We start from the raw sequence: 128,068 nt of genomic DNA, 5'->3' as shown, positions 1-128,068 counted from the left end.
CTTTTTAAGTCACAGTAAAATATTACAAAAAGTTTGCATAAATGCGTGTGTGCGTGGGAAGTGTGTGTTTGTGTGTAAGTGAGATCTAGGCCAGGTGCTCAAGGATAACCCCTTAGTCTCTCCACTAATTAAGTTTAGGGTCTTTATGTGTGCATGGCTGTGTGTCTGTTTTTGAGAGAGCTTTTATTTCCCTTAAATCTCACCCTTCGATGGTGTAATAAAAAAAAGAAAGCTGAATTAATGTTTAATAAGACAGCAAAATCCTAATAGATAAAAACTTTCTTTTAAGTTTTCTTTCAAATTCACATTGATAATTCATGTATTAACTACTTACTGCTTTTTTAGCAACACAATCTCATTTTGTGAAATCAAAGTTAGTTGATGGTAAAGTTTTGACTGTAAATTTGAAACTTAAATGGTCCTTTCTTAGTGAATAGAAATAGTTCCAGGACTGACCAGCTGGGAACGTGGTCTTCAGCCTGAGTGGGAGTTGCTGGCTGAAGAAAAGACGCCAAAGAAAGAGTATTTCTAGAATGATTCTTGTTATGGATTTTTTTTTTCTTTGTTGTCACCCTCTATTATGCCAAATTGTGTTTGTTACAGAGTATATTCAGTTTTGATTCGTCTCATGCCTGACTTGGTGAGATGAGATTTGTCAATTTAAATTTTTGTTCTATCTGTACTTTTCAAAGGTTTTTTATTATCAGCTCTCAACATTATTTCTGTCAAGATTGAATATTAAAGTTAGTTGATGCCTTCACACTTCTTTTATTTTAGGTCAAACTCTGCATTTTAATGCCAATAACTAAAAGAATCAGGCTTTTTCCTTCTTATATTTTTCTCTTTTTTCCACCTTGGGACAGATCAGTTTAGAATACGCATACAAACACAGTAAACAGACTTCGTTTACCTGCATTAAAATGCTTTAAAAAAGACCTTCCATTCCACATTTACATCATACTTAAGCAAGCTGGATCGTGCTTGCCACCCACAAGCTATTTTCCACCTGCTGCCCACCTACATCAACAATAGTGAAGCAAAGCTGAGGATAAACACAAATACAGACACAACAGAGTACACAAGGTGGCCATGCTCATCAGATTAACCTTTATCCCATCCTGTGAGACCTGTTGTCTTTACCTGGAGCACTCAGCATCAAACACAATATAGACACCACACTGAAACAATGGCAACAGTTTCCTCCACTTAGTCTAAAGTGATTCCATGAGATTTAGCACTGAGGGTTCAGCAGTAAATAGGATGGAAGCAGTGCTCCAGGTCAACCTCGTAGCAAAAACAAAAGAAAACATGCAATTAAAGTCTGACTGCTACTGAAAACAAATCATTGTATGCAGTGAAAAGAGCCAAGAATTGTGATTGTAAGGGTTTAGTTTATGAAAACAAACAAAAAAAACAGTTATTTTTCTTTACGGAACATAATATGATCACAAGGAAAATATAAAAGTTTGTGAACTAATTAGCTTTTGCAAAAAAAAGGAAATAAAACTTGACATATTTGTGGAATGTTTTTTTTTTCACTTTTACAACCTTTAGACACAATATTTTCTTGAGGTGATCCCCTATGCCTTCAAGGTCACATTTGTGCTGTGACAGCAGACTTGGCTGGTCCTCAGATTAGTGCATCACAACTTCAAGTATCTTTTTACTGCCAAATGGACGTATTATTGCACCAATCTATTACTTCCATGAGCAGTTCTCGAGTGAGCTGGTCTTCCAGACCCCAACATGACCTCCACTATTCCTTTTAAGTGCCACTCCCTTATACTGCCCTGAATTAAATCACAAATCCAAGACACATCTGAGTCCTAGATGGCCTACTGCAATTGATGGTTGAGAAAAGTTTGGAAAATTTGAGCATCATGATGCTAAAATGTCAAAGTCAGAGGGAGCTAATATAAAATGGTTGACAAACTTGTGATTTGTTTTGAGTCTCTCTCATTGCTTCTATGGCAGACTGCAATAAAGGATGAGAAAGGGAAAGAGCAAGAGAAGCAAAGGTGAGGAGGAGATCGGGTTTCTCAGCCGCACTGTTCCCTAAATCCAGGATTTGGAACCTGGGATGAGAAGAACACAGGTAAGTACAAACAACAGCAATTACAGCACTGACATGGAATTGGAAGGTGTGTGTGTGTGTGGGGGGGGGGGGGGGGGTAGGGGGGGGGGTGCAGGAACTAAGCTCTGCAGGAAATAAAGGGGAATCTCATAGGTCGAGGGGTGGTTAGACGTGGGTGGGTGGGATATAAATACCTGCAGTAGACAAGAGCAGAAAAATGCTGGCTTGCATGTATCTTTAGTCGTGGAAAAAGACGGTTGGGTGCTTGGCAAAGGCCCTAATAGGGGAAATCTGTAGCTGATAAGCACAATTCAGCAAGTAAGTCATTTTGAACAAAAGTTGAAGTTTTTTTACTGTTCCTCTGCAAGAGGCCTTTCTGTGAGGAGAGTTGCCTTCCACTTTGAAGAGTTCTGGCAGAGCTGCAGACATCCTTTCTGCTTTGAAAGAAAAAGAAGAAAAACAAACGACTGCAGTCTGCTATACCTTCAAATTACCAATTGCAGCAAGGTAGATGAATGCTTGAATGAGCCAGAGAGAAAAGCTAGAGACCTTACTTGAAGTCTAAGACGACAAGTCACAAGCTGAAAAAGTCAAAACAGAGCAAGAAAAGGCTGACGAAGTCAAAAGCCATACGACTGGGAAGATAATGAGAAACGAGAACCAATAACGTGAATAAAGCAACAAAGCAAGAAATCTGTTTTGGGATAAATATCAGTGGGTCATCGGACCATTACGAAAAGGTTGGACAAACATGGCGTGCCAGGCATTCGGTGTGGATTCTTTCCCTCAGCTGGCAGGAGATCCACCTTTGCCAATCCTCATGCACCACGGCTCTGCCAGTGACTGCCTGCCAGCACCTTCCCACACACACAGCATGGTTTCTGCAGGTAAGGTGGATTCAAACTTTCAATTCTTTTTCTTGTTTTATCTAATCTATTCATTATTATTATTATTATTATTATTATTATTATTATTATTATTATTGTTATTACTTTGAATGCTGCCTTTGCCTTCTACAGACTAATTTGAAAAAGGTAAAAGTGAAAGCTTAAAGCCTAATTGACAGGAAGCATAATCTACATTGTGTTGTCATGATGCTAAATCCCTAATGAAGGAAGCTTTTAACAATCTTCCCTTTTGGGGAACCACTTTGGCAATGCAGTGTTTCCTTAACATTAGTGAACTCATCATTGATTAGAAAGGCAAAGCCCTAAGTTGTTGTTGTATACATTAACTTGACCCAGTTATGCTCAATAAAGATCCATATCAGCATTTTGTTGAGCTGATAAACCAGAGGGATAAATAATGAGTTCAGACATTGTTGTGAATTTATTCTAATCCGGTTTAAGTTATGTAAATGCATTTTGTCAGCTCAGGCAGGTTGTCAGCATGTAATTGCCATGAGGACATGTTATCGGCATGACCAATTCCCTAAGCTTTGTCATGATAAAGCATTGTATTGAGAGTCCCTCTGTGCTGAATCTCAAGTCTTAGAATAGAAAAAGGATTCAATTATGCAGAACATTATTCATGCAGAGTATTCATGTAGCAGTTAGGTTAATTGAGGCTAAACAAATAAAAACACCACATTTTTTGTGGTAGATGTTAAATTTCTAATTATGAAACATTTTCTCTGAATTATTATGATGATGTATAGATTTGTTAGTGCTTGCTATAATAGCAGTAAGTATTCATTTGTGTCTAGAGTGACAAAGGTGCATACATTGGCTTTATTGCAGTTAACAGCAAAGAAGAGCTGTCAGAGAGACATACAAGATCAGAGGAGTCACATGTCTTGCCTAGCCACTTCATTTATCTTTTTCTAAAGGCCCCGGTTTTATTGATCTTAATGGCATTTTTCAAATATACTTTTAGATCAAATGTTGATAAATAGATGTTACTTTTTGTCCACATTTTTAAGCTGATCGGGATCCATTAGTCTTAACTGTTGTGAACGTTTTCAGTGTCATCAGGTCTGTCTCTGGGTCAGACCGCCAAACGCTCCCACATGCACCTGTCCACTTCCTCCCTCAGCAATGCTCTTGGTAATGGACCCCCCAGCTTACATTACCCAGTCACCCCCTGTCACTACAGCAACCAGCAGGCCACCTATGGTATGATGGCAGGTAAGAGGAACAACTTATACAACACAAGCCTAAATAGGTAAAAATACTTTGAATATGTTGGACACGTTGATAAGCCATTAAGTATGGATGAATCAGTTGACTTTCCTGGTGTCAACTTTTGGAAGTCTGTGGCAGAAACAGAAGGACATGATGAAGGACTTTGGCCTTCTTTCTGCTTTCTTTTCTTCACAGCGCAGGAGATGCTATCAGCCAGCATATCTCAGACTCGCATCTTGCAGACCTGTGGTGTTCCCCATCCAAACATAGTGAATGGAGCTAATCCACTGCAAGGTGAACGACAGATACACACTGAGGATAAACGCTGACACCCCCACTCCCAGCCAACACAAACACACTTCAGCCTCCTTCATGCCTGTCAATTTGGCAGAAAACATTTAATTTTAGTTCATTTTTGTTCAGCTTTATATACCTCGTTTATATTTTTTGGTGACTCAAAATTGACTATATTTTTTTCTTAAAAAAAGGATCTGCAGCACTGAGAGTTGATATATTGTAATTTTTTTTGTATTAAAAAAAAAGTTTATATTTAACCTTTGAAACCCGGTTTTAATTAACAATCAACAGTTTGAATGTTTTTTTAAGTTTGCTCAGCTCAAAATGAGTATTGTATAATGAGATATAAATGCTAATACTCCACAAATATTGTTTGTCCTGTAGGAATTTCCTGTGAAACTACTAAAAGTGAAATTTCATGGTAAAATGTAGAAAAAATAAATCTAATGAAAGAAAAAGCACAAAGAAAAATCAATAAATAAAACTAATATTTAGAAAACTAAATTACAATTGAATATTAGCAATAAAGTAAAAAGCATTTGAGTACTCAAAATCTTTGCACTCTGAATAAAAAATAAACAATATTAATCATGTTTATGCTGTCTTTTTCTCATATTGTTTTTCACTAGCATAGGTCCACCATCACATTCAAGCTGACCTATTTTCTTTCTTTTTTCAGAATGCATCATACTGCAAATAAATATATAGAAAAAACTTGCAAATAACAGCTTTGAAGCAATATCAACACAAAGCTGTTCTATAGTCTTAATGTTTTTTTTATCAGCATTATATTCAGGAGTATGAAGAAAGCTTAGTTTTTATCTGTCACTTTCTTGTAAATGGATTAAATGAACTGGATTTATGAAGCACTTTCCAACACCACGCTGCACTTTTCTCACTCTGTGAAGTATTACTTAATAAAGTGCTTTTTTGTGTCATCCTCACACACCAATGAAAGCAACAGAAGCTATGTGGGGTTACACATCTTGTCGAAGGTCAAATCAACCTGTAGACCACCAAGGGCAGGGATTAAACCACCAACCTTTTAATTAGCAGATGCTCTTCTCCTTACCTCCTGAGCATCAGCAGCTCAGAGTGCATTGCCTGCAGAAGAGCATAGCAAGTTTTACAGGAAAACCACGAAAGACATCTGCTTTTGAAGGCAGTAAAGAGGCTGTGAAAAATGCTGAAAAGAGGCAACAGCCTATAGCTGAATGTAAATGTCAGCAGCCATCTGTGAAGGACAAAGGGATTAACCTTTTAAAGTACATTTCCTGGTGATATATTTGCTAATAAATAATCTATAATAATACACTAGCTTTGGGTTTTTGTGGCCTTGTTTGCTTTCTTATCAGTTGATGCTGCTGTTTTGATGTTGGACGTTCTGTTTAAGTGGAAGAGGGAGCATGCCTCCTGGTGTGTTTGCAGAGCATTCATACAGCTGCTGTGTTTGCTGCAGCTGATGTACCCTGAAGGAACACCAGAGCAGACAGCAGGGAGAGAAAAGAGTCATACAGCTTAGTGGTAACGATAGAATGCCTGCTGTGGTTGTCAAGACAGAAGTTTTGAGGTTTACCTTTTTTTTTTTTTTTTTTTGGAGGAAGGGTGGGGTCTTAAAGTTGACCAAATCGGTCCATCTATATCAAACTTAACTTGTTGAGGTTGGTCATGTTGTGGGCACTGGAGCTTATTCTTGCTGGTATAGGGTTGAGGGGCAGGGGACACATAGGAGGTGCTGCCGATCCATTGCATTTGTGTTGCCAGTTTGAAGTCAACACTCCACCATGGTGCATCATTTTATCCTCTTTCACATGAATTATTTCTTTATTAAATGCATACGAGTTGAGTTGTACACATTTTTTCTCTGAATTTGATTTTGGAGAAGTGAAATACATAAAAATGTTTGTCTGGCAATTGTTTGTCTGTCTAAAAAAATTGAACAAAAATGCTTTTTTTCCAAAGTTCTAAGGCTTTTAGAACCACAATCATTTCTAATCATTATTTTTTTGTCTCACAATTGTTAATATGAGGAAACTTTGTCCCAACGTTTTTTAAACAACATCAATCCCTAAACAGCTTTTGGGATGTAGTGAAGAAAATCATCAGAGTGACTGGTGTTAGTGAAGAAAATGCAAAGGAAAGGGTTGGATGGATGTGAATGATTAAATATGAGCAACACTATAGACATTATCCAGAGGCAAAAAACAAACAAAACATATCTACATTTTTTTGCAATTTATTTGTAAAAATGTGGATTTAGGCTTTTTTATTGTTTGTTCAGCAAATGTCATACTCACCATTCATTGCAACTATTCTTTGTGCTATTTAATCATTTTTTATATTCGTTATTTTATTTTATTTATTGTTTTTACTTTCATTTCTACTGAACCCCTAAAGGGACATTGAAGAAGAAAAAACAATTGAAGTAAAAATTAAAAACAAACTAACCGGTACTCACCAGTCAGTAACGGGTGCGCATAAGATACCAGGTAGTATCTGGCCATTTCTGGTCATTTGCGCACGAATACAGTTTTTCAAGTTACCTGAAAATAGCATTACGCGAGCTAATTGAGTTTTACTTTGCTTTTGGACGAGTTTTAAAGTCATGTGATTTGTCTTGGTACAGGGGTTACACCAGTTTAGATCAGGTTATAAATTTTATTCAGGATGAATGTAGATCATCCAGTAAACTTCATTAATATCGGTGGATCCATGCAAAGTGCATTCAAAATGGGCTACATGTAAGGAAAGGACATGTCCGTCTTGGGTGTTGAACTCTGAAGAGCCAGACTTCTGCATCACCTCAGTTACTTTCCAAAGGGTCCAAATTATATTTGGCATTTTGATTCTTATGGCAAACTTAAGCCATTTGGTATTTCTATTAATGGCTGTTAGTAACTGGTGCGCACCAGTTATTTTTTTATTTTTTTTTACTTCAATTGTTTTTTTTTTCTTTTCAATGTCCCTTTAGGGGTTCCATACATTTCAGTATAAAAGCCAAAGATTTTACAAAATATTGAAACATGTCGATCACCTGTTAACTTGACTACCTCTGATTACCAGTGTCATGCTATAATGCAGACTTGTTACAGAGTAAACAAGATAAAGATGATTTGTTTTTAGGTGAAACTTCTAAACACAAGGGCAGATATGCGCTTCATATGTGACATTTAATTGTAAAGTTAATTGATGCAACAGTAGTGTACTCCATCTTTAATGTATTTGGACAAAAATGACAAAAACGTTTAATTTTCAATCCATTTTTTTTCTTCCATCCAAAGTTTCTGGCAACATTAAAAAACACAACTCTTAGAGGAGAGAATAGGACAAACATTAAGTTTGACATGTAAAAGGCTGAGAATTTTTTTTTATACTAAATGGTGTAAACTTCAATCAACAGCTTTCTCTGAACCTGTCAAAAAACGTTATTGGTAATGACGGAAGAATTTAATGGAAATGTGTGGTACTTTGGAGAAGTTCTTAATCAGAATGCTTTGCCTGCATATGTTATATTCACGTAAGGAACAATGATTTCGAACATATGCCATTGTAATTCACCCTTAGCTTCATATTATATTTTCAAACCATTGATCTACTGTACTGAGGCAAAGAGAATACAGTACAGCAGAATGAAAAAAAACTGTTTCCACTTATTTGTCTTTTCTTTTGTATTTGTCCTTTGTACTTTGTGTTTTTTCTTCTGCCATGGAAGATTAAAAAAAGGGAAAAATATTAAAGCTTGGATTACATAAGAAGGATACAAAATAGAAAGAAAAGCAACAGTAGACCTAAGTTTGAAAGTTTTCTTTTCTTTCTTCTTTATTTTTTTATTTGCTTTTTAAAAAGTTGAAATGCATATATTTGTAATGACTTGACCATTTGAGAAGTTTTTATCTCATCCTTCAATTCTCCATCTTTTTGCCTTGTCATTCTCTCTCTCCAGGGTCATTGACTCCTTGCATTTATAAGTTCCCAGATCATGGGCTGAGCAGCAGTTCTTGTGCTTTGAGCCATGGCTTCTCCTCGCTGCCCTCTACTCTCCTCACAGCTGATGAGGCTCCAGGGGGCACTTGTGGTGAGGTGAAAGCTGATGCTCAAAGGAAGAGCATGAGAGAACCTGAGGATGCTCCTGCCATGGACTCCCCACAGATAAGAGAGCTGGAAATGTTTGCAAATGACTTCAAAATACGTAGGATAAAGCTTGGTGAGTATGAATTGAAAAATCTTGCTGTACAATTGCAAACATTCAGATTTACTGATTTTTCTGACTGTTTTGCATCAACCCTGCATTTCCTCTGCTTCAGTGTATTCTATAAAGTATTTCTATTCCTGTGTCATTTTGACCTCAGGCTACACTCAGACTAATGTAGGCGAGGCTCTTGCAGCAGTGCACGGCTCAGAGTTCAGCCAGACCACAATCTGCCGCTTTGAAAATTTGCAGCTGAGCTTCAAGAACGCCTGCAAACTAAAGGCCATCCTGGCTAAATGGCTTGACGAAGCTGAGCTGGCTGGTGGTGAGTCACACACATCCACTACATCAACCCCCGTAGAGTGTTTATTTACAGTCAGTGTAATTTTTATACATCGCGGTGAGGTTGAACCTGCACTTTATGATTTAGTGGGATAACACATCAAAGAAAAAATGGTGAGAGGGTGAGACAGCAGAAGCAAAAGTCATTGTTTAACGTTAAGAACGCAAGCTATTTTTTCCTGCATTCATCTGTTGCAGATTGCATCTTTTACTTTTAGAAGATTTTTTTAAAGAAAAAAAAAACATCAGACATTTGTTTTAATTAAACTTAAGTCATCCATTACTTATTTAAATTACACCATATTTTTTGTAAATATGTAGAGATAATGCATCTCATACATTCACTGGCTACTTTATAAGGTACACCTTGCTACTACCAGGTTTGACCCCTTTTCGCTTTCAGAACTACCATAATTCTTGGTGGCATAAATTCAACAAGGTATTGAGAATATTCCTGAGTTTGGTTTATATTGACATGTAGAAGCCATTTAAGGACAGTGAACTCATCGTCATGTTTAAGAAAACTAGTGAGAAATGATTAAAACTTTATGACAGGGTGCTTTATCACGCTGGGAGTAGCCATCAGAAGATGGGCACACAGTGGTCACAAAGGGATGGAAGTCATCAGCAACAATACTCAAGAAGGCTGTGGTGTTGTAACCATACTCAGTTGGTACCAAGGGGCCCAAAGTGTGCCAAGAAAACTCCCTCCCCACCACTAGACCACCACCACCAGCCTGAACTGTTGATACAAAGCAGGGTGGATCCATGCTTTTATGTTGTTGACGTCAAATTCTGACCCGACCATCTGGATGTTGCAGCAGAAATGGAGACTCTTAAGACAAATGAACGTTTCCAATCTTCGATTGTCCAACTTCGGTGAGCCTGTGTAAATTGTAGCCTCGGTTTCCTGTTCCAAGCTGACAAAAGAGGCACCTGGTGTGGTCTTCTGCTGCCTCAAGGTTGGACCTATTTTCCGTTCAGAGATGCTCTTCTTCAGACCTTGGTATAACCAGTGGTTATTTAAGTTACAATTGTTTTTCTACATGCTGGTAGCGTCTGGCCATTCTCCTCTGACGTCTGGTATCAAAAAGGCATTTCCACCAACAGAACTGCCGCTCTAAAGAGATTCCACTTTTTTTGACCATTCTCTGTAAACCCTAAAGATGAAATACTCAGGCCAACCCGTCTGGCACCAAGAAACATGCTACGTTCAAAATTACTTCAATCACCTTTCTTCCCCAGTCTGATGCTTGATTTTAACTGTAGCAGCTTGTCATGACAATGTCTACATGCCTAAATGCCTAAATGCATTGAGTTGCTGCCATGTGATATGTTGATTAGATTTTTGCATGAACGAGCAGTTGGACGGATGTACCTAATGAAGTGGCCAGTGAGTGTATCGAGATACTTAACTGTCAGTGTCATCATTGTATACTTCTTAACCATGACTAAAAAAAAACTTGCTGGAATACAAACGTTTTTTTTTTCTTTCCACAGCCTTGTACAATGATAAAATAGGAATGAACGAGCGGAAACGAAAAAGAAGAACAACAATTAGGTGTGTATCCTGAGAAGTCAAAACATATTGTTCTCTATGTAATGTCTTTTAGGATTTTGTTTTCTCCTCTCTCTTTTTTAACTGCAGTCTTGGAGCAAAAGAGGCCCTGGAGCGCAGCTTTGTTGAGAAAAGTAAGCCGTCCTCCCAGGAAATAGCCCGGATAGCCAAAAGTCTCCATCTGGAAAAGGAAGTGGTCAGAGTTTGGTTCTGCAACAGACGCCAGCGTGAGAAACGGGTCAAAACAAGCCTCAACCTGAGTTCCTGTCTGACCAAAATCAGTCCAAACTGCATCACACAAATGACTAAAACACAAAGACCAATCTAAATGGATCTCAGAATGTGTGTCAATTTATCTTTCCAAGAAGTTTGTGTCTGACTTAAAGTAATCAAACATTATCATCAAATTTTTGACCTAAAAGTGATCTTTTTTAATTTCACTTGAAAGACTTTAATCAACAGAGAACAAGAAAAATTTTCTTTCTTTTTAAATAACGGCACCAAGGAACCTTCACGGCTTTATTGAAGGAGGATCTCATCTCGGTATAATGAATAAAAGAAAGGGAAAAACACTCCATTACTAGGTGCAAAACACGAAGGACATGGAATTGCAAAAGTCTGTCCAAGTTGCACAAACATACAATATTGTAGCTCCTTCATACTGTGAAGAAGATTTTGGCCTCTTCACTTAGGAGAAAAAATGTTTTCACTTGAATATCAATAAATACATAAATAAAACCATTCCAAAATCAAGAGATAAATTCAAAACAAATAATTCTCACCAGTGCCTTTTTTGTTGTTAAAATGCAGCTTTTAACTGAATGTGATTATTTATATTGATAAAAGAATGGAAAAGCGCAAAAAAAAATCCCACTTTTTCAATGCTCTCTTTCCACTTTTATTGTTGTTGAAAACATTTTGTTACTTTGTACCATTGATATTTATTGTGTTTTTGTTATTCTATTTGTGTATTTGCAATTTGAGCTGATGTTTTTGTACTGCATGTTTAATTATTCACCATGAAGTTCATCCATCCACGTCTCTATTCTGACGTTATCCCATTCTGGGTCAGAGGGGTTGTTGGGGCCAATTCCAGCTACTTCTGGGCAAAGCCTGGACAGCATATGGCAAAGCCACAAACCAAAAGACACACACTCGTGTTGAAATTTAAACCAGGTCGAACTTTGACCAATCAGGGACTTGGTTGTGGAAGTGACATATGAATGACGTCCCTTTTAATTCACGGAAGTGCCAACTGTTTAAAAGTTGATCATGAAGGAGAAATTAATAATTGCGCTTTGTGCCCGCCTAGAATTACATGACACCAAGTTTTTTTTATATTTGGGAATTAAAGTGTGAGAGGAAAAGCCTGATGCAGGATTTTCAAGATTTGCACCGCTTTAACATTTCGCACCAAGCTTTTTCCAACTGTTAGGTTGCTGACATGCACCAGTATCAGGTAGGGACAGTTCAGTGTGAACACTAAATGCAAAACGCTCATTAAAGAACATGCTTTTAGCGCGTTTTTGAATGCGCACCACATGCCCGGTGTGAACGTAGCACATAGGGCAAAGATGAGTCAACAACCCAATATAAAAATGAAAAGTGGTATTTTATGTTACTCTAATTATTTAGGTAAACCTAACATATTTTAATACTCAATTATGTCTCTATTTATGAACGTTAATTTATTGTAATCATTTGCCATTTAAAGTGTTTTTATTTTTAAAGGTAGAAATCAGTATGACATCAAACTTGTTTGTGTTCAGCTGTTTTCTTATTGTCAGTCATTTTTTTTGCCTGTGTTGTTGCTACTTAGATAAGTTCTCATTCAAAGATCATTATCTAAATGATTTTTAATGAAATAATCAAGCTGTGGAGTAAAATACAAATTGTGGACATTCCTGTTACATAGTATTTAAGTGCATGAAATTCTTATATCTAATATTTAAAAAAAAATGTTAAATGTGAAGGGATTTGAAAAATGTGCCTTGAAGAAACTCAATAGACTAAAATGAAATGTTTTCTCATTTGTTTTGACAAGTTTTATGTTCTGTTATTGAAAATGTAAGTATTAAGGGTTAAATGTCTTTCATAAAGTATTTTACACCGGACAACTCATATTTTATGCTGCTGTATTACTAAATCGATTCATATATTAGAAAACATAAGCTTGGAGGATTCATAAAGAAGATGACAAGATACTTTTATTCAGGAGCAGTCAGTCTCTGGTGTGAGTTATGTTTGGTTGTGCAGCTTGAGTGCTGTCAGGGGAAATAAATGTAGCTCTCTCAGATGGCTCTCATAGTATTGTAAAGTTGACAGCAAGATTTATTCAGGATAAACTTCTGAGATGCAGCTTAGGCTGCCCTCACAGCTTCCTGTCTTCTTGCTGCTAATCAAGATAGGTAAATGGAAATTTCATTGTCATGTTTTTATCAGATGTGTGTCATGTTAATAGCATCATCAATTTTTTAAGTGGAATTCACTCATGCACTATAATTTCTGCTAGAAGCAGCTTTCAAAATATGAGCTTGTGTCTTCAAAGTATTGCCTTAGTTTAGCTGATCAAAATCTCAGAGACACCATGTCTCTGAATTTGTTCTAGGCAAAACAAACAGTGAATGACAAATTAACAAACTTAAACGTTATTTTTTAATGATCCCCCTTTTTATTTTGAAGAGATAAGCAAAAAACTGTATATTCCACTAGTTTGGAAAGGTTAACCAGAGAAACCAAATATTTACAAGCTTCACATTTAAAGAATGAACCTAAAAGGATAGAAAAAGTCATGATAGATGCTACATTCACACCGGTCTGGGAAGCACATTCAAGCGACCACTTCCCGTGAAAAGTTTATGTATAGCTACATATATTCGGGTTTTGGACTTCTTTGTTCAAAACTCTCACATTTGTGTGCTGCTATGCAAGTTTTTAAGTCTATTTTCAGACTCAAAATGCATGACCATTGAACTCGTGTTTAAAGTTAAACCAGTTGAACTTTAAGCAACCAGGAACTCGGATTTTGAAGTGAAGTATAGGTAGCATCCTTTTTTAAGCATGGAAGTGGCAACCATTTGAAAAGTACGACGGAGTTTAAGGGCCACCAAAAAAAAAAAAAGTAAAAGTACGAGATTTTAAGTCATACATTCATTAGAAATCTCGTAAGTTTACGAGAAAAAACCCGTGCATTTACTAGATTAAAGTGGAAGTGAGCATACAGTGTAGCAGCAAGTGAACGCCACGCAGCACGCAGCAGAGCAGACAGACTAAACTGAATAGAACTGGTAAGCTGAATGTTTATTGACAACGTTCCAAATGTTTGGAAGCACATTTGTTTGATTTACGATTTATTAATGTTTTATTTATTGATAGGTGGTTTGCAGGATCTCTGCAGCCCCTTGATAAAGAAATCGGTATCCCTGCAGCGCAGGCAGCTAGACACTTGAATCCTTTCTTCCCCCACAGACAAGATCTCTACGTTTCTGTGATGCTTCCGTCTGAGGAGGAGCACTTTTTGGCATTTTCAATGTCCTAATGCTAATATAACAGACTATTTTCATTCCTCTTTATTGTTTTATGTTGACACGGGACGTTTCACCTGGAGGAGAGGGCGTATGTAACACTGTTTACTTCCGCATTGGTGTTCGGATGACAGGTTCATGACGTAAGGTGACAAATGAACTTCAGCGTGTGTAAAATAAAAAGGAAAATAAAGGCTGCAGCAGTCATCTACACCCAATCCTTATTTTACATATGAAATTCCGCTTCACCAACACCGAACCCCAGAAAGATGGCTCCACTGAAAATAATCTGAATTTGAGTGTCCAAAACCTTCAGAATCTCTTTGTTTTTTAAACCTCTCCAGAAATAATGCTTAACAAAAGGCTCCACATATTTCATTTTCAAGCTAGGCTCCGTTAAACGGAAAACTTTGGCGTTTTTCCTTGTTAATCTATGATTTTTTTCTCGTAAACTTACGAGTTTTTTTCCTCGTAAATTTTCTACTTAAAAGTCGTAATTTAAAAAAGTATTTTTTTTTTGTAAACTGGCCCTTAAACTCCGTCATAGAAAAGTGATCATGGAGAAGAAAATAATTATTAATATAATTATAATTGAGGTCTGTGCCTGGCTGGAGTTACATATGACACCAAGTCTTTCATATATCGGAATAGAGCTGTGAAAGAAAAAGACTGGATTGCACTGCTTTCATATATTGCACCAAGCCTCTTCTAACTATAGGTACACACGCTAGTATCAGGTAGCAACAGTCACACACAATATTGGGTTATGTGGTTTAATCAGTGCCACAGAAAACTAAGAAATAGCATTGGACAATATAGAGGCGGGGCATCAAGGGCTTCAGTGAAGAACGACGACCACTTTACCTGTCTAGTAGGTTTTAGTTTTGGATTTCAAACAATTGTAAAAACTAATAACATCACTATTGTGCCTCACTTACACGTGCCTTATTGATATCAACATAACGTTTCATACCCTCTTGTTATGTGAACCACATGCAAATATCCTGACTTCCACTGATTTGTGGGCCTCTCTCTAGACAGATCCTCAATCTGCCAATAAAAATAGACTTGTTTCTATCCATCATTCTGTTCATTACTTGATTAACTCACTTTTTTATACTATCCTTGAATTTATTCAGAACTCAATAAATCCGGTATTTCAGGAGCCTATCCTGCATTTCATTGTATAATAATCATAACCCTGCTTTGCCTCTCCTCTGTTAGTGTTGGTAAGCTCTTCGGGTTTTGCTTGGCTCAACAGTGGTGGTTGCACACCTGCGATTCATCATTTGGTCCTGGAGAATGCTAAACCCAAGCTGCTATCAGGTTGTCCCACGTCACTGGGGACATCAATTCATAGTAATCTGTTCAGTTATCCAGTCTGTTTGCCATTGGGAGCTTTGTCACTCTTGCACAAGATTGTTTTTAACACTCAAGGTACCCAAGAACTTGTCTTGATTCCTATTGTTGCTTACCAAATTAAGGTTACCATCTGTAGAGAACAAAAAACTATAAGGTCGCTCCTTATTTTGCAAATTATACTTAACTCCTGTGAAGAGTACTTTCTCCAGTGTTCAAAGAAACATATTTGGGAAGACTCTCATTCAACCAACATGTTTTTATTTTTATTGAAGACATTTAGGCTTTTATCCAAGATGCTTTCTCAATTACTGAGTTTGGAGTCAACAGTTGTGGTCTCACATGAATTCTGAAAGCAGAATGTCCTACATTTATGCTGTGCTCCTGAAGCTATACAAAGCTTTAATAAATAATGCCTTCTTTTATTTGAAAGCATCTTTAGACACGTTAGCAACTTATAACCATAAAACCTAACTTAACATGTCATGAAGGGCTTGTAAAGTCATGATTAAGAGCACTGCAGGCTGTTGGGCTAAATAGTTATTAAATAAAGTTCACACTTTTTGAAGAAAGAATCACAATCTTAACTGCATAGCCACACGGAAAACAGGATAAAACACCCCAAAAATGTAATAAAAATTAAAAATAACATAAAACTACTAAATCTTGATGACATAAAACCCTTCATTCTGGTAAAAGCAAGCTGAAAGTAAAAGGTCTTTAGGTGCTTTTTAAAAGCCTCGGCTGAGTCAGTGGAGCATAGGGACAGAGGCAGAGTGTTGAAGTTGAAATGAAGTTTTTCTGCTGCAAATAAAGTTCATCAAGGTTTTTGGGTTGTGTGTGATATACATTGGTAAAGTAATTATTTTAAACATGAATTACCAAACAGGACAACCCTTTTTGTTACCCTATAGGTCCATACAGTTAACCATTCTTTATTATTTATGTCTTTATCATAAACACTGCTTTGTTTTGGGTGATAGAAGAACAATCTGCACTTACAAACTGACTTCAACAAACATATATATTGTCGAATATCACAGACCCTTTCAGTCTATATGTCCAGGACCTTCAGATGTCTCTTTTCCGCACTAATATTTTATATTTTCTTTTCGCTACTGTTCAATATCTTCAAAAAAGCGAAAGCTCATAATCCTCCTTTTTGATTCCACAGTTCTCTTTATCCTTCTGTAACACCTTGTCTCTGCCATAAAAAGCGAAGGAATATTATCAGAGTTGACCAAGGTGTTTTTTTAAGGCCAAGTAGAGGGGAGTGATGCAGGCCCTCAAATTTGTAGTCTGAGGTCAGATTTCAAAAAACACATTACTGAGTGTGTCATTTTATTGTTCAGTGTTTAAGTTGCAAGACTTTCTACACCTTTCTACCAACTTTGGAATACATATTAATTAAAATGTTATTTCAGTTTACAGAGTTAATTACTTATTGTTTTTAATTTTAACAGGTACCATCTTTACCATGAGAACGCCTCTGATTGCATTTTTCAGCTTTTTGTAAAATGTTTCAGTCTCAGTTCTTTGCATTTTCTGGCTCACAAGTTGAAAAGACAGTTTGCTTAATTTGATTTTTTATTTTTCTGGAGCAACTCATTCTTGCTGAAATTGACAGCATACAAAATACAAGTGAGCCTGTGTTTGTCTTGAGAATGACAGCATGGACAATAGGATTGAACCAATGACTACATTAGCCCAACCACAGTTTCAATTTCACTGAGTGAAATAGTTCCCTTCTTGTGTTCTAAAAGGCCATGCAGTCACAAGCAAGTCACCGAGAGAGTTTCAACATTACGCCGGGTTTTGGTCGATCTTTCTGACAGCAGGGAGAAACTATCAGCACAGAGCTTTTCCAACCCTCATTTTCTCTCCAGAAGGATGAAAGATGGATATCAAGACTGATTGGAGAGGATTCCACTCTCTGTCCAACCTAATCTCTGTCCCCAGGAAGACAAGCCCAGTCACCATGCTTTACATGACATCCACTTGGTAAATTGGTATTCTCCCACCTGTGTCGGATAGCTTGACTTAGGTCAACATCCCCCACTAACAGTGAGACCACAAGAAGACTCTTACCACTTGAAAAACAATTTAAAGCTGAATAGAAGCAATGACAGCACTTTTAAAACAGTGTGTGCTGCGCTCCTGTTGTTTTGGCACAGCTCTTAAACATGGAGCAAGTTTTCCTGAAGATCTGCTTAAAGACAGACTTCAAATTACAAAAAATAAAATAAAAAGAAATCCTAAAAATCTAGGGAACAATGAACACAACAATGGTGGTCAGTGTTTTGGTTCCATCACAGCAATAGGTAGATCAAAGACATTTCAATGAGTAAAGAACATAAAAAAGGTTTGTCCACCGACCAATTTTTAGACTTCTGGAATAGTAACTGGTTAAAAATGAAGAAACTTGAACTTAAGGAGACAAGGCTGGGATGTGAGCGAAGCACAACGTAGTGATGAGTCTATTATTAAATGGAGCCTGTTAGAGATAAACTGTGTTAAACTAGGTTCACATCCCCCTCAGCAACATTCAAGCGACCACCTTCAGTGAAGAGTCTATCTAAGCCTGTGTATATGGACATTTCGGGCTTCTATGTTCAAAAATCTCACACACAAGTTTTTTCACAAGTTATTTGTAACAAATGCACAATCGCTGAACACATGTTAAAAGTTAAGCTGCTGAACTTTGACCTATCAGGGACTCAAATTTGGTATTGACGTATGAATGCCATCCCTTTTCATTCTCGGAAGTGATTATTTGTGTTATTGATTATACATTATATCATTGTATCGTGCATCGTGTATATTTGTGTTGTATAATATGTTTAATATAATATTGTTATTGTATGTGGGAAATTTGGACATAAAACAATTAACAATTTAAACAGCTCTTTGAACTAAAAAGAAAACTATTTGCAAAAGTAATTTTGGATATAAAGAAATAAAAGACAATGATCAAAAACGACTAATACAAAATTTTCAACTGTATGAAACCAGTGTAAGAAATGTTCTCAGAGAAACAGTTAACAAACAAGAATCAGCAGAGGTAAACTCAAACCAGATGTTGCAATTCACTACAGAAACAAAAACCAAATGAAAAATAGATAAATAAACAACAGTCTTGAGTGAACTGATCCAAAACATAAATATCAAACCTTAAGCCACTTGTGCTTATCTGTATTGATTGATACAATGCAACAAACGTCCCCAGTTCCTCCAGGAGTCTCTGATAAATAAACTGAAGATAACATTTCGACTGATGTCCTATTGTTCCTCAGACAATTGAAGATATTATGGGGTGAAGGAAGATTCCCTTCATTTGGAAAATCTACAAAATAAACTTAGCACACCTTAGACACTAAAAGGTTAGCACATCACACTTGACCTGCCCTAATCATCTGTTCAACCACTAATAAAACTGATGAAAAAATGTGTGTTACCTCATGTAAACTGTAACTGTAAACAATGATATAAAAAAAGATGACTGGTAAAGAAGTTCAGCAACATAACAGCATGCCTCAAATTACCATGTCCAGTCATTCTCTTTTAGGTTGCACTGTCGAAAACAGAGTTTTAAACCCCATAAAAACCCATACAAAGAAAGGTGCAAATCAAGTACTCTAACCTGCCCCTGGGCAGAGTATGTGCACAAATATAGATTAACATTTTTTCCTCTAAGAAGAGCAGAGATGCCAGTATTCCATCAATCCCTAAAAACCAAACAATCAAAGACTGGATTGAAACTATAAAGTTGTTTGTTGTATGCAAGCCATGATCAGAGTTCTCTGATCAGTTTATTTCTTCCTTCCATTCTTGTCCATCCGTATGCCACAAATGACACCAAACATGCCTGTGCTGTCTTCTTTGCAGAGAAGACTTTTCAATTTTAAAATGTATTTAAAATTATTTAAATTTTAAACAATCGCATGGGACAAATACAGGGCAGAATTCCTAAGTGCACTGGAGAACTGGCCTGCTCATATTCACTGTTAAGACAGCACTTTTCTCTGACATACCTTGGGACTTCATATAGCCATTGGATTGTTCAGAGAATGTTATTGGCAAAATATGCACCCTCAGTGTTTTCTGCCAAATATGCCTGGGCTATACAACTTGCTCATTAACCACTTCAGAATTTCTTTTTTGTTTTATCCTGGAACTGTTTTTTTTATATTCCTCTATCAGAGAGAAATGTATATTAACCCTTGTGCTATCCTATGACCCCACCCTTACTTTGACGTGTTATCCCTACCATGACAAAGGTGAAAAGGATTTCATGAAATCCATGGACACCAGTGAGGTTCACAAATCATTGAAGAAAAAAGGTTCAGCGCACTGTCTTGCGCACTTGTCCCAATGTTAAAGTAGGTTAGCACAAGGGTTACAGCTGCCTGCTCAGTGGATTGTTACTAGGGAGGTGACACCTCCCATAGGAAAAATCTGTTGCTCGAATGTTGTTCAATCTCGTCTATTGAGATCAGTTTGATCGTCTCATATTCGTATCATTCTGTGATCATTTGCTTCTGAATTATTTCTTCTAAGTGTCCCTTAGGAGCAAGAGTTCAGCTAAAAAGAGAAAATACATCATCAAGACAAATGAGCTTGAGGTGAGATAACTGTTTGAGCAATACTCAAGAAATGGGAGAGATTAATCTGAGATGCTTATGAGACAAATTTGAGAAGAATGAGTCCTAAAAGAGATCTCATTGTCTGCCTGATGTCTCTTTCGTGTCTAAATCATTTTTCTTGAATGTCTTACCAAAGCCATTCATGCAAATGATATTTGAGATATATTTGAGAAAGAAAAGGGAATGCAATTTTATAGCAGTGGTCACCAAGCCTGGTCCTCAAGGGTCACTATTCTGCAGGTTTTAGATATTTCTTTGCTCCCCAGATTTAAATCGGCAGATGATTAACTGCCTCCTAAACATGAGGAAGTAATTCAACTACTGGAGCAGATGTGTTGGAGTAAGAAAACATCGAAAACATCCAGGACAGTGGACCTCGAGGACCAGGACTGGAGACCACTGACATACAGTAACAGTTCTATGAAGACTCTCATTCATCCAGGTTGATTCCATCATAGTAGTAGGTTTAGGGGCTGTCATCTGGACTTAGTTTTTTAACAGTAAAAACAAAACTAAAAATGTAAACACTTAACAATTTATCTGGGCAGCAGCATCAGTGCGGCATTTAAATTGGCGTAGCAGTATTAGACACCATCATCTACTAACCTCCTTCCTGCAAAATCAGGTTTAAACAACATTTTTTCACCAAAGAAGAATTTAAAAGTACTTAAAAACTACACTTGACTTCTTCTTGATGAACTATTTTGAGTACAACCAGAAATACATTCACAAAATTTTATCGATATTGTTTTATACCCGGAGATTTATTTAAAACAGTGTGCAAACTTTGTTTATGAAACTGCATTAAGTACATGAACTGTGGCGTACTAATCTGGCTGACATGCTGATCACGAATCCTTCCAGATTGTAAACAACAAACAAACTGACAGCACTGCTGAAGTGCAAGGACAAATCGCACTTTGGAACAAGAAGTCACCACGTAGAAAAGTACCTGATAAAACCATTTTCTGGAACTTGCATTCTACCAAATCCATGAACCAACTTGAACTGTCTTAACACTCACAGTGCATGAAAATTAAGAAAAAAATAAGAAAAAGGATGGAAGAGAAACCAGTCCACATACTGTAGATTATATACCAGTGGCCTACTCCGTAGAACCTGCTCTGGCCCTACATTTATTGACAAAGGCTTTCTTGAGCTTGGCCTCCTCAGTTTGGTCAGGTAGAGTGGCACATTTCAGGACAGAAGCTGTAAGATAAGAACATTAAAATCTAGCATGAGTAAATTGACAATAGATGGCACATAACATAAAATGTAGTTTTATAAAAGCAGCTGCTATAAGATTCGATGTTCTTCTACTTTAAGAAAAATCAGATAGGAGCTGAAGGCCTCTTTACTGTTACAACAGGGGGTTCTGGATCTTCAAGGTGTGTATTTGTGCAAACCCCTTTTGTAATTTAGGCTTAACTTTATTTGTATTGATTACATTTGTATCCTTTTTTTGTTGGACCGGATAGAAAAGAAGAAGAGGAAAGAAGGAAGGGATGTTACAGACAAGTGGTAATTGCACAAAAGAAGGGGGAAAGGGGGAGATAAAGAAATCTGGAGGATGACTGCAGAAGTGCTGGTGGTGGTGGTAGGGGGGGGGTTGAGCAACAAGATGCTGGAGGATTATTGTCATTACAGTCTGGTGTATATGTTAGTCAAAAGGGAGGGGCCTGTCCACACATATACTCAAGTGTTACAAACATATCAGTTGGCTCCAAAGATCTTCACATACAATCATGTCAACATGTACTCAACACAACCACAGTTTACACACACATATGCATACATACAAACACATGTAAAGCATTTCATTCTGTCACACATACTATTTGTGCAAGGTGAGCTGACTCCTGTGCTCAGGTGGGTGTTTATGTTCTACTGAGGTCGATGGTGGAATGCCAAAAGAGGGAGAGTGCCCGGCTGTCCCCACACCAAGACTCCCGCCGAAGCAGTAGTGGTAGCCAGGCCCCCCCTCCCAGACACTGGCATGGTATAGCAGATAGAGGGAATCCGCCAGACACCTAGACCTGGGTGAGCAAGACTGCCACAGGGGCCCCCAACACCAAAGAAAGGGAGGCACAGGAGCACGGAGAGGGCAGGCCCCAGCCCAGCCAGGGGATAGCCCTCTGCCCCATCAGGGGGTCTAGCATGGGACCCCACCCCCGGAGAGCCCCCCCCAGCCCCAGATGAGCAACCCCTCTTATGTGATTGATACAGTATGCACAAAATAATGAAAAATATAAAGAAATCAAACCAAAAAGATGACAAAAGGAAGGCATCAATAATTGACGACAATAAATTAAAAACAAATAACTTTAATATGTCAAGCTAAACCAACAAGTACCACACTCAGCTTTTGGAATGTTCCAACTCTAGCTGGTAAGGACAATGTAGTAAACTCTTTTGGGAGTCAATCTCATGAATGGAAGATCTGTTGGCTAATAAGCTACGATCTTGCAAATTTTATCATGAAAATCAAGCACAATTGTAAAGTTAAAAAGTTTGAACTCAACAAACTCAGATCACCTGTTCATACAAACACAGGTGTACATGCAGTATAAATGGATACACAGAAATGTATAACAATAAACCTATAAACTCTAACTTTTCTTTTTTTGTTGTGTTGTCATTTTCTCATTATTCGTGCCATCAAGTTTTAAAAAGTGTGGGCTGTGTAAGACAAAGTGAACATCTGTTATTGCACAGAGTTGTCATGTATAATCGCTGAACGAATCTTGAGCCTGTTGAGTGGTGAGGGGAAGCTAAGATGGCTAAGCTTTTTGTCCCTTTCAATTTCTGTTCATGGGGAGTGGACAAAATCACCATAGTGGTGGTGCAGCCTAGCACTGACATGGGTACCCCCCCCTCCCTTGGGTTTTTAACTCAAGACAGATATGTGTCTTTATTCAAAGCTAAATGCCGCTTCAAAAGAAGTTGCAAGATACAAATAAGGAAGGAGTTTTATTGTCAGCTATTGTGCAACATTATGATTTTAACATGAATCAAACTAAAACCTTTAGTTAACAAACCAAAAAAGTAAAATGTTAAGCCAAATAGGAAATTAATACAATGAAAATAGTAGCGCTACTTCAGAGCGCTTTTATTTTCTTTGTTTTCTAGGATTTGACATTTTCACATCCTCATGGTGTTCACTGATTTCACCTCTGAGCCTAGATCCTGAGGCAACCACTTTCCACTTTCACTTTCACGTGAGATTTTTAAATTGTGTCTTAAGTAGCTGACAATAAAATGAAGCAAAATGAGAAGCAATGAAGTAATAAATTAATATAAGTTGTTTCTAGTAAAAAGTTTTATTTTCTGTAGCACTGTCACAAAAATGATGGGGTAATAACTTTATTTTGAAGTTAAGGGGTAGGTTATGTGTTGCTGTTGTTTTGAAGGAGCATGTAACACCCAATAAGACCAAACCTTGTTTTTTAGAATGTTGCCATACATAAAAAATAATGTGTTTTCATGTATATATGTGTTCCTCTGTTCAGGCAAGATAAAGTAAATTTTAATATCCAAGAACAGTAATTTTCTCAAGAGTGTTCATTCAAATGTATGTAGCAAAGTGCTTAGAATATTCCACAAAGAGTTAGCCAACTCAAACAACAGAATGAGTTCATGCAAATCACATCTGATCATAATTGAGTGTAGAAAGCCTTCTTTTCCAAGATTTTCTTGGCATTACCCAGATGAGCCCACTGTTTCAGTCCAAGTGGAAAATTGCTTTTCTGCAGGATACCCTTGACAAGACCACATATTAAATTACTTTTTTTGCTCTCTCTTTCTGATAAAGGAGCTTTTACCAACTTGAAGAGCATACACCCTCTAAACCTAAAAGGCTCATGAAATTAAGGTAGATAACAATAGAGAAGGCGATGATCAAGAGGTTCTTCGGTAAACGTGCGTCACAGTTTTGCCTGAGGAATTAAATGTATCATGCTTTTAAAGTGGGCGGCCGTGGTGCAGCGGTAGGGCGATCGATCCATGATCGTTAATTGTAGGTTCAATTCCCGCCATGAGTCGAAGTGTCCTTGGGCAAGACACTGAACCCTACCTTGCTGTTGGGAGGTTGGCGCCAGTGTTCAGCAGTGGAGCCGCCATCAGTGATTGAATGTGTGAATGGGTGAATGGGACTGTGACTGTAAAGCACTTTGGGCCCTCGAAAGAGGGTAGAAAGCAGTATATAAGTATACGCCATTTACCATTTACAAAGTATAGTTGTAGTTATTGCAATCTCAGCTCAACTGACAAATATTTGTTGGCAGTATTTTAAACATCTTTGTTCTTATTGCAAAAGAGCGCAGTGTTCCTACCTTGAACCAATGTATATTTCTAAATGCAGGGTAAGATGGTGATGTTAGAATTTTAGATTTTCAGCATCACTTCATAGCAAGAAAGCATGCATCTTTCTTGACAGTTAAATGTTGCTTTCGTTTTAGAAAGATATATTTAACTACACTTAATTATATTTAGTCTTCTGTTGATTTTCCCCGTATTCCCTTCACAAGTAGAAAATTATGGCAAAAAAGACAATGCATCAATTCTTGGATAACTGTTCACATGCTCTGCTGAGGGCTTACACAGATACTGCTATAGTCACCTACAGAGAGTGGTACACTCATGCACAAACACTACTATACTCACACACAGACAATGAGCTCAGTGACATTTCAGACTTGTCTTGGTACCATCAAAGTTCAGTTTGCTACATTTATTGCACCGATTGTTCCATGTTTCAGTCTGAAATTTGTCTTTCCTTGTCTTGATATACAGTTTAAGTTTGAAAATCTTTTGGTGACTTTTTTATAGACCCAGAACTTCAACAAGAACATGGTACTCTCACCAAAAAGCACATGGGACCATTTGGGCGTGGCTGATTTTTAAAAGACATATTTAACTGGCGTGCCCAAATAAGCACATTTTAGATTCAACATTTGAATATAAATGTTGGTTTTACATTTGTCATTTATGTTTACCTAAAAAAGAAAAGTTGAAGTCATCTTAATCTGGCAAAACTAACAAATAATAATTATCTGCTGAACACTTACATTCAATTCACCATATTAATGGCCTACTGATAATGAAACCTAAAATATATAGTCTCAGTAAAAGTAAAATATCATATCAGACCAATAAGAGTGTTTTCAGCACAAATGTCTTCTGAAAACTGTTAATTTCTATCTTCTCAATACTTGTTTACAACAACTTTGTGTTAATTACTTAATCAATTTACTGTGTCATGATGGTGATCAGCCTGTAGCTGTGTGAAAGTGTAATAGGAGGTCGGTTCCTTTGATGGCTGGAGTCTCTCATCTTCCTCTTGTCAACATAGGGAAGATTGGTAGATTTTCTGTCAGGTTCAGGTCAGGTGTGTTACTGTAATGACAGTAACACCATGGCCATTATAAAAGCTTGGTACCTTCATTAGTTAAAAAGGTGAAAGGTTGTGCTTCAAAATACAGATTAATACAGTTTGTAAGGAGCTTGAAGTGCTATGGAATGCAGATGGACACATTTAATTTCTTAAAATCCGTGGAACAGCAGATAACATGGCACTCCAGACCATCACTTACTTCACACTAGACATTGAACAACAAGGACTCCGAGTCTCTTTTTCTTTCCAGACTCAGGGACTCTGTAAACTTTACTTTAATCTGAAAATAGGACTTTGAACTATTGCGCAACAGTCCAGTTTTTTTCCCTCCTTACCCCAGATAATAGACTTCTGCCATTGCCTCTGGTTCAGGAGTGACAGGAGGAATGTGAAATATCTCATGTTTATTATTCATCTGTGTGTGATGACTCTGCTTGACTCCAGCGTAGTCCACTGCCTGTGATGCTCCCACGTATTCTTGAATGGATTTTGATGACACACTCTTAGCCGGTGGACCTTTCCTCCTTTAATGTTCACGGGCTGTGCAATAAAGTTACTGGAGCTCAGCAGAGAGAAAAGTTAAGGCTACAGCCAATAACAAATAAATACACTGATTCTACAGCACTCTGTGAACAACCAGCTTGGTTAGAGGTGACTTTTAGCAGCTTTCCCTCCTTGTGAAGGGTGTTTATTACCGTCTTCTGAACATTTGTCAAGTCGGCAGTCGTCTTTAAGATTGTGGCCCAGACGGAGATACAGTTTAAAGGCCCAGGAGATATTTGCAGGTGTTCTTGATTAATAAACTGTTTAGGATGTGACATCACAAGTTTCCATTATTGAATTTTTACAAAATTCAAATTTTTTGAGACACTAAACTTCAAATTTTCATTACTTGTAAATCTTAATCCAAATTTTTATATGAAATAAAGGCTTAAAAAATTGATTGACTCAATGTTCAATAAAAGTTTTGCATTTTTATTGTAAGTGGCAGACAAAAAATATTATAATAAGTTTTCTGGAGCTGGAATGCCTTTAGTAAAAGATGACATGTCAGAGATGGTATTGGCAGTAGCTTGTGCTTTTGTCTCATAGCCAAGTGGGGCTGAAAGAGTAAATACTGGACTTATATATAAAAAAAAGGTTTTTCCTTTGAAAATCCAAAGCCAGTAATTTTCTTTTCTAAACAAGGTCAGAACCACATGTTCTGCTACCCCCTTACTGCATACGCATAAAAATGCCTATTACTGAGCATTGTTCAATATACTAAAGTCAAAAGTTTAAAAACTCACTTTCTTCTGAACTTTTTTTGTATATCAACTGACATTTGAGTACTTTTTTTTGTTTTTGTTTTTTTTTTCATTTTAACAGCAACATTGTCCAAGTGCTTGACATCAGTTTTGATCTCTATATTCTTTGCCCATAAATCCTAGCTTTAATTTTTGCTCTGTATTTTTACCTTCGAACAGAAACAAAAACAGGTATATTTGTATATATTTGTAAATATTGAATACGATACGTTTGATGGTAAGGTAAAATCATAAAAATATCACCATAAAAAAAAGACCAGGAAGCCAGTGCAGTGAAAATGTGAATAATCACATTTGAGTGAAATGAAGGAGGATGTGAGGGGGTGGACTAAAAGAAATGAGGATGAAACAACACTGATGGTGGTGTAGTAAGATACTGCAAGACAAAAACAAAACCATTACCAAAGGATGTTCTCTTTGTTAAACAAAAAGCACTGCAGCAGACTTAGTTTTCTTTCCCTGTTTCTTACCACTCAATGTTGAGGAATTTTCAGTTAATAAATGCTTTGATTTAGCAGCTACTGAATGCAAATGTTAAACAAAGCTCCCTTTTTATAACCTTTCAAGCTAACCAATCACAGTTGGATAATATTAAACATTGACTCACAGTGACAGTGAAACGGTAGAATTCAAGAAAAGCATAATGGTGGTGCCCCATTCTATGATAACAGAAACAAAAGTAACACTTAAAAAGTTTTTTCCTTCTGGGTTCTGTTCTTTAACCCTCTCACATGAGTAAAAATGTCCACCATCTGCTCCACTCCATCTGTGTGAGAGCTTTTAAATTTTAACATTCTAATTTCTTTTATATATAAGCATTTTTTCATGATAAAAATTTTGCCTTTTATTTATCAAAAATAAATTTTGCAACAGGATAAAATTGTAATGTTCTGCCTGTATCGATGTCATCCCATCTCTGGTTCCTGCTGGGTTTTTGGACACAGTTTCTTCCCTGACCATGTTTTAGATTCCTCCTGATTGTATCTCTGCATCTACAGTAAGCCTATCTGGATTTAGATCTTGGTCAAGCCTAAAGATTACCCCTCTTGGATCTTCCTCCTCAGTTACCTCACCCCCTTGAAATTGGATCCCCCCCATTGGACAATCCTTGCTTGCTCTTAGCCCCGTTACAGATCTTTCCCCTGGATCTCTTCAACTTCTGCTAAAGCCTCTCAGTTTCCATCTCCATACCACCTCCTACAAGTTTCCCAAGTTGCTGGTCATCTGACTGTCTTAGAAATCCCCTGCAAGACACAGCTGGCTGCTATAACCAGTGACATGATGCCCCAGACACATCTGCATACTCCACTTGTCATCTACTTTTCTCAAGTTGGAATCAACACAAAGGTTTTTTTATGTTCTAGTTAATAGGGTAAATAGAGTTTGGAGCAAAAAAAGGTAGACAGGGCAAATATTAAAGCAAAATTCACTGCTTATTTGATCTAAACATAGGAAATGTAATTTCTTTTTTTTCTTCTGATGCTCATCATTGGCAATCTGTGTGCCCCTTGATACTTTAAAATTTTTGTCTGACCTCCTTTCCTTACCTAAACGAAGGAAAACCGAAGTGAGTAAAAGACGCCTTGAGATAACAAAAACCTCAAAATATTTGCCATCTTCGCTCAAAGTTTGTTCTTCATGTTTATTATGTTGATCTGGTGTAACCATTATCTGTGTTGGCCTTTTTGAGAGCTTCTGGTTGGCTACTCAAAATGGCATGTGGGAAGAAAAAAAAACATAAATGGTCTTGCATTTATGTCATCCTTTAAATGACATTAAACATACAAACCCACCTGAATTTCCAAGAACAAAAAAACCAACAACATACATTTGTATAAAATGTATGCTTAATTTCAATAAATAAACAAAAGTAAGAGGGTCATGGGTATCAAACTCAATACTAACTAATTTCACTACAGGTTTTACATCCACCTTCCTGATTGAGCTTTTACAAGTAAGTTCCATCTGTTCTTAGCTGTCTCCTTTTCATCTGTTTTCCAATTTTACTGATTTGAAAAAAGCACCCAGGGGAAAAAATGACATTTAAATAGTTTGTTTTCAAAGCTTTAAAAAATATAAGTATGTTTATCTTTGAAGTCAAGGAATCTATTTTTCTATTTTCTGTTTGTTTTTCTGCTTGCATGGTCTGTATTTCTGCACTGTGGCTTATAAAAAAACATTAAAAAAAACAAACATAGCACTGCAGCAAATACCAAATTACTCTATGCCTCATGCTCGAAGTGGCAACACATAGCATACTTTGCCAATTAGTGTGTTTTCTGTGTCAAACTTCTGCTTTTTGCGGTTGTGTTGCTTTCATGTAAAAAGTTAGCTTCAAGCATATGATCATGCAGTGTTTACGATAAGGTATCCCGAGCAGTTTATTAACCTTTGGGATCTTTGTCTGCCTATTTTTGTGTTGCAGTGGATCAGTTTGTGTTTGTTTCAGCAGCTGAAATTTGTATGTGTTTCTAATTTCCTTTCTGCCTCTACCTGACATCATGAAATACCATCTTCTGTCTGCGCCTGTTACTTGACATTTAGACCCACTGAAGATTGGAATGTGTGGACATGAATCCGATTTTGCTATTGGAAAGAATGATGATTAAAGAACAGCTCGATCCAAACTTCCCTTAGCACACATGGAGACACACAAACAAGGATGTCTTGTCAAAAAATCCTGGTAAAAAAATGCAATGTTTCCAGCTTATTGCAAAAAAAAAAAACTCTATCTTTTCCACCCAGTTACACAACTGGGAGTATTGATGCATGCTTGTTGTTGCCTTTAATCCAACCACTTAAATGGAGTTTTTTTTGTTTGTTATTGTGTTCGTTAATATGAACTGTTCTACTCGTTCCAAAGAACGAGAAGCCCTGAGAGCCAGAGGTCAGTGTTTGATGCAGGACCTTTGTGGAAAATAGCACTTTAGTTTGATGCCTGAGAAAAATATTTTACTTTCTTTTTATTCTTTATTTTGCTTTCTCGTTTTTTAAAGCCTTGAAATCAGTAGGTTTGTTGTTGCTTTATGAAACACAAAGATCCGTATTAAGATTGTGATAGTCAAAAACTTTTACCCTTTAAAACTAAACATGTTACAAACACTGTCGTTTTTTTAAAGGAAATGAACTGAAGCAGGGGGCTCCCTTTTACCCCTTTAGCCTCCTCCCTGATGACAGCCAGAACAGACATGTTCCCCAGAAACGAGTGTTGCTTCGCCAACTTCTATTCTTAATACCCAAGTCTTAGCTCACTGAAACAAACTCAGGGAGAGTTATATCTCTTTTGAGTTTTTTTTGTTCTTTTTGTATGCTCAACCTGCAAAAGTCAAATTTGCTAAAGGTTTGGGTCTTCGTTTATTTGTAGAACATAGAAACTGCTTGAAATTGTGTAGGCCTTATAAATGTTCATCACCCAGATCTATACAATCACTGCCTTTTTTGTTATTATCTGGTCTGCTGAAGCAAGAAACAAATAGTTCTAATGGCTCTTACAGTTCTCTGGAATACAGTAAAAGCTGTGATGAAGATCTGAGGTAAAAAAGAGACTAGCCCAACATCGGGCCTGTAAGTTTTGAAAAAAAGTTTTATTCTTTGATATGTTATCTTAATTTTCAATATGTGTTTCTAAAACATGCAGATAAAGAAAAAAAGCAAAACCAAACAGGTCATGATTATTTAAGGTACAAATTTAAAAGAAAAAAGTTCATCACCTCACAGAGGTTCACCATTGGCCCTTTTAAGTTTCTTTCCTGTAATTGCTAGGTTGCAGCATTTTCTTTTGGGGATAACAGGAGATGTGAAAATTAGTGTGTGTTAGTTTGTAGTAAGACTAGAGCAGGGAGTCAGCCAGGCAGCGATAATCCTGCACTGGTGTGAATGAAGATACACACACTCACAGTGTAGGCTCCCACCGACTCACAGAAAATAATAAGGGCTCAGCACACACACACACAGAAATTGCAGAATAGAAGACAGGACCGCAGTTTTCATCACCTGTCCCTTCAGGGTTCTTAAACCTTCTATAATACAAAGGTTTGATGGCAAAATTCATGCTGAAATATTTTCTTTTATCAACTCTTCTTCACTTGAAGGTTCATTCCAATTTCTCTCAAGATATGTCTCACCACTTCCACAAAAGGTTTTTCCTCTTTGAGGGAATTAATTTGCCAATGTGGTTTTGGCTGACAGTCACAGTCCACAGGGAAAGCATAGGCGTGATCCAACATGGTCATAAATTCTGACAGATCCAAACATCCATGCATATATTACAATGTGAGAGCAGTGGTTTCAATCAAGGATGCGACTGCGACACTAAATTAAGTACAAAGAGAAGGAGACACAACGCAGATGGAAGGATCTGTGTTCTATTTTGTTCAGAATTGAACCCCAGTTTTCTTTAAGTGACTTACATTTTAATTACAGGGTTGAGTTTTTTTTAGTCTCTTTTTGAAAATGTTATCAAGATAATTAGAAACATCTAATAGGGTGTCTGTGCTAATAACACTAAGGATTTTGTTTTCAACTGTTAAAACACTTTCATAATTGGAGCAGATGAGTGTTTTTTTATCAAAAGCCCGTGTTTTTCTTCTTATTGTTTTTTTTTTTAGTTTACTAAAGGGAGAATGCCTAGAGTGTGCAAAGCAGTAATCCAAATATATATATATATATATATATATATATATATATATGTGTGTGTGTATACATTTGGACACACCTTCTCATTCAAAGAATTTTCTTTATTTTCATGACTATGACAATTGCAGAGTCACACTGAAGGCATCAAAACCATGAATTAACACATGTGGAATTATATACATAAGAAAAAAGTGTGGAACAACTGAAAATATATCATATTGTAGGTTCTTCATAGTAGCCACCTTTTGCTTTGATTACGGTACTGCTTTGCACACTCTTTGCATTCTCTTGATGAAGGAAAAAGGTTTTTGGGTTTAGTTAAGATGTTAATTCCTCTTACAAGTCATCCTTTATAATACTCATCTCTGCCACCATGAAAACTGTGCCTGTGAAGGCAATATGGCTTTCAGAAACTGTTGCAATTTCCTGAGCTGCACTTACTTTCTCGTGAGCAATAAAAAGAGCCCTGGCCACCCACACTGCTGCTGTATAATACAATGCACATCCTTGGAGCTGAAATATGCAGTAAGTTCAGAGTCAGCTGTAGAGAAAAGTCCCAATAATTCAGATTTGTTTAATTTTTGTATTTTAAAAAGGGAGGCAACAGCTGTGGTAACTGGACATGCCCCATTTTTGAAGCTTGGGTTACCTAAAGTTTGGTGTAATACTAACGTTGCATCATTTGAGTTAGGACAGCATCGAGGTCATCTTTGTTGCCAAGCAACATCATTAAAGGTAAAGTAACACAAATACACAAAATGTCTAAATACTTCAGTCTGTTTTTTTTAAAGAACTTCAATCTGATAAATATTTTAATTTTAAAATCCCAAAAGGTCACAAACCGGGGATCTTAACTATAAAACTGTGGATTTCATCATACAACATGGTGTTTGCCCAAATCTGAAAATCCAAGAAATATTTCAGAATTCTGAAAGCATGAAGCACTTTTTTTTCACAAAGATGTCCCTTTAAAAAACCCAACCTGCATGCAGCTGTACATACATGCATGTATGTAGTTCTCCTCCTACACTCTGCCCTCATATATTAGTAGAAGGTGTATGTCAATGAGACATAAATAGGCAAACATTCATAAGCAGCTTTGGTCAGATAATGGGGACTTAGCTCAAACAGTTCCAAACTAACCAGAGCTCTACAGGAGTGTGTGTGAGCCACAATTTTTGCCACAATTTTTAGAAAATACTTTCATCTGGAATTTCCTAAATTAAGGATGACAGTGGATAAAAAAAGAGAAAAATAGCGCTTTTATTATCATTCTTTACCCTTTTAAGTCTTGATTCCCAGACAAAAAGGTGTGAATTTCCTTTTTTATTGTCCTTCAATAGTGTGGAGACGGTTGACGACAGGAGGGGGGTACAAGACGGAGAAAGCGCCTCACGTCTAACTGCAGGGGGGAGAGCGATCAGAGCGCTTTCAGGCCAAACGCAGCTTCAGACACAGATGTTCTTAACAGAGTGACTGCAGAAACATTACATTAAAACAATATTTCTGCAGCCTGTTGATGTGTGACATTTCAAAGAAACAACTTTAAAATATGCAACAGCATGTTTCCATTTATGCACAGCTGCTCTATTCTGCACTTGGTACAACGTCCCTCCTTTAGATTCACACCTCTGAGCCTCTGAGGTAATTGATCGCTTTATAATAAACTCATATAATAGAATACTTATCACATTTATAAATCAGACCCCTTAGTTTAGTCCCAGTCCATCTGTGTCAGGAAGACAACCCACGGTAACATCTCTGCCAAATCTCTATGTGAATTAACTTTGGTGTGGATGCCCCTGTTACTAAAGAGCTGTTAAAAAAGTAAAAACAAAGTTTATTTATTTTTCTAATCACTTACTATATTTGCTAATGCCTTAGTTACAATGCCATTACAGGTTGATGTGGGCTGTCTGCAGGTGAAAATTGGGAGAATCTGTAGAGGGCACACAGTTGGCCCACAGGAAAGCCGTAGATTAGATTGGTGAGCCTGTAGGGCCAAAATGTTCATACGTTTTTTTTGCCATAGGCTGCGGAGGCAACAGGTCGCAGCTAACTCTTATACAACATGTAAGGGTAAGTAAGGGTGAAGTAGGTGCACCCCAAACCCTGCCCACAGCACAGGTTAGTACAGTGCGCGCACCTTACTAATGACTAGTATGGCGTAAGGACGCCGTACGACAGCATTACCCATACACCACAAGTGCATGTGATTTACAATCCCCTAACTGATAACCCATGATACATTATCACAACAATGATCTGGAATTGGTCTGTACTGTATGCCATCACATCAGTACAGCTCTCATGGTGTGATCAAAAATCCTCATATGGACTAGTAATAAAAATGTGCTTTGCATACTTTATGATATCATAATGGTTTCTGCTTCAGCTTAAAAAAGCCTATTTATTACACATCACCAAAAAAAAGAGAGATTCAAACGAACAAACCAAACAAATCACCTCCTCACCAGAGATTATCTTTGGCTCCATTATTCCACAGCATGTGAGCTGAATGAAAGTGGACAGAGAAAATGATTTTGGTGCAAATTTTCCACAAGACAGCCAGTGTTTACAGATCAGAGCAGACAGAGCAGGCAGGGGTAGAAGATAAGAAGGTCTCCCCTGTCTGAGAATCGAAACCATGCTGGATATAAAGCCATTTGATCCCATCTGTAAACAGAGAAAAAGGTGATAAAAAAAAAAAAGTCCATCCTGTGAAGTTAACATGTTTTTCTATTCAAGTGCACGCATTTTTTTATACAATTTGTAACAATTAGACAAAAATTTTAATATACATATTTATATTTTCAACATATTTATATTTTTTATATTATCTGCTGCAAAAATAATCAATTGCAAATTATAGAGTAAAGTGCAACTTCAATCCTGGAAAAGCAGAACTGGTAAATTATCTGTGGGTGAGAGTTGTGTAATGCCAATAATAACAATAAGCACCAAAAACGCCTGTCTACCAACAGGTGTTCCCCCAAAACCAGAGTATGAGGAAATAAATCTTCACTGGAATGTCCTCTAACTTTGCTCTGTCAGTATTTTTCAAACATGCAAAATGTGACTTTTTTTTAACTCTCAAAAAGATGAAGGTGCTCCACCAGTCTTGTTTCACTTCTTCAAACCCAATCATAAGATCCATCAGAATCCATTTTTAGCCTTAGTTATGCAAATGACAATGCATCTTTTAATTTCAAAATATTTATCACGGCATGATACATTTCTTTTTTAAGAACCAAAATTTAAATCAGATCCAAGTTGGCATTTCATTATCACAGTTAGGAGAGTAATTAATAGAGGAGATTTATTATGTGGAGTAAAATATGAAACAGACATTGAGCAAAAACCAATCACGCTCTGCATGAAAAGTGTGATGGCAGTATTTAGAAGAAATTAGAATATTCACTTTTTTTTGCTCAATGAGAGGCTTATGGGAACAAATTTGATCTGTGCGCCTGTGGCAGTCTATTCCAAAAGCAAATGAATTTTGGCAAAACCTCAGGGACCTGAAGCCAGCATGGAGACAGGTATTTGAGCCAGAGACCAAATTTAGAAAGAAGGTACACCAAGTGGAACTAAAGCTTCCATTTATTTATGTATTTATTTATTTATTTATTTATTTAACTTAGACTTAAGCAATGATTATTTCTTCTGCAGTTGTAAAAACATTGCCTTTTCCTTTAGACTGCTATCCTGATCAATGCTGTGTTATTCTCTGTTAATAAAAGGTGTAAGCAAAAGATTCTTTCCTCTCTCCATCCATTCTCCAGGGTGCTCTGTGGGTGTATGTGTTTAATATCAGTGTGTATCATTACTGTTGATCAGATAAGTTTTTAGTAATCAGCCCCAGCTTCTCATATGTTCAGTCTGCGTCAAACACTGCTGAGTGACTGCTATTCAAAGAGGGATTTAGCACCTCCAAGTTCAATCGGACACCAATCTCTGCTTAAAAACCAGTAAGCCCTGCACATTCGTAATTGCATATTTTGGATTATTTTTTTGTTTTTAGAGGAAAACCAAACTCACTGCAATAGGGGTAATTTATGAAGAGATCTTTATGAGTTTCAGACTATCCCGAGCTTTTTTTTAAAATGTCTGTTTCTGCTTTTTCTGAATAAAGCCACTTCCCATACTTTCTTTTTTTTTATGTAACACAATCTTTTTCTGCAATACCAGGATGCATGAAAAAGCTGTAACCAACAGTTTTTGGTGCATCAAAGAGCTGTAACATGCAAGCGGAAGGCAGACTAATGAGGGCAGAGGCTTACAGGGTTTTCTAACTCCATAAGGCAGAGAGACGCGATTTCTATAAAACCTCCCACACACATGCACTTGTACTTACCAGAAATTGGCAGCCAATATTTATAAGATAGTATTTTGTAATAGGCTGAATTCTAGAAGAATTAGTTCATAAAGGAACGCTGCCAGGGCTGTGAGATGAATGTGGAATTATTTTTGCAATGATAAGAGTTCATAAAATGCTCAGAGCACCGTTTGTCACCCACCTTGCCAATACGATGCTAAAACTGCTTGGAGAGTTCATGTGTGGGCACTTAAGCAGTTAATTGACAGAGTTCTAGTTTCATAACTGCTTATATTTTCTGATTTAATGGAGGTTGAAATGAAAATGTTTCTTTTAGGGCCAAATACAAAGAGAAACTTGATAATTATAAACTTCTTTAAAATGTCCTTTCTTTGTTTTTTACTAATTCCAGTTTAGAAAATTAAACTGATTTAGACTTTGTATCTATTTCATGCATTTCTTTGCTTTTATTTCATTGACTAGAACTTTCAGCTACTGAATTTCCAAAAGGTTGCATCAAAATGACTTTAGACCCGAAAAGTAAAACAATATTTTTAATCCAAACAAGTTGAATAATTGAAAAATGTGAGGATGCATGTTCTGTAAATCACTTTTTAATCTGGACTCTCATCGCTTGCAATTCCAGCAAATCAGGAGACAGTCAGTCCACAGCAGTCTGCAGATTGCTGTAATAACAATCTTCATCTCTTTTACACTGTCTGGTTCCTTACATCGTTCTCTTCACATCACTGCATCTCGTCTCTGTGGTGTTCAGATTATGTAAATTCGCTAGCCAAATATTTAAGCCAGACAGCCATCCAAACATCATCTGGGGACAATAAGGAATTTGCACTTTCGGCAGTTTGAGCTGGGGTCAAGTTCCGCTTGAAAATAAGAGGTGCTCAACAGGGGAACGTAAAGTGTTCTGAACTTTTCTGGTCTTTATATCAAAATCCTCTCACAGGTCCTTTTAACTCGGTTTTTGAACTCTGTTTTATGACATTAAACATTCTTTAAATATGCTTCACTGTGCTTCACCTTACTTTCAGGTTGTCAGTGACTCTCCTTTTAACAACTATCAGCTCCACAGTCGTCACCATGATTGTGTGACCAACTGACCCAGAAGTACAATACTATTTAAAGGCTTTTCAAAAGCCTGAATTTGGAATACAATAACCTAGACTGTTTTGAATTATATGGATTACAGCAATCCTTTCAATATATATATATATATATATATATATATATATATATATATATTGAAAGGAAACGGCAACTCCTATCACAACTTGAGATTGAAGCAATACAATACAATGCCACGGTAGAGCCAGAACAACAGGTCAGAGAGGAGGTTATACCACACTCCCACCCTGAGATTGGGTACACAGCCCCAACAACCACAATTACACTGAGCGAGGCAGCAACTGACCTGAAAGACAAGATCATGTCTACAATGAACACTAAGCAACCCCGACACCAGCTACAACGGTTAAGTGATGGACCGCCTGAAAGTCTACTGGAAACTGTGATTGAAGCATTGAGGGCAATTCCTACCACAACCATCACGGAAACCAATGAACTGGTTTACACTTCAGCAGCAGTGATCCTTGAGATGCTTGGCTATAAGAGCAACCATGGAAGAAAACAGTACCCACCATGGAAGCAACGGTTAGAGGCCAAAATCAAGGCAACTCGGAAGGATGTGAATAAGCTGACAGAGGCTCAAAGAGGTACAATGAGAAAGCAAGTACCTAAGAGATACAGCCAGATGTCCATACCTGAAGCACTGGAAACTGCCAAACAAAGGCTCCTAGCCTTGAGCAGCCGCCTAAAGAGGTACACAAGAGACAATGAAGCCAGACGAATAAACAGGCTCTTCGCAACTCAACCTGCAAAAGTGTACGCTCAGTGGCAGGGTCAAAACAGCCGAGCAGACCCACCAAGGCTGGAAACTGAACAGTACTGGAAAAGTATATGGGAGAAAGAGACAGCACATAACAGCAATGCCCAGTGGCTGGTCTCTCTGAGAAAAGAACATAGCAACCTCCCTGAACAGAATCCAGTAACCATCACAGTGGCTGACATCCAACAAAGAGTTTCAGGTATGAAGAACTGGACAGCACCGGGCCCTGACATGATACATGCCTACTGGCTAAAGAAGCTTACCGCACTCCACGAGCGCCTGGCAGCGCAAATGAACCAGCTGCTTAGGGATGGGACTCACCCCGAATGGCTAACGGAAGGGCGAACCATCCTGATCCAGAAGGATCCCTCAAAGGGTGCAATCCCATCCAACTACCGGCCAATAACCTGTCTGTCCACAACATGGAAGCTCATGTCAGGCATCATTGCAACCAAGATAAACAGGCACATGGATCAATTCATGAGTAACACACAGAAGGGCATTGGTAGAGACTCCAGAGGAGCCAAACACCAACTCCTGGTCGACAGAACAGTCGCCCAAGACTGCAAGTCACGACACACCAACCTGTGCACAGCCTGGATTGATTACAAGAAGGCCTATGACTCAATGCCACACACATGGATCACTGAATGCTTGGAGCTGTACAACATCAACAGGACTCTAAGAGCCTTCATAGGAAACTCGATGAAGCTGTGGAAAACCACCCTTGAAGCCAATGGGAAGCCACTTGCACAAGTGTCCATCAAATGTGGGATATACCAAGGTGATGCTCTGTCCCCACTGCTGTTCTGCATAGGTCTGAACCCCCTCAGCCAAATAATCAACAAGACTGGCTATGGATACCTACTCAGAAATGGGGCCAACATCAGTCACCTCCTCTACATGGATGACATCAAGCTATATGCTAAGAGCGAGCGTGACATTGACTCCCTGATCCACACCACCAGGATCTACAGTACTGACATTGGGATGTCATTCGGGCTCGAGAAATGCAGCCGGATGGTGACAAAGAGAGGCAAGGTAGTCCACACAGGAGGGGTCTCACTCCCAGAAGGAACAATAACAGACATCGAGGACAGTTACAAGTACCTTGGAATTCCCCAGGCAAATGGGAACCTGGAGCAGGCAACAAGGAAAGCTGCAACAGCTAAATACCTCCAACGAGTAAGGCAAGTCCTGAGAAGCCAGCTCAATGGCAAAAATAAGACCCGGGCAATAAACAGCTACGCACTGCCAGTTATCAGATACCCTGCAGGAATAATAAGATGGCCAAAGGAAGAGATACAGACCACGGATGTTAAAACACGAAAGCTCCTCACCATGCATGGAGGGTTCCATCCCAAATCCAGCACACTGAGACTGTATGCTAGCCGCAAGGAAGGAGGCCGAGGACTAGTGAGTGTAGAAGCCACTATCCAGGATGAAACATCCAAGATGCATGAGTACATCAAGCTCAAGGCCCCAAATGACAGTGTGCTCAGTGAATGTCTCAGGCAATGGAGAGCAGAGGACACAGTGCTGGAGGACAGATCCTCATGGGAGGACAAACCCCTGCATGGGATGTACCACCGGACCATAACTGAAGTGGCTGATATCAAGAAGTCCTACCAATGGCTAGAAAGGGCTGGACTACAGGACAGTACTGAAGCACTCATCCTGGCAGCTCAGGAACAAGCCCTGAGCACCAGAGCGATAGAGGCTCAGATCTACCACACCAGACAAGACCCAAGGTGTAGGCTGTGCAAAGAGGCCCCTGAAACAATCCAGCACATAACTGCAGGATGTAAGATGCTGGCAGGTAAAGCATACATGGAGCGCCACAATCAAGTGGCTGGAATAATATACAGGAACATGTGTGCAGAATATGAACTGGAAACCCCAAGGTCAAAATGGGAAACACCTCCGAAGGTGGTAGCGAATGAGAGGGCAAAGATCCTGTGGGACTTCCAGATCCAGACTGATAGGATGGTAATGGCAAACCAACCAGACATTGTAGTGGTGGATAAAGAACAGAGGAAAGCCGTTGTGGTGGATGTGGCAGTGCCAAGCGATGGAAACATCAGGAAAAAGGAACATGAGAAACTGGAGAAATACCAGGGACTCAGAGAAGAACTGGAGAAAGCCTGGAAAGTGAAGGTGACAGTGGTGCCTGTGGTAATTGGAGCACTCGGGGCAGTAACCCCCAAGCTGGAGGAGTGGCTACAACAGATACCTGGAAAGACCTCAGACCACTCAGTCCAGAAAAGCGCAGTGCTAGGAACAGCTAAGATACTGCGCAGGACCCTCAAGCTCCCAGGCCTCTGGTAGAGGACCCGAGTTTGGAGGAGAAACCACCCGCGGAGGGTGAGAGGGGCGTTATTTTATTTATCATATTTAAATTATATATATATATATATATATATATATATATATATATATATATATATATATATATATATATATCATTATTTTTCTTGCCTTAAGACAACCTCAGTTTTGATTTAACCCTTTGTAAACAAACTGAAGGGAAACCTCAGTTTTCAGCACTAAACTTTTTCACAATATTTTGTGATGAAGCTTTTTTTTAGGTCTTCTGCAATTGGGTCCTCAAGAACAATAAGTCTTGATTAATTATGCACAAGCTCTTCATTGCTATATTACTATTATTATTATTTGTACTGTAGTGTAATTCTATTTCTTTTAATAGGTGCATAAAAATGTTAATCGTGTTATAATCTTAATGTATTTTTCTATCAGAAAACTGTTAAAAGATGCACATTACTTAGATGACTTAAAGTTTTATCAGACAGAGATTTGTATATTTTACTCCCTTATCCAGAAACCTGACCCTTTTGGAGCTGATCAGCCTCCTCTATGCTTTTTCAAAACGATAATCCCAACTTTATCAGAAACATTAATTTTCTAACCTCTTGATGCTGACTATTCTTTTGTTTTACAGCAGTTTATCATTTTAGTCATCAAAGTCCACATTAGTAAATATAATTGCCTGATCAGTATTTTAGCCTTTTAAACCAAAATAGCAGCTGAAAATATAAAAATCTACTTTTGTAGTTTTGTTTTGCTCTCTCAATTTCCTTGTGTGTTTATCTGTTCACGTAAAATTGCAGGTTCAGAAATCAATAGTGAAACAATGAACAACCTTGCAATTTTTGACCAAAACATCAATTTTGTATATCTTTGAGGAAGATTATTTTAGTTTCTCAGACCTGCAGTTTTTCAGTTGTTTTTTGCTGACAGAAAATAAAGCCTCTTGTTAAAAACGTGAAGCCACACAAAGGTGTTAAGCACAGATGTAGCTGAATGTTAGCCATTGATTTTATCTTAAGTTTATGTCTTGCTTTTCTTAAAAATAAATAAAGTTGATTTTTTCAATGTTAGAAATTTTTTATGTAATAAATGTTTAAATAACTAGAAAACCCAAATATATTCAAACTCCTCCACCTGGGGCAGGAACACTCCATCCACCGAGAGATGGGCTTCAGTTAGTGAATAATATTGACAAGATGTGAAGTTGCAATATAGAAGATGCTGTCCCAACCATCATGTACAGAATAGTTTGCTCACATGTTATTCAAATGTGAACCAAGGTTATTTCACATTGCCTGTCTTCACAACATGCACGCTATGGACAGAACATTTGGTACACTTTATTTGTTTCTCAAGGTATGCATTGTGTGGGTGGTTATATAGCTGATCTGTTAGGGAAATAATGGACTGCAGTTCAGTGAAAATGTAAAAAATATATAATAAAATGCTCTTGTACCAAGTGCCCCTTCATGCTGATACCTATAATTTATTAGAAAAGAGGTGGAAATCATACAAAACATGGAGTGGGAGTGTTGTAGCGTGTTAAAAATATAAGGAGAAACAGTGGTAAGCTTGGAAAACACAATTGTTTCACAGGTTTGTATCAATTAAAAGATAGGCTGGATGTAATGTGACATTCGCACACACCGACACAGTCTGGTGATTCAAATGAGTCCTCAGCACCATTACGCTGTGACTGATGAGAGACTGGCATCCCTGCAGGGATGTCATCACTACTTCTTTATTTTCAACTAATCCGACTCTGTCCAACAGCTGAGTCCACCTCTGACAAATAACTTCAATAATTACAGCCCTTTCTACAAGTTCAACATTTACATGACTCATGAGGAGAACCTGGTGACTAATGACTTGTCATATGTTCGCGTGTAAAAGCAATTTCTGTAATCACACTTTCAAATCAGTCATTCTTTTTTCCCCTTTTTTAACCCCAATCAACAGAAATAAAACAAAAAAACATTCACTTATGCTGCAAATGTATAACCATAAATCAAAGTGTATTGAATATATATATATATATATATATATATATATATATATATATATATATATATATATATATGTACACTGTAATTCTACACAACTTTCATACAGAGATGGATGACAAAAAACAAATATGCAATTTGTGCCATCTGTGATACATTCTTATTGTGCTCTCCCATTTTTATTTAAACTTTTTCTTTATATTCATCCCTAAATTAAATCTCTGCAAACATAGAAACATGTTAGTATTTATTTAAAAAAGCACCAAAGTAACCCTATTCTAATGTGAAGTGCACTAACTGGTAGTAAGTTCTAACAAAGACATCAAGGAGTCACAAATTCTTTTAAAGTGTCTGTGTCACATCTGCTGTTCTTAGTTCTCTGAGTAATTTTTCACAAAATAATGCCCAGAAATCAGAAAGTTATAGACACATTAGGTAAAATTTAGAATCATTTAAACCAAGCCAACATCTTCAACATAGTAAACTCAACCAACAGATTTAGATGTTATATTAATGCAACTAGATTGTGTTTTTATTTTGCAAATGTTTAGCTAATTTTTCAGTATTACAGGAGAGAAAGTTATGATATATATTACATTTTTTATCAAGTGCTCGTGTTTGAATCTCCATCTGAGTTGGCAACACAAATGCGTCTAACTTAGATGCCATTTACTGATACATTTTTAATGACATTAAAATCAATAACAACCCCTGGATGAAAAAAAGGACCATGGTTCAACATTAACTTGAAGAGCAGACCTGGCTGATGGCCTCTGCCATGATTTTTAACCATTGTACTTGCTAAAGTTAAAAACCTCCCTACCAGATGCAGGATTTACATGTGCTTTTACCTGCTTGTTTAAAGTGAGTTTTTACCAAGTAAAAACTGCCATTTAAAACTTTTCTATAGTCTACCTTTTCCATACTTGATCAGTACTTATATGTAAAATATTTTAATACGATTTTTGTTTGTTTGTCAGGTTACCCTCCCTGACTTGGACTGGAAAGTAATTAGTCGGAATACAAGCCCTGACCGTCATTTCATTCTGACATTTTGAAATGTCTTTATTTGTTCATTTAAAGATAATATACCATTTAAGATAAGTAATATCAGGAGAACTAACTTAAAAACAAGATCCGAACAGAAAACTTAAAAAGAACCCGACCATCTCAAACTACTACATCATTCCACATCTAATTCAATTAAGAATTTCTTGTGTAGGAAAGACAGTGACAGTGCATTTACATAACACTGAGTACAATGAAGAGCTGGGAGCTGAATAGTTTTGAGGGAGGAGAGATAAAAAAATGCAAAACAACACCTCCAACTCACCAGCTATCTCATTTTATAACCAGTGTTTTCCTTCTGCCTATTTATGGCTATCATCTGAACCGCTGATGTGTCCAAATCCCTTCTCCTGGCTCTTCTTTCTTGGACGGGTCTTCAACAATGAGATCCTTTTGAGCACCTAGGTCTTAACTCTGAATAACTTTCACACTTCTCAGTAAAATATATATCATTTTTTGGGAGTAAATTTTCATGGCGGCCAAAGTGCACATACTGCAGCTATAAATGCACTCTTTTTCTGCTGTTGGCCAAGCTCTCATCATTCCCTCTCGTGTTCCGCAGTTGCTGCCAATACATTGGGCTTAAAAAAATCTGCGCACCCCCTTTGATTTTTTCTTTCTTTGCCCAAGTTAGAAAAAAAACACTGAGATGAATGTGATGAGAACTTTTCCCATCATATGCATGAAATTGTATCTCACAGTCAGGTCAAATTAAATCAGCAGCAGTTATGGGAATTCCACAGTGTGCAGATACAGTAAGCCAGTATCTTATACAGTATATCCTTTGACTTTATTACAACTCTGTCATTTATCTTTGTCTATTCTGACTCTATAGTCTATCATTTAAAACAGAAAAGTTTATATATTCAAAAAGAGATGCAAACATTAATAAAATATTAGGCTTTCAAAGAGATATGTGTTAAATCCTGTGTCAGCTGAATGAAAGTGTCTTAAATCTTAATGGCTTCACTTGTTTTCATGGTTTTATTTTGGTAATGTTATGAATCCTTCTTCATCATCGTGACTTTTCAAAACTTTCACTGCTGTCCCAGAAATAGAGTTGTCACATGTCTGACCAAAACCACATCTTTATAAAATGTTAATTTCTTCAAGACCCTCTTACTGCCTCTGAGCCATGCCATTCTGTATTGTTCCTACCTGCTGCTGATTGAGGCCATCTGATGTTCCTTTGGCTGATCAGCTGGAGAAGCATGAAAGTCATGGACTGGTGGTGGGGAGGACAGCATGTAGCCCCTAGTATTTCAGTCCCAACTGGTTCAGTGGGAAATACTCAAGGCAGTTGAGCTTTTAAGTGATAACAATAAGCTGTCAACTTGTCTTTTATGTGATTGTAATTAGTTGTAAACAAATTTTTAGTTTGTAACCTTTTGATCCCTTTGTTGTTTTGCATACTGTCCATTGGTGTTGTTGATGATGTCACCCATAGAAACTGGTTTACTTTTGGCTCCAACCACATGAAGACATGTTAGTCACCATTTTTGTGATACTGACGCCGCCATGTTGGAGCCAGAAAATGTCAATATAGTGATTGGTCCAAATCAGTCTGAATCATTGTTTCTATGGCAACAACTCTTGCCAGTCAGTTTAAGCTTGTTGGAGGTCTAAAGCCCGCAACTTGAAGCGGGTTTGGGAGAATCTTTAATTGAGGCATCTGATTGGTCAGTTTATAGCTTGATCATCGTGAAAAAATATGTATCATGAAAAGAAATGATGAGTAGCAAGAACATGTTAAGAAAAGGTAGCAGAGCAAGAACAGTTGTTCTGACAGATATAATGACTGAGTAATGACTTTAGCTTCTTGGGGCTAGTGGGTACTTTGTATTTGGACAGCGAGGGGGAGGGGTCATTTGGTCCAATTCTCATATAAATTTAATGGTGGTGTCCTGTGTTTCCTTTATTTTAGTGTTTTCCTTCAGTTCGTTGTTGTTGCAACCCCTTACGCGCCGTAGATGACAAAAACAAAAAAGCAGTACTTTTTAGGCATTGGCCCTTTAGCAGCTTCTATGTCCAGCTTTGCACCATTGTCATTGTACACTTCAGATGGACATCCTGTTCTAGGTTGCACTGCGTTGTTCCACATCATTGATAGCCACTGAAGGCTACCCTCAACAATAATACCATTCACTTTAACACCTTGGTTGTTTATTTGTAGTTTTTTTAATTATCAAAACCCTTTAATAAAGACATGGTATCTGTGGTTGGTTGTCATTAATGAAGCAAGGTTTGTGCTACAATAAAATTATTCCAAGTTCCACAGCAGTATTTGAACTTGATGGGAATCCCTTCAAAGTGCCTTTAATTGATGTCAGTATATGTGCAGCTGGTCAGCAGCCTGGCCCCATGCTGTTGTGCTATAGCAGATTACCACAGCCAATATGTCCTGTTAGTCAGCCAAGTTGGCTGATACAGCTCAAAGCTATCATGGTAGAGTGTCTTCCCTGGGACTGGAAGATCATAGGTTCAAATCCATGGTCAGTTTCTATCCAAGATGAAAAATGTAACCCTTCTCCTTCAGTTGCCTCCTTGCTTGACGTTCAGTTTTTTGAAGTGTTGGGTTGGGAGGTTAAATTACCAACTGATTTCCAAGTGAAGCTGTGACTGCAGCTCACCAGAGGGGATGGGTCACATGCAGTGAACACATTTCCCATAACATTGGTGTGGGACATCTAAGCCTTTGACTTTGATGTTTCTGGAATGAAAGGGACATTCATACTCATCCAAGAGATGTTTGATAAAGCTGAAGTCAAAACTGCGAGAAAAAAACATTTTATCCTACTCACAAATGTTGATGATTTGGTATAAATATCATGAAACATCACTCTTGGAGCATATTTGATCTCATATTTGGAATATATTTGATCTCAAATTCTGCGATCGTTGCCACCTGTTGCAAAACTACATGCATCTCTCTTCCCCATACTATCACACTCCCTCCACCTAAATATTTGGATTTATTTAGACTTTAGCCACGTGGATCATATATTAAGTTAAACAAGAGGTACGCATGATTCAAAATAAGAAAGAAAAAAGGCAGGAAAAAATCAGAAATGTTTGTTTTTTTGTGGATAAAGAAGCATGCTGAACTGCATAGTTTATCTTAAAGTTGAGTTGCTCTTAAAAAGACAAGCAACATATTAAATGCCAATTATAAAAAAAAAAAAACAACCAAGAAGCTATTGAATAATTATAATAATCAAAATAATAATTAAGGTTTACATTTATTTTTAACACGGATTAGGCTCACCATGGGGACATTTTCCTCAAACATCTTAAATTAAACATTTTTTTGTTCACCTTCGTTGCTGTCTCCACTTATCTTGTCCCCCACACCTCCTCCCCACTGACGCACCTCTCTCCGCTCCATCCGCGGCCAACCGGCGCGCTCCCGCCTGCGCGCACTCTGGCGTTGGCACAACTGAACGGGTGTCGGCGTGAACGACGGTGAGCTGTGAACGGACATACCCGTGGAATGTAAAATCTAATTAAACGCGCCTGCTTCCTTTGGCCTCGTGCGTCGAAGCGACAGGTGGGTAAGTTTGTTTCAGACTTTATCCTTCTGAGGCGCATTCTTAAATCTGAGAAGTGTCTACTTTCTGCGCAGAACAGATGGGAACATATCTGGGTTAGTAAATGACGAGAAAACACGATTTTCATGTCTTAATGTTTAAAATTTTGCTGCAATGAGAATTTTTTAAAATCTGAATTTACAGATTTGATATTGACGGACTGAGTTTAGTAGCGATATGTGCCAGCCACAAACAGTTTATTGCATTTCATTAAAAATCATGTTATTGGAAATATTGTTGTCATGATCCAAATAAATACATTTTTCTATATGGTGCTGGTACTCCTCTCTCTTATTCTTATTCTTCTCTTCCTCAGACATTTACTTCTAAATAGTGACAGATTGATATTGATTATGTAATAGGCGCAAGAAAATGAAATCACCTGCTGCTGGTAAAGACTATATTGACTGACCACAGTTCAGTTATTAGTAGAGATCTTTTTTAGTCACATCACAGAAGAAAGGGTCTTTAAAAGCAGCATGTGTCATGTTTAATGTTTTCATTCAAATGATCTGCAATAGTAACAACACATCTCCCAAAGCTGCTGAGGAGTTTGCATTCAAATCCTACTTTGATCGAACAGCAGGTTTACTTTTCTGCCTGGACCAACTAATGATAGATAAGCTACATGCCACAGTGCCTCAAACCTGGCATGGAGAGTTATGTGTGTGGTGGAGAGAGGGAGGGTTTTGCATGTGAAGAGAGCTTGGATTCATCTAGTGTCGGAATGGTCTTGTGTGATAAAGACAGTAGGGGAAATCGCTGGAGTGAGAGATTTTGAAACCTTTTTATATGGTTGTAAGGATAAATTATGTATTTATGCAACCTAATTGAACATTGTTTTCCAAATCAATTTTTAAGTCTCACTCCAGTCATCTCATTTAAAAGCATTCCCAGTGGTCTTTTTATTATTATTATGCTGCTTTTAGGATTAAAAAACAAACAAAAAAAACAGTTGTTTTCTAGAACAGTTTCTGCAAAGCGGCAGTGGTTGAACAGGAATTTGATTTGTGGGTGAGACTTTTGGTGCAGAGTAAGCCTGACCTGACTTTCCGTCATTACCGGTGCAACCACAATGGCAAACAATATTGGAGCTACCTGACCGTGCAGATGCCAGCTCAGACGAGGAAAACAAAAACGTACATGAATCTGTTTGTGGATGCATCGGAATGGAGTGGAGCAGGGAGCTTGTGGCCTACTGACTGTAGCTCCTTTACTACTGTGACAGGCTTTGTTCTATGACATTTTTTTATCTGCTCCTGATTCACAACTATTTGAATAAGGGAATGCTCAGAAATGCAATCTAAAGGCCCGTACACACCGGGACGAATATTCGCCAGGCGTTATTCGCCAGCATTTTTCGCCACGTTTTTTGTGTTCACACCCAGGCGATTTCCACTGACGATGAGCCGAGCGAACATGCATCTTCATTCCCTGACATTAGATGGCGCTTAATGTAAAACAGAAATACTCCTGTACACAAGGTGGCGCTGCGCAACTTTACGCTTCTTAAATTCGCTTTTCACTAAGAAGAATAGAGCAAGTATTTACGGGCTTGTCAGATTCAAACAAAAAAAACATGAATTTTTCAAGCACCAGTTGCTCCAACTGGTGCTTTGTTCGGGGATATTTTAGAATGTCCGTCATTATTTCTTCGCAGCTGTGTAGATGCAACACGGCATCTATCTTCTTCGCTGGTATGTGTGCTCAGCAAGGCAGTTTTGTGTTTGTGTTGTGTTTGTGTTTTGTGTTTGAGCGCCCCCAAGTTGTGTTTTACTGTAACTTCAGAGGCTCCAGACACGTGTGCAAAAGCGCAATTCTCATTGGTCGAATAGATTTCGACGCGACGCGTCAAAAAAAAAAAAAACGAACCCGAGGCGTTTTTTTTTTTTTTGACGCTTTGACGCGTGGCGTTTTTTTCGCGTCGGTGTGCACACTCTCATTGGTGCCCTTTGTTTAGTCACGAGGCGTTAAACGTCGGCGAAAATCGCCTGCGAAATTCGTCCCGGTGTGTACGGGCCTTTAAGCTTAATTTTCCTAACATTTGTCTTCCATCACCAGAAAAATACACAAACAAACATGGTAAAAAGGCCAAAAACATAATTTTCATTGGAGTGGGTTTTTAATGATTTAGTTTTTTTATTTATTTATCTTTTGGCAGCTCATGTATGGAGTTGGTCACAGACTGTGCGATAAACAAGTTCGTAGTTTGGATAATGCAACAGATCAGATCTTGTCCATTGAGTCTTGTGATGTAATTAACATTGGCATCGGATGGAAATATGAACTTCACAGGATATTGGCTCCAAGAAATCGCTGCATGGCTGGGAGCCAGGAGTCAGGAACTGAAGGGCCCCTCTCATTTAGTTATTGGAAAGACCATGGAACGTTGGATTCTCTTGTAATCTTCTTCTGCTACTTAAATATACCGAAGGAAGTATTGAGAAAAGAGACTCCGATAAGGAACAGCAGAGTCAAACCAAGGACATTTCACACACAATGATGGTCTGAAGTCTTCAGCAGCAAGTAATCAGTGCTGCTCAGTCAGTGTTCTTCATCCAGTCTTTATTGACTGGTGCTGATATAAGTGCTAATCTGAGTTCATTTACTAATATTACTTCTAAATAAAAACAAATTAAGCTTTAACTAAGAATCATTGTTTAAACTGTAAATGTTTACAGTTACACATGGCCTTTAGGTGGGGATGTCACTGAACTCAATTTATACCAAAAATAAATCTGAAGATCAAGCAGGTTTACGTAGTATGGGTTGTATTGTAGTAACCATATTGATTTTGTGTCCATTTAATTTGTATTCCCATTCGTTTATGTTGCAACCTGCTGTTGAATTACTTAACTCTGCAAGCACATTGTTTTCCTGAGCAGATCGTTATAGTTTCATGTTGCTCAAGCAAACATATAGTGCAAAGCAACATTTTTGAGGGATCAAGGCTAAGTTTTCCAATTTTCTGTGAACTGTGGAGTTTTTCCTTCTTCATCATTTTTGTAATATTTACTCGCATATTCCCTCTGCCACTTTTAAAAACTATTGAGTGAAACAAGAGGTACATAAAATAAAAATAAAAAAGATGAATTGTTGAAGCAAAGAGGGGGCATTTAAAGCCAAGCACATAATCAGAAGGCTGACAAATACAATTTAGAAGTATGTGCATTATAAAAGCTCTCCATTCTATTATTTTAGACATTTATTCAGACAAGGAATAAAAGCCTTTTTAAATATGAGCACAATATCTGCACAGAAATGAATTTAACAAGCTGGAGGAAAACAGAACATGGTAGTAAGAGTTTTGTAAATGCATGAAGGCATCATCTGCATGATGAGGATAATATATTTTTTGTTTGTTTGTCTTTTTGTGTTGCACTTGAAATATTTCCTGAACTTTGACTGATGAATCACAACCTTAGAGAGAAGCATTGCAAGAAAAATAGAGTAGATGAGTCAAACTGAAGAAGTAGGAGATCTTATTTTTGCAATTGCATGTCATGACTCCTTCTGTTGTTGCTGTGCTGGAGTGCTGTGTTTGGTTACAACTAAGCTTCCACAATGTTCCCGTCTTTTTTTGTTCCATTATTAAGCAGAAATGATCTGGTCATTTTAAATGGGACATTATAAGGTTTTCCGTCACTGAGTTTGCTTGTGCATTCCTTCCTGGTTTCGCTTGGCTACAAAAGAACTTCGTGTCACCTTGGTATTTCACTAATAACCATAGAAGCAGGTTTCTTGCTGTCAAAATCTGCCTGGATTTAATTTATGTGCTTTTTGCAGATGATACATTGTTGAAGTCTCCGTACTTTAGCTCTCTCATTTGTAAAAAGAATTACATTAGTTCTTTTCAAAAACCCTCAATCGTCCCTAGCCTTCAGGGACCAAGGTTTAATTAATTGTCACTGATTCAAGACAGATGAAAGTTGAAAATTGAGGGTAGCTGCTCAGTGGAAACACACTCCAGACAATTCCTGCTGCTTTATCGCACATCATTAAAGCTGTCTGAGTGCTATTCAAACCAAAAAGAGCTGAGACCAAGCCTAGCAACACTACAGGAGGATCACTTTGATCGTGTGTTTGTGTGATATGTGTGAACTTGGCAACGGTTGGAAACGTCAAGTGAGGGGAGCACGTCCCGTCAACAGAAATTCATTCAAAAGAGTGCAGAGTTATAGACTGTAAAGGTAAACTACAAACCCTGGATAACCTTTAGGCACTTAAGTAGCAAATTTCATGAGACCATCCATTATCAGGATCCATCTAATACTGAAGAGTGAATCCTGTCATGGACCATGAGAGGTGGACTCTCTTTATGGATATTGGAAAAAAGAAAATGCCTACTAGAAAAGGGATAAAAGCCTAAAACCCCTTTGGCAGCACCTTTATATAATAATGTCCATTTTTGGAAGACATACACTTACTTGTCTGTTTGGGAGAGATTTTTATGAACAGTTGGGGGGCAAGATTGAAAGTTTGTTTTTGGGATGAAATAGAGAGAATATTGGCATCATAGATGTTCATCCATCTGCCCTGTCTGTTTATCCTCCAGGGGTGGCATCAAGGACCCAGCTTGCTCTTTTGAGTCATTAGTGGACCAGAGAGCCATTCAGAAACCAGACATCCTTCTCAAAGAAAATGATGGTGTTCCAGGTTCCTGGATGTTGCCTCTCATTGCTCTTATGTGAAAGCCTAAAGCCAGAGATAAAAGGGATTCAATGCTCATCACATGGATTGTCCAAAGATGGACAGTGTCTTTCACAACAAATCATAATGCTCTGCAAATAGAAACAAAAGTGTGAAATACGTAGACACACACAAGAAAGAGCCTTTGCTCCAACACTTTCTGGCCTTATACACTCTCTGACCACTTTGACTTTGATCTGTTTCTAATGCAAAAGCTTTAGAAAACATGCAGAAAGAAATCACCAAATGCGAGTTCCTCGTGGAACTTTTGAGTAGGAAAATGAACATGTAGGTGTAGAAGAAAACAAATAAATACTTTTGGAACAGAAAAAAAAAGATTTAGTTAAAAAACACAAAACATCTGCTTGACTGATATTCAGTGTGCAAAATTGTTCTGCAAATACTAAAAATACAATAACTCACAATGTTTCCAGAAACAGTGTTGCACATTGTGACTAAGTAGTTGTATCTACTTGTCACCTGTCTGTTAAAGCTTAGCACTTTTAGACACATAATGAATGAAAAACACAACAACCAAATGTTTGGACTTGTTGGATTTTTGTCATGTTTAGAGTTGGGGATAGGAAGTGGAAAGGATTGCACATCTTTTGGTTGTAAGGATTTGAGTTGTTTATTTATGTTTGTGTTTGTTTACAGGACTTTTACTGTATGGTTTCCAAGACATTTCTATCTTTTGTTGTATATTTTCTTTACTGTTTGTTAAAGAGGCTTTCTTCTTGGGCGTCGCCAGCCAATTAACTAGATTCCATAAAAAGGAAGGAGCTCAGTGTGAAGGGGTGTGTGATGAGTGTGAGTGAGCTGTCCACCCAAGGTGTGTGAGCTATAAATAAAACTTTCTGTTCCTGAACTTTAAGGTCATCTGCCTGGTATGTTAACCAGGCCACTCCAGTCACACCACGTTGTGACGTACATATTTATTTTTTATTAGCGACCCTTCCCAATGACATGTTCTTGTGGCATGTGCTGTTGAATAAGTTACCTTGGTACTAACTATTTGGCACTGATAATCATTCTCTAGTATCATTTAGATTTTATAAATCTCAACAAAAAAGAACAGCATTTCATATCCTTACTGTCATACATTATAATAGTATGATGAAAACACAAATGTACATCAAATTGTATTGAAATAAGCAGTAACATTGGAAGCAAACCATGTATTTTTTTAGAATCTCTTTGGCAAAAATAAATAATCTATGCCTTCCTTTTTTTTTTTACATTTCCATATGTATTGCATTATCACAGAAGCATCATATTTCTTAATAGCATCTTTGATGCACAGCTCTTTTAGAAACAGGTTTTTTTCTTCACTTTTCTCCTGAAGTAGAATTACTGTTTTGCTTGCAGTCAATCATCCTTTCATCTTACACAGTATGAGTGAAAATGTTACTTTTGCAGAAATGTTCCAACTCTAGGCTTCGAAGATTCAGAAATCTAGAGGAAACTATGATTGATGATTGCATGGAGAATCCCCAGGTCCTATGGTACCAAGAAAAGCCCACATAAAAATACTTTTTGTTATTTTGCTCGCAAATTAGAATGAGATGCAAGTGACCAGATTCTGGTTCTTAGTCTCGGGATGTGGTGAATTATCTAGATGTGAATTTGTGAACCTGCTGCAAGTCTTGACGCCACCTCACTTTTCTTCATTTGCAAGAATAACAGAGCTTTTACCTGACAGCCCGTCAAAAAAAAAAAACTTTATTTCTCAGTTATTTTCTCTTCTTTTGGCAAGAGGTTAAACAAGTTACAGTTTAAATTTTAGCCTTAAAAAAGACAACTCAAAACTTGATCCAATGTGAAAGTAAATTCACTGCCCCGTGAAAAACTGCAGGACTTCCAAATATTTTTCGCTTGTAAATAATATTTTTGAGAGTTATTCAGAGATGTTCTGATAATCGTTTCAAATGAGTTGAGCTAACTGTACCGTTAACTGATGTCTAAAGATGCTGTCTCTGAGGTCAAAGTGTAAGAGAAGCAACCCTGCCTGTCATGTGATGCAATTAGGTCTTTGTATTTCTCCTGATTGTCCATATTTATGGATCTTAAGTTACCTTTTAAGGATTTCTTTCTCCTTTTTAGTAGACACAGCTGTAGTATGTTTTCCTCATTTTAAATGTTGGACAAAAATTTCTGTGTTTGAACCAAAGCTTCACACAGAGGAACTACAGACACAGAGGAGACTAGATGCTGTTAAGTGCACAAATGGTCACATAAATTAGCTTTATAGGACTATAAACTGTAAACAGAAAAACATCGCACAAAATGACTGTCATTGCATTTATAATGACATTGTTAAACACTAACTACAAAAAAATCTGTTGTCTTTTTTTCCCACTCACATGTTGGTCCTGTATTTTAGAAACACTGTAGATCATTTCTTACTTTGTGTTTCTGTTACATTTGGAATAAAATTTGGATTGGCAACATTTTGTTCATAGTTGAAATAAGACTTGTACAAAAGTAAATAATTGTTTCGCTTTTTAAGATGGTTTTAAGTAGGCCAGCTCAATAAATCGCAAATTTATCGTTATCAGGATATCAAGCTGTGCAATATGGATATCGCAAATAAATGGTAACCTTAAATGTGCTAAAACAATCTTATGGCAGCTTAAAGTATTTAACTAATCAAATAAATCCCTTTATGCATTTGACCAATCGGATGGACCCATTTTATGTTAGATGCTCGCCTCCTATGCAGACGAGGCTCCTTAGGAGTGTAATTTAAGTTGTGTTGACTCTTTTTTAAATTAAACTTTTGCAGTGAAATGCAAATCATGTATTTGGTTGTTTTACTATTTGTTCATGTATCACAAGTTATATCGTCATCACAATATTGATCAATAATATCGCAAAATGCGAGTGCCAGTGTTAAGCATTTTCCTTTTTAGAAAAGACAGCAATTGGAGAAAGGACATTTCCGAATCATACTTTTCGCAGAAACGTCTTATTCTGAACTCAATTTATTGTCTAGTAGTTCTTATATTCATTGTTCTTTTAAGCATAAAGAGCATAAAGCATAAAACTACTTTTTTTTGCTTCTGAATCAAGAGTTTCTTTTCTCACAGATCATTAAAAAAAACTGTTGAATAAATTTACTCACTTGATAATTTAGGGGTAGAAAGAGTGAAGATGCGAGGTGGCACATCTCGTTCTGATTTAATGTAATTTACATGCATGGGGTAATTCTGGTTGTGTGGCCCTTCTCCATCACTGAGCCCATGTGAACAGGTCCAGACCTCTGCGTACTTTTCTTCTAGCTGCATCCAAACTAACATTTCTAATACAGGCATATGCCTCACTGTGTTCTATCTGTATCTAGCTTTCTGTAAAGCTTGAGCTATCCTAGGCACTTTAACGTTGGGAGTTGGGTCATCTAGACCCACTAGACAGTGCACTGAACCTTTTTTCTTCAATGATTTGTGAACCTCACTGGTGTCCATGGATTACATATCTTTTCACCTTTATCCACCTTTGTCATGGTAGGGAGAACACGTCAATGTAAGGGTGGGGTCATCTAAGATAATACAAGGGTTAATAGGAGTAAAGCTAAAAATCTGAATCTGGCAGAGGCATCAGGCTTATATACCTGTTTCAGTTCTTCATGAAAATGATCAGATAAAGACAGTAGTTTGTTTATCACCTGTACATCTCCCTTAAATTGTCGAATTCTGAAGCATTAACAACTGATGAAATTTTCTCTGGTAAAAACACATTTGTTCATCTAAACTATGATGTTTGACTGTCCATCCTTTGACCAACTTTTTCCTTTAAATCTTAGAAAGTAATAGTGCATACTTTTTAAGAGCTACATTTTGTATTCAAGTAATAGTTTTTTATTAGTTTATAATGGTGTTTATTTGCATCAATAATCATCCCTGTGTATTTTTGCTGTTTAAATAAACTGGCAATTGATCAAGTCTAGAATAAGAAAAAACAAAAAATGTAAACTGATAGTAATTTTTACACTACAGTTTACAGAACCTTTTTTAATTGAGTTTATGTTATAGTTTTGATTAAATGTTTTTCTTCATTTTAAATTTGTTTGCTTTTTCTTCCTTCCTTACTTTTTGTTTTATTTTGAAAAACCAGACTTTTGAACACTTCTTCCTCCAGGCACAAATTTAGCCGTTAATTAGCACAGCTGCTCCTTGTTAAGCCCCTATTACCAGAAATCAGTCAGCCTTTTAGCATCTAGACTTCTCTAAGAATTAATTTAGAAAAAAAGCACTTATTAAACTTCATTTTCACAATGACAATAAAGTAATTAATTTATTTTCTCTCATTATTTATTTTTTTTATTATTTTTTTAAGCTCTTGTAATGTCTCTCTCACAGCAAGTTTTCATGGATTTTTTCATCTGTCCAATTACGGTAGGTTGTCAGTATAAGGTGAGCATAAACATTTTTTTCAGCTTGGAAAAAATTGCTTTATTTTACAACCTCAGGAAGACTCTTCTTTCTTGCAGTCTGTCGATGTTTAAAATGGTCAAACACAGATAGACAGTTTTGCCTAATATGAGTCACAGCCTAAAGTTTAACATGATAGGATGCTAGCATCTTATCATCTACATCTTTTTGGGTAGTTGAAATCTTCACTTTATTAATTAAATATAACTAACTCATAAGAAATGTGCCTCATCAAAAAAGAACAACATGTAATTTTTCAGCACACTGATATGTCCTTGAGTGTAGAAACAAAAAAAAAATGTGTGTTCAAAAAAATGAGAACATTGTGTTTTGTTGAATTAAAAAAAATCTACATGTAGTCAGTACATGATTTTGATTTTTTTTTTTGTTCTCTTTTTCTTTTACCAGCTTTATTTAGAAACAGTTCTTGCTTTTTCGACCTATTATTAAACATTATGACTAGAAAAATATGAAGAAAATACATTGCCATAACTGGCTATAATAAATCAGAAGGACCTCAGAAGGACGCTTTTCATCAGCTGACAGTTTGCTGAATAACACTGTTACTCCTGTCTAAAATTTTGACAGCAGTCAAATTTTTACAACTTTGGTTGTTAAAGTGTTGGATACTTGTGGAAAAAAGGAGCCTTTTCTCTGAATACAGACTTTACATCCTTGACTTTTCATAGCAACATTGAAATTATGCAGAAACTTTCATTTCAAGTCTGTTTGATTTAAAAGCGTGAACATATTAGATTAATTGTCTAACAGAAACATATTATATTACATGTTATTATAATATTACTATGCTCAGCCAATCACAAAGGAGGTCTCTCTTACCAGTTACTTTTTTTAAATTAGAATCATTTTTTATCTTTATTGATTAATATCAATTTTACATTTTTCTCAAATAAGCACCAATAATATATGTCTATATATATATATATATATATATATATATATATATATATATATATATATATATATATATATATATATATATATATATATATATATATTAAATTTGGCAGCTTTTGAGCTTGTTAAATTTAAGTCAAGTTTTTTTTTTTTTAAACATTGTCCTCTACCTTGGACTTGAAGGAATAGGCTGGTTCTTGGGAAGATAGATATATTTCCTAATATTCCTCATCTAAGAACCATAGTTCACTTGTAATGGCTCATGTTTTGGACTTTTGAAAAAAAAAATAAGAGAGGTGTCAAAAAAGTACTCAAGAGTAACATATTTTTTTACCTTTTTTCCACTTTTTTTTCTTTTACTGATATTTATGTTCTATAATAACAAATGAATTTGAACTACATTCACTGCAGTAAGGTTAAGTTAAGGTTATTTCCTCAAATTTCAACCATGGGTGCATGTTTTTATGATTGCAGGATCCAGCAAATCCATGGAGCTCTAAATAGAAGGAAGTAGGTACAAAAATTAAGTGACTGACAATTTGCTGCGTTTTTACCCAAAGGCACAAATAAAAACATCCAGAACCTGTAGAATGACTCAGCACGGCTCATGTGCACTTCCTGGTTGGATTAGTTTGTGAGCTTCTATGTAACCATTACAGGAGCCTTTCTAGCAAGGAACAACACTTCACACTCCAGAAACTCTAATTTGCCTGATTTATCTGTACTTTGGATTTTATTGGAATAGGTGTAAAAAGAATAAAAAAGAAATAGATTTTTGTGGAAATGTAAGTGACCTAGAACTTAAATGCTTTTGCAACTCCTTTAAAATAGGCATCAGAAAACTCTGAGTGCTATTTGATTTTTTTTGTTTGTATATTTTGTATTTCCAGCTTGTGCTATCAGATTGCAGATTAAAAAATATAGGTCCAAACAGTTTCTTTAAAATTGGGAAGATAAATACCTATACTTTTGCAGTTTAGAATCCAGTGGGTAATAATAGAGAGTATCATTCGAGTGCTTGTGCAGTAAAAAAACTTGACTGAGTGACTCCTCCCCTGTTGCGTTCCAAAAAGGAAGTACCTGCTGGTTCCAAGAAGTTGTCTTGGAACCAATGGAAGATGTCTGTTCTCATATACAGTCAGTGTTAACAACTAGGGGTGTCCAGATCTGAATTTTTTCTTAGTAATTTGATGTTGATAATTTGCTAATAATGAGTCTGATACTATTGTAAAAATATATTTTATTTAAAGCTAAAAATATAATAAACAGATCCAGGCTGGTGCTATTAACTAGAAAAATGTGTTAACTATTAACTAGAAATTATAGGTTGTGGTGTTACCCTTGCCTTTGGGCTTCACACCCAACAGTCTGTGTGTATATGTATACCGTATTTTCCGGACTATAAGTCGCACCGGAGTATAAGTCGCACCTGCCCAAAAATGCATTATAAAGTAGAAAAAAACACAGATAAGTCGCACTGGACTATAAGTCGCATTTTAACTTTCACAACCTTATATGACACAATCATAGCAGACTGTTTATCTAATAATTTCACAGTAATTTTTTCTCAAGCTTATTTATTTATTCTTTTCATGAAGCATCATTGGCCAACTAATACTCTGTTTTCATCCTGTATTTGTAGAAACAGTTGTCATTTTTATTGCATTTCTGAATCTATGAAATCATTGGAAAATAGAATATTATGTTGTTAGCCTTCAAGATCTTACTGTAAAAAAAGGTTTGCTGATTCTCTGAGTCACTTAACATACTCTTAACACTTAACATACCTCATACATCAAATTTAGCCAGGAACATCATCTCTGTTCCTCACAAATGAACATAACAGGAGGGTTAACAATGTATTTATTTCAATTTATTTCTAATATAAGTCGCTGCGGAGTATAAGTCGCACCCCTTGCCAAACTATGAAAAAAAGGGCGACTTATAGTCCGGAAAATACGGTATTAGGGCTGCACGATATGAGGAAAACTCGCGATATGCGATATTGGTGATTAATATTGCAATAACGATATAATTTGCGGTATATAAACAGAAATCAAACCAACCAAAAACATCATTTCCATTTCAATGCAACAGTATAAAAATTATACTCCAAATGACCCTTGTCGACATAGGAGGCAAACATCAAACATAAAAGGGCTCATTTGATTGATCAGCAAGGTAAACGGGTCCTTCCGATTGGTTAAATGCATAAAGGGATTTATTTCATTTATTCAATATTTCAAGCTGCCATGAGTTTGTTTTAGCACATTTAACCCTTGTGCTATCTTAGATGACCCCCCCCCCCCCTTACTTTGATGTGTTCTCCCTACCATGACAATGGTGGATAAAGGTGAAAAGATTTCATGTAATCCATGGACACCAGTGAAGATCACAAATCATTGAAGAAAAAAGGTTCAGAGCACTGTCTAGTGGGTCTAGATGACCCCACTCCCAATGTTAAAGTGCCTAGGACAGCACAAGGGTTAAGGTAACCATTTATTGCGATTTTCGCCGTCTTTTGCGGTATGCATGTTGCACAGCTTGATGTCGCGATAACGATAACGATTTGCGGTATATTGTGCAGGACTAATGTATATGTATATATATATTTATATGTGTGTGTGTATGTATATTTATATATATGTATGTATGTATGTATGTATGTATATATATATATATATATATATATATATATATATATATATATATAAAAACAAAACAAAAAAACGCCCCTCTCACCCTATGCTGGTGGTTTGTCCTCCAAGCTCGGGTCCTCTACCAGAGGCCTGGGAGCTTGAGGGTCCTGCGCAGTATCTTAGCTGTTCCCAGCACTGCGCTTTTCTGGACTAAGAGGTCTGACATCTTTCCAGGTATCTGTTGTAGCCACTCCTCCAGATTGGGGGTTACTGCCCCGCGTGCTCCAATTACCACAGGCACCACTGTCACCTTCACTTTCCATGCTTTCTCCAGTTCTTCTCCGAGTCCCTGGTATTTCTCCATTTTCTAAAGTTCCTTCTTCCTAATGTTCCCATTGCTTGGCACTGCCACATATACCACCACAGCTTTCCTCTGTTCTTTATCCACAACTACAATGTCTGGTTGGTTCGCCATTACCATCCTATCAGTCTGGATCTGGAAGTCCCACAGGATCTTTGCCCTTTCGTTCTCTACCACCTTCTGAGGTGTTTCCCATTTTGACCATGGGGTTTCCTTGAGCTTGATGTACTCATGCATCTTGGATGTTTCATCCTGGATAGTAGCTTCTACGCTCACTAGTCATTGGCCTCCTTCTTTGCGGCTAGCATACAGTCTCATGGTGCTGGATTTGGGATGGAACCCTCCTTGCATGGTGAGGAGCTTTCGTGTTTTAACATCTGTGGTCTGTATCTCTTCCTTTGACCATTTTATTATTCCTGCAGGGTATCTGATAACTGGCAGTGCGTCGCTGTTTATTGCCCGGGTCTTATTTTTGCCATTGAGCTGGCTTCTCAGGACTTGCCTTACTCGTTGGAGGTATTTAGCTGTTGCAGCTTTCCTTGTTGCCTGCTCCAGGTTCCCATTTGCCTGGGGAATTCCAAGGTACTTGTAACTGTCCTCAATGTCTGCTATTGTTCCTTCTGGGAATGAGACCCTCCTGTGTGGACTACCTTGCCTCTCTTTGTCAGTTCTACAGTACTGACATATCCTGGTGGTGTGGATCAGGGAGTCAATGTCACGCTCGCTCTTAGCATATAGCTTGACGTCATCCATGTAGAGGAGGTGACTTCTGTTGGCCCATTTTCTGAGTCGGAATCCATAGCCGGTCTTGTTGATTATTTGGCTGGGGGTTCAGACCAATGCAGAACAGCAGTGGGGTCAGAGCATCACCTTGGTATATCCCACATTTGATGGACACTTGTGCAAGTGGCTTCCTATTAGCTTCAAGGGTGGTTTTCCAATATATATGTATGTATATAGGGTGATATTATTCCCTTGGCACTTGGAAGAATAATGCTTCACGTTCAGGTAACAAGAGGTGTCTTTTCTTCATTGCCACATTGGTGACCCCGATCGTGAATATGTCAGAAACAGCAGAAGCGCAAGTGTCAACATCATCATCCACAACCCCACCATCTCCCATGCGCGGGGACCCGGCCATGCTAGCTGCCGCCGCTGTGAGGCTGCCCGGGTTTTGGCAGAGCCATCCTGGTTCCAGCATGTCGAGGCCCTTTTTCATGTGTGCGGCATGCCCACAGATGACGCCAGGTACTACTTGGTTGTGGCAGCTCTGGATCAGCAGTCCATATGCAGGACAATGCCGCTGCTCCACAGCCCTCCTCCACGAGAGAAGTACGCAGCACTGAAAGAGCTCCTGCTACGGAGATACAGCCTGTCTGCTTAGGAGAGAGCAGAGAGGATCCTTGGCATGTTGGGCCTGGGTGACAGTTCATCCGTGGGTATGCTCTCACTGCTCGGCTCGGATGAAGGCAGTTCTTTTCCTGCAAATTTTTTGCTGCAGCTTTCGCCGCCTGTGCGTGCGGCTTTGGCCAACTCTCCTTGCCTGGCAGCGGGCTGGCTGAAGAAGCGGACCAAGTTCTGCTGGCCATAAGGTGTTTCACCGTGCAGCATGTGATGTCTGATGCCCGGCTGCAGCAGACGGAGGACGATCCACTGACGGAGTCTGCAGTCGGCGTGGGCGCGCGCCGCTAGAGCTCCCTGTGCCGTGAAACGCAGTTACAGCTGTGAGTGCTGGCGAACGTGGATAGCTGCTGTTTGTTATGGACTCTTGCTCTGGACATCGTTTCTTGGTGGACTCTGGCTCCCAGAAGAGTTTGGTTCTACCCATTGGCTCGGAGTCATCCAAGGGTGGCCCGCCGTTATGTGCAGCCAAGGGATCTGCTATCGGTAGTTCGGAATTTGTAGTTGCCTCTGTTTCTGTTCCCATTAGTGGTGCAGATTTTTTGTGCGTACCGGGGCTGTTAATGGTAATGGCTAATCGCAGACTAATTGACGCATCACTTTTGCCACTGTCCCATGTGCGGCTGGGGGATCTGGGCCAGTCATGCGTGTACATTTTTTGTCATGCGATGATGTTTTTCAGAGTTTATTAGCTGAGCTAAGTACGGAGTGCAGCATTTTATCCCCACTAAGGCCCCGCCAGTTTTAGCTCAGCACGGCGGCTCGATGCAACAAAACTCACAGTTGAATTGGTTAGTTAAAAAGGGGCCCAAGTCCAAGAGGTTTGTTTTTCCAGGAAATGATTTCAATTGCATAGCTTAAAAGGAGGCTACACCAAGTGATTTATACTTTACCCAGATTTAGCACCAGTTCATAGCTTACAAATGCTATAATATAAAGCACCTCACTAAATTCTCTGGACTTGGGCCCTTATTGAATTAAACAGGGGTGCTGCCGTCTATGGGATAAAGCAAAACCCATGCAAGAGAGGCCCAAGTCCAGGAATTTTGCACTTAATGCATTTTAAATGTCAAGCATAGTCAATACATTACAACAGACTTGGGACTTTTTTTGCACATAATCAGATAGCTTTTCCCTTGAAGACCATAGAACATATAATATCTCTATTTTGAAAAATTGTAGATGTGGGCCCCTTTTGAAGTAACCGATTCAATTGCTAAGGAGGAGTTTGCAACCATGGAGAGTCTGGGTATTGTCAGGCGCTCTAACAGCCCCTGGGCGTCGCCCATCCTTATGGTGCCCAAGGCAAATGGTTCCTGGATCCCATGCAGGGATTTTTGCCGTCTGAACGACATTGCAACACATAACCGTTATCCCATTCTTCACATTCAGGATTTCTTGATTCTTTGTGCGGCGCCTCAATTTTTTCTACAGTGGACCTAATAAATGTGATTTCTTCCCAAGTCTTAGGAATCTTAGCAATAGGACAGTAAGGTGATAATGAGGCATTTGATCATCACTGATTCATCTTCAGACTTATTTGAACATTTTTGATTAGGTGTGATTCATTAAAAATGAAAAACAATGACTTTCTTCCAAGTGTGGATGTGTGTGTATGTTAGAGTGATTGTGTGCCCTGCAACAGACTGGTGACCTTTCCAGCTGAGGCAACCCCATGACCCCAAAAGGGACATAGCGAGTTAAGAAAATGGATGGATTTCTTCCAAAATCATTGTTGTAGCATGAATATAAGGAGGACTTTTCATGACTAGATTATGTTGTTTTTTTTTGAGAAATTATGGATTTATTTAGTTTTTTCTTTTTTTATCCGGCCCTCTGTCAGCTGCACAGAGTGCCGCCATCATTAAAAAGATACAAAATCCCGATCTTTTTTTCTTTTGATAACAACCTGATTTGTAGGTTATTATTTGCGTTACAACAAAACAGAAGAGACACTTCCTTTTAAAAATTCCAGTTTAAAACATTAAGTGACTCAGTAAAAAAACATGCTATCCCTCCGATTTTTCCCTCCAACTCTATTTTGTTTAGCCATGACATTTTGTACCGTCTGGGAATCAGATCTGTTTTATTAAATACTTTCAGGCTTATTACTGCAGATAAAGCTGCTACTTTCAATTAGTCTAACTTGAAAGGGAATGCCTCCATACTGCAAGAACTTAGTGGTCACAGATACTTTAAACAACTAATTTACATCTTAACAACAAAGGTAATAAATTTCTGTGCCCACATTAAATTCTGGCTATGGATGTGAATCCAAACATGTGTTTGGGAGGTTCTGTCTAATTCCTTGCTTTGAAGATAAGGGATTTTCTCCCTGTTAATGGAAATGTTTAATCGTTGGGTTTTTAATTGGCGTGGCTCACCACAGTATTTGTTTGTGATAATAAACACATTTATAATAATTTCAAGTATTCCTTTTAGAATGTTTTGATGTCATTCAATGTCGCATGATTGGAAAATCAATAATTCTCTCTTAACACATAACACTCCAAGTATGACTTTGCAGCATTTAATTAATCATGCAGCATGAATGTATTCTTTATGGAAATGCATTCACTGTGTGATTGTTCATTGCATCCAAAACAAAATCTGGATGTTATTTAATTAATGCAGCAATATGGAGTCTGGTTGTTAACAGCTAAATGTCGAGAGAAATACAGAATTGTTTTCTCTTCTACAAATTAAAAATAAATATAATGTAATCTGACTTTGCTGCGACAAAAAATGAACATTTATTTTTTTCTTTCAAGTTGTGCAACAACACAGCTTATGATTGAGTTTAGGAATATCTTTATTTCAGTGCCAAAAAATTGTGTGAGGGAATACTGTTAATGAGAAAAGTCATTTAGTTCACTGCTAAAGCTATTAAGTGTACATTTGATACTTAAAATTAAAAACTACTGTAGTTTAGTAAAGCAGCGACTGAAAGAAAAAGATTTAAGGCTTTTTTGGTGCAACTGTGGGCCTATTCAGAAATTTTTAATCTCCTGTGGCCTACAAGAAAGCTTTGCACTCCTACTGAACTTGTGTTCTCAGATCTCATTGTAGCATTTTAACCATGATTACGAGCGAAATTGGCCATCAAATTTATTTTTCAGCAAGCCATCCATGGCATTTGTGGCTTCATCAGGCTTGTGAAAGCAATGACATTTAGAGCATTATCACTTTTTTTTGCTTAGTGACATTGACATCTTTGTTCAGACACACCTGTGAAAGTGACAACGCTCACGTGATATTTGACATTAACATGAGATTAGAAAGCAAACTGAGAGGGCAATTGCAAAGTTACAGATTTCTCCGACATCATGTTAAACCGTAACCCCAAGTACGGAAGTATGACTGGAGTGCTGCGGAAAAAAAACAATAAGTGTAGATGGAAGTACCTGAAAATGTATTCTGTAAAGCCAAAAAAGCATGTTATATTACCAATATGTAAATCTTTTTATATTAGCAAAATGTTTTTTTTTTTATTAACACATAATTGGGTTGTGAAATTGGAGCAGGTGAAATAGCTGCACAGTGTGCGAAAGCCTAAAAATGTTTAAATGTGGCTCTGATTTGGCTTAAATGCTGTGAAAAGCAGTTCTGTGCTGCAGCTAATTATTGCAGTGAAATCCAAGGAACAGGACATTTTGGACAGTGCTCTTATCAAGTTATGTTAGCAGGATGGGGTGACAATGTAGCACTAAATGGTTTTAAATGAACAAAACAGAGCAGTCCTTCATAAAAAAAAAAAAAGCGAGGGGTTGTTTATCCAACTATGTGGCTGTAATGTATCTCCCTTATGTGCTGGAACACACATGAAAGTTGTTTTTCTGTTACAATTCAGCTGCTACTGCACTTAATTTCAAAGTCAAACCTTTAGATTGACATTACTTTTATTTTGTTCATGACCTTCTTGGTCATGTACCCACGAAAGACCTTTTTAATTTATTGGTCAAACAGTGTACCGTAGTTGGTGAAAGAGCAGCTGGACTTCGCCTATCTTTTGATATTGAAGACTTTTCACCTCTCCTCCAAGTAACTTTCTAAGGGTGTCTCAGAATTTAGAAAGGCCTGAAGAGGATATAGTCCCGCTGACTGCTCTTTTTACTTACTTTGATGGAATCAACCCTCATGAATGAAATTATACACAGACATGTTGACATTTTGGTCAAAGTACTTTTGCCCAAAATGTATTTTTTAAATATACTTAAAATACAAAAGACTTTCCAGGTTTGAAGAGAAAACAACAGTGTGTGATGTTTTTGTCTGATGGATCATTAGTCTCAACTATCTATTTTATCATTTATACTTACCCTTAGCAAAAAGTAAGACACTTGAAGTTTTATTTTTTTCTAGGCATTTTTAAGTTTAAGTGTAAGTGTGGCTAGTGTCACGGTGGGGGGGTGGCTCGAAAGCCGGTTGGACCCAGATGCAGAGGCAGGAGGCAAGGATCAGGGCTAGTGGGTTTTAATGCACAAAAAGAACAAACAAAAAGCGCTGCAGAGCAGGATGACAAAGGAAACAAAAACTTACTTGGCGTGGCATGAAACATGGACGAGGAACATGGCATGAACACCATAACAGGGGTAACTAATGGACCAACACAGGAGGAAGGCAGAGACAAGACTTAAATACAGACAGGGCAGACAAGACACAGGTGGACACGATCAGGGCTGATGGGGACCAAAGGAAGTAAAACTCAAGAAAACAGACAAGACAGGAGACTTTCAAAATAAAACAGGAAACAGAAACAAGACAGAACAAGGACCAAAAACAAGACAAGTTCAAATCATGACAGCTAGTATACTATAGACTATGTACGTGTAGTGTAGGAGGTATACTAACTAAACAATTCTCCATTTTAGTATAGACTAAGTATATATATACATATACGTAGAACACTTAAATAGACTACCTTTGCTAAGGGTGGCCATGTTTTAGTTAGGAAGGTTGGCCAGTGTGCTGTGACACTGTTCACCATTGCAATTTTGTTTCCCATTTAATAGAAAATGTGTAATGCTGTGGAGCACAACAGGAGCTCTAACAGGGACTTTCTCTATGAAAAAATGGACACGCTCTTGTACCTTTACTGCAAAACAAAGCAAAAAAAAACAACAAAAAACTCCATACTTCTTAAAAAGTAAAAAAACACAAAGGTTAAAAAAATACATTGTTAAGTTAAATATATCTAAGTATTTTCCCTTTTTAATGGCCCGCTCCGACCATCTTTTGATCTGGTCAAAAAGTGGACCTAGTGGTCTTTCATCTATGATTATGCTGTTTTAAGCCAAAATAAAATTTAAAAAAAAAACTGCAGAGCAACAGTATAGAAATTTGCCTTTGAGTTGTGGGTGGGACTAATGATGAGGAGTAAGCCTGATTCCCCTTCCCATCATCTATAACTGACTGCTCTGTTTGTACTGTCCCCTGCTGGCTTTCAGGCCCTCAAAACCATAACCTAACATTAGCAGTGCCACACAAATGGCGAGCAATATATAGCTATCCAGCTGTATAGTTTTGAGCCAGATGCCAGCTCAGACGAGGTGGCATCCCCAAAACATGGAGGTACAGATAGATTTTAGGTGAACATGTCTGAAGCCCATTTACTCATTGCGTTCCTCTAGCCCTGCAGTCCTTTTCATATTAGACCATTTGCCTTTCTTTGCAGCTCTTTAAAACTTTATGGAAATCCTAGAAAAGCCCCATATAGTTAATTCTAAACAACGTGAAGTAAGCAATGTTGTTTTGGTCAAAGTTCACCTTTTAATTAGCTGATTGATTTTTTTTTATGTATTTATACTCAGAGCTTTTTAAAGTTTTTTTTTTTTTTGCTATCTTAATGTTTCAGCTTTTCACATTTGATACAAAACTATTAATTTTTGTTTAATTTGTTTCAAATCCTGAAAAAAAAAGCTGGTTCCTGATCATGTCTTCTTAGAGCCTTAAATCAGCCCGTTTGTTAATGAGTACCACACATCATGTTACACATGACTCACATTGCATATTATGCATGTTGCAGATATTTCACATACATATCACACACCCAGTGCTAAAATAAGTGATAGGAACATTATAAATCCCTTTCACATTTCAGAGCAACATCACAGCATTTTTTCCTCCTGCAACACATTTGGTACATTGAACCTATTTAATTCATGCAGTTATCGTTTAAGCCTTCTTGCTCATTCACTGCTGCTGCTTTGATGTGTTACGTCCACATTTCATTTGACCTAGCTGATAACCATGATGCTGTAAGGTAGATGGAACACTGGCTTTTTTAGAGCACTCAGTGCTCTAAAAAGCACTAAGTAAGGCTTGGTTGAAAAGTGAGCATCTGACAGTGTGGGCCAACTCTGGTGAGCTTTGACTTAGAGAAAGCTTTCATATCTGAGTGATTGAATCGAGCACAGATCAGCATTAGATCAAAAGAGATTAGGAAGAATTAGGAAGAAAGAAAAAAAGTAAAGCTTTTTAGGATAAAAATGCAATTTACACAAATGATCACACCCACGTACACGCACATTTCCAACATGCTGCCATCCTGTTGTCCCATCTCTGGTGAGCACATGAACCATTTCCAACTCATTCAGTATTTGGTGGGGTGTCTTGCCAGGAAATTCTTCTATCTGCATAAAGCAGGTCACATGGCAGGAGTTGGCTCTGCCCTGATACCCCAGTTCCAGCCTGCATGACTTTATACAGTCAAGCTTGAAATGAGGACACAGGTCAGTAAATTAGAAAAGCGAAATCTGAAATGTTTGTTTTTGCCCAGACATTTAGGGATGACCCCATGAGCTAAGACAGTTATAATTATAACTTTAGAGGACTAGTTTAATGAGTTATGCTTGTTTTTTTCTGTCTTATTTTATTTAATTCAAATTCAAATGAATTTTGCTTATAGTGCACCAAGTGCTATATATAAAAACAAAAAAGAATGCAAGAATGAAAACACCAATCCTATTTATGCAATAAAATAATTAAATAAGCCCAGCACAATAAAATATACAGAAACAAACACAAGCAAAAAAGAAATGACTAAAGAAAAAAGTGTTCATTTTCTCTTGATTTTCTCTTTTAGAAGCGCTATTTTATACTTTTAATGTCTTGATTGGCATCTTTAGGAGTCACAGACATACATTATTGCCTTCATTTTAAAATTAATTTATGAATTAGACAAAAACCTGCAAAGGATTGATATTTTCTGTGTCCTCTGGAGTCCTGCATTTATTCTGCATTGGTCCTTTGCCATGTGTCACACAATCAGCTACACTCTTATCCTCTTTCACCACAGCTTTTGGCAGCTTAACATCTCTCCTGAGCCAATCTATATTTTAAAAGTTGGACTATATATATTGACAGATGTAGCATACTTGATACAGTAAATGGAGAAACGCACAGAGGAGCAAAAAGTGTTCGGGAGTCAGAGGATTGTCTGTTTTTTTTCTTCTTTGCCCTTTTATTTCAAAGAAATCTAAAGAGCCAGAATTGTACTTTTTTTTTACAAGAAAATGTGGGGTCTTCTTGTTGTGCTTTTCATTTCTGTTCATTTCATTTTCATTTCATTTAACAGTGACTTCTGTTCACAGCATCAGAACAAACTAAGCTCTCTGGCACTTAAATGGAAAAACTATTTATGCATTTCTGCTTGTTCCGCCTTGTATATAATAAGTAAATCTGAAAACTGCTGCTTACAGATTGCTGAGGAACAGATGTACATTTTTGCAGCTTGAGAATCAGAGAGCATAGATTATATATATTTATAGATCCCATTAAAAGTTACTTGGTAATGTTCAATCAGAACAACAGCCAATCCATAATGAGAAAATAAAGAATGGTCAGTAAAAATGATGGCTGATGTGCAAGAAGCAAACAACAGTCTGTAGAGTGATTTAGACTTCATTGGAATTGACTGTGAGTCAGTGTTAGCTGTTTCTCCTCTTTACTGAACGTGTGCAAAGGAGCTGTTTCCTGAAAGGATAGCAGATCAAAATGGACTGGATTCATGCTGGCTCAACAGACCTTATCTTCAGATGACCTTGAGGAGAAGAGCTGCACAAAGAAAGCAGTTCAGGATGAAAGCAAATGATTTCTGAGTTGCACTTAACAACAGCCTTGCACCCTTCACACATGTTGCATTTATTCCTAAACGTGCATATTGCACAGTCTAAAAAACATGTTCTTCTGTCATTTTTCTGTCATACCTTGCTGCACAACAACAGAAGCTATTTTAAATGCACAGCTCAGAAGACTTTTTGCTCAATGGTAGTTATCATTAATCTTTATGGACAAAGTAATCTGCATACTGTTAGGCTTTTTTTCCAAGCTCATTCTGTAGGACAGAATGGGGAACTTCATTAAAATGCAGAGCAAGGCATTTTAATTATCTTTAAACACCATAATCATAGATGTGAGGAGACAGAAAAAATCCCTTGCTCACTTCATAGTTTGGAATTTGCTTAGGATTCAACTTGTTTATGAGATACACTTTTCAGGCATCATATTTATTCTTGGCAATAAACCAGCTGCAGAGTTACCAATTTTCCAAACGTTTCTCTAAAAGTATACAATTTTAATTTTAGGAGTCAAATGAATTAATATTTACTTACAATAAATATTGAGCATGCTCTTTCTTTATCCAACTTAAGAATAATGCAAAGTTTTTTTGACATCGTCCTGCATCCTAAAAAAATATGAAAGCTGGATGATAAAAATAAAATCAAGTTTTCCTTAAAGAAATAAGTCAAAATGACAAGTAAACTTGTAGCTCATTGCATTTCTTGATTATCTTTGTACATTATTCCAGAATTCATAATCTGTGGTTGGTCCTCCTCTTTCGTTTCAGCTTTTTGATTGTTTTATGTCTTGTCTCCAATACACCTTTTTAGCCTTTCGATCTTTCCAAAGTCAACAAGATTGTTTGCATTGAACGTTTTTAGAGCGGACTAATTCTCTATTATTTTTCTTAAAGCTTTTTTTCTTTCTTATTACTGGTAAACAGGGGAGAGCACAGAATAAAACAACAGGTTTAAAAAAATTCACCTTTATGTATTCCATATTGTCAATATTTTGATTCTTACACAAAATGAAAGATAATGTATGAAAAAAAAAATATGCAGATGCATGTTTTAGCAATAAAGCATTTTTTGTACATTCTTATATTTTGCATTGTACAATAAGTCTTGCACGCATGGTGTCTACAAAAATCTTTTTTTTGTTAAAAATTTGTGTCAAAATTAATTAATAGTTGTCAACTCTTTAACCATGTGAAACACAACGTATAACTCGCAGGCATTTTGTGCTGGCCACAGATTTAGCAAAACTTTGGGTTCATCATGAAACAAAACACAAAGGGAGTTTGGAAAAACAGAAACTGTTCAAAAATCAAACACTTGCTGTTTGATTTTTATTTATCTATTTTACTTCTATATAGGTGTTTTTTTTTAACAAACTTGAGCAGCACTATTTATTTGCAGTTCAGCTGTCTTTGTTGGAAAAGAAAAAAAAAAACGTTTCCATTGGTAAAGATTGAATTTTCACTGCATGAAAAGGTGCTATACAAGATTGAATTGTAATTAGGAACAAAGATCCTTTTGCTATTGTAATTTTCCATTTACAAATGCTAGACTAAGCTTTTGTTTGTAGGTAAAATAATAGAGGCGGAAATGTGGGCAGTGATTTTAGCCTATGTATTAATAACACATCTATGTCCAATACAATGTTAAGTGATCAAAAGAAATGCTGTTGCTATGTGTGAGCGTGTTAACGTTTGTTGATATGTGCGTGTGTTTATGCGTGGGTGTGTGCATGCGTGTGTGGCTGAAGCCATTCATCGCATGGATGTGTGTGTGTCAGCATCTTTATCAACAATAGAAATCTTGACTCTAAGCTCTGGTGAGAGATGGTTTTACACACACATGAAAGAATATCAATCATGTTTTTTCCCTTGTCTCACTAGCAAGCAACTATCCTGAAGCATAACACACCAGTTAACCTCAACTGTGGAGTTGTATTATACAAAAAGAAACCTACAAAGTATCCATCAAATCATATTAAAACATGTTGCTAAAGTGAAAAGACTTTTTTTGTTGTCGTATGTTAAATTCTTATTTCTTGTTGTGGCCTTGCTCCTTAACTCACACACCCACCTGAGTCATTCCTACCTTCTTAGAATTGAATACTTTCAATAGAGGCCTTGGTTGAAAGTTTGACTGCCTCTGCTCAATCACCAGATTACATGAATTTGCTGTACTTCTTAGGTTTCTATAGCAACTGTTTCTATTGATATCTTCAGGTTGCTGAACAATGAAGAAGGAAGGAGGACTTTAGTGACAGCTTTATCAATTGAGTTTGATTAAATCATAATCACTGACTGAAGTCATGCACAATCAGTAGCTGCCCAATACAAAGTAGTTGTAAATGGTGACAGTTTTATGTGCAGTCTGTGATTAAGGCTTAACGCACTTCCACTGTGTTTTTCACATGTAGTCATTAAAGCAGCAGGGTCAAAATGTATATTTTTTTTATTATTTCAGGTATTTATCCAGTTTAACATTTAAAAAAATATATATATTTTTTTAAAAATATATATATTTTTTAAACACTAAATAATAGTTTAATACTTTATGGGTTTATCTGCTTTAGCCTTTTTTTCTTATTCCCAGTTTCCTTTTTCCCCAGTTGCTGAGTGATAGAAAATCTGTGATGGCAGATCTGGCAGGCAACTCAAGTCTGAGCAGACGGTCTACTGCACTCTGAACCAATTGGATGCCACAGTACCACTGAGTTTGGACAGGTAGGACTGAAATACACTTTTGCTTTAGGGTCAAATCTGCAGACAAGATTACATTTTTTAAGAGCAAGTTGCTTTATGGCCTTTGGTAAAATATTCAAAGGTGTCTAATTTTAAATGAAAATATAAAAAAGGGAAGATATCAAAAGAATGACCATCCTTTACTTTTAATGAAAAGAATGAAATTGAAAAAGCAAAAAAAAGTGTAAAGACCTACTTTGATAATTTTTTTATCTATTGTAAAGCCCTTCGAGTGGTTCTTTTTTCAGAGAGAATTGTCCCAGGACATTAGAAACTAAATTATAGACAAACATCGTAAAGGTAAAGGCTATAAAACCATCTCTAAGCAGCTTGAGGTTCCTGTGACAACAGTGGCACATATTATTCAGAAGTTTAAGACCCAAGGGACAGTAGCCAACCTCCCTGAAGATGGCGGGAAGAGGAAAATTGAAGACAAATTGAGGAGACGGATAGTTGGAACTGTATCCAAAGAGCCCAGAACAACCTCCAAAGACATTAAAGGTGAACTCCTAGATCAAGGTACATCAGTGTCAGATTGCACCATTCAGCGTTGTTTGAGCCAGAGTGGACTTCATGGGTGACGACCAAGGAGGACACCACTGTTGAAAGGAAATCATAAAAAAGCCACACTGGAATTTGCAAAAATGCATGTTGACAAGCCACAACGCTTCTGGGAAAATGTCCTTTGGACAGATGAGAAAAAACTGGAGCTTTTGGGTAAGGCACATCAGCTCTATGTTCGTAGACTCAAAAATGAAGCACACAACCAAAAGAACACTGTCCCTACTGTGAAACATGAAGGAGGCTCAGTTCTGTTTTGGGGCAGATTTGCTGCATCTGGCACAGGGTGTCTTTAAGTGGTGCAAGGTAAAATGAAATCTCAAGATTATCAAGACATTCTGAATAGAAATGTGCTGCCTAGTGTTAGAAAGCTTGGTCTCAGTCGCAGGTCATGGGTCTTCCGACAGGACAACGATCCAAAACACACAGCCAAAAACACCCAAGAATGGCTAAGAGAAAAGCGTTGGACTATTCTGAAGTGGCCTTCTATGAACCCAGATCTGAATCCCATTGAACATCTGTGGAAGGAGCTGAAACATGCCATTTGGAGAAGACACCCGTCAAACCTGAGACAACTGGAGCAGTTTGCTCATGAGGAGTGGGCCAAAATACCTGTGGACAGGTGCAGAAGACTCATTGACAAATACAGAAACCGTTTAATTGCAGTGATTGCCTCAAAAGGTTGTGCAACAAAATATTAAGTTATGGGTATCATCATTTTGGTCCAGCCCTATTTCATTGGTTTGTTTTTTTAAATAATTCTGTTAATCAACAACTCAAAAGTAATGGCTGGTTTTGATTATTTAATTTTCAATAAATTTTAATTTATTGTTACTTTTGAACATTTCAAGTCATTTCAGTGAGCATTGTGGACTTTCTTTCTTTAACTGAGGGCTACCAACAATTTTGTCCACCACTGTATATATATCACTTTTCTTATAAAAGCATAACACAAAGTGCTTTACATTAAAATAAAACAGATCCCAGCTCAGACGAGGAAAACCAAGACAAAATTGAATTTAGTTGTCTACAAAAGGATGCATCAGAATGGAGCAGAGCAGGGAGTTTTTGGCTTCCCGTTGTAAGTCCTATGTCACACCTACAAGCTTTTTCCATTGACACTTTTTTTTGTCTGCTCCTGATTCGCAACGATTTGTATAAAGAAATACTCAGAAATGCACACTTTAATAAACATTGATTTCTTTGTATGTGTCCGTCATCATAAGAAAAATGCTACAAGAACATTTAAAAAATTTTTATTAGAGTGGGTCTTTAAAGGAAATATTTCAAATATTTATGTAATAATATCTGAACTCTCTTGTTTTGCAGGATGGATTTCCCCAACTGGACAGAATGGGTGTACGCCACAAACAGCAGCTACAACACACTTGACAGTACTAAACTCCCTCCCAGCAAAATCCTTTTATCTGTAACCCTTTCTGCTGTGGCCATCCTAACTACTTTTTTCAACTGCTTGGTGATAACAGCTATTGCGGTCACTCGCAAGCTGCATCACCCAGCCAACTACCTCATCTGCTCATTAGCAGTGACTGACCTGCTGGTGGCTGTGTTAGTCATGCCCTTCAGCATCATCTACATCCAGAAGGAGAGATGGGTCATGGGTGAAGTGGTGTGCACCATCTGGTTAAGTGTGGACATCACCTGTTGCACGTGCTCCATCCTTCACCTTGCTGCTATCGCGATTGACCGTTACAGGGCCATCACAGATGCTGTGGAGTACTCTCGCAAGCGCACAGGGGCCAGAGCTGGTGCCATGGTGGCAATAGTTTGGTTCCTATCCATCCTCATCTCCCTTCCTCCGCTCCTGTGGCGGCACTACAGTAATGATGCAGAGCACGAAGACCAGTGCATCATAATTCACCATCACATGGCCTTTACTCTTTATTCAACACTTGGAGCTTTTTACATTCCTCTTTTGCTCATTCTCATTCTCTACTACAAAATATACAAAGCTGCCCAGACTCTCTACATGCGCAGGGAGGCTAGCAGAGCTAGCCGCCACTCATGCATGACCAACGGGAGCATGATCCCTTCATCGTACCCCACTGGAGATGGTGATGTTGACGGTGGCCCGCGAAGTCCTGAGCCCATTAGTCCACAAGAAAGATCGTTTTCGGAACTCTCCACCGAGGAGCATCCTCGCGAAAAAGTACGCATCTCAAAAAAGGATTTAAAAAGCAAGTCTCGCAGACATGAGTCACACAGCGAGTCCCGTCGCAGCCAGTTCTACCAGGGACCCCGGATTTCAGGCTCACGGGAACGGAAAGCAGCGTCTACTTTGGGATTGATCATAGGTGCCTTCGTCATCTGTTGGCTGCCATTTTTTGTCAAGGAAGTCATCGTCAACACCTGCAGTTCATGCAACACTTCCATGGAGATGGCTGACTTCCTTACATGGTTGGGCTATGTTAACTCTTTGATCAACCCCCTCATCTACACTATTTTTAACGAGGACTTCAAAAAAGCTTTCCAAAGACTTGTTAGGTGTAGTCATTACTACTGATTATGACCAACTACTGAGGTATGCATGCTCTAACCCACACACCATCAAACATACACAGAAAAGGAGCAAATCTTAATGTTACAGAGTGCTGAGTGTGTACCGACCCAATGTGCCTTAGAAAGAATCAAAGAGGAAAAACAGACTGTCCTCCATTTTTGACACTCTATAGTTCCATTAGAATTTTAAGCTCAATTTTTATTAAAGAACTATCCTCCTAAAGTTAACTTGCTTCAAAGGGACCCTGGCAGGTTGTTTTTGTAGAAATTGGGCCACTTCTGACCATTTTTGAGTTCTGAAATCTAAGCATTGGGGATCAGCTCTATTTAAAGGTCTTGGAATAGCTGACCACCATGCCTGTTTTTTCCAATGACTTCTCCTGTTGGAGTACACTGCGGGGTAGATTATGGAACCCGTATGGAAAGACACCAAAGCTTACTAAATCATTGTTTTATCTGGCCATGACAGTCTAGAGGGTCACTTTCATTTAACTGTCTCAGCATTCATTAACATAAGTACTTGTTGTAAATATTGATGTCAGTTCAGCCATGAACCACAGCAAAAATGAAATGTACTTCTGGCTCAAGCTTCTTGTTATGTAATGATAATGGCATTGTTATGTCTAAAATTTTTTCTCAATCTACATGTGATAAAGAAAGGGTAGGACTTTCAATAATTTTATGATGGCTGCTTCAAACAACGTGTTTTGAATGAGCTGCTGAGAAAGTAGTTAATCTCCTTGGGGAGGTGAGTCCTAGCAGACTTAGAAAAAAACCCTGAGCAGCTATTTCAAGTCATCTGAACCAGGCCTTTCATCTAAAAAGAACCATGACTGTGATTATAGGGCATGCATCTCCAATCATGGATGATTAAAATACTCAAAAAATATTTATTTATTTACTTACTAAGTTAGTTATTGGCAAAACATTTATTAGTAGATACACAAGTTTACAGTGCACTGTCTTCAATCAACACTAAATACAAGAGGGAGTTTCAGTATAGGAAGGCCATGATAATGAACTACATTCTGTTTTATGTTTTTTCAAAATTAAAGTTGTTACATATTTTTTAAAGGTTCTTAAAAAGGGTGGACCAGTGATGAAATATAAATGAAACATGATAAAATGTATGTGGGTTTATGACAATGTGGGATCTGCTCCAAGAAGGCCAATCTGAAACACAACCACACAACATAAAGTTATCATACAGAATACTCAAGTGAGTCAATGTAAATGAACAGATCAGGATTTTTCTTAGCTGCGTTAAAAATGGAAAACATGCTAACAATTATATAATTTATAACTGGATTTAATTATTTAAACCTAAGATACATACGAATTAAGTTTTTCTTTATAGCTTCAAGCAAAAACCCTCACATTTGATTCAACACAAATTAATATTAAATATATACAATTGAAAGGAATATAAAAGGAGAAGAGATTTCTGAGATTTCTTTTCATTCTGCTTTGCAGTCTAATAATCTATGCCATCTGCACTGAGTAAGATACAAACATGCTTTAAGATCTGGTGGTTTTCAGGAAAACCTGTTGATAGCATGAATAAACCATGAACATGTGCTGTTTTGTTAATTTTTCTTTGACCTCTTCCTGCATGGCGTCCACATCCTTGGACATTATATTTTGAGTTAAATTACCACTGTAGTTAATTTTGCGTATCAGCGGTCATGTCACTGTATGTATCGTGGGTTTGCTCAAATATGAGCTTGGGCCTCCAGAGGTTACGCGTAAATTCAGATTTTTTTTCCAAGTCTCAGATACAGTCTTGAAAAAATACAATTAATGTGAAACTGTAACTTAAATCCTACATTCTTGTCAGATTTGAATCATTATTAATCCAACGTATCATATTGCTACTATATTATTATCACTATTTAAAAAACAATGTATGTTACTTCCATTCACTCTGGAAGTTTAGATTTTTCCACATCTCATTTTAAAAACCTCAAGTGAAAACAGATTACAGGGTTTTAAGTGACAACTGCAGATGACGTCACATGAAACTAATCTGAACCTGACGGCCTTCGTTGGAGTGGAGACTAATTAAAAAATGACAGGCACATTGCTTATGAGGTCTAATCTCTAACTCTCATCATCGGAACAGGCAAAGACTGCCAGCACAAGACTGTCTTAAACTTTAATGTGTTTGAATTTATTGATGCTTTTATTTGGGTTTCAAGACGTGCACTGCCAAATGTTGGGTAAACTCGACCGACGAAAGATATACAAGGAGACTTTTAAATTCTTTTTTGGGGGTTTGTTCCAAGGTCTGCAACACACCTAGAGTGCTTTGTTTATACCTTATGGTAGCAAAGATACATGTATAACCCTTGTGCTATCTTAGATGACCCCACCCTTACATTGACGTGTTATTCCTACCATGACAAGGGTGGATAAAGGTCAAAAGATTTCATGTAATCCATGGACACCAGTGAAGATGACAAATCATTGAAGAAAAAAGGTTCAGAGCACTGTCTAGTGGGTCAAGATGACCCAACTCCCAATGTTAAAGTGCCTAGGATAGCACAAGGGTTAGAAGAACCATAGAAGGTGCTAAGGGGACCTAATGACACTCACACTGGAAGGCTGGCGTCTGAGCTGAGCTCTGGCTATCCTGTTCCCAGTTTAACCCGTCATCTCTCATGGCAATACTTTATAGTTTTATGAAATTGTCTGTGCATGCTTATAGCATTATTATTGTTTCTACCACTACCTCCTTTTGTGGCTCTATAACAACCATAAAACTCAAACATTTATTGTTTTCTTAGAAATGTATTAAAAGTTTTGATTTACTGTGTATATTTACCTTTATTTTGAAGTATTTAACATCCCCTTCTTCCATATTCTCAAACAATCAAGCGCAATGAACAACTTGCTAAAAGAAAAGACTATTTTTTGCTCCTATTGAAGTACTTGAAACAGAAATTCTTTTTTTGTCTGTAACAGTCTGCATCATATTTTTTAAAAAACCTACTATATGTCAATAAGATAGTATAAGAAGTGTAAAATAATGTATTTACATACATCTGACAGTTAAAGCAGTATAGTCTCCTATCTTTATTTGACCCTGTCAAAAAACCTAATGAGAGCTGTTCCAGCAAATAATATTATTTTATCTGAAATGAGCTGAGTAGAATAATTTATAGGGAAAGAGTGGAAAGAGTGATAAAAGACCAATAGAAATGCTTCTTCACTGTCTGTGGTCTAAAGACTGTTTATTTGAACAGACTTTTCAAAGTCTGGTGTGATGGCTCCCCCTTGTGGCTCTAAGAAAAGAAAAGCTCCTGCCTTTGGTTTAGTTGGCCACATCATTCCTGGTTTTCTCTCACTGCAGAGAGACCTGTGAATCTAGACATCATATTTTTCATTTAGCCTTGTCAAGAAAAAGATCAATAAATGAAACTACAGGAAAAATTGTGTTGTTTGTGTTATGTTTGAACTGAGAGTACATGTCTATTTCTGAAAAGTTTAATTATTATTGCATTATTCTGAGTTTTATTCATGCATTTGTTAAACCTTTTCCAGATGTCAACAGGCAAGAGGAGGGTCACAGTCAGACCAGACTGCAAATACATCACATCAACACAGAGAGCTAAACAAGAGAAAAAACACACAACCATTAAGTCCTTCAGATAATTTTGACTTTGCTATTCCAAGAGGAAAGCAGTGTTTTAAAAAAGATAAAATCTTGCATACCTTAAAACTACCACATCAAAAAACTCCCCTCAGGATTAAAATGAGGAATCTTCATGATTTAAGGCATCAGTGCTACCCACCACACCACACCACAACACACAACACATTTGCAACGTATGTGTTTTTTACTGAAATCACACCCAGTCAAATCAGCATTTTAAGGATGTTCCTAAGCTTTACTCTATCACTGTACAAGCTACTCTACTGCAAAACACAAAAATGCTGTTGTCCCAAAGTAATAAAGTTAGTTCAAGTGAAATTCAGTATTACATTCCCCTATTTTCCATGTTTCCAAAACAGTCACATCAGCAGTTCACTAAACTTGATGAAAAATGCGTATCCTTGTCTTTTACCATCACAGTTTTTCTCCATTAGTTTGGCTCATTTCTTGAACCAGAAATTACATTCTGAAAATTCTAAGATAATTTGGCAAAACAGTCTTACATTTCAGCACAACACTATAGCTCACTTGCAAAATCTAATATAGCTCCCAAAACTGTTCACTCATGCTTCAAAACTAAATTCCTTTCCCATGTAAAGAGTCAGTGCCACCAAAATGGCAAAGATCCTTCTCAATAGCTTTGGCTCATTTCTTGAAGCAGACCGGACGTTCTCAACACTCTTGGTGCTTTTGCCAAAATAATGTGGATGGTTCGGCACAACACCATGGTTCACCTGCAAAAGCTCATATCTCTCCCAAAACAATTCACTCATGTGTCAAAACTAAATTTCCTTCTCATTTAAACAGTCAGTGCCCCCAAAATACTTTGTCCCTTTGGCATTGTGTAAGCACTGCAAGTCAAAATGATTAGATGTTTTGTCACTATAGCAGAGGACCATTGAAATATCCCTCATGTCCACCTTTCAGTCTTAGCTCAGTCCTTCATTGAAACCTTCATTGGTTACTGTACTGTTTTTGTATAGCTAACAGAATACAATTTTGTATAAAACTGAAAAAAAGGAAAAGGATTAGAAGGTAAGAGTAGCCTTTACAGTAACAGCACACATTGCACTCATACTGCCAAGGAAATCCTTCATACACACAAAGTAAATTTCATACATCAGAGCAAAAGAAAATGTATACACTTTATAATAAAAACACAAACAAAAAAAAAATGAAAATGATATGCAGCCTACAGTGCTGTAAATAATGCTTATGCAAGTTAATGCAAGTTCTAGTTTCACCTGACTGTCAATTGCTGTAATAAATGTATCAAATGTTCCAAGGGATTCATAAATCGTATTCATGGTATTATGTTCTTGACTAATTTTGAGGATTGAACAGACTATTGTGCATGTGATGACTTACACAATGAAATGATGCTGACTCATTTTGGAGTGAACAACCATTAGACTGAGAATCAACAGTCAGTTTAGATCAACACGATCTATTCACTTGGAAATTGTGCTAAATGTAGGCTACCTGTACTTAATCATTTGCAAAGATTTACTGAGACATTGAGACATGCACTAAGACATTCGCAATTTGATGACATTAATGAGAAATTCCATTCTGTTGTGAACAATTGCCAAGTGGTTTGGAGGTTTGTCCATGTTGTTTTGAGAATGTAATTTCTGTTTCAAGAAATGAGCCAAACCAATGGAGAAACACTGTAAGAGGTTTGTGTATCATCATTATTATTATTATTAAGTAAAATGTGATCAATTTCCACAATTTAAACTACTTGCACCCGTGGAGCTTTCATCAGCTACCACTTCATTAAGAGTTTCACAATCCAAAGGCGCAAAATTCATACAGCAGTTGCCAGGTTGAAGGTTGTCTTTCTTCATTCCACAAGGTGTCCCAGAGTCAGCAAGCCTGGCAACCAGGACAATGCGCAGGATACAGCAGGCAGTATGGCGGACAACGAAAGTGATTTGGAAACATACGGACTGGAATTAGCTCTCGACACGCTCTGTCTAAGATACTGCAGTAAGGAGTCAACTCTAAGCAGCAAAGACTACTGTTCTAAGTTTTGTGAGGTATGTTAGGTTGACATTTTAGCTAATTATCAACGGATTTGTTGACTGTTTGTGGCTAACGCGACTAGCTTTGCTAGCTAACGTTAGCTGCCAGGCTAGCTGTATTTATTATCCAGCTACGACTGCATTGCCCGTCAAAATTGTAACTCACTGGATAAACCATCTTTTATTGTGTTTTATATTAATTTCCTAGATAGATAACTTTGTCCTGCAAACGTGTTTTAATAAAATATTTGTAAGGAAAAAAAGTGTGTAAGCTAAGCTTATTTTTTATTCTCCAGAAATTGAAGGAAGACCAACTTTCAGTTCAGTTGTTGAGGTTCGTAATTATTAGGTAAAGAATATTAAAGCTTGGAAATCCTATGAGAGTCCATAGGAGCGCGAGTACTACAATTTTGCTCTCTTTACATGGTGGTGTGTAATCAAAACGAAGACTGACTGAGCAGTACAGTCCATCATGTTTTAGCTTCCCAATGTACAGCTTCTCGACAATGGTGAATAACGTATTTGGCCCTGATAGTTAACTATTTTCTTTCTTTAAACCTGGCTGATAGTGCACCCTAGTGTAAAGCCAACTCGTTAATTAATTTTATTTTAATTAAGTACGTACAAGCAAACCCTCTATTTTATAGTGTTTTAGTTAAAATCTATCAAATATCCATGCGATCTGTATTGTTACTTCACTTAGATCGCCATATATCTCAGTGTTTGAAGGATTGTCACTCTTTAAACCCCCTTTGGTCTTTTTTTCTGAACAGCTAGTTGAGGAGTACACAGGTCAGTGGCAAGTTCCCCTCCCTCAGCTGAAGGTGCTGAGGACTGCGATCTGCTGCTTCACCAGAGCCACAGCCGGCTTTCCAGACGACTGTCAACACATCCAATATGTTCTCAGTAGTCTGGCGTTGTAAGTGCTTTTTACATGCTTTGTGCATTTCATATGCAATCTAAATTAACTGTCATCTCTAAAAATAGTAATAAAAAGTTTGGTGCTGTATTTAGCACCACAACATTTTTCATTTCTTCTTTTTATGAACTATTTTCTGTCTTTTTGTAATGTCTTTTCCATTGTTATACCTTTAGAAGGAAGTTTTTATTTACTGCCAAGTGCATATTGTATATATACACATAGGTTTGACCCCCCCCCCCCCACTCCACTCTGTGTTACAGGAGCTTCTTTGAGCTGATGCTGTTTTTTAGCAAAGAGGAGTTTGTGGAAGAGCCTTTAAAAGACATTCTTGATTCTTTTCAGGTGAGAACTGAGAATATTGGGTCCCTACTTTCATTTTTTCTTCAATGTTTTTCAAATAATCAAAATCTCAGTTGTAAGCTTTTTTAGTGTGGAGATTGTCTTACTAATTTCTGTTCAGAAGCAATCATAACATTTTATTGTCAAAATACCAAATGCCGTCTCATCAGTTGGATGGCCATGTGGACAAACCTGTTTTGTATTGAAGAATACTGTTAGAGAATTAGAGTGAATATCGTTTTTGCAGGAATGCCACTTCCAGCTCCTGAGACATAGGAACATCTACCTACAGCACGTGAAGCAGGTTATTAAAGGAGGAGGCCCGTGGGAGAATCCGGTCCTTCAGGGAATCTTAAAGGAAGCAGATTTGCCACAAAATGAGGGTATGTACAGTAGAAAAAGTAAGCAAGTTTTATCTTTGGTAGATTAGTGCTTTAATGTAAAAATTGTCATTGACTTGAAACCTTAAATTGATTAAGATCTTTAAAAGATTCCACATTTGTAATGAACTTGTTGTATTTGTGAGATGAGAATCGGGGGTGTGGGGGTTGCGCCTGTGAAAAATTGTGCCACATTTTCTTTGCTAATGCCAAACAATTTATTCTGCCGTTGATAGGGCTGCACGATATGAGGAAAACTTGCGATATGCGATATTAGTGATCAATATTGCGATAACGATAAATTTGCGGTAAATAAACAAACAGAAAAATAAACAAAAATATCATTCCCATTTCATTGCAACAGTTTAAAAATTATACAGTGATCCCTTGCTATAACGCGGTTTACTTTTCACGGTTTCGCTACTTCTCGGATTTGCATCGTGCATTGTGTTCTGCATTCTGATTGGCTAAAAAAGTCACTCCGCTTCTTCTCTACCTGTGCGTCAATAATGTTGCAGTTTAATATGTACACGTACGTAAATCAGCTTTCCAAATTACGTACATGCAAATCATCTTGCAATTTCAAGTTTCTCTAAAACCCATAGAAAAAGAGCAACACCAACTGTCAATCACTATGTTCTTCTCCCGAACAAACACACACAGCTGCACCGCGGGCTTGAGGAGAAAACACTGCAGCTTCTCAGACTGAAGAGCATTGAAATACACCTGAGCCACTATTTGTCCGTTTGTACTTTGTATTTTTTTCATGATCATCTAAATTTTCTCCCGTTTAATTTAATTACTCTCGGGTCGCGGTGGGCGGGGCTTATCTCCGCGATTTGAAGCCTTCTGTTTACAGCGATGTTTCAAATTATTATTTGACAGTACAGTACAGAAGTTATTTGTTGAAAAAAAAAAAACGTTTCTAAAGTACTTTGATTTGTGAAACAATTGCTTGAGCCTGTAAAATGGTTTGTTCTTTCTTTTCAATGTATAATAGAGTATTTAATTGTATAATAACTGTTAAAAAAAATAGAGGTTTCTACTTCACGGATTTTGCCTATCACAGGTTCTTTCTGGAACGTAACCCCCGCGAAAAACAAGGGTTTACTGTACTCCAAATGACCCTCATCGACATGGGGGACAAACATCTAACATAATAGGCCTCCATCTGATTGGTCAACAATGGGAAGGCGTCCATCTGATTGGTCAAAGCATAAAGGGATTTATTTGATTCGTTAAATGCTTCAAGCTGCTAGAAGATTGTTTTAACACATTTTGGATTTGCGATTTATTGCGATATTCGCCGTCTTTTGCGATATGCATATTGCAGAGCTGGATATTGCGATAACGATAAATTTGCGGTATATTGTGCAGGCTTAGCCGTTGACTTGTTGCTGGGATTGGGTGCTTAAATCTATTTGTGTTTTTTCTTTGAGAATTTGTTTCCAAAGTTCAAAGATTCTTTATTTGAAGCACTTTTGCTTTGTTTAATGACATCTTTGCCATCTCAGTAATTGCATTCGTTGGGAACAAAATCTGCTTCTGAATAAGTTTGGCTTGTTGATGATCAGACTGATCTGAAAGTATTGAAAAGGTTTTGTTGCTGTTAGAGTTTTAACTTTTTGCCTCACCGAACCTTAGAAAAGTGCCTGCTGTAAAGTTAGGTGAGGAGCAAAGAAATAAAAAATAATAATATCAAGTCTTCAAACTTTATAATTCTTTAAGAAATTCTAGGAGTGTCAGTTTAATTTACTTCACTACACAGTGTTTTGGAAGTTAACACATTTTTCTTGCTAGTAATAGCAACTTCAATACTGTTCTGGAATCATCTAGTCAGATTTCCACATGTTCTTTCTTTCTGAAACAGTGGAGGACTTCTTAAGCTCAGAGCCGCCCATTTTCTTGGAGCTGCGCGTTCGATATCTGCAAGCTTGTGAACGCATCCAGGAGGCTATGACCCTGGCTAAAAGCTGCCTGGAAAATCACGAAGCAGCACAGCATCTGTACTTCCACCAGGCCTACCTGACCTGTCTGTACAAGGCTTCACTGTATGAAAACCTTCACAAAGAGGTGAAGAACGTCACTGCAAATCTGTTTGGAAAAAGGATGAAAATGTTATGGACTTTTCTTATATTGCTGTTTGGCTGCAAATGTAAATCCGGGTAAATCCTAGATTTATGTAATTAGTCTTATTTTGCATTGAAAAAAATTGGTTCAAAAAATTTTCCTGTTATGATCACTTAGTCAAACACTTCTATGTAAACCAGTAGCATGCAATAAATAATACAACTGTAGAGAAAATGTTATTGATTTCATGATGCTGTCCTCCTCAGATGGCAGAAATAGACGGCCGTGATGCGGTGGAGATCATCTGCAACACAGAGAGTGTGGAAAAAGATGAACTTCTCCTGTCGCTTTGCAAAGCTTTCCTCACTCGCCAGCTTCACAACGGAGACATGTATTACATCTGGTAAGGTAGACATAATCCAAGGCTGCTGAGCTGCCGTTTTGTTTTTAGTACTTCTGCCCTTGTAGTTTTATATTGGTAAAAGTAACCTGAGTGAGGTAGTTGGAAGATAGGATGGGGAAAAAGAAGCGAGGCAATGAAGTGTTACATCCCTGACATATACCGTAATTTCCGGATTATAAGCCGCTACTTTTGTCACACGCTTTGTGACAGCGAGCCGGTTTAGCTCGTGCTGGTTTGCGGCGGCTTCCGTCCGTGAAACCAGGGTTCGACTCCGGGCTGCTCCCTGTTCCCTTCTCTACCTCTGTGCCGGTCCCAAGCCCGGTTTGAGAAGGTTGCGTCAGGAAGGGCATCCGGCGTAAAACATTGCCAAGTTTACCATGCGACTTGTTCGCTGTGGCGACCCCTGATGGGAGAAGCCGAAAGAGGAAGAAGACTTTTGTCACACGCTTTCAACCTTGTGTCTTATTCAAAGATGCGGCTAATTTATGCATTTTTTCTAACAGCCGCTGGGGGCACTCGAGCAGAAATGTAAGCGTGAGATAGGGATAATGCAGGTTTAATGTAAATTCCCACTTTGAGAATGAATAGCAAAAACAGATACTCACGGAAATTTCACTAAGTAAAGCAGATGGTTCCAGCTATCAGTTATCTGAGCTGTCATTCAAACAACTGACTGTATTGGAAAACAATTCCTGAACCATCCACATCTCGACTCCGAACAGTACCCTCATTTCCGACATTAAGCCCATTTATTTTGACACACCCACAAGTAGCGAAACAGCATGGATCATTAAAACTTTGAAAACTCTTTCTGTGTACAGTCTTTCTTTGTAAAAATATCATGTGTAGAACCTTTCCTGCGATTACTTTTTTTCTTTCTTTCCTCGCCGCTGAAGATCTTCCTTTGGTTGTTCACTTCCCTGTTCGGACCCTCAGAGCCTCCAGAGTGGGTTAATAAAGAATCATTCATCTTCTTCTGGGAGTGACCTTCTTTTATTACAGTTCTCTTTCATTCTGTATAACAAACATAAATACACACCCCCAACACACTTTTGCTGCTCTTGCTCTCTCCCCTCCTTCCGCTTGTTACACACGTGCGTGTTTTCAGCACATTCACATCCTCAATCTTCGACACAGTGTCCGACCCGGAGGTTAGCCTGGCCTTCAGCCCCTAAAGGCCTGTTCACACCGGGACGAATTTCGCCCGCGATTTTCGCCGACGTTTAACGCCTCGTGACTGAACAAAGGGCACCAATGTGAGTGTGCACACCGACGCGAAAAAACGCCACGTGTCAAAGCGTCACTTTTTAAAAAACGCCTCGGTTCGTTTTTTTGGTTCGACGCGCCGCGTCGAAAACTATACGACCAATGAGAACAGCGCTTTTGCACACGCGTCTGGTGCTTCTGAAGTTACAGTAAAACACAACTTGTGGGCGTTCAAACATCAAACTGCCTTTCTGAGCACACATACCAGCGAAGAAGATAGACGCCAAGTGCCACGACGAAATAATGACGGACATTTTAAAATATCCCTGAACCAAGCACCAGTTGGAGCTACTGGTGCTTGAAATATTCATGTTTTCTTTGTATGATTCTGACAAGCGCGTAAATACTTGCTCTCTTCTTCTGAGCGAAAAGCGACTTTAAGAAGCGTAAAGTTGCGCAGCGCCACCTTGTGTACAGGAGTATTTCTGTTTTATATTAAGCGCCATCTAATGTCAGGGAATGAAATTGCATGTTCACTCGGCTCATCGTCAGCGAAAATCGCCTGGGTGTGAACACAAAAAACGTGGCGAAAAACGCTGGCGAATAACGCCTGGCGAATATTCGTTCCGGTATGTACGGGCCTTTAGACTCATGGGAAGTGGGGAATCGTGTGTGTAAAGTTCCTCACCATGCCTGAGGGGGCTGTGAGCAGAAGTGACATCCATGCTGTTTGGCTGTTTGTGTGATCAAATAAATAGGCAAAAATGCTGGAAAGGAGAAAATGTGAAATTTGTTAGCTTCTCCCTCTCTTAGACTGTTTACTGTTGGAGATGCGCAGAACGTTCGTTACAACATGTTTAAACGATGGCGCATGTGTGTATAACATAGGTTACCCTTTAAAAATTTTAACGGCGCGGCTTGTAATCTGGGGCGCTCTATAGCCCGGAATTTATGGTAATGAATCGCTAAGTCTCTGTAACATTAAACTTTTGGTGTTCTTTTAAGCTCCTTTCATGTTCTTGAATTTATGTATTGTCTATACATGTTGTGTTTGCCTCTAATTATTTGGCATTCCACAATGCATCATTCACACTTTAATGTAGTTGTTTGAGATTTATACGACAAATGCAGTTTCTCAGCACAGGCTTCGTTGGTCCATAGTTTCATTTTGATGCTCAGATTTGCTTTGTTCTCCCTTTTTGATGGCTGTGCAGAACTTTGTACAGTGTTCCCTGGTTTATCGCGGGGCATGCATAACCAGCGGTAGGTGAAAGCAGGATTACAGCTGTTTAAAGCTGAAAAACTTCTCACTACAACACTTTTCTCAGAGCAACATGAACATTTTTAAAGTCTTTCACACTTTTTCTCTCCCGTTTAAGATCTCAAAAGTTCAAACAAAGATCTAACTTTGGCAAGCTGCACGTGATTCAACTCTGTACAAGAGACACTACGGAAGAGTTTGATTGACAAAATCAACAGCCAATGGGGACACAGAACATTGTGCGCTGTCAAAAGAAATCGAGGGAACACTCGAATGCTTTCTACTTCCTGTTCTATCAGACAATCCTGTGACCTATAAAAGTTTCTAGTATTGCAACTGGTCAAAGTAGACTTTGCACGTGAAGGTTGAACTGATTTGACTTCTTTCAGGGACTTGGTTTTCATCTGGAGCAGGCTGTATCTCAGAGCCCATCCATCTAGACAAGGCTTCCTCAGTGAGTGCTTACAGTTGGCCTCCTCTGCTACCAATGTGAGAGCCATTTTCCCCTTCATCAAACTGGTCACTGCAGAGGTGAGTCTCCTCGCCATCATCTTCAACCCCTCTGGATCAACCTCTTGCATTTGTCCGCTTTCATTCTTTTGGTTGGTCTGAGAAATGCACTAATAGTGTTTAGGTTGCGCACCTGAAGTTTAAGGACTCGTGTTTAACAAAAATATTTTTTTTTATAGCAAGAGCAGTTTCTTTCATTTTCTCCTTGTTTTCTTTCCTTTGAATAGCTTGGAAATAAGGGAGTGGAGGTGTGTGTGGAGCTTTGTGCCAGAGCGCTGCAGCTGTGCGATAAGCAGGCCGACACTGTTACTCAGCCGCTCGTCTGCAAGACCATAGCGTTCCTGCTGCCTCATGACCTAGAGATCTGCCGAGCGTGTGCCCTGCTCGTGTTCTGCCAGGAGAGGAGCCTGGAGGCCTACCGAACAGTCTGCCTGCTTTACATGCATCCTGATCAGGAGCCGCATCCTGACAGCAACACCGTCCGGACAAATGTTCGCTTCCATATTCTGCAGGTACATATAAAAAAATATAGACTATGTCGGAAAGAAAAGTGATCTTTCTGTGTTTGTTACAGTTTTCTAAATTCTTTTTTTCAGATGCTCAAGGAGCGCTTGTGTTTTGACCCCGAATTTTGGAACCTACTAACTCTTAGAACTCGTTGTTTGGAGTTGATGAGTGACAAGGTCACCAAGGATGCTGTTCTCAGTGAGATGAAGGAGGAAGAGGAAAAGGAGTGCACCCCGGAATACTTGCCAAATAAATCGGTGCACAGCTCGTGCATTCTTGGTTTAAAGTCATGCCACTGCAGTCCAGCTGCCACTCCAAACGAAACTCAGAAACAGACGCTGACAAATGGAGTGGAAGAAAAGTCAGAACCCAACGACGCACATTTAAGAAGGATGAAATGGAGAAGACGACTCCCAAAGAGAACCAAAATAATCTCCAATGAGGAGTTCGATCCGGATCCAGAGGTCACATATGACCTCGAATCAACCTCTTTGGGTAGCAAGCCCGCGTATTCACTACGACAGAATCACACAAAGATGGAACAATCCGCTTCTCTTAAGCTCCCTCTGAACCGCAAGAGGGAGTACTTGTCTAGATGTGTGAAGAGTCAAATTCTAAAAAGAAAAGGGCAAAAGAGAAGATGGTTGCAGGGTCTTCCAAGGCTCGAGCAGGCGCAGACGGTTAAAGAGAACAAGATCAAAGTTAGAGGGCGAAAGCGCGGAAGGAAGCCCTTACACAAACTGGAGCTCTCTTATCCTGACAATGAAATGAACCTCGAGAAATACAGTGGTGGTGAAGACGAGAAAACCGGCACTCCTGAGAAAGATCGGGATTGGCCTTACCGGGATATCGAACTGGAAAACCAGAATGAGGAGAAAGAGAATGAACCTGAGCATCAGCGTGACCCTGGGAATGAAAACAGAGGCAACACAAGCTTAGTCCATGCTAGCAGTTACTGCCAACAAATTCAAGGGGAATCTCCAGCTCAGTTTGTGCCTGAGCTTTATGGAGTTCCTCTTGTAGAAGCTAATCCTGAGCTTGACGGACCCTTGCTGAAGTTACCCGAGTTTCCCATCGAACTGTTGCACAATTACTCCCTTCAATCCCAACAGCTTGAAAACGAGAGCGAGGAACATCTGGAATGTAAGCAGTCCGATGAGATGAGTGCAGAAGAGGATCTCCAGCCGGAGCAGAATCTGGAGATCCCCAAACTCGAGGTAAGATGTGTTTACTTCAAACATCTTGACAGGTGAGGGGCGAAAAGGTGGCAATTGAGTGGATGAAAGAATTGGAAAATGGAATCAAACAACAAGGCAGATTTGATCTGATATGTATAGCTTTGAATTAGGTCAAATTACCTAAAATAAATCCAGTTTCAAACACAAAGTTATTTTATAGTTTTTTTTTTTTTTTAGCATAACACTGCTTTAGTATAATGTTGTTTGACATATTGCTTGTTTATAGTGATAGTCTTTAGAAATTTGACATTTTTGGGTAAGGGTTGAGCTTAAATAGATATTAAAAATCACCAGATTTTGTTTTAAAGACCCACTCTGATCATCTTTTGATCTATTCTAACAGCGTTCCCTGTGGTCTTTTAGTTCATAGTTTCTGCAGAGCGGCAGTAGTTTGTTAGTAGTTTGCCTCTGAGTTGTCGGCGGGACCATCCCACGGGGTAACCTTATCTGCCTTCTCCCAGTTGCTGAGAGCTCAAAGCAGGGAGTTTGTGGCACGCCCAGCATTATTTCGACGTCACAGATAACCTCTTTTTAAAACTGCATTTCTTTTTCTGGTTCTGATTCACAACAATTTAAATAAAGAAATACTCAGGACCATTTTGAGCGTAATTCTTTTTAAAATGTCTTCCATCATCAGAAAAATGCCACAAGAACATGTTAAAAACACCAAAAACATGTTTTTCACCAGTGTATCTTTAAGGATGTGCCAGTTTCCTGGTTGACTTTTCTTTTATCCATCTCAGATTGTTGTAACTGTTGCTTCTTTGTCTTCCGTTCAGCTCAAAGCCAAAGCGACATGGAGGGAGAGAGTACTCCGGACTCAAAAATACGGCCATTTGTCATACCGCTGCGGCCTCTGCTGTAAAACCTATAAGGGTTTGAACGTGATGAGGCATGCTATTTCCCATCTGAAAAACCGAAAACTGAAATGCATCCTCTGTGGGAAACGCTTCAAACAGTTCCCACTGGCCAAAAAGCATGTTCTGGACCACATCGATGAAATGTGCAAACAGAAACCCCCTGATGAGGAGCCAAGCACCGACACAACTCCAACTGCTAATGGGATTATAGACGACACTAAAGAAGGTAAGACTCCATCTGCTAAAGTGGAAGCATCTGAGCAGAAATCCAAAAGTAAAACCAAACTGGAAAGTCTCACAAGGGAAGAAAGAATCATCAGGAACGTCCGCATCCTCCTCAAAAAGACCTCTGGGATTCAGAAAAAAGACTCCACGTCCAGGCAGGTGGACTTCAAGGATGAGCAGGTGGTCCTGTCAGATGATCTGGTGGTCATAAAGGAACCGTTTTTAAGAAAGGATAAAGAGGGAGGAGAGGAACAGGAAAGGCCAGCAGGAGAAAATGGCTGCAATGTGGACGTGAAGTTCCACCTGTGCCCATCAGACTCCTGTGATAAAGTGTTCATGAGATTAGGCAGCACCATAACCAAGCATGCTCTCAGATGCCATGTGGAGGAGGAGAAAGTGCTGGAGAAGGCTTTTCTCTGGTCCAAGCGAAAGTGCAGCTTCTGCCTCAGGTGAGAAACATGTGACACGAAGTTTTATGAGGTTTGATTTTCCATCATTACAAATCAAAAGAATCTTTATTTTTATTCTACTTTTGTCTTACAGGCAGATTCAGTTTTATCAGCATTACAAAGACCATGTGAAGCTCCACGGGGCTTCTTTGCCGTATTTCTGCTACCATTTGGAGTGCACCAAACGCTTCGCACAGCAGCAGGAGTTAAAGGACCACGTCAGGACCCATCAGCCCTTCACCCCTCAGTGTCAGTTCACAGACTGTGAGAAGCTCTTCTCCAATTGTCAGGGTCTCTTTGACCATGAATGGAGGCATTATGTCCCCGTTCCACAGAAAGAAGAGTTGGAGCAAATCACCCCGGAAGTGAAGCAGCCCAGCTCTGAGGCTCCGTGGAAGCAGAGAGTGAAGGTTGAAGAGTTGTGGCTGCAAAGCAGGAAGGGAGAGGCTCCCACTCTGGATGTTCATGTGGACAGGGTTAAAGCTGCAGATGAAAGCTCTACAGGAAGTGTCCCAGATAAAAGCCCAAACATGTCCTACTCTGAACACTGTTCTAAAGAATGGGATGACGATCAACACGTGGAAAGTGGGAAACCAACCATCAATGGATACGAAGATGTTGGGAGGAACGCACAGGAGCCCCCCTCGAATTCCAACACCCCTGCTGCCATTAAGAGTTCCGCTAAGAAGTGTCAAAAGAAAGTTCCTAAAGATTGGGATGTAATAGATGTAAAAGACGTAGAGGATGTGTCCACTCTGGCTGAAGGGATCCAGAAAAATATGGGGGAGCCACACATCACTGAGCACAAAACCTTCAAGCCTGAAGATCCCGCCTACGCACCTTTTGTCAAAGCCCCTTTCATCAGACCACCGCCCTCCACGTACCTGGACGAATCGGTCCTCTCAATGCCCAAGAGGAGGTCTTCAGACCAGCCCCCACCTAAGAAATACTACAAGAAAAATAAACAAACCGCTCAACAAAAAGACACAAATGAGGTCGTGTCGGCCCCAAAACAGATCAGACATCGCTGTGACAAATGTCTATCCTCTTTCAACACTTTGGAGGAGCTTCAGAGCCATCAGACCCTTAACACCTGCTCTTCTCTCTTTGGTTTTGACTCAGATGATGAAAACTAAATGTTGAAAACGTTTTTTATGAGCAGGTGCCAGCTTTTTATAAAGGTAGGGAAAATGACAATAGAAAAAGTCACTTTCAAAGGTAACCAATACTTCTGGATTTTAGATGCTTCACAACCAGTGTGCAGAATTTACAGGTCTGGACGTTCAGCAGATGTGGTCTTTCAAATGAAAAGGGACAGCTGAGCACTTCGGAGGGTTAGAAAAACAGCTCTTAAAGCAGATTGCACTTCTTAAAGAAAGTGGAGGTTCTTTAACATTTGCACCAAGATGTTTCCGTATCATGTTTGTTGTGGAGAGTAATCACTTCCGCAACCACCCGATGGGGTTGCAGAAGTCACCCAAAAGAAGCTGCTTCTGTTGGTTTTGCTCTGAAGCATCCAGAGCTAGCTTATCCTTAAAGAATCTTCGTAAATAAAAACGATCATGGAAAACCTTGAACATCCTCTTCTCTGCACAATAACTCAACGACGGGGTCTTTAGTGAGACTTGAACCCCAACTGCTTCCTGCACACAGCTATAAGCCCTTCAAATGTTAGAAAACAAGTAACGGGGATCTATAAAGTTTTAAGAATTTGAATTGAAAACCATTGCTAAACAGTAAAAACCTATATGGATGGTATTACCTGCTCATTGTTTGAGTTTGCATTTCATGCAGTGTTTTATGAAACCCTCATTAGAATGGGCTGAAATGTGTTTATTCATTTGTAAAACAATCAAATGTAAAATAGTGCCAAATCTGAATTACAGTGTTTAAACTGTAGAAAGAATAACAAGCTAAAAAGAGATCAAATGTAAAATACTTTGTATTGGTTAAGATGTACAAACTTCTTAGTGGTTGATAATGCTGATTTTATTTGGTATGGTTTAAAATAAAACTGCATTGAACTCTAATTTATATGTACAAATGTAAACATTTTTAAAAAAAACTTTGCTCATTTATTTTCTTAAAAGCAACTAAATTTTTTGATTAAATAAATTGGTAAACATTCATTTCATGATTTTTGTTTTGTTTCACATTCATAGACAACTTTCTAAAGAAGCAAATCATTCCTGATAAAGCAAATAAAGTTTTTACTGATTTGAAAAGGAGCTCATTCTACAAAAGGGAAGTTCTCCAATTAAACCAGCTACTGATTGACAAAAGGCTTTTAGTTGCACCAACAAACATCAGATATGAAGAAGCACAATGAAAGAAATCCGACTAAATCCAACTTTATTTTCAGCATTGCATATATAACTGTTCAACACATTTTAACCCCAACAAGTGGGACTATAAAACAGTATCATAATTCATTATTTAAACGGATTTGCATAACAAATATTTTTAAAATGAGGTATTTTTAAGACGTGCTGGGAACTTTAAACATATTTTCTTAAACAGCTTTTAGCGCCAAAAGCTAGAATTGGAAGAGAAAGTGCAAAGAATTTTTACCCCAAGACTACTCAATATTGAATTGTTATATGAATGATATTTCATCTCATGGCAAACGATGTTGGAGCTTCAAGGAAAGAGGCCAAAGATGACGTTAATGGATGGAGTTAAAGAGGACATGAGGGTCGTTTGGGTGAATAGAGAGGAAAGCGTTATATGGAGGATTTGCTGTAATGACCCCTAAAGTCCTAAAGTGAGCAGGCAAAAATAAGTATATAAAGGACCTCATTCTGTATAGATAGTGGTATTCTGGTATCAGAAGTCCAACTACCTGTAACTTTTATGCCAAAACCTCACAAAAAGGAACTTTTTTTTTTTCAACGGTTAAAAATCAGCATTCAAGAGAAAGGTTTTCTAGTGATCCATGCATCATCATCATCAGCAGCAGCAGCATTCCCGCTCTGAAACATGCTGTTAACACTCTGTTAAGGTGACGGTACAAACTCTAGGAAAGCATTGGAAAAACACGACACTTTGCTGTGCAAAACGTGTCGACTCTGCTAAAGACAAACACATGCATCAGTCAGGTCCGCAGTCATTTCACAATGATTACTGTCATTTTATTTATTTTTTATCCTAGGAAAACAGGACATTTTTAAACTATGAATATCTATGTAGAAAAGTGTGGTAGATCTTGCATAGAAAATTGTAGAATGCAAACAGATTTATTTTGTAAAGACTAAATACTTCCTTGTATTCAAGTTTTTATCTTCATTTGGTTTTAAAATATTAAACTTCTATTCAGTCATATTTTACATAATTCTGTATTAGTCCTAACTGCTGTAGGTGCATAATATTTAAACTTAAATATCTCATTTTTTATTTTTAAGCACTTATTTTTAAGGAAAAAAAAAATCACTTGCGTTTTAACATATATTTTGTTAAGACAGATTAACTTGTTTATACTACTTGAAATATGTTTATTTCTATATTTTGAGGGAGTAAACACTTAAATCTACACATTTTAGTATAATAAAATAGCACAAAAAATATTTAAAGCAAAAAACTGTTAGATAATGGTAATTTAGAGATATAAAATGATTAGGAAAAGCTGTAATCACTTGTCTTTTTAAAATCCATTTACAGGTCAGTACAAATCATGTATTTAAATGGGGAAAAAAAATGTCGCACAGATATATGAACTGCTTTTAGAGGGCATTCAAATCTGCAAAGTATCTACAAAGTGTTATATGAGATAATATGACTGTACTGCAAATGACAAAGGAAGAACAGGATTTCTCAAAGGGCTGACGACTAGTTTACAAAAACACATAAAAAGGTCAAAGATTAGAAAGAAAACCCACCAGGTGAAAAAAATCCACAGCAGGTTGCTTGTAGTTTTCTGCAGATTATACAGTAAATACTAAGAAAATAAACATTTAAATGTTGTTTGGGCTACATTTCAGTACGTCCAGGTGTAAAATCAAGGTATTACCAACATTTGATGCAGGAGAAAGCAGCTTTGGACATTTACAGATTTCTTTTCCTTTTTTAATTATGAAATGAAAAAAAACATGCCAACGTGGAAATGTAGGTTTGCTACACATGAGAGAGCAGGTTTGTGAATCCAAAGGTTTCTGATATGGCTTAGAAAGGCAGATTTGATGAAACCTGCCACATGATAACCCTGGCTAAGGAGAAGCTGCACTGAGATCGCACTCCTGAGTTTTAGGCATAGACAGGCCAGCACAAAGCTAATATGCATTCAAGTTTATAGCATAGAATCATAATGGATTTTTAAATCTATAAGGTAAGATGATGAAGTGTATGCTTTAAATATGCTTTTTTTTTTGTAAAAAAGTTTCCCTTTTAAAGATGATAAGCAATCCAAATCTTTTGAACTATGTTTAGGATTCAGTTACACCTAAAGTTAAAGAAAGTCTGCCTCAAAAGCTTTTTTTTTGTGTGCATTTTAGTGCAAATGTGCATCCCATCCAGGTTACATGCCGTCATTCACCTTGTAGACACAGGTAAATGCAGCTCAGTAGAAACAAACGAGGTGCAAAACTGCAAGCATGCTCAGTGGGAGCTGTTGGAGCTCCAGTCATAAGGGAGGAAGCTGACTTTGGTCTTTCCACCAGAAAGAATACCCTGAAGGCTGGTCTTCTTTGGAGAGTCACTCATGTGATCCAGAACCCATTTCAGAAGCTGGGGGAGAAGTAAAAAAGGAATTTTATTTTTCATTTCACGTCACCAAAAAACCAAAGTGCAAAAGCCTTTTTGTACCTTCTCATCAGTGCCTCCAAAATCAGCCCTGTACCACTTGAATATCTGACTGAGTTGAACCTCTCCTTTCCCAGAATCCACCACACAAGCATCATCATTTTCCAGAAAGGCCTCAGCCGCTGTGCGGAGTTGGCTGTCAATATCCTGAGGAGATAAAACGCACAAACAATCACTGATGTCACAGAGAAAAGCGTATTCTGAATCAGTGTGCAGATCTGAAACCCACTAACCTGTGGAGTGTATGTTTTAATAGGAGGGCAGCCCTTTGCTCCACAGTTCAAGGCAAAATGAATGAGAGGCTCAACATCTGGGAGTGCCACCTAGTGTTCAATGAAGGAAGTTGTTTTCAGGTCAGAAAAACGTCAATAATCCGTCAAACCTTTCTGGCACAGGAAGTCTGCACACCTGAAGCCGTGGGTCTGTCTTGGAGAAAGGCCTTCGCAGCTGCGCCACACCTTTTCTGTTTCCTCTCAGGACGCCATTTTCAATGTCTTGCAATGTGAAAACCTCTCCTCCAATCAAGTAACTCACATAATTGAAGAACTAGAAAATAAAATTAAACAATCATTTTTAATCAGTGAATACTGAAAATATTGTTCAAAAACGAATATAGAAGCTGTAAACTTGTCAAACCTCCTGTAATAAAAGACATTTAACTAATTTTCAGGGTAATTTCTGCGGTAAAACATTTTTTTCTTCATTGTCCTTTCAACTCTAAATATAAATCAACTTTATCTTTTAAAAAATAAAAAATAAAATGCCTGCATTAATGGTTTTAATGATATGTAACTTTCCATCAAACTTGTGATCCTACCCTGTATCTATGCCACCAGTTGGTGGGGGCCCCCAGTCGTAGGTACCCATGGATGACTAAGGCGTTGTATATGTTGATGAAGAAGGCCAGCTTCTCTTCCCGGCTCAGCGAAAGCAGCTCCACCCTCTGGAGCTGAATGGCGAGGTCACAGTAGCGCTCAAACGCCGGGTTGGCAGACATGCCTTTATAGTCAACAGACTGAGGGCGCCGGGATGACAGAGAAGACAAACACAGAAAAGGAGAAACGGAGAGCAGTCACAAACGAGTGTGACCCGCTGAATCCCCACAAGGGGCACAGAGGAAGACTGGCGGTGAGGCTTCGTGCGACGGCGGCCGTTACCTTGCCATCGGCGGAGAGATGATCCGAGAACAGTTTCAGGATCATTTCTCGTAAAAGCAAAGACAGCTCAGCAGCTGAAAGAGGGAGAATGATGATCAGTGATGTTTAGTGGTTAGAGTCTAATGAGACACGCAGAACAACTAGACCTGATAAACCAATTGCCTTCACCACTAAAAAAAGACGCACCAAAAAAACCACAAATCAAAGATGGCTTTTGAATTGTAGTTAATGAAGTTCATTTCAATATTACATGTTTGAAAAAAAGCTCTTTTCTTTCTTTGTGATGGCTTTTGTTTTTGGGGGAGGAGTCAAAACTAGAACAATAAGATAAAGCCGCTTTTATTTGCTTTTCTGTCTTGAATTTGACTGAAACTGCCCTTATAAGAACGGAGCACCACAGGTCTTTCCTTCCTCTGGCAATAAAATTGTTTAACTCTTTTATGAAAACCTGCAAATGTTCATAAAACCACCCGACAGGTTTGTATTTTGTATTTAGTTTTACACACTGTTCATTTGCTCTGGTTTTTGTAACATAACTTTTCTGTGTTTGCCTAAATTAACATTTGGTGATTGGATTTCTGCTGGAAATGCAGGATAAATAAAGTATTCTGATTTAATTTGAATTGATTTGCTTTGATTTGAACTACGAAGGCCATTAAAATTCAAGGTGTGGTTAGAGAAACCCTGATATGGCAAACGTCAGATCTACATCTGCACACATTTGTTGCAGAAAAATCATATTTGTGGATCTATGAAAAACAAAAAAAAATGGAACAAAATAATTAGCAGGTTTGATTTGAGTTGCTTGTTAATAAAAGCTGGAAAACTAAGCAAGACAGCAACCTAAAGCAAGCAAACAAACAAGTTAAAAAGTGACAAGAAATTAGGAATTAAATAAACCAAAAGACATCACAGCCAAGCAGGAGGGTTTTCAAAAAGGCTTCAATGATTTACATTTTTTTGGGTTGTAAACGTTTTGTTTATCTGACATTAGACCTAGCAAAGGGACAAACTATAAATCTATTAAAAAAAATGGGTCAAAACGATTTTTTCTGTACTGTAAATTTCACAATCTAGCCATAAATGCTTAAACTGCTGGTAGTTTCCAAGAAGAAACTATAATGTGTTTTATTTAAATTTAAAAATTAAACTTAAAAAAACAAATAAAGAACAATTATCTTATGGATGACATCCTGACTCATCAAATTAAATATTCCCAATGTCAGCAATAATCTCCTAAATTACAGTGGGTTTTTGTCATTGTCAAATCTTTTTTATATTAATATATGACAGTCATGCGGCAGATTTCAATTTTTTTCTGGCGAACGTGTAAAAAAGTAAATCATTGAGACCCGCTGAAGCTTTCAACGCCCACATATCCATCGCAAACACACTTAGAAGAGTCGTCCGCTGGTTCAGCAGCCAGAGAGAACTTGATTAGAGAGTGTTGAAGGGTGTAAATCAGCGGGAGTCTGGGATGTGAGGAGTGGATGCCCGCCTCCGTCCACACCTGACCTACCCCGTATGGGATTGCAGGAGGCAGTGCGTCCTGCATTGAGAGATGAATGAGGGTCGTCTTCCAGCAGGCGGTACAGCGTCTCCGTGGCGTCTTTATCCGTGCCAAAACTGCTACCCTTCAGCCCACCGCCATGCACCCCAACCATGTACTTCTTCTGCAACAACGCCACGCCCGTATTGCGAGCATCTTCCCTGGCTGGCACGAAACGGCTACAGTTAAGAGCCGGAACGCGCTTGCCAGATACACGCGGTTGGGGGGTTTCTCATAAGAACACTTACCCATGCCCTTTTCTTTATGCAGCCAGTCAACTAGCTGAGTCCCTGAGAAGCTCATTTTGTACAAAGTCAGCCCTCTCCAGTGACTGCCAATCACACCTGCATGCTTGAAGTCCTCCACCAGGTCTGCCAACTCATCTCTTTCACACCTAAACTCTGAGTGGTTTGGAATGTCCCGACCCAGCCAAGAAAAAAAAAATGATGATGCAATCAAACATTTATTTTGTCCAAGGAACTAGTTAAAATGTGTTTGGTGTGTGTTTGTGAGACCTAAGTCATGCAATTTTCTTATGTTAAGACCATGTATTATGGACCGGCCCCCCGACCCCATCTCTAACATCCCACTATCTCCCTCTCATCTCCTTTTCTGTCGAGTCTAACAAGGAATGCATACAAATATTTTTATCATCAATAAAGCTTAGCCTCAAATACAACAGGGGGTTTATTCAAATGTACACTGTTTGTGTGAAGATCAGATCATGAACCCCTGTTGTAACAGTAAAATCTGTCCAACACATGACACCTTCAGCTCTGATCTGCTTGCTCAGCTGTCGGGAAGGACAAGTTAGAAAAAAATAAGAGCAATGTTCGATTTCAGAAGTGGCGTTACACCAAGTGTTTATGCAAAAACAATCTTTTTATGATCACAAAAAACAAAGATCAGGGATAAACTACGGTAATTATTTAAAGATCCACTTGGGTGAAAATGGTGCTTTTGGTGTTATTAACATGTTCTTGTGGCATTTTTCTGATGATGGTGGACATATGTAAAAACAAGTTTGGCTCAAAATTATAATTCTGAATAATTCCTCAAATAAATCATCATTGTGAATTAGCAAAATCTTTTTTGTGCCGTAGAAAATACGCTGGGGGTGGGGTCTCAAGCTCCTTGCTTCGCTCCAACATGTACGTCTTAGTTTCCTTCCAACCAGCTGCTATAGCTGGATAGATCCTATACTCTTCCACCGCTAATGTTAGGTTGGGGCGCTGCAACCTAGTGGAGGAGGGCATAAACAAAAGAACTTTCAGCAACGGGAAGGGGGGCGGGGTTGCTACACACCAAGGGTTCCGCCCACAACTCAGAGATGAATTTCTAATAAACTACTGCCGCTCTGCAGAAACCAAGTCCTAGAAAATGACACAAGCTTTATGATTGTGTCTAAAAATGGCGTAAGTAAGGGTTAATGGCCGACGAAGTGTGCGGTTACTACTTTTTAACGCACGCCGTGGAAGCCTGAACCGTTCGCGTCGGACGGTTGCTTCCGCGAAGTGCGTTAAAAAGTAGTAACCGCACACTTCGAAGGCCATTAACCCGCTTATACCATGGTCACTTACAAAAGCAATACATATTAACCAGGTTTTAGTCCTTAATTCTTGTTTTTTTTCGATTTGTATCACTTTTCTCATAAACAGCGTACTATATGTTACGTGATGCGGCGCATCGCGCCGCATCACGTAACATATAGTCCGCGTCGCGCAGCACCACCGCTGCAGTTAAGATTCGGCGATATATATATGCTGATCGTCCCGATGGGTTGAATAAAGCATCAATTCAGAGGGAAAGTTAATCGCTTACCGCTTGTTTTTGCCCCGATGATGAAGCAAAAGGTTGTTTTACAGAAGCCGGCGCAGTGATACAAATCATTTAAGCTAGCCGACCGGAACTTCTTTTTTCACCGTGCGGTTTTCAGGTTTTAACGCATACCCAGCAGCCAATCAGAATCGAGTATTCAACCGGACCATGGTATAATAGTAATGAAAAGACCACTGAGAACGCTTTTGCAATAGATCAAAGGATGAGTGGAGTGGGTTTTTAAATAATTACTGCAGGTATGTATGGAGGGGAAATTTACTGTAATCATCAAAAAACATGGAAGACTTTTATTCACAATGTTTGGAATAATCAGGCAGTCAAGTCATGCAGCACAAAAATGATGAATGTTTTGGGGATTAATGCAAATTATTTGAAATCTTTTCACAGAAATGAGCCATTTTTCCATGATGAGACTGCAGTGTGTCTGATAATCCCACATAATGAGACTGTGGAGCGAAGTGGTGCTGCTGGCCACAGCAACCCTATCAAGTTCCTCTTTCAATTGTCCTTTGAAGGACTGTGCAACACAAGGCGTGCACAACACGCACACCTGCTGTTACCCAAACACACCAACATGTCCACATCAGCAGCAGCGTTTCCTAACCACTAGTCCTTCTCAACTCATCCACAAACGAATGTGCACAAAAAATACCCACCATGTTTGCTTTACTAAGTCTTTCTGTACTGTAATCGTCCAAAACACAGATTTCTCTAAACTTCGCCAGGATTTAAGTCGGAGTTTGTTCACCTGACTCAGCCGCTTCAGGAGGGTCATTTCAAAAAAACAGAACCTGCAACTTCTACCCCCAAAACACAGTTATATTGCACAATAAAGTTTCGACACACCACCGAGTGAGAGACCTTGACACTTTAGTGGTTTCTCTGTTTGGTGATGACGGTAACTGCTCACCGTTATCCGTCTCCTGATCGCTACGCTCCGATGGATTCTTGTCAGGTAACGGGAGAGCATCAGCAGGGAGAGGCTCTGTCTGGACCACAGACACTAACCTCTGAAGCTCCTCAGGAGCCTAGCATTAGGAAACACATAAAAAAAAAATCAATTACAAACTGATTGAGAAAATTAAAAAAAAACATCAGCTCAGGGTTGACTGGAGTTTGGTTTCCTCCTCACCAATTTCTGCAGCTCTTCATTCCCACCAACGTAAACACTGTTGAAGAAAATCTGGGGTACGGAGCTGCGACCTGTCAGCTCCTTCAGCTTTGCCCTCACTTCTGAATGACTACCAACGTCCACGTCGTGCACCGGGACCCCTAATCGGCCCAGGGTGGCCTTAGCCTGCACGCAGTGTGGACAGCCCTGTATGGAGTACACGGTTATCTGGCCAGGAGCCCCGCTTGCAAACTCGCCCATCTGCAGAGGAAACATTAAAATAGACTTCACCATCAAAATGAAATGATAGTTTCATTTGTTTAGCTAAACGTGTTTCTTATTTAACAAAAATAATAATATAACAAAGATGGTAGTGAATGTGCTGTTCGATCTGATTTTTAAAGTTGATTCAATGTCATATACCTGGTTTAAGTTTAGATATATACCTACAGATATACACGTTTGTTTTCCATCTGAATTTTTTTTAATTAAATACATATTTTTTTCTTTGATGGAGCCGAAAGAGGAAGAAGAATTTTTTTTTTTCCTTTTTTTAAATTACTTATTATTCCTTACTTTTCAGCCTCCTGGCAAGTTTAATTCTATAAAAATAAAATAAAATAAGCAAGCATACAGTCATTTTTTAAAGCCAGAACGAGTGGAAGGAAATGATTTTCCTGATTCCCTTCGGGAAGAGTCGGGCTTTTCCGTCAGTGACAGACGCGACCTCACACGACTAAGAGATTAAATAAATATTGTTGAGAAAATTGCCGCATTAGTCCGGAAAAAAAAATGACTCTAAATACTTTCGTCTTGATATTTTTAAGCTTGTGTTACCAACGTGTCTAATTTTTGACGCCTTGTTCTCAAGTTTATTACCTTGTCAAATAAATAAATGTCAGTATAACTGTTAAGGAGTTAATCCGCACATATTGCTGATAAACACACATTCGGACACCGTTGGGAATAATCAAAACAGTAGTAGCACTTTACCTTTAGATGTTTTGTGCTCCTGTCTGAAGACGAAGAACTATTTGTCATGTTATTTAAACATGTTGATTACTACATATGTGTAAGGCAGGTAGAAGAGCTGTCCTACAGGTAAAATATAGCGGCGATCCTCAATGATAACCTTTACCCAGTGTTACATGGCTTCAGCTTATTGGAGCATCGACTGGTGCTAGCAAGCCTGTTTGATGGTGCCTTCAAGTACTTCATGTAAATTTGATACTCATTTGCTGATGCCTTGTCGTCGGCTCGGATGAATGTAAATCAGCATACAAATATCCAAACAAATTAGTAAAATATTGTTTTTAAATATTTTTGTGGCGTACATGAAATCTTTTATACACGACTAACATTTGTCCAACCTCAAAACTCAACATCAGCAGCAAACAGATCAGTTATCCACTAGGTCTTGTTTCTGCACGGATGACATTTTTGTCGAACACATGGAAACCTGGTTGGTGACAGCGGAAAAAGAATAATCCTAACAGTGTAAAGATGTCAGGTTTATCAAACACCGAGCGTGTTGGACTAAAAAAGATACTAAGCTTAATGGAAACGTGTGACTTGTTTTCACTCAGTGATACGGTTACAAATAAGGTGATAGAAGTGGAAAACGTTGCGGGTAAGATCATTTTAACTTATTCCCAACAGATAGGAAAGTGTTAAGGATATTTGCAACCAACAGACAGTGTCCTTAAACAAAACTATTTTCCCGGTTCCTAAATGTTAATGACGAAAAACGTATAATTATTTTGGCTAACAGTCACTGACTGCAAGGACCATATTATTTTCGCAGTGGGAAAGATTTCTGGGTCGACAATTTGACCTGCACGAAAAAAGTCACATTTTTGTGCACACATTTGTGGGAGTGGGACCCGGCGAAAATGAATTTTCGTCAAATTGAACGACACTCCCCCCAAGACGATGACATCACAGCAAGCGATACCGTAAAAAAGGAATTTGGGCCAAAAAAAATCGCTTATGGAAAAAAAAAAAATCGAACTATAGAAAAACGAAACCAAAACACACATGCTTGAATATCCAAATGAAGTTTGGAAATCATTATGGGTGTTGCCAGATAGTGTCATAATTTTTCAGCCCAAAACGCCGCTTGCACATACACATGATATATAATAACGGAATCAGGGGAAACGAAAGGAAAGAATACACAGCTGTTGTTGACCCCCCCATTGAGCTAATTGAGCACCCGGATCCGGTTATTTTTATAAAAGAAAAGTTTTTTTCTTTTTCTTTTTTTAAATAAAATATAGTACAGACTAATAATAAAACAAGTAGAGTATTAAATATTTCTTCAGTGGACCGGCCTGGTGGTTGGGGACAAAATTTTGGAGCCTGCTGTTCATTTTATTCAATGATTTCTTCTGATATTACAGCAGGGTTTCTGGAAAATGCACAAGTTTTAACCGAAAACTCGTCTCTGCTCTGTAGCTAACACAGCTCCTCCGTCTGTGCTCACTGATCCAGTCTAGGTTTCCCTTACGTCGGCTTTCAGGCGGCGAGCTGGCGGCCAGACAGAAAGCCGCTGCAGGATGGGGAACCAGCCTGCTCGGGGCCTCCTGAGCCTTATGATACTTTTTTTTATTTTAATAGAGACAATAAATATGAATCGGGTCCCCTTATTCACTCTCGGGTCAGTGAGGGACAGCAAGCTTTCAACTTTCAAAGAGAGATGGAAACACGGCTGTCATCAAGATGCAGCTTTCACTGCAGGACTTGAAGCTGAGACTCTCACTGAGATGATTTTATGAACCGAAACAGGATAACCATGTAGAACTCTTCAAAATAATTAACTTGATCACTCAACATTTTCCATGTCTCTCCTGTATTGTAAGTGAGATAAACACAGACACTGCGGTCAGACTAAAAAACATTAGCTGGTAGCTCCTCCCACACACGGCCGCGGCTTCAAGCTTTAAAGAACACATTTTGAACAGGCCGCACCTGCCTGGTGCATTCAGGGAGCTCCAGTACATAGAAGATAAACGCAACTCCAACAGTCACACAGCCTAACTCAATCCGCTACTATATTTTCATGAGAGAGGAAAAAACGCAGAACCAACCCCAAAACCGCCCAAATTATGCCTATCTGCCCAAAGCCATTTTTACCTGCAAATTTAGAACCAAAACCGCCAAATCTGGCAACACTGTGGCAAACGATCTTCGGTTTGGCGGCCATTTTTGTGGCAAAATCTGAGATTTGTCAATTTTCTTGTTGTTCCACAATATGGGAAATAACTTTTTCCGAGGGATTTTTTTCTCGAAATTTCACACACATGCTGCCAGCTTAAGTCTACAGCGACCACAAATGTTTCACTGACCTTTGACCTTGAGAAGTAACCGCCACCTTGAATTGAAAAAAAAAAAAGCACCTTTAGTACCACACCAGAGACCAACTAAAACTGGTTTTAGTGTGTGAATGTGTGTGTGACTGGGTGAATGGGATTGTGATTGTAAAGCGCTTTGGACCTTCGAGTAAGGTAGGAAAGAGCTATCTGAGTACACGCCATTTACCAAAACTCGTTTTAGGGATTTTCGGTTATGATTTCCGAACTTCTCGGCCATCATTAGGAAGCAGTTATGGAAAAAATATTGCAATTAGAAGTTGTAGATTTTGTAATGCGTACGCGTGCCGTGCTGTCAATAGAAGTGTTCTCCTATTACGTACAAATTTTTTACAGAATTATGTGAAAATTTAATGCCTGCATCCATGGCTAAAAATGAACAATTTGATATAAATTTGGATACGAACATATATCGAATGTGGACGTGGTTAGCAAAAGAACCTCTGTTTCTGAGGAAATTCAAAAGTATACTTTTTCCGATTCTTCTGAAAGTTATGCTGATCTGTTCATAATCCCCAGGCAACCAAAAAGTAAAATGGTTGCTATGGAGATAAAACCAACAGAAAAGTGGATTTTCTATTAACATGACATGTATTAGCATTTTAAGCAATCATTGTGTCCGAATTCCTTCCCTAGTCACTATATAGTGTTTTCGCTATTTTGTAGAGCTGCCCGATTCTATGCCTATGTCCGAATTCCCACCCTAATCCCTAACTACTAAAAAAACATATAGACTTCTGGGAAATTTCCAGGCCACTCGATTTTGGTATTGTAGATTCGGACAGCACTACAAAATGGCGAACACACTATATAGTGCACTATGTAGTGAGTAGGGAAGGAATTCGGACACAATCTATAATTTCAAAATCTGGACGGACTGCAGCCCGAAACCTCCTCTTGAGCGCACACCGTAACAAAGCCCACTCCCCTGCCCGTAAACACGAAGCTATGAGTCCGCTCTCCTCTGCTCAGAGACATGCTTTGCATGGGGGGAGCAGGCTACCGGTCCTGTTTCCACGATCAGAATAAACCGTTTATATGCACCACGATCGGATCAACAATCGGCATAACCCATCTATCTCGATCGGAAAGATATTTTAATCTGAATGTGTCTGATTGGGACAGAGTATTCCAAACGGCGTGTTCATATGACAAATTATTATTCTGATCAGGCGTTTATTCCGATTACTTTGGTCCCTGTAAACGCAGCTCCAATCAGCAGTTCAGACAGCCGTATAGAAAAGGAAGGAGGAGTTAGATGTGCATAGTGGCTGCTCAGCAAGGAAAGTCGGGTCAAAGGTGGGTGGTGAGAGCGGCGGTGGCACCTTACCCGGGCGGCGCTTGTGCGTAGAGGCGGGCCCAAACAACGCCGCTTGGGGCATTCATTTTATATTGTTATTTTATATTAGTATATATATAATTTTTGTTTTTTATAATGTTTATTTACTCAACAAACGTTTTGTTCCTTTTTCATTACAGAGGCAATAGAAACCATTCTTTCCTTCTCTAAAAATGCAGAAGAACTGCTGAAGAGAAAGAAGGTTCAGCGAGACCTTATATTTAAGTACCTCGCCAGCCAAGGAGTTCCAATGCTTCCGAGCAGCGACAAACACCAGCTGGTGAGGAGAACACAGGAACTGTGGTCCTCAGCTAAGGTAGGGACACAAAGTCACGAGGACCTTTGCCATCATCAGAAAATGAGGAAACCCAGAATATTAATCTATTCCTACATTTTAAAGCAGAATAAATTGGAAATAATAGCACAGAAGGGTATCACTTTCAGAAATAGTTGATTTGGCTTTGATTCACAAATTCACAATTCAGTTAAATACTTTAATTATTAGTCATATTATAATGGTTAATATTTATTTAAAACTAATTTTATTAAGTTATAGAAATCCAGTTTTACATAATTGACACAATTAGTGATACAATTTAAATAATGGTGCAACAGTTTTATATATATTTTTAATGAAGCTTAATGATCTAAAACCATTTATTAGACTTCACATTGCTAGGTGACTTACTCAGTCTGTTAAGTATGAAATTATAAAAGATTATTATTATAATAAAAAAATAAAAGATTATTGTTATAATAAAAAAAAGTCAAGAGCCCTTCATTTGTTTACTTCGTGTTTTCTGCAATAAAAGCCTTGTCTATACAAAAAAAAAATTAGCATTCATTTAAATTTTAAAGCGTAGTTGGATTCAACACACATATTATTATTAGATAGGATTTGTATCTTGCTTCTTTAAAAGATGCTTTAAATTGTATTCTGTGCCTTTTTTTAGATCCAAAAAAATTGAAGTTAAATTTAGCACAATTTCTATTTTGAGGTTATTTTCTTATTTATTTGCCAGACTTTGATTTGCAAACAACATTTTCACTCCTGGGTGTTATGTTATGTAAAAAAATATTAGAAACTAAGGGAAAACTAATGTGCAATAATGCAAATGAAATGTTTTTAGGTTCTTTTAATGCATACCGAGCCTGATTGATGTTCTTGGTTCTTTGTAGACACCTGAAAGAACCTCGAGACAGCCTAAAGCTCCTGATTCCAATGTCTTAAAAGCTGAGGTGGGGTTTGACCCTCTGCTTTTGGGTCAGCGATTCTGCGATTGGTTCTTTAAAATGTTGAATAGTCAGAACCCCTCGATGGGGCAACAACCTCAAGATTGGGGACCGCAACATTTCTGGCCAGATGCAAAACTTAGTCTGCTTTCCAGGTAAGAAGGTTGTGACGAACAGGTTGTGTTTACATGCACTTAAAAAAGTAACAAAGTTACAGTTAGCACAGATTTATGTTCTGTCCCTTGAAGCTCATATCAATGCACCCAATAAGAGCAAGAACCATCCTAATTCACTCACTACTCAATGGTTAGTCTTAGGGGGATTGTCATTTTGTTAGGGTGTCCAAATCTACAATTTCTTAACCCAGTGCCCTAGAAATTTCCCAGAAGTCTCTGCAGCAAACTTGTGTGCATCAATGTTCACCAGACTGGCAAACATAGACCATAAGGCATTGGATTTGAAAGATTTTTCATTTGATAAAATTTATTTAAATTATAATTTTTTACAAATCACTCAAGTTTTACTCATCAGAACACAGCAGATTCATAAATAGTCTTTGTGAAACATTCATATTTATTTGGCTTTTACTTGGGCTAATGGGTGATGTCATGTTTGGCATTTGAAAAAAGAAAAAGCATGTGTCTATATTTGAATTTATATCCAAGAAACTGAATAGTTTTACTCTATATAGTATTTTCGGGATTATGGATTAGTGAGGGAATTCATATACAGCCATGTAGAGTTACATTATTGTTCAATAATGACTAATAAAAACGTTTTAAGTGTTCATTTATTTAAAACAAGGGATGATGCACAAACGAACATTGATCGGGTTAAATTTGAAAAGATGTACTGTGCTAGGCTATAGCAAATTTAGCTCATTTCCGCCTGTACTGAAATAATGCATTGTATTATGTGTCTTTGGAAGAGTTACTGATGAACAAGTGGAAGAGCTTCTGGGTGCTGAGCAGGTCAGCCTCCGCCTGTTAAGCCTAACCAGGGAGGAACGCCTCTTTTTGAGTCCTAACCTGCAGCCTCATGGCCTGAAGGCCCTTGCCTCCCCGCATGGCTTGGTGCTGGTGGCGGTGGCTGGTACCATTCACAGAGACAAAGCCTGTTTGGGGATTTTTGAGCAAATGTTTGGCCTCATAAGCTCGCCTTTGGACGGAAACAGCTGGAAAATAAAGTTCGTCAACATGAAGATCAGAGGTCAGAACGCTGTGGAAGGGATGGAGGTGGCAGCACCAACTCTGAACTACAACTCTACTGAACTCCAGCAATATTCAGTTTCCTTGATGCATAATTTTCCAGTTAAAAGAAAGTGGAAATAATTGACCTTAGCTTTTAAGTTAGAGGCTGCATGTGTCACAGAGAGGTGGAACCTTAAGGCCACTCCTATAATTGATTATTTGTTAGCCTGTGCCTTAAAAGTTATTGTTTATGCTGCTATTAATGTTTTTTTGTAAATATATATAGAAAGATTTAAAGCAAAACCAGTCTGTATATTTTATGAAAGTGCATTTCATAAAAAAATGTCTTTAATATAGGTGCACAGTCATTTACATTTTTTAAGTATATTTGTTATGTCCATCTTGTTCCCAGAATGCTATTTTTATCAGTTACGTTTCCTTGTACAGAAGAGGGTAAGGTGGGCTTAATAAATGTGTACAGTTTTAATCAAGCTGTCAAAACATATTTTCTTTAAAATATTTACATTTTAAGGTGTACCTTTATGCAAATTCTTTTAAGGGGTCTGTTAAAGCTTTGCAGATACTGGGGGTAAAGGACTGTGTCTTCTTCCTATCAAACTTAATTTTGCTTTTTCTCCAGAATTAAACAAATGCTGATGCCTGTCTAGCTAACAAAGATGTTTAAGTTAAATAAATCCATTTCTAATGCAGCTGCTCTCATTATTTGCAAATCTTTATACACACACACACACACATATATATATATATATATATATATATATATATATATATATATATATATATATATATATATATATATATATATATATATATATATATATACACACACACACACACACACAGTGAGGTCAATAAGTATTTGATCACCCTGTGATTTAGCAAGTTCTCCCACTTAGAAAACATGGTGTCCACAGTGAGAGACAAAATCTGAAGAAACATTCAGAAGTCACGTATGATTTTTTTAAACAATTTATTTGTATATTACTGTGACAAATAAGTATTAGATAGATTTCCTGCTGTTCTGCTTTTAAATAGTCCAACTCCACTCTGCTCATGATTCTAAATCAGTGGCACCTGTTTGAGGTCGTTAGCTTGCATAAAGGCACCTGTGCACCCCACAATCAGTCAGAAGTTTAACTACCAACATGGCCAAAACCAAAGAGCTGTCAAAAGACACAAGAGACAAAATGTAGACCTTCACAAAGCTGGAAGTGGCTACGGGGCAATTGCCGAGCAGCTTAGTGAGAAAAGAACAACTTTTGGAGCAATTGTCAGAAAATGGAAGAGGTTAATGATGACTGTCAATGTCCCTCGCAAGATCTCACCTCGTGGGGTATCGATGATGCTAAGGAAGGTGAAGAATCAGCCCTGGACTACACAGGAGGAGCTGGTCAATGACCTTAGGAGAGCTGGGACCACCGTTTCCATGGCTACTATAAGTAATACATTAAAACGTCATGGTTTAAAATCATGTATCGCACGGAAGGTTCCCCTGCTGAAGTCAGCCCATGTCAAGGCCCGTCTGAAGTTTGCCAATGACCATCTTGATGATCCAGAGGAGTCATGGGAGAAAGTCTTGTGGTCAGATGAGACCAAAATAGAACTTTTTGGTCTTAACTCCATTCGGCGTGTTTGGAGTAGGAAGAAGGAGGATCATCATCCCAAGAACACCATACCTACAGTGAAGCATGGGGGTGGAAGCATCATGCTCTGGGAGTGTTTTTCTGCACAGGGGACAGGACGACTGCACTGTATTAAGGAGAGGATGAACGGGGATCTGTAGTGTGAGATATTGGGCAAAAACCTCCTTACCTCTGTCAGAGCGTTGAAGATGGGTCGTGGCTGGGTCTTTCAGGATGACAATGACCCGAAGCACACAGCCAAGAAAACCAAGGAGTGGCTCCGTAAGAAGCATATCAAGGTTCTGGAGTGGCCTAGCCAGTCTCCAGACCTAAATCCAATAGAGAATCTTTGGAGGGAGCTGAAACTCAGTGTTGCTCAGCGACAGCCCCGAACCCTGACAGATCTAGAGAAGATCTGTATGGAGGAGTGGGCCAAAATCCCTGCTGCAGTGTGTAGAAACCTAGTGAAGAACTACAGGAACCGTTTGACCTGTAATTGTTGTAATTTCAAAGGCTTCTGTACCAAATATTAAAGTTGTTTAAATCAAGTGATCAAATACTTATTTGTCACAGTAATATAAAAATAAATTGTTAAAAAAATAAAAAAAATAAAATAAAATAATCGAACAACGTGATTTCTGAATGTTTCTTCAGATTTTGTCTCTCATTGTGGAAATGTACATATGATGAAAATTTTAGATCCCTCCATGTTATCTAAGTAGGAGAACTTGCTAAATCACAGGGTGATCAAATACTTATTGACCTCACTGTATGTATATACAGTACAGACCAAAGGTTTGGACACCTTCTCCATCAACAAGTTTTTTTTTTAAATGACTATGACAATTGTAGATCCACACTGAAGGCATCACAACTATGAATTAACACGTGGAATTATATGCATAACAAAAACAACAACTAAAAATATGTAATATTCTAGGTTCTTCATAGTAGCCACCTTTTGCTTTGATTACTGCTTTGCACACTCTTGGCATTCTCTTGATGAGCTTCAAGAGGTAGTCACCTGAAATGGTATTCTAACAGTCTTGAAAGAGTTCCCAGAGATGCTTAGCCCTTTTTGGCCCTTTTGCCTTCACTCTGCGGTCCAGCTCACCCCAAACCATCTCGATTGGGTTCAGGTCCGGCGAGTGTGGAGGCCAGGTCATCTGGCGCAGCACCCCATCACTCGCCTTCTTGGTCAAATAGCCCTTAAACAGCCTGGAGGTGTGTTTGGGATCATTGTCCTGTTGAAAAATAAATGATGGTCCAAATAAACGCAAACCGGATGGAATAGCATGCCGCTGCAAGATGCTGTGGTAGCCTTGCTGGTTCAGTATGCCTTCAATTTGGAATAAATCCCCAACAGTGTCACCAGCAAAGCACCCCCACACCTCCTCCTCCATGCTTTTCGGTGGGAAGGCATTAAGAGTCCATCCGTTTACCTTTTCTGCGTTGCACAAAGACACGGTGGTTGGAACCAAAAATGTCTAATTTGGACTCATCAGACCAAAGCACAGATTTCCACTGGTCTCATGTCCATTCCTTGTGTTCTATAGCTCAAACAAGTCTCTTCTGCTTGTTGCCTTTCTTTAGCAGTGGTTTCCTAGCCGATGTTCTACCATGAAGGCCTGATTCCCACAGTCTCCTTTTAACAGTTTTAGAGATATGTCTGCTGCTAAAACTCTGTGTACCATTGACCTGCTCTCTAATCTGAGCTGCTGTTAACCTGCCATTTCTGAGGCTGGTGACTCGGATGAACTTATCCTCCACAGCAGAGGTGACTCTGGGTCTTCCTTTCCTGGGGCGGTCCGCATGTGAGCCAGTTTCTTTGTAGCGCTTGATGGTTTTTGTGGCTGCACTTCAAAGTTTTCCCAATTTTTCGGACTGACTGACCTTCATTTCTTAAAGTAATGATGGCCAGTCATTTTTCTGTACTTTGCTGCTATTTTCTTGCCATAATACAAATTCTAACAGTCTGTTCAGTAGAACTATCAGCTGTGTATCCACCTGACTTCTACACAATACAACTGATGGTCCCAATCCCATTTATAAGGCAAGAAATCCCACTTATTAAACCTGACAGGGCACACCTGTGAAGTGAAAAACATTTCAGGTGACTACATCTGGAAGCTCACCAAGAGAATGCCAAGAGTGTGCAAAGCAGTAATCAAATCACTATGAAGACCCTAGAATATGACATATTTTCAGTTGTTTCAGACTTTTTTTTGTATATAATTCCACATGTTGTGGCGATCTGACAGTTTGCTTATCGCCCTGATGAAAATTACCTGTGCAGGTCAGAGAGGAGAGGCGTGCCCTCTAATGAGAGTGCCATTAGCTGTGGAAAAAGGGGACATAAAAAGACAAAGGCAGAGGAAGCTGAAAGAGGTTCCAACGCTCAACCCTGCATGCTTCCACAACCTAAAAGACTGAAATCTTCTCAAAGGAAACCTGAGCAAATGCAGCAGAGCTTTTCCAGACAGTTTACTGCACAGGGCCTCATCTTGCACTACCATTATCCACAAGACATCTGCTGAAAACCTGGATTAAAGTTGCAATACAACAAACCGGACCAAGAAACCACAACTCTTTCTAACATCATTTCAGCAATACCCTCCTAAAGTAACAGAAACAATAAAAGACTTTAAACGAACTTTGGACTTTTGTGTGTGTGTAAAGAGCAGAGGGTCTGGATAACGTCCTTTGTGACAGTGGATTCTTTTTTGTATCTTATATGTCAGGAGAGAGAGACCTGACTGCCACCTCAGGAAAAGTCATCCAAAAACTGTGTGTGTGTGAATATATCCTTGTCTAAAACATGAAATGGTAGTTGAAGATTTACATATGTTGCAAATATTAGCTGAAATCTTAAAAAAGACATTTTAAAAAAAATTGTAAAGAGAGATCCTCTATTTAGTCAATCTAATAAAACCCATGAAAATATCTTCCATTGTTGCATTTAAAGTTCATACATTTTCAGTTGAGTTTGTGGTACAATAATTGGAGTTTAAGAGAATACACTTTGGCATTGAAAACCTAGATTTCTAACAGCTTAAGTTTTTTTTAAAGGAAAAGAGAAATCTATTATTTATACAGTACTTTATAATCAAAATACAGTCTGAAAAGATCAACAAAATGAAAAGTGCCCATCACAGAACAGGAAGAGAACTTAAAATTGTAGGATATTTAAAAAGATTACAGTAAAAAATGCATTAAATAAGTAGTCAACTGTTAGGTAGTAATACTTAACATCTGTTTTTTCTTTTTCTTTTGAGTCAATGATTATTAATAAACTAGATTTCTGATAACCTAATACTTGCTAATATGTCCTTTTTTTTCTCTTAGTTTTTTTCTTTTCTTCCACTCCAGGCTACATATTTGCTTACCAAACTGGTTATGTCACAAGTTGGCTGTTATTTGAGCAAACTTAAGTATTTATCTGTGGACAGAGAAACTATTTGTACTTAGTCTTATATTTAAATCTGGCTTCCAAAGGTGTTTTTTTTCTTTTCATGGAAATTACTTTATTAAATTGCTCCGTGGCTTGACTTATCAATTTACATGAAGAATCCGTTAAAGGTCAAAGACTGTAAAGACCTGTTTATTCTTTTGATTGAAATGTATCGCTGGTATGTTAAAATGGATGCAACAACAAACTAATCTGAGTGACTTGTTCAAACCTTCATAAATTTAGATCGTACCTGAATACCTGCAGTAAATGGAGCAAATACAGTCAGGACCATAAATGTTTGGACAGACACACATTTTTCTAATTTAGTCTCTGTACATTACCACAGTGAATTTTAAGTAAAACAACTCTGATGCCATTGAAGTGTAGACTTTCAGCTTTTATTCCATGGGTTTAACAAAAAGATTGCATAAAAATGTGAAAAACTAAAGCATTTTTTAAACACAATCCCTTCAGTTCACGGGCTCTTAAGTAATTGGACAATTGACTTCCATGCTATATCATGGAAGTCAATTGTCCATTTTTATGCAATCTTTGTGTTCAACCCATGGAATAAAAGCTGAAAGTCTGCACTTCAATGGCATCAGAGTTGTCTCATTTAAAATTCACTGTGGTAATGTACAGAAACTACATTAGAAAGAATGTGTCTCTGTCATCGCTTCATCATCATTTTGAAGTTTGTAGTAAAGCAGCAGTGGAGGAATGATGTATCATTTTATACAGAAGGGGAGACATTTTGGAATAAAATAAAATAACCCAAGAATAAAAAAAAAGGTTCCTTAGTTTTAGGAGCTTCATAATGATTTGATATCGCCACAGTGGATGTGACTTTTCACTGAAGCTACTGAGTCACTCAAGTGGGGGGGTGGCATGATGGTGACACACCATGAGCCTGCAGCACTCTGTGGCTTTTGTGGGAAATGTTGCACATGGGAAATTATTCTTGGCAACCGTTTTCAAAGGCCCATGGAACAGCTCATATCTGTGACTGAATGGGTCGGAGCCACGTGGCCCTTCCTGCTTTACAGCACCATAGTTGCGGTGAGAGCAAACCACTGCAGCCATTGATCTCAGGCTATTCACATCTGAGAAACAATAACAAGCTGCTCACTCTCTGTCTTTATGGCACTTGGTTTCTTTGAGTTTTATTAAGCGGTTTGGGCACAGGGACAGACAGCCCCGACGTGCGGCTTCTGAAATACCTCAGCGCTGGCGTCTGGCGATGGTTTTGTCTTCAGATGACTTCTTTTTTTTTTTTCCTTTGCTCTTTCCTTCCCGTCCTCTAATAGGGAAGTGTGTTTTCCATAAAGAAACAAGCCTAAAACCTCAAGCTCCTTGAAATAGCTTGTGGGTGGTGAACCATGGAAAGAGCTGCCAAAATTGTAAATCCATATTTTTTCACTAATTATTTGGTGCCAATTAAAGCAAAGGAAATACCTCAACAGGCATCAGTGATGTCCTAATTAAATGTTGACTGTCCTATTACACTTCAAAACTGAATTAAATATAAACTAATGCATTTATGATGCTTTATTATTAGTTTTTTAACGGTTGAGTCAAAATCCCTGAATAAAAAATAACATTTTGTTAGGTATTCAACCGAATCTGAGGCCTGACCCTTTGACATTGTGAGGCCAGTAGAGGGCAGACATGCTACACCAGACAGAAGAAAGTCCTGGAGCTTTCTGCATTAAAAAGAGAGAACAGACACACAGTCAGAAAAACCTTTTAACACTATTAAGGAAGCTCATCAGTTTGTTAGAGCAATCCGAGTTAGCTGATGCTAGCAGGAAATGTCTGCGCCGCCACATTCGTAAGAAAAACTGTAAATTCTTTCTGCTTGAATTGTCTTCCATTAAAGTAATGGAACTCTGCAAGACAGACTTGTTCAGCTGTTAGCTTTCGTAAGCACAAGATGATGTATTTTACAACTGGATCACTGAATTGTTAGTAATTAGTTTGCGCTAGTGAAGGTGTCAGGAGCACAGAATTCCCCGTCTATCAGGTGGGGTTTATGGGGAGGGAGAGTAAATCAGTCAGTGGGCTTTGATATTTCTCCTGCCAACAAAATGTGTGAGAGGAGAATTCAATCAAAGTTTGACCGAGTTGTTTTGTCATTTTCTTCGACTTGCCCTCCAACCCAGCCGTGTTTCATAAACCTGGACAAACTGAAACGTCGCTGAGGAGGAAATGAGGTCATCAGTGTTTGGTGTTGAAGCCACAATCCACAGCAAGACTTTATCTGTTCCCAGGAAGGGTTTACGCTTTTTTCTATTTATCTTGGGATATAGAGTTGACAGGCTGATGTAGCCAGTTGCAAAGGTTTTATTTGAACTGATTCACTGCTGTGCTTCAGAGCAACTGGTCAAGAATATTGTGTTTAAAAATTGATTGAATGATTTACTTCTTGATTTTTTTTTTTTTTTTGGAGATGATAGGCGTGATATCCAATTTCATCCAAGCTTGCCACATTGTGGATGAACTCCTACATGGACTCAAAATACATTAAAACCCCAGGGGCGCTGTAGAACGGATAAACGTCTTATAAAAGATTGCTTTGGATTGACAAGGCAGCCGTCACACAACTCATCAGCCACTTTTGTTGCCCAGCGGTGTATCCTTACTCATGCATCATTATCTCACATAAACATTGGAAATACTAGAGCGTCTGGGGAATGAACGCCACTCAAGGCAACAAAGACAGGCCTAAGTGAAAAGATTCGAAGCGGTGACACTCTCATTTAGAGTCAATTAAAGAATACAGCAACCCGAGCTGTATTTAAGGGCGGCTGGACCGATATGTTTATTCATTCTCAAGCAGTGTGTGAGTGTGCTTGAAGCAATGAGCTGATTCACGAATGTGTTCGATGCATCAGAAACCATGGAGGCAACAGAAGGGGTTACGAAAACATCCCTCACATTGAGATGTACTTGAGTTGAGCTTGCACACAGTTTCTCTTTATCTCTTTATTTGCTTCTATCTCTTTGGTTCACACAGTAGCTCCACTCTGAAGCTTTGCAGCCAGTCCCTTTCGTATGCAGCGCAGGGGACTTGTGGGTTTCTTCCCTTAGCTCTCAAACTTAACAGAGGAGATGTGTGTTATCTGAATGCTGCCAGGAGCTTGTCAGCTCACATTGGGCCAGGCTGACCAAGTGGCCAGTTGGTGCATGTGTGCCGGTGCCAGACTCCCATCGCTTTTCCTCAGTGGACATCTGCTGTGTGTGTGGAAAAGCTGTGGAGTTTGTCTGCAGTTGCATCTTAATCCTCCGTCTCTTTAGCTCCAGCCATGCCTGGCCGAGAGAGCCACCAGCTCTGCTCACTTTGCTTGTATTAATTGTCCTTGCATGGCTCACAGTGTGCTTCTGATTACACTCATTAATTTCAATTCCCCTGGAAGCCAACACCCCCGCTATAGCTGCCTTTAGGCATGCACGTACAGATATGCACTCATTTCCACCTACGGTGCGTGCATTTATGCGGAGTGGCAAGAAAAAGGTTAACTTTGATCTGCAAATGAAGCAGCATCATCAACAGCACAGTAAATTGTCTGGAATTGATTTGCATCCACTTTTTCTTGTTTGATGTCGAGCTGAATTTCTAATAATTGCTTGAATGAATGGAAAAGTGGTTTTATTTGTTCTTCATGTGCTTTGGTCTTTTTTTAGCGCTAAATGAAGGCAGTTGCAAAGTGCTATGATATTAGGTCAGCAACATTTTAAGTTTTGCAACTTATCAAGTATAATCAGATGACTAAAAAGATTTCTGTTCCAACAAAGTGAATAAATACTGTTCGGTATTTCGGAAAATGTTGTAATGTAAGTATTTTTGTGTTTTTCTTTAGCTGCTTCGACAGCTCAAGGGTGGGTGGCAAAGGGAAAGCGGCTCTCACCTGCTGGTCATTAGTCAGCATTCTCATCATCACACCAGGTGCACCACATCTGGTAAATTTTCAACATCTGGACAGGCAAAATGGCTTTTTGAGGGCTTCAGATTTTAATCTAAATTAAGCCCCAAAAAAGTAATTTAAGAGACTAGCAAAAATGTTAGATTTATTGTGCATGTTTTGTACACTTTAAAAGTATAAAGCTAGTTAAAAGGACAGCATCTTTTCTGTGAAACATACTACCAGTTGGGCTGGTTAGCTTGCATATGTTTACATAAAAGATATTTATCTTTTTTGCAAAAACTTACAACTTTGTGTAACTGCAACGAAACTCACAGATATGTCTAAAGAGTCAAAAAAAGTATTTGAACCAGAAAGAAGATGAAGGGGGAAATAAACTGATTAGTAAAATCCTTTGGAAACCTCTTTCTGTGTCAACACATATACATGTCCAACTAATCTAGTTTATTAAGCTCACACAACACCCCATTCCTTGTGTGCTGGCCTTGCAGGAACAATCTGGATGCAGATCTGGTGTGTTTATCCGCATGCAAGTGTCCTGGGTGTGTTTAATTCACAGATCTATTATCAGCTTGGTTTTTCATCTTGTAAAGCGGAGAGTGGTTTCCCTTGTGTGACTACCTTTCGGCAGTCTCTAAGTGGATCTACAGGGAGCAGTAAAAAGTTTTCCATAATTTCAAGCTGTGTAACCTCTTGACCTCCCTTTTCACCTCAGAATCTGCAGTTTTTCTGGGAAAGTGTTGGCCAGACGGAATTGACTCATCAGACAGATGTACTTTCAAGGGGCTCATGGGGGTCTCACCACGAGGGTCGCTGTCAAGGGCTGAAACTTGACAGCAAGGCCCAAATAAAAGTCTGTGAAGCCTGACAATTTCCTTGTTGAGTCCACGTAACCCAATTAGCGTAGCAGTCCTGAGCGACAGACTCGCAAAACATTCTGGAGCTCCTTTCCCACGATGTTAGATTACACTTATCAAATCCATTATTTTTTAATTTTGCTTTATCCTCTTACTGATATTTTCTTAAATTTAGTGATTCATCAAGGAAGCACCTACTGTCATACTGCATGCATGCTGCACGCCTGGCAGTCCTGAAGCCTGCAGACCAGCTTTACATCTTCACCTGCTGCGATCTTTCAAAAGGACCCCCAGATAATGACTGCAGATTGCATCAGCTCTGTGGGTGCTTAAAGTCTTCATTACCCAATGGGCAGTGCAAGCAATGGGGCTTAAAACACTGGAGGGTGTAAGCGAAAGTGAAGAAAATCAGTGCTTTAGAAGGTCATATTGATTGATAAAGCACCCTGTGGGTTGTGCATTGGCTTGCTCAGTCTCAACCTTGTTTGTTGGTGGATATCAGACAGCTGCCTGAAGGCCCTAAACAACACAGACGGGAAGAAAAGACAGTGAAATCAATGACTGTCTCACAAAAGGCTCTTATAAGTTCTTCCCAATCATCCAAAGTGACTCTTTTGGCAGCTCTTTTTGCACCTATTTTCACTAGAAAAGCACTTGATTCATTACCTGCCAATTGGTTTCCTCTCATTTACAAAAAGAAAAGGAAAGAGTTTAAATTCAGGCTGCTGTTTATTTGACAAATACGTTATACTTAGGGGTTATATCCTTGTGGAACTAGCTTCTGATCAGGCTATTGATAAGTGGCTGCTGACAACTAAGTGCCCATAATGGCAAACAAAAAGGTGAATTGGGCTGTAAATTGAGGTCAAGGACTCATTCTTTTAAGTTAAAAAAGAAAAAAAAAGATTAAGGAAATTTCCTTTTAAAACTTAAACTTTTCTTCCGTTTTTATTAACATGCCACAGACAGCTAAAAGCTTTCTATGAGCTGTAGCGTATAACAAGATTGTACCAACAACTGTTTACACACAGGTTGAAGTAATCTTCTACTTTAGTCGACAAAAAAGTAGAAAACTGAAAAAGTGTTGAAAACAAATTTTTTTTAAGTCTAAGAAACGGCTTTTATAGAAGTAACAACAGAGAAAATGTAGCTAAATAAATTCTGATTTTGAAAAAGATGGTTGCAAAATTGTCACTTAACTCTTATTTTAGTGAACATTCAGACCTTGAAAAATAAAAATAAGTAATAATGTAAAAAAGAACAACAATGCTATTAATTTTATTGCTTGATTCTTTTTGGTATTTTTATTCAGCCCTAAATGTCATGAAAAGTTACATTTTTCTGATGATATTATTCATTAATACTAACTTTCATGGTAGTTTTATTGCACAAATATTATGTAGAGCAATAGAACTTTTGCTCTGTGGCTCCTTGATCAAATGCCTCTCTTGGAAGACTGAGTTTGACATTGCCTTCTGTTGCAAACATTTTTTAATTCAGCAGTTTTATGATGAATTAATCTGCTAACTTTTGTCATCTTCTCTTTATTCTAAATTCTTCTGAGCTGTCAAACATTTTTATTCTGAACTGCTCCAAAAGTTTTTTGACCAAAAAAAAAGGTCTTTCAAAGGTTTCAGTATAAAAGAGACACTTGAATGTGGCAAGTGCCAGGAATCCCATTCTGTAAAAGACGAGGATGATGAAGGATGCATACAAGGAAGGAACACTTGCCTGTTGAGACCAGACCCCTGGTGTTTTCTCATTCCCTGTTGGGCTCCTGACAGAGCCAGATAGGCCTTCTCCTCACTGACAGCCAAATGTCCTCATCTATCCTCATCCAAAAGGCCCACAGGCGTCATCAGCTGCGTCTAAATTTCCCCATGCCAAACCCCAGAGCTGAAATGTCTCAAGTCTCACAAAGTGATGGAGCTGAGATAATCCCCCACGGAAACTCTGTCAATATGTCATCATCATCATAGCTGCCATTTTTCAGCACAGTAACCCAGTGCAGATGTGTCAGCAAAACAGTCTCACTTTATTAATATTGTTTCCTTTCACTTTCTATTTGTCACTGGATATCTGAAATGATGTCTTCACTGCATTCTCAGGGTAGGCTGGAAAAACTAAGCTACGTTTGATCAGCTCATCCTTCTTTTGATGAGGCATTTGTTAAGATGAGGAAGTTTATCAAAAAACCTGTGAGGGGGATTTTGTTTATTTTGTTGTAGACACTTATCTGGATGAAGCCACGTTGAGAATTTTTTTTCATTCAACTTGTTTAAACAAGGCAAGTTTAGACTAAAATTACATGTGTGTGGAACATTTGAATATTGATTCATATTACGCTCATACATAAAGGCATCTGCCACTGTGAAATAAAAATAACAATTAATAATTTTCAGCCATTAAAGTCCGACCCTGATAATTTTTGGATCTACTGTCAAAGTGTTCCTGCAGTGTTTTTTATATTTTTTTATAATTACATTTTTTAGACCAAAACAAAAACTCTGTGTTGTTTTCTTGAACATAGTTTCTGCAGAGAAGCAGGACTTCATCAGTAATTTGCCTCTGAGTCGTGGGCAAGACTGTTGGCACATCATTTCTCATGATCCCTTTGTTTACACTCTGTCCCACTAGCTTACAGCCCCTCACAACCCCAACCTAACATGGGACTACAAAAATGGCGAGCAATATTGGAGCTATCCAGCTGTACTGTTTTCAGCAAGATGGCAGCTCAGACGAGGCAGACGAAGACGTATAAGATTCTATTTGTCTGTAAGTGCATCAGAATGGAGAGGAGCAGGAAGTTTGTGGCCCCCGGTGGACTTTTTATGTAACAACTACAAGCTTTTCCAAATGATTTACCATGATTTGAATAAAGCAATACCCTGAAACACAGTTTTAATCTTAATTTTCTTCATATACACTGAGTTCTCCATTATGAGAAAAATGCTACAAGAAAATGTAAAAATTGCAAAAAAACATGGTTTCAATGTCCAATTTCACTGAACAAGCCAAAGCTGAATTACGGGATTCGTGCCATGTTGTGCTTTACTTCAAAAATCTGCAACGTTTTAGCAAAAATCTTAGAAGCAGTTTGCACATTGAGTAGAATAGTTAAGTTTACATTTGCAAGCTGATTTGAGGTAAGATGACTTCAAGTCATCATGAGCGCAGTGGTATAATCCCAACAAATTTTAAAATTATAAGAAATTGTGTTCAACTACTAATATACTATAGATCTCAATAGCAAAACCAAATGGATGTTGTTACTGTATGGGCCTAAGCTGGCGTCTGCTCACTCTTTACCCTCCACATGGCATCACAACCCTGAGTTGACTCAGTTGGAGGGTGGTGTGTGACCTCTGACAGAGGAATGTTTTTCAAAGCTGACTCATCCATCTTCATTTGCTCATGGTGGTTGTTGTGTTGTACTACATTAATTTAAACAGCTCGAGATGTTTGGATAGCTCGGGCCACTCAAACTAAACACATAGGAGTTGCTTGAAACGACACCCATCCGTCAAGTTTGCTTCATAAACAGATCAGGTACACGTTTGTTATCTCTTGCTGCGAGTGGACCGATCCATTGTTTACCAGTAGGGCAAAAACTCCAGGTTTTAATGTACATTTTTATGTCTGAAATGACACTATTTAATCGCAAACAGATGCACATTTTAGCCAGTTTACTTTTTTTTACAGTCTGTTCAGTCTGTAAAATTTGGACGGTAGCAATTGAGACTTGTACTGATTTTAACAGCATTATGGGAGAAACGACAATCCACTGAATTAAGAAATGTGATCGATTCAGAACTTGACAAACAGCTTTGAACACTAATGACCAGTCAATGCTTCAAAAGTGGCCTATAGTCAGCGTTTCAAGGACACTGATTGACATTTGTTATACCTCTGGCATTTATGGCTTTCAGTTTAATAGCTTTGTCTTTTAATAAGCATGCTTGCTAAAGTCAGTGCTGTTATTGTGCATTAATGAAACTGGCAGAGTCTAAGAAAAATGGGCACACACATGAGATCAGAATGGAGTGATGTGCCAAATAAGATGGGAGCCTGTTTTTAGAAGGCAATCACTGCATTTGGACAGGGACACAGTGTTTTTATTTGACTTTGTGGAATAAAAATGGAATGAAACAATACAGAGGTCGAGGTTCTATAATTGAAAACTCCTCCACTATAATAATAAAAGTCTCAAGGGGCAACTTTGTCTCTTCTGGTTCTGGAATCAGGTCTAGGAGGTGACATCCATTCACAGACATTTTTTATTAGGCCTTCTGCAGAATCCAAATATCAGCCAATCACATGGAACAGACATTTCAATTTACTTTTCAGAGAGTTCTTATGCTCCACTGTCACGACACCTCATGTACAGAATTGAAAATAACTAAAGTTAAAGTTAAAACTTGTTTCAATCAGCAACTTTTTTACTTTAAGACCCTCACCGATGAAATTTTTTTGTTTTTTTTAACATGTTCTTGTGGCATTTTTCTTATGATGGAGGACAAAAAGAAATGTAATCTTGCATTTGTGAGTAATTCTTCATTCAAACGGTTGTGAATCAGGAGCAGACGCAAAAATGCCATTTAGAAAAGCGTGTAGCCTGGCAATTTGTAGATTATTCAACAGTTGTAGATTTTACAACTACAAGCTCCATTCTGTTTTATCCACTTGCAGACAAGTAGATTCCATGTACGTCTTGGTTTTCCTCATGTGAGCTGGAATCTGGCTCCAAACTGTATGGCTGAATAGCTTCAATAATGCTCACCATTTTTGTTACATATAAAATATTAGGTTGGGGTTTTAAGGGGCTGTAAGCTAGCGGGACAGAGTGTAAACAAATGGATATTGGGAAATGCAGGCAGGCTCAATCTGCACCATAACTAAGAAGCAAATATCCGATGAACTTGTGCCGCTCTGCAGAAACTATGTCCTAGAAACCAAGTTTTTTTTTAAAATCTTGACTAAAAACTGCATAATAGTTAAAATACCACTTAAATGCTTTTACGGAAAATCAAAAGACATTTTTGTGGAACAAAGAAAGAAGCATTTGCTTCATTTTGAGCCATGTTTTATGAAGTGTCTGCATTAATTCAAAGTAACACAACAGTAATATTTTGAACAAAAAATGCACAACTTGCTTTAATTCAAATTGTTCTTGAAAACACACGATAGAAAAATCAAATAATCTTTTTTTTTTCTCTTCCTGCAGCCATATTCTCAGTAAATGTCACTTACAGTAGTCTAGACGTTTGACCACACAAGGCGACACTGTTTGTCCCCATGATTAGTCATTTCCATATGTGCGTATTCTTCTCTTAATTCAGTGTATTGGAGCCACTTGGGAAAACAGATTCATGTGGCCAACATGTGCACCACTTGGCTCTGACACTACTCCTCTCCATCCCCCCACCCTAAGTATAAGAAATGGGTGGCAGACGTGTCCCCCGCCCTGGCTACTGCTTTAATTAAAGCCCTAATGATGGGCCTTCAACTGGGAAGCAACTTATCATCACACATAATCACTCGTGTTAAGTGTGGCAGAATTGCAACCATCTGCTTCGTTTGGAAGCAGATTGTTCTTTAAAAACCCAACAGAGAAAAGATATTCTTATGAGAAGAATCTCAAAAAAATCTTTTTAAAAACCTGAAAATATGATTGTCAACAAAGCTTGAATTTTCCCTCTATAATCTGTGATGATTTTTTTTTAATTGAAAGTATTCTTGTAATCATCCATTGCTTTCTTTAACAACAATAAGGAAAATTAGATTTTTTCAGAGACAGCTTAAAAGAAGCCTGGCACACAGAATGTTTGATGAATTTCAAACTGAATACGATCGTATATTTTGAGGAGATTAAAGAAGCTTTAAATTACACCCACATAACGCGTGCACCAGTCTCACAGAAGCATTTTGATTTAAAGCAAGAAAGTAATGCTCTCACTGTTTGGAAATATTCCCTCATTAGTTTTATAAAGTAATCGTATACAAAGCAGGTTTATGGAGTTTATTGTTTTGATGTTTAATTTATGCTTATGCTTTTATTTTTGACTTTTATGTGTTGGCATGAACTCCTAAGCAGCGTGGAGCTGTCGTCAGACTTTTTTATGATGCTGTTTTAATTTTGGATGCATACAGCACTGGATTTATTTCCAATGGATCAATCTGAGGTCAAATAGAGAGTACTTAAGGATTATTTAGCAGCCATGAAACACAGTCATAGTGGAGCTGTCAGGGAAGCTGTAGCCTTAGCTGATGTGATTCTTTTCCATGTTGGAACGATGAAAAAAAAAAAAAGAAAAAGAAAAAAGCTTTGCTATGGTAAAGTAAAGCGGATGGCTTGCTGCCACACGTAAATCCTGATCAAAGGCAGAAGGGAGATTGAGCGTTTTCCATGAAGTAAAGAAAACTTTCAAAGTTAAGTCATTTTAGGAGTGTTTGACATCCTGTCAGGATAATAATATAAGCTCATGAATGGCAGCTTCCCTCTGACGAAGCACAATATTTCATTATTTACTTGTTTTGTGGTCACATATTCACAGAACAGGGCATAGTGTAGTGCTCCCTTTTCAAAGGCCTGGTTCAAATCCTGGCTGAGTCTTTTCTGTGTGGACTTAACATGTTCTTCTTGTGCATGTAAGTTTTCTTCGGGCACTCAACTTTTGTCCCACATGCTTCATAGGTTAATTGATGACTAAATAGATTCTTGGGTATGACTGTGCGTGGTTGTCTGTCTCTGTGTGGTCTCACGACGGAATGCCAAACTGTCCAGGTTGTAACCTGCCTCTTGCCCAATGGTAGCTGGGATAGGCTCCAGCAAACCCAGGACCCTGAGTAAGAATAAGCGAGCATAGAAAATAGAAAATCACAGAACAGAAAGTTGAAGTGTTTTTTTTTTTAAACATGCCAGTAAAATCAACTGTCTGGTCTCCTTCAAGCTCATTGTACAAACTGCTCATCTTCCTCCTGTATCCTCCCATGTGTAATTTCTGCCTGCAGCTAAATACAAAGACCAAAAAAAAAACAAGAAACAAGAAAAACGCAAAAAGAAGCTAAAAATGACGACCTTTCCCGGAGGGGCTCTTTCATCATTCATGCATCATTACTTGGCTATCTATTATCATTTTTACATTTTATGAACGTGATGAGGAAGGCAATAATCAATGCTCCTATGACAAAACAGCACCATTTTTATCAAGTCAGCTTCAATATCATTGAATACATCTACACATCAAAGCTCATGGACAGTTGTGGTGGAATTCTGTGCATGAAGAGCAGTTTCTCATTAAATGCTCCTTGCTGCTCTGATTGCCTCATGTTGGATTAAGTAAAACCTGACATAAATGTCTAAAATATATTTTATTTAGTGGTTCTCTACATTTTCCAAGAACCTTTGTTTTGTGTTCTCCACATTTGTGTCTTTTTTTGGAAATTGTTCCATGCTCTGGCTTTAATCCAGTTAAAATCCAGTTTGAACTTTTCCAGCTACTTTTCTATAACAAACATAAGCTATCTATTTACTAAATTACACTAATAAAGCACAGTGCATATAATGAATAAGCAGCATTGAATTGATATAAATATTGCACAAAATGGTAATAATATTTTTATCAGTGTTTTCATTTTGCATAAACTATCCTATGAGTCTATGGTAACATATGTGTCAAAACGTCGAACTCTGACCTAAGAAATACCTAATTTAGAGAAGGATAGTTATCCAGGACACTGACACCACATTAATAGTGTGGCAGCTGTATGATATTTATGGACAATCTCTGCAGCTTGCATTATGTGACTCAGTCTGTTCTTTAAAAATGGGTGTGTTAATGAGAATGTGGATGTTATATTGAAATGTGCGCAAGATGGTGGATTCAAAATATTTAGTTTATAGTGTTGTATGAATTGCTCGTCCATGTCCTCGTCCTTCATGGTTAAAACTGTTGTTTCAGAAAAAAAAAAATCTGCATGTGCTTGTTTTTTGTAAACTTTCCCAATTTCAACTGATGTGAGAACAAGACATTCTTCCTGTTTGTCTGTGTTCTCATGGTGTAAACTGACAATGTCTGGACTGCATCAAACAGGAAAATTAGCATAATAACACTTTCTTGTGGCAGGACTGCCTCTGGACCACATTGTGGCATGTCCACTGGGATCGCTCTGACTGATTACAATGTTTTTTTTTAATTTAAGTACTACTGCTTTAACTCCACTGTGACCTTAGTGAAAGCACAGAAAGCTTAAATCCAAAGCAGAAAACTGTATTTTTTGACTGAAGTTTCCAACACAGGACTAATTGCATGATGAGACATTTGAAGATAAAGGTTTAGGTTTGGGAATATTTTTCATGTCAAACTCAGACTTTTAAAATACTACAAGTCAATAAAACAGCCAGATTATGTTTTTATTCAATAGTATTCAATTCATTCATATTAACCGAATTTCATTTTAATAATGTAATGTTTCAGAATTTTATGTTTCACATAAAAACGCACATACTCATAAGTACATTTTTTAGAAATTAGTGTGCTGTAAAATATTTATTGTAAGTCAAATAGAAAGTCAAAATTCACATTTTATGCACAATCAATACGACAGGAGGAAGAAGAGGTTAGAGGCCCCTTAATCCACAATGTTGGAAGTCCAGTCTGCAGTTTGCAGTCAGTGATGTTTCTAGGTCATCAACTGGTGTTGGTCCACTCAAATCCAAAGTCCCTGCAGCCATCTGCTAGGAAATTCTATATCACTTCATGCTGCCTTCTGCTGACAAATGAAGATGCAGATGCGGAACTTGGCACCTGCGAGCACAGCTAAAGCTGGTTCAATGGCCATGGTGTTCCTTTGCTTCATTTTGGCCAGCAAACTCTCCTGACCTGAAAATGGAAAGCAAATCTATAGACTGTTGACAAGAAGAAGGTGAGAGAAACCAGACCCAACAGTGAAGGTTACCATCAAAGCAACGTCAGCTTCCACTAGACCTATGCACGGGCACATGCGGATTGCCCCCTTGGCACAGTGCATTGATGAAGTTCATGCAAAAGAGATTCAAGCAAGTTTTAAGTGCATAGAAATTACCATTTGTGCTCAAAACATTGTTTTTTATTTAGTCTGATGTGATATTCTCTTTTTTCTAACACACACAATTTTATTTTTATTTTTAATTCTTATTATCTATAGGCCTTTAAATTATTTGATTACTTTGTCTCAAAATATTATAATTAATGTGTGAGGACTCTATATAGCAGTCGAGTTTCACTTTTGATTTGAATGATAAAAAAATGTAACTTTTCAGGATATTCTAGTTATCTGTAGATGTATATGTAAAGAAAACAGAAATTCGATTAATTGTACACTTTGTATTTAAAAAGTGCCATTTAAAGCTATCAGAGATGCTGTACAGTATGATAAACAGTCATAAAATCATTGACAATACAATAGATTGAAACAAAATTTATTCAATTTTTTTTTTTTAATAGGCATACACGATGAAAGTGGAGATGCTTCTTCCAGAATACAAATTTTTATTTTGGGATTATTAAGACGTATTTAAACAAGGGACTGTTTA

At 38.1% G+C, this 128,068-nt stretch overlaps 5 protein-coding genes across 7 annotated transcripts; 4 read left to right on the top strand and 1 right to left on the bottom strand.

Moving 5' to 3' along the window:
* The first annotated feature begins 2,289 nt into the window (after positions 1–2,289).
* Positions 2,290–13,862, top strand: pou1f1 (POU class 1 homeobox 1). Its single transcript, XM_023951163.1, has 7 exons — positions 2,290–2,961; positions 4,039–4,200; positions 4,393–4,491; positions 8,438–8,698; positions 8,844–9,008; positions 10,526–10,586; positions 10,674–13,862. The coding sequence occupies exons 1-7, from the start codon at positions 2,826–2,828 to the stop codon at positions 10,909–10,911; spliced, it is 1,122 nt and encodes a 373-aa protein (XP_023806931.1). The 5' UTR covers positions 2,290–2,825; the 3' UTR covers positions 10,912–13,862.
* Positions 13,863–46,499: 32,637 nt separating this feature from the next.
* Positions 46,500–76,562, top strand: htr1f (5-hydroxytryptamine receptor 1F). 2 transcript variants are annotated; one of them, XM_011489645.3, is made up of 3 exons: positions 46,500–46,610; positions 71,772–71,886; positions 73,795–76,562. In XM_011489645.3, exon 3 carries the CDS (start codon positions 73,796–73,798, stop codon positions 74,987–74,989), a length of 1,194 nt encoding a protein of 397 aa, XP_011487947.1. In that variant the 5' UTR covers positions 46,500–46,610; positions 71,772–71,886; position 73,795; the 3' UTR covers positions 74,990–76,562. The 2 variants fall into 2 exon arrangements, with proteins under 2 accessions (XP_011487947.1, XP_011487948.1); XM_011489646.3 differs by having other exon boundaries at positions 46,500–46,614.
* Positions 76,563–80,515: 3,953 nt separating this feature from the next.
* On the top strand, positions 80,516–92,614 carry znf654 (zinc finger protein 654). Its single transcript, XM_011489643.3, has 11 exons — positions 80,516–80,682; positions 81,441–81,586; positions 81,850–81,931; positions 82,176–82,311; positions 84,179–84,381; positions 84,645–84,781; positions 87,638–87,779; positions 87,986–88,270; positions 88,355–89,482; positions 90,283–91,037; positions 91,132–92,614. The coding sequence occupies exons 1-11, from the start codon at positions 80,557–80,559 to the stop codon at positions 92,171–92,173; spliced, it is 4,182 nt and encodes a 1,393-aa protein (XP_011487945.1). The 5' UTR covers positions 80,516–80,556; the 3' UTR covers positions 92,174–92,614.
* A 758-nt stretch (positions 92,615–93,372) lies between these two features.
* Positions 93,373–102,706, bottom strand: LOC101162407. Of its 2 annotated transcripts, XM_004081843.4 has the most exons (11): positions 102,481–102,706; positions 101,509–101,748; positions 101,287–101,404; positions 98,786–98,938; positions 98,508–98,702; positions 96,989–97,062; positions 96,649–96,846; positions 96,240–96,377; positions 96,065–96,154; positions 95,835–95,978; positions 93,373–95,756 (listed from the first exon to the last, which is right to left on the bottom strand). In XM_004081843.4, exons 1-11 carry the CDS (start codon positions 102,526–102,528, stop codon positions 95,628–95,630), a joined length of 1,527 nt encoding a protein of 508 aa, XP_004081891.2. In that variant the 5' UTR covers positions 102,529–102,706; the 3' UTR covers positions 93,373–95,627. The 2 variants fall into 2 exon arrangements, with proteins under 2 accessions (XP_004081891.2, XP_011487944.1); XM_011489642.3 differs by lacking the exons at positions 98,508–98,702; positions 98,786–98,938 and having other exon boundaries at positions 102,481–102,704.
* Positions 102,707–102,895: 189 nt separating this feature from the next.
* c21h3orf38 (chromosome 21 C3orf38 homolog) lies at positions 102,896–109,330 on the top strand. The gene is made up of 4 exons (XM_004081842.3): positions 102,896–103,117; positions 106,338–106,513; positions 107,377–107,585; positions 108,359–109,330. Exons 1-4 carry the CDS (start codon positions 102,991–102,993, stop codon positions 108,759–108,761), a joined length of 915 nt encoding a protein of 304 aa, XP_004081890.1. The 5' UTR covers positions 102,896–102,990; the 3' UTR covers positions 108,762–109,330.
* Positions 109,331–128,068: the final 18,738 nt, after the last annotated feature.

This window comes from Oryzias latipes, chromosome 21, assembly GCF_002234675.1.
Source record: "Oryzias latipes chromosome 21, ASM223467v1".
In the NCBI taxonomy this organism is placed as follows: domain Eukaryota; kingdom Metazoa; phylum Chordata; class Actinopteri; order Beloniformes; family Adrianichthyidae; genus Oryzias; species Oryzias latipes.
The sequence above is the reverse complement of the archived record's forward strand: the minus strand, read 5'-3'. Positions and strand labels throughout refer to the sequence as shown.

Excerpts from the sequence above, each read along its gene's own strand:
- pou1f1 (XM_023951163.1), top strand. The coding sequence starts at position 2,826 with ATGGCGTGCCAGGCATTCGGTGTGGATTCTTTCCCTCAGCTGGCAGGA. Across the intron at positions 2,962-4,038 it reads ACACAGCATGGTTTCTGCAG|TGTCATCAGGTCTGTCTCTG; the intron begins GTAAGGTGGATT and ends GAACGTTTTCAG. Across the intron at positions 4,201-4,392 it reads CACCTATGGTATGATGGCAG|CGCAGGAGATGCTATCAGCC; the intron begins GTAAGAGGAACA and ends TTTTCTTCACAG.
- htr1f (XM_011489645.3), top strand. The coding sequence starts at position 73,796 with ATGGATTTCCCCAACTGGACAGAATGGGTGTACGCCACAAACAGCAGC.
- znf654 (XM_011489643.3), top strand. The coding sequence starts at position 80,557 with ATGGCGGACAACGAAAGTGATTTGGAAACATACGGACTGGAATTAGCT. Across the intron at positions 82,312-84,178 it reads AGATTTGCCACAAAATGAGG|TGGAGGACTTCTTAAGCTCA; the intron begins GTATGTACAGTA and ends TTTCTGAAACAG. Across the intron at positions 89,483-90,282 it reads TGGAGATCCCCAAACTCGAG|CTCAAAGCCAAAGCGACATG; the intron begins GTAAGATGTGTT and ends TCTTCCGTTCAG.
- LOC101162407 (XM_004081843.4), bottom strand. The coding sequence starts at position 102,528 with ATGACAAATAGTTCTTCGTCTTCAGACAGGAGCACAAAACATCTAAAG. Across the intron at positions 98,703-98,785 it reads GCATAAAGAAAAGGGCATGG|CCAGGGAAGATGCTCGCAAT; the intron begins GTAAGTGTTCTT and ends GTTTCGTGCCAG. Across the intron at positions 96,378-96,648 it reads ACTGGTGGCATAGATACAGG|TTCTTCAATTATGTGAGTTA; the intron begins GTAGGATCACAA and ends TTTATTTTCTAG.
- c21h3orf38 (XM_004081842.3), top strand. The coding sequence starts at position 102,991 with ATGTCAGGTTTATCAAACACCGAGCGTGTTGGACTAAAAAAGATACTA. Across the intron at positions 103,118-106,337 it reads AGAAGTGGAAAACGTTGCGG|AGGCAATAGAAACCATTCTT; the intron begins GTAAGATCATTT and ends TTTTCATTACAG. Across the intron at positions 106,514-107,376 it reads AACTGTGGTCCTCAGCTAAG|ACACCTGAAAGAACCTCGAG; the intron begins GTAGGGACACAA and ends GGTTCTTTGTAG.